A 144179-nucleotide genomic window follows, 5' to 3' on the forward strand; every position below is an offset into this window, starting at 1 on the left:
AGGTATTGATTCAAGCTATTCCCTACTAAAATATTTTTTTGGGATCCGGGCCCGTCTGGCCACCACAGAGGTTCAAAGGTGCTCCTTAACGTAATTTTCCGTATTAACCATATGCATACATTCGGTACTTTTCGGCATATACCAACGGCAAAGTTCCGAACCGGACCTAGCTCATTTTAAAGATATTGACCCAAGCTATTCCCCACTTAAATATTTTTCTGGGATCCGGGCCTGTCTGGCCACCACAGAGGTTCAAAGTTGCCCATTTACGTATTTTCCATATCAACCACACATTCGGTACTCCTCCACATATCCCTACGGCAAAGTTCCGAACTGGACCTAGCTCATTTCAAAGGTATTGATCCATGCTATTTGCCACTTAAATATTTTTCTGGGATTCGGGCCCGTCTGGCCACCACAGAGGTTCAAAGTTGTCCATTTACGTATTTTCCATATCAACCACACATTCGGTACTCCTCGACATATCCCTACGGCAAAGTTCCGAACCGGACCTAGCTCATTTCAAAGGTATTGATTCAAGCTATTCCCTACTAAAATATTTTTCTGGGATCCGGGCCCGTCTGGCCACCACAGAGGTTCAAAGGTGCTCCTTAACGTAATTTTTCGTATTAACCATATGCATACATTCGGTACTTTTCGGCATATACCAACGGCAAAGTTCCGAACCGGACCTAGCTCATTTTAAAGATATTGACCCAAGCTATTCCCCACTTAAATATTTTTCTGGGATCCGGGCCTGTCTGGCCACCACAGAGGTTCAAAGTTGCCCATTTACGTATTTTCCATATCAACCACACATTCGGTACTCCTCCACATATCCCTACGGCAAAGTTCCGAACTGGACCTAGCTCATTTCAAAGGTATTGATCCATGCTATTTGCCACTTAAATATTTTTCTGGGATCCGGGCCCGTCTGGCCACCACAGAGGTTCAAAGTTGTCCATTTACGTATTTTCCATATCAACCACACATTCGGTACTCCTCGACATATCCCTACGGCAAAGTTCCGAACCGGACCTAGCTCATTTCAAAGGTATTGATTCAAGCTATTCCCTACTAAAATATTTTTTTGGGATCCGGGCCCGTCTGGCCACCACAGAGGTTCAAAGGTGCTCCTTAACGTAATTTTCCGTATTAACCATATGCATACATTCGGTACTTTTCGGCATATACCAACGGCAAAGTTCCGAACCGGACCTAGCTCATTTTAAAGATATTGACCCAAGCTATTCCCCACTTAAATATTTTTCTGGGATCCGGGCCTGTCTGGCCACCACAGAGGTTCAAAGTTGCCCATTTACGTATTTTCCATATCAACCACACATTCGGTACTCCTCCACATATCCCTACGGCAAAGTTCCGAACTGGACCTAGCTCATTTCAAAGGTATTGATCCATGCTATTTGCCACTTAAATATTTTTCTGGGATTCGGGCCCGTCTGGCCACCACAGAGGTTCAAAGTTGTCCATTTACGTATTTTCCATATCAACCACACATTCGGTACTCCTCGACATATCCCTACGGCAAAGTTCCGAACCGGACCTAGCTCATTTCAAAGGTATTGATTCAAGCTATTCCCTACTAAAATATTTTTCTGGGATCCGGGCCCGTCTGGCCACCACAGAGGTTCAAAGGTGCTCCTTAACGTAATTTTCCGTATTAACCATATGCATACATTCGGTACTTTTCGGCATATACCAACGGCAAAGTTCCGAACCGGACCTAGCTCATTTTAAAGATATTGACCCAAGCTATTCCCCACTTAAATATTTTTCTGGGATCCGGGCCTGTCTGGCCACCACAGAGGTTCAAAGTTGCCCATTTACGTATTTTCCATATCAACCACACATTCGGTACTCCTCCACATATCCCTACGGCAAAGTTCCGAACTGGACCTAGCTCATTTCAAAGGTATTGATCCATGCTATTTGCCACTTAAATATTTTTCTGGGATCCGGGTCCGTCTGGCCACCACAGAGGTTCAAAGTTGTCCATTTACGTATTTTCCATATCAACCACACATTCGGTACTCCTCGACATATCCCTACGGCAAAGTTCCGAACCGGACCTAGCTCATTTCAAAGGTATTGATTCAAGCTATTCCCTACTAAAATATTTTTCTGGGATCCGGGCCCGTCTGGCCACCACAGAGGTTCAAAGGTGCTCCTTAACGTAATTTTCCGTATTAACCATATGCATACATTCGGTACTTTTCGGCATATACCAACGGCAAAGTTCCGAACCGGACCTAGCTCATTTTAAAGATATTGACCCAAGCTATTCCCCACTTAAATATTTTTCTGGGATCCGGGCCTGTCTGGCCACCACAGAGGTTCAAAGTTGCCCATTTACGTATTTTCCATATCAACCACACATTCGGTACTCCTCCACATATCCCTACGGCAAAGTTCCGAACTGGACCTAGCTCATTTCAAAGGTATTGATCCAAGCTATTTGCCACTTAAATATTTTTCTGGGATCCGGGCCCGTCTGGCCACCACAGAGGTTCAAAGTTGTCCATTTACGTATTTTCCATATCAACCACACATTCGGTACTCCTCGACATATCCCTACGGCAAAGTTCCGAACCGGACCTAGCTCATTTCAAAGGTATTGATTCAAGCTATTCCCTACTAAAATATTTTTCTGGGATCCGGGCCCGTCTGGCCACCACAGAGGTTCAAAGGTGCTCCTTAACGTAATTTTCCGTATTAACCATATGCATACATTCGGTACTTTTCGGCATATACCAACGGCAAAGTTCCGAACCGGACCTAGCTCATTTTAAAGATATTGACCCAAGCTATTCCCCACTTAAATATTTTTCTGGGATCCGGGCCTGTCTGGCCACCACAGAGGTTCAAAGTTGCCCATTTACGTATTTTCCATATCAACCACACATTCGGTACTCCTCCACATATCCCTACGGCAAAGTTCCGAACTGGACCTAGCTCATTTCAAAGGTATTGATCCATGCTATTTGCCACTTAAATATTTTTCTGGGATCCGGGCCCGTCTGGCCACCACAGAGGTTCAAAGTTGTCCATTTACGTATTTTCCATATCAACCACACATTCGGTACTCCTCGACATATCCCTACGGCAAAGTTCCGAACCGGACCTAGCTCATTTCAAAGGTATTGATTCAAGCTATTCCCTACTAAAATATTTTTCTGGGATCCGGGCCCGTCTGGCCACCACAGAGGTTCAAAGGTGCTCCTTAACGTAATTTTCCGTATTAACCATATGCATACATTCGGTACTTTTCGGCATATACCAACGGCAAAGTTCCGAACCGGACCTAGCTCATTTTAAAGATATTGACCCAAGCTATTCCCCACTTAAATATTTTTCTGGGATCCGGGCCTGTCTGGCCACCACAGAGGTTCAAAGTTGCCCATTTACGTATTTTCCATATCAACCACACATTCGGTACTCCTCCACATATCCCTACGGCAAAGTTCCGAACTGGACCTAGCTCATTTCAAAGGTATTGATCCATGCTATTTGCCACTTAAATATTTTTCTGGGATTCGGGCCCGTCTGGCCACCACAGAGGTTCAAAGTTGTCCATTTACGTATTTTCCATATCAACCACACATTCGGTACTCCTCGACATATCCCTACGGCAAAGTTCCGAACCGGACCTAGCTCATTTCAAAGGTATTGATTCAAGCTATTCCCTACTAAAATATTTTTCTGGGATCCGGGCCCGTCTGGCCACCACAGAGGTTCAAAGGTGCTCCTTAACGTAATTTTCCGTATTAACCATATGCATACATTCGGTACTTTTCGGCATATACCAACGGCAAAGTTCCGAACCGGACCTAGCTCATTTTAAAGATATTGACCCAAGCTATTCCCCACTTAAATATTTTTCTGGGATCCGGGCCTGTCTGGCCACCACAGAGGTTCAAAGTTGCCCATTTACGTATTTTCCATATCAACCACACATTCGGTACTCCTCCACATATCCCTACGGCAAAGTTCCGAACTGGACCTAGCTCATTTCAAAGGTATTGATCCATGCTATTTGCCACTTAAATATTTTTCTGGGATCCGGGCCCGTCTGGCCACCACAGAGGTTCAAAGTTGTCCATTTACGTATTTTCCATATCAACCACACATTCGGTACTCCTCGACATATCCCTACGGCAAAGTTCCGAACCGGACCTAGCTCATTTCAAAGGTATTGATTCAAGCTATTCCCTACTAAAATATTTTTTTGGGATCCGGGCCCGTCTGGCCACCACAGAGGTTCAAAGGTGCTCCTTAACGTAATTTTCCGTATTAACCATATGCATACATTCGGTACTTTTCGGCATATACCAACGGCAAAGTTCCGAACCGGACCTAGCTCATTTTAAAGATATTGACCCAAGCTATTCCCCACTTAAATATTTTTCTGGGATCCGGGCCTGTCTGGCCACCACAGAGGTTCAAAGTTGCCCATTTACGTATTTTCCATATCAACCACACATTCGGTACTCCTCCACATATCCCTACGGCAAAGTTCCGAACTGGACCTAGCTCATTTCAAAGGTATTGATCCATGCTATTTGCCACTTAAATATTTTTCTGGGATTCGGGCCCGTCTGGCCACCACAGAGGTTCAAAGTTGTCCATTTACGTATTTTCCATATCAACCACACATTCGGTACTCCTCGACATATCCCTACGGCAAAGTTCCGAACCGGACCTAGCTCATTTCAAAGGTATTGATTCAAGCTATTCCCTACTAAAATATTTTTCTGGGATCCGGGCCCGTCTGGCCACCACAGAGGTTCAAAGGTGCTCCTTAACGTAATTTTTCGTATTAACCATATGCATACATTCGGTACTTTTCGGCATATACCAACGGCAAAGTTCCGAACCGGACCTAGCTCATTTTAAAGATATTGACCCAAGCTATTCCCCACTTAAATATTTTTCTGGGATCCGGGCCTGTCTGGCCACCACAGAGGTTCAAAGTTGCCCATTTACGTATTTTCCATATCAACCACACATTCGGTACTCCTCCACATATCCCTACGGCAAAGTTCCGAACTGGACCTAGCTCATTTCAAAGGTATTGATCCATGCTATTTGCCACTTAAATATTTTTCTGGGATCCGGGCCCGTCTGGCCACCACAGAGGTTCAAAGTTGTCCATTTACGTATTTTCCATATCAACCACACATTCGGTACTCCTCGACATATCCCTACGGCAAAGTTCCGAACCGGACCTAGCTCATTTCAAAGGTATTGATTCAAGCTATTCCCTACTAAAATATTTTTTTGGGATCCGGGCCCGTCTGGCCACCACAGAGGTTCAAAGGTGCTCCTTAACGTAATTTTCCGTATTAACCATATGCATACATTCGGTACTTTTCGGCATATACCAACGGCAAAGTTCCGAACCGGACCTAGCTCATTTTAAAGATATTGACCCAAGCTATTCCCCACTTAAATATTTTTCTGGGATCCGGGCCTGTCTGGCCACCACAGAGGTTCAAAGTTGCCCATTTACGTATTTTCCATATCAACCACACATTCGGTACTCCTCCACATATCCCTACGGCAAAGTTCCGAACTGGACCTAGCTCATTTCAAAGGTATTGATCCATGCTATTTGCCACTTAAATATTTTTCTGGGATTCGGGCCCGTCTGGCCACCACAGAGGTTCAAAGTTGTCCATTTACGTATTTTCCATATCAACCACACATTCGGTACTCCTCGACATATCCCTACGGCAAAGTTCCGAACCGGACCTAGCTCATTTCAAAGGTATTGATTCAAGCTATTCCCTACTAAAATATTTTTCTGGGATCCGGGCCCGTCTGGCCACCACAGAGGTTCAAAGGTGCTCCTTAACGTAATTTTTCGTATTAACCATATGCATACATTCGGTACTTTTCGGCATATACCAACGGCAAAGTTCCGAACCGGACCTAGCTCATTTTAAAGATATTGACCCAAGCTATTCCCCACTTAAATATTTTTCTGGGATCCGGGCCTGTCTGGCCACCACAGAGGTTCAAAGTTGCCCATTTACGTATTTTCCATATCAACCACACATTCGGTACTCCTCCACATATCCCTACGGCAAAGTTCCGAACTGGACCTAGCTCATTTCAAAGGTATTGATCCATGCTATTTGCCACTTAAATATTTTTCTGGGATCCGGGCCCGTCTGGCCACCACAGAGGTTCAAAGTTGTCCATTTACGTATTTTCCATATCAACCACACATTCGGTACTCCTCGACATATCCCTACGGCAAAGTTCCGAACCGGACCTAGCTCATTTCAAAGGTATTGATTCAAGCTATTCCCTACTAAAATATTTTTTTGGGATCCGGGCCCGTCTGGCCACCACAGAGGTTCAAAGGTGCTCCTTAACGTAATTTTCCGTATTAACCATATGCATACATTCGGTACTTTTCGGCATATACCAACGGCAAAGTTCCGAACCGGACCTAGCTCATTTTAAAGATATTGACCCAAGCTATTCCCCACTTAAATATTTTTCTGGGATCCGGGCCTGTCTGGCCACCACAGAGGTTCAAAGTTGCCCATTTACGTATTTTCCATATCAACCACACATTCGGTACTCCTCCACATATCCCTACGGCAAAGTTCCGAACTGGACCTAGCTCATTTCAAAGGTATTGATCCATGCTATTTGCCACTTAAATATTTTTCTGGGATTCGGGCCCGTCTGGCCACCACAGAGGTTCAAAGTTGTCCATTTACGTATTTTCCATATCAACCACACATTCGGTACTCCTCGACATATCCCTACGGCAAAGTTCCGAACCGGACCTAGCTCATTTCAAAGGTATTGATTCAAGCTATTCCCTACTAAAATATTTTTCTGGGATCCGGGCCCGTCTGGCCACCACAGAGGTTCAAAGGTGCTCCTTAACGTAATTTTTCGTATTAACCATATGCATACATTCGGTACTTTTCGGCATATACCAACGGCAAAGTTCCGAACCGGACCTAGCTCATTTTAAAGATATTGACCCAAGCTATTCCCCACTTAAATATTTTTCTGGGATCCGGGCCTGTCTGGCCACCACAGAGGTTCAAAGTTGCCCATTTACGTATTTTCCATATCAACCACACATTCGGTACTCCTCCACATATCCCTACGGCAAAGTTCCGAACTGGACCTAGCTCATTTCAAAGGTATTGATCCATGCTATTTGCCACTTAAATATTTTTCTGGGATCCGGGCCCGTCTGGCCACCACAGAGGTTCAAAGTTGTCCATTTACGTATTTTCCATATCAACCACACATTCGGTACTCCTCGACATATCCCTACGGCAAAGTTCCGAACCGGACCTAGCTCATTTCAAAGGTATTGATTCAAGCTATTCCCTACTAAAATATTTTTTTGGGATCCGGGCCCGTCTGGCCACCACAGAGGTTCAAAGGTGCTCCTTAACGTAATTTTCCGTATTAACCATATGCATACATTCGGTACTTTTCGGCATATACCAACGGCAAAGTTCCGAACCGGACCTAGCTCATTTTAAAGATATTGACCCAAGCTATTCCCCACTTAAATATTTTTCTGGGATCCGGGCCTGTCTGGCCACCACAGAGGTTCAAAGTTGCCCATTTACGTATTTTCCATATCAACCACACATTCGGTACTCCTCCACATATCCCTACGGCAAAGTTCCGAACTGGACCTAGCTCATTTCAAAGGTATTGATCCATGCTATTTGCCACTTAAATATTTTTCTGGGATTCGGGCCCGTCTGGCCACCACAGAGGTTCAAAGTTGTCCATTTACGTATTTTCCATATCAACCACACATTCGGTACTCCTCGACATATCCCTACGGCAAAGTTCCGAACCGGACCTAGCTCATTTCAAAGGTATTGATTCAAGCTATTCCCTACTAAAATATTTTTCTGGGATCCGGGCCCGTCTGGCCACCACAGAGGTTCAAAGGTGCTCCTTAACGTAATTTTTCGTATTAACCATATGCATACATTCGGTACTTTTCGGCATATACCAACGGCAAAGTTCCGAACCGGACCTAGCTCATTTTAAAGATATTGACCCAAGCTATTCCCCACTTAAATATTTTTCTGGGATCCGGGCCCGTCTGGCCACCACAGAGGTCCAAAGTCGTCTTAGGTTGGTCACCGTCATTTAAGCAGTCTCTGGTAGGTGTTCACTATTAATTTCTTTTCTTTTTTGGCTTTCCATAAATATTTCTATGTTTATTTCTATATATGTTTCTGGAGTAATTGGATTTTGTTTCATATTTTATATATTAATTTAAAATTACATCTTTGGTGAATCCTCTGTAATGTTTTATTGATAAAAATCTATATAACATAAAGACAAATATACAACTTGTATCAGGGTTTATATTCGAGGACAACGAAAATTTATGACAGCTTGAAGGGGTCATAAAATGGTATCTTTTCCCTCAGGCTTCATAGTGATTTTCAACTAAATTTAAATATTGAACCGACGGCTAGCAGTCGGTTGGATATTGAATATCAATTATCGAATGTCAAATAAAAGACAGACCGCTTACATACAAATTTAAAACGGAATGAAATGCTTTAGAAATTAGCAGAAACCGTGAAATTGTCGATTTCCGCTGTTAGATTGCATTTAACTAAGATTTAGCGATTTTTGGAACGTTTGAGCCTCACGCAGTTTTTTGGTTTTTAGACATATCGTCAAAATTGGCTGCTGGAAAAAAGTGGCTGCTATCTTGATTGGCCGATGAAAGTGGCTGCCAGCTTGAGTCTGGTTATTATTAAGATTAGACAATGATAGATATATTTCATAAGAACCTTTTATAATGTTTTAATACCCTTATCTTGGATCTAATTTATATGCTTTGTAAACTGTTGCTGGGGCAGTCTTCCCCTAGCTTTCGAACTGTAAACTTGTGTTAATAAATTTGTATATATTCTATACAGTCTTGCGTTTAAAGCAGACATAGTGTCGATTATAGACCTACATACTTTAATGTAACCCATGCCGAAGTTCACGGACTTATGCCAGAAATTCACGGGGTTATAGTAGCCTCACTGTTCAGCTTTTTGGTAGCTTCGACTAAGAAGCTTTGAGCGAACGTAAAACTTGTGAAAGCTGTCAAATGGTATGCATGTACCTAGTCAGTTAATAAAGATTATGTGATTGTCTGATTGACTGTTTGGATTGAATACCACTTTCAAGTGTTTGTTGTATGATATCGTCGTTTTGGTTTTTAATTGTTGGAGGAAACTTGATTGCCCGGAACAACCGACTTCCGTCAAAATTCCTGTCAACTAGGATTTTAGTCGAGCACCCCTGCCACGTGCCAGGTTTGTACTCACAATCTCAGAACTAACAGCCTAGTGAAACAGATAATGATTTTAGACCATCCTGCCACCAAGCCCCTTCCCCTCCTCCCCTGTATCATGTGTTATTCCTTGTTGTAAGTCTTAGTTTGTTTGTATACGTAGAGGCGTCGATGATGGTGTGTTCCGTTATAGAATCGGCAAAACTCGGCAGATTCTGCGACTTGACATTCTTAAAATCTACCAACGTGTGCCGAATGGTTTGTCGTATTGTCTTTTATTATTATAAATCACATAAACTTAAAGTATTGTGGGTATCTAAATTATGTTTCTGATATCTGTAGAAAAAGTCCAGGCAATAAACTGAATATAAAACCTATGTGTGCGTATGTGTTTATGTCAGTAAACGTTTACTTTATGTTACATGTACTTAAAATGTACGATTTTAATGCTAGTCCTGATTGATTTAAATTTAGTTTATTTGTATGTTTTAGAGTTTAGTTTGACGTCCAATTTCTATGAACTTGTAAACATTTTTGTTGAGGGTTTCAGCTGAAGCCCGCCTCTGAGTGCGGCATTTACTCGTTGTGTTAAAGACACATTGGTAGCTTTCAGCTCTTTTCTGCTTTTTGGTCGGGATGCTGAGGCATTCTCCATTTCATTCTCAATTTTAAGATACTATAATATATTGTAACAACATTTATTTAGATAAATATATACTATAATACAATGTTACATATGTTATTTAATCACATTTTTACAGTGTATCTTTTTTCAAACATGCTTTAAATAAATGCAAATATAGACAACGGGTAAACAAACGGGAATGTTTAGATTGTATCCGAAAATTATCATACGTTATAAAAACTTACATTGATAAGCAAATAAAATGAGCGAGGTTATTATTATATATAAATGTCGACAACGAGGTATTTTTTTAACGACTTTGACTGACCATGACTCATGAGGGTCTTGCACAGTCAGATATATAAATTTATCTTACCTCCTATACATTTCTAGAAATATGATTGGTTAAAAGCTTCCGCGTGGAGACCGTGTATATTTCATTATATGTTAGTGTTTCCTAAAGGTATAGAAAGATGAGCGAGGATTTGTTAATAGGTTTGTAGAGTAAAACAGTTGTATCCTGTAATTATCTCAGATAATAAATATAAACAAATTAAAAATTATTTTCACAAAACAAAAACAATTTTGATGATTTATTTAAATCGTATAGGCATTTCTGTTTACGAGTAGTTTCTTTCATTGTCATATTCTATTGATACTTATTGGGCTGTGAAACAAGAATATAACGTTATGTGTACCTTAATAAAGCAGAGCAAGCTCGCTCCCCCAACAGATACAAAAATGATAACCACAAAACTACATTTTTATGACGACATGCAACTCTTTCTAGGTACAAGTATGGTCCAAAACTAGTCTTTTATTCATTTCCAATTTAAAGTAATTTTCTTAAATGACTATTACAAGTATATTGTATGAGGATCAGAGTGGGGTTTACAGAATAGTACAAGTATATTGTATGAGAGTCAGAATGGGGTTTACAGAATAGTACAAGTATATTGTATGAGGGTCAGAATGGGTTTTACAGAATAGTACAAGTATATTGTATGAGGGTCATAATGGGGTTTACAGAATAGTACAAGTATATTGTATGAGGGTCAGAATGGGGTTTACAGAATAGGTATTACTGGTTAAAATGTGCTGAATAAAGTACACAGATAATAAAGAATAATAGTAAAAAAAACATAATAAAGAGAATAATTGAAAAATAGAATTAAAAAAAATAGAACATAAAGTGAATTAAATCTAATCCCCTCCCCCGCATTCAGACCCTCTATTATGGAAATAACAATTAACCATTCTATATAGAAGGTTCCTTTTGGAGTTACGCAGTTATTTGATAATCACATTTTCTAATAATCAGTTATAATCACAAATCAATATAATCAGAGATTGTGGAATTAATAATTTAAGTGTCTTAATGATCCTTTGTAAAATTCCGTAATAGATTTCTCTCTTGAGAATATTGTAATCATTATAATGTACGAATTATAAATAGTTTGTCATCAACCTTTATGTAAAAAGTTGCCGTCAATGTCTTAGTGAGGAAACCATTATATAAGGGCATACGATGCAGTTACAGGGAAGGTAATGACGTTGCTAACGTAAAATAATATTTTCGCGACGTCAAACTCTGACATATCGGGAAAAGATGCAATTTTCGACTGATTTTTACCATTCAAACTGATTTAATTTGAAAACGAGTACATGGACCCCTATTTTTTTAAAAGCAATTTGTTTCATTTTGCAAGGAGATTATGTGACCCAAATTTTATAAAACTGTAAATAGCGCAATTTTTTTAATTTTGATAAACATGCAGCAAAAAATTACGTTTTTTCCTCTATTCATGAACATTTGATAAATATAGAGTTATTTCGGAATAAAAATTGCATAATTTTTAATGATACTTATTAAATACAGAAATTACCGATTATTTAACAAAAACCATTTGTGTTTATCTTTTAAAACAAAAAAGTTTATGTGTTTCTTACGAAAAAGAAAATACGGACACAAATCTGAATTTTGAGCAAATATACAAAATTTCGACCTTATATTACTCAAAACGTAGCACATGAAGGTATATTTTTTATTACATATTTGATTTAATCAGGTAAAAAATAGCCTATATGCAAATTTTCATCAACTTGTAAATACAGATTCAAAACTGTATCGTATGGCCTTAATTAAAACGTTTAAACCCGCTGCACGAGTTTGCCCCTGTTATAGTCAGGAACCTAATGTTCAGTGGTTGTCGTTTGTTCATGTGGTTCATACAGATCTGTAAGTGTTTCTCGTTTCTCTTTTTGTTTATATAAATTAGACCGTTGGTTTCCCGTTTGAATGGTTTTGCAGATGTCATTTACCTATAATGGTTTTCTTCAACAAATTGTGACTTGGATGAAAAAGTTGTCATATTGGCACTCATACCACATCTTCTTGTATCTGTAAAATCCTATTAAAAGTAAAAGCCAATTTTCTCAATATTGCTCTAATAGCCAGGGTCTTGTATAGCTAGCCGACTATGCGATATGTTTTTCTCTTTGTTAAAGGACATACTGTGACCTTAGGTTTTTAACTTCTTTGTCATTTGGTCTCTGGTGGAGAGTTGTCTCATACATGGAAGTCCTACCACATCTTCTTTTTTCTATTATGTATAGAATAAAATAGGACCATAAAAACAAACATCTATCTGGATGATGAAAGTTGGTTGCTGTTCAACGTCCAGTGGCAAATAGTACTTGCATTTCAGGACGAGAACGTATTGATATGAAATGAATATAAAACCATACTTTGTTCTTGACCTATACGATACGTTGGATTGTGTGTTAGTTCAACAGGATTCAGGTGATAGGACGACCTATGACCTATCCGGACACGTTATTGTGACATGACGACCTATGACCTATCCGTACACATTATTGTGAAATGACGACCTTTGACCTATCCGTACACATTATTGTGACAGTACGACCTACATATGTATGACTTATCTATACACATTATTGTGACAGGACGACCTATGACCTATCCGTACACATTATTGTGACAGGACGACTTATGACCTATCCGTACACATTATTGTAACAGGACGACCTATGACATATTCTTACACATTATTGTGACAAGACGACCTATGACCTATCCGTACACATTATTGTGACAGGACGACCTATGACCTATCCGTACACATTATTGTGACAGGACGACCTATGGCCTATCCGTACATATTATTGTGACAGGACGACCTATGACCTATCCGTACACATTATTGTGACAGGACGACCTATGGCCTATCCGTACATATTATTGTGACAGGACGACCTATGACCTATCTGTACACATTATTGTCCGAGTCAACCAATATGTATTACCGGTCCCGTGGGATTATTAGACTGAATTTCCGCTTGATCTTTGATTGTGTTAACCAATAACTGTTTGAGGTATCATGGAAAGTTTAAAAGGTAAAACAAACAAGAGATAAAGGGAGCGATTTCGCTTTTAACTTTTAGTTAGGATTTAAGCCTGTCGACTTTAGAATAATATAATTGAAAATTTCATAATATTAGCTTTGAAGACTTAGAGAAATATGTATATGTATGACCCACATGCAACCATTGAATTGTACATACAAGCATGATTATTTCAAAACACAAACAAACATGCACACACATACGTACACACTCATTCAGTATATGAATGATTAATTTATATATGGTTCAAACTCTAATCAATATTTTCGGAAATATAAGTTAATAACTGTAAGGGGCCGTACCAATCAACGCAACTATGAAAATATAAATATACCTATATTATCAGTAACTCATGCTCAATTACATTTCTTTACTTTGAATTTTGACCATAAAAAAAAAGGGATGCACCATTTGATTGACAAATGCTGTTGTCATGATGAAACAATATCTACAAACAATATTTAGCAATATTTATACATCAGAATCGCGCGTAGCTTGTGTATCTTGCGCCGTTATATAAGTGGTAGTTTTACGTACACCATTATTAGCGCCCGTAGATTTTTTCACAAATATCTTAATAAATGTTTCTCGGAATTGTTTACTCATAGTACAATACAAAACAAAATTTATACCATTATTCAGCAATGTCATAATGTCCAATAAATCTCCTAGTGGCATGTACACGTTATGAAAAAATTCATCTATAAGGCCGCTCAGGACACTAAGAATACCTTGTGGCGTATTTGTTATGATAAACATAAAAACCACAGTAAGCAACATGCGAGTAGTTCTGTTGCTTCGACTTGTCTTTTTTATTTTCTTTCCAGTATTACTTCCACTGCTCAGAGCACCACTTTCTCCGTCCGACAAAGGAACTTTGTTGAGAAGCCGCTTACGTCTTTTCTCAGCGTCTCTCATTGTCTTAAGTAGCAACAGACTAAACACTGTTAGAAGAAAACATGGTAAAAGCTTTATGAAAATAGCCTGAACCCAGAAGTTTAGATTTTTGAAAACTTCCCAGAATCCTGTTGCACTTTTCACATCAACCCAGTATACAGTTCCATTAACGTAGGATCCGTCCTTTAAAGTTATATTATAATTCTCCCCAACTATCTCATAGGTCAGTGAATTTGGCAAGCAAACAAATAAGACAGCCGCAACAACTATACCGCATGCTGTTTTCGCTCTTTCTATGTTACAAAGTCGAACACCTCTGCGCGGGAATCTGATAAAAACATATCGAAAGACGGCAAGAGTCACAGTTAGCCATATCGATACTGAATGCACTATCACGCTCATTATAGCATAAGCCATTTGGAATTGAGCCAATTGATAAGTATCCCGTGACGGTCGAGCTTCAACACCATTTATAATGTACATTCCTAATGCCCATGGAAAATACAATGCCATTGTTAGTCCATCCGAAATTGCTAATCCAGTTAATATGACGTTTGTTGACGTAAGCATATTCTTCCGCGTCAGCACAACTATATTTAAAATATTCGCCAGCACTCCAAATACACAAACACACGCGGCTAGGTAGCCATGTATAGGTTTATAAAAAGTCTCAAATTGTTTCAGTTCGGAAATCTCTTCCACTGACGCTACGTAGTTTCCCATAGTACTCGTTTCATGAAGCATGTAGATTTCTCCACTAACATTGATATTTGAATTTGTTCCGTTATTAATAAAATACTTAAGGGAGCTATGTAACATAATGGCTGAAAACAAATTAATGTAGAAGTTGATCTTTGAGACCTGAAGTAATTAATCACGTTCTCAATTTAATTTGTTTCCAAGGAACTACTTCTTTCCTCTTCTCTTTTGATATCGTCTCTTGCGGACGTTGACGAAGTGATTCAATATTTCACTTTGACTAATGCAATCTTTACACACCAGCGACTGAAAATAGAAAAAAAAATGCAATTTAAAATGTGTGAAATTCTAATCTCTAGCATGCAATAAATATATCCCGGAGACACTTTTAAATTATGAACTTCTATTGATTGGGTATTTTAACAACGACTTCCACTGTAATTAAAAAGACAAAATAATTGACGCGTAGTCAATTTGAAGAAAGAGTACACATATAAGGATACTCTGAAGGCTTAGATGTGAAGACTAAACTAAAAGAGAAATCGTCATGTTCAATGCAGTTTGAAAAAACAAAAAGTTTTAAAAGCAACTGTTATAATCCTGATTTGGTACAGGCATTTAATTATATAAAAAGTGGTGGATTGAACTTTTACAGATAGGTAAACTTGTCACTTGTAAGACAGTCGCATACAATTTTCAGATGCGGATATAGCGGTAGGAGATATCTGTAGAATAATAAAAAGTATATGCATAACCATACATGTAGCTTCATTAGGGGCCATGCTTTAAAAAAATGTAACATCACAATAGCTTTTACTATGAATATAATCACAAAAGAATTCAATGATTCATTAATAGTAACCCCATAATTTTCATAACAAGTTTATACAATTGACATCACTAGTTTTTAGTGATATTGAAGTCATTACATACGACGAATCAGGGAACCACAACTACAGCAATTATCACTTAAAAGTACAATATTTCATTTACAATTGTATATAAATTCCATTGATATTCCATAAAAATATATACAATAGACATAAATACATTAGGAGATAGCAGAGTCAACGTACTCCGCCTACATTATTTTCAATAATCTTGCAGCAATGTAGAATTTTAGAGAAATAAATCAACTTTATCTGAAGGGTTTAGTTCCTAGTAACGCAAATTTTAATAATGTAACGTTTTAGATTACAAATCCGAGAACAGACTTCGTGTCATTGTATTCGTTATAAACGCACCGAGATAACAGTACATCCGTGATTGTACGAATAAATACAATAATTATTTTATTACGAAATTTTATCTCGACGGACCTCTAACCGTAGATCATTCCAAATGTATTATTTTTCTTCAACCGTCACGTCAAATTCACCATTTAATTTTTCTATATTTATTTGCCACTAATATATACCTTTTTATAGTTATAAATAGTGTCACAACATTCCCTATTATCTATTTTTACCACCAAATTTTCTCCTTAGATCTTTGTTTTTGCTTCTTCCTTATTTTCTTTGGTCCATTTATCTCCTTATACATCCCAACGTTTTGTAAATTTTAAACATGATGATGGAAAAAGGAAAAATAACCATTTAGGTTAAAGTAATGAGAATACATGTACAAAATGTATATACTAGCTCAAATAAATCATCTTCTTAGTGGTTGAAAAGGGTTTTTAACTTTTAATACGGAATATTATATCTGATGACATTGATGGGTGCGTTCGAATAAAGTACAATGGGTTTTCCTAATGGTGGTTTGACAATATAATATAAATTGTTTCACAATGTAGGATTACTTTTTCTACAACTGCTGTCAGTGTTAATTTAAATTCAGCAGAATATGAATTGATGAAAATGTTTCAATGAGAAAAATCTCATATTTCATTGCAATAGATACTCTTAAATGATTGTTTTTCTTAAATGATTGTTTTTGTAACTTATCAATTCTTTAATAGATCCTTCATTGATAGAATAACTGTAATGTTGACGATTGGTTTCTCTTTTTTTTTTGTTCTGTAAACAGCAATGCGAATGTTGATAATAAGACAACTGCTCTACTTCTGTAGAAAACATAATAATGCATCATGGTCCTTTTCAATCCCGTTAAAATTAAACCCAAATCTAAAGGAACAATGTAAAACTAAATTTTAATCATCGAACCTATTTGTAGATTTTGATAAGAGTTTCTTTAACTATATACAATATATATCTAAACATAAGATATAACCTCATTATAGTTGTCATTAATAAATAAATTGCACATGAAATAATTCCGACAGCCCTGAGGACTTAAAAATAAAGCTGTTGTAAGTGTAATTTTAGGAATTTTTCACGAACGTCTGTGTTGTTCAGTTCATATTTTGCTTTTACATGTAACTGAAAAATTTATATGCAAAGACTCGTATGAAAATATATCCATCGAAGCTAACTGTAGCAACATTATATTTGGTTCAGTGAAATTTAGGCAACTTGTTCTATAACTAAAATTTTTGGATTTAATTTGGCTGATGTGAATAAATGGTCTTCAGCATTATGGGGGAAATGTGACACTAAGATCTTATCAATGTTAATGAGAGGTGAAAGATATCAAATTGTCAAACTAATACCATCTGGCCTTTGTAAGTCTTGTATGATTTTTAATTTTAATTTCTTGTGTATAATTCGGAGTTTAGTATGACGTCCATTATCACTGAACTAGTACATGTATACATATTTGTTTAGGGGCCAGCTGAAGGACGCTTCCGGGTGAGGGAGTTTCTCGCTACAATGAAGACCCATTGGTGACCTTCGAATATTGTCTGCTCTATGGTCGGGTTGTTGTCGCTTGACACATTCCCCATTTCTATTCTTAATTTTAATAAGAAGAAAAAAATAGATGACTTTTCCACTTTGCGGGTGTGAATGCTGTCTTGTAGCGGGATTAACCTGCTTTTTTTTTCGAAATCTACTTAACGTGCAAGAGATATGTGCTCCCCGATGGACTGTGGTTTCCACAGCCTTGACGGAGTAGAACTCAGTTTTTCAATCTCTGTTATAGTGATATTTCCTATGCAGAAAATTCACTAGACAGAGGACTTGGGTCATGTGTAGGCCGAGTAAGGGTTAAGTGTCGTGTAGGGAAGGGGGAAATGATGGAGAGAGTTATGTTGGTGGTAGGGGTAATTGGGGTAATTAGGGTTATGGGTTAGGTGGTTACGGGTAAGTTATGTTATGTGTAGGTATAGTTAGGTGTAAGCATTTCTATGGGTAAGTATAGTTAGTGTTAAGCATAGTTAGGGGTATCTACGGGTAGGTATTGGAAGGGTTAAAAGGGTTAAGAGTATGAGGGTATATAAATATGATCTATGTGGTTAGGGTTAGGGTTAAAAGTTGATTAAGGGTCAAGTGAGTTAAGGGTGAATTAGGTTAAGGTTATGAGGGTAAAGTTGGTTAAGATTCAAGAGAGTTAAGGGTGAATTAGGTTAAGGTTATGAGGGTAAAGTTGGTTAAGATTCAAGAGAATTAAGGGTGGAATAGGTTAAGGTTAGGAGGGTAAAGTTGGTTAAGATTCAAGAGAGTTAAGGGTGAATTAGGTTAAAGGTTATGAGGGTAAAGTTGATTAAGATTCAAGAGAGTTAAGGGTGAATTAGGTTAAGGGTCAAGAGGACTAAGGGTGAATTAGGTTACGGTTCAGGGGTGTTAAGGTATGGCTATAGAAAACGGTCGGGCTAAAGTTGAGGGTTGGGCTAAAGGTCGAGATTGTGTGTGAGTGATATGAGAGTGTTTGTGAGTGAGAGGACTGACTTAAGTGCGCGGGTGTGTTTTGGAGAGAGGAGAGGGAGAAAGTGTGTGTGTGTGTGTGAGAGAGTACCGTACGTGTATGCGGCTGCTTGGGAGAGAGAGAGAGAGAGAGAGAGAGAGAGAGAGAGAGAGAGAGAGAGAGAGAGAGAGAGAGAGAGAGAGAGAGAGAGAGAGAGAGAGAGAGATAGCAGAGCGAGAACATGGAGGGGTTTGAGTGGGGAGAGTGTGTGCGAGAAGATTGAGTGAGGGATAACATGTGAGTATAAGAGAAAGAGAGATAAGATGTGGTGGAGAGGGAAAGGCAGAGGATATGAGACGGAGAAAGAGAATTTGAAAAAAAATAATTATGAATTAATTGATTCACACTTGTTATTTAAGAAAAACATATCTGGTAAACAATATTATAAGTTAGAAATCACCTTAAATTTGTTGACTTTCGTGAATCCTGAACAAAAATTAAATCAATGAAAAGAAAAAAATATATACTTATTTAAACCTGATAATTATGAGCTTTAAGTTTAGAACTAGACAGCAAATGTATACCTAATTCACTAAAGCTATGATACCAATTATATACATTTGTAAGATCCATAAAGCAATGGAAATCAACATTACATATTTATATAAACGATAATACTTGTAAATAAATTAATAGATAAACAAAAACAAACAAATTATAAAATTGATAACAAACAAACAAACAAACAAATAAACAAATAAATAAATAAATAAAAACAATTTTATCAATAAAAAATGAATAACAAATAAATAAATAAATAAATAAATAAATAAATAAATAAATAAATAAATAATAAATGAATAAATAAATAAATAAATGAAAAATAAATAAATGAAAAATAAATAAATAATAAAAATAAATAAATAAATAAACAAATAAATAAATAAATAAATAAATAAATAAATAAATGAAAAAATAAATAAATAAATAAATAAATAAATGAAAAAATAAATACATAAATAAAACACATACAAAAAAACCAAACAAATAACAAAATTGATACAAAAAAAAACAAATGAATAAATTGAAATTCATAATAATCAATATAAATAAATAAATAAATTTGAATGAATCAATGAATCAATCAATACATTCAGAGACATGTGTATATATGTCTCTGATACATTACTAAAAGAATTATAATAAGTAAAGAACGTAATTGCTAAAAGGCTCTATAGTTAGTAAAAAAAAATCTTAATCCGTTTTCGTACGTCCTATTTTTTATTGCCCTGTTTACCAAATTATTCAATGAAGGACAAATAACAAGATTGGCTCTACTAAATCAAATTCAATAAAAATGCCCATTGAATGTGTCTTGACAGGAAGCGTTTGTCAAAAATAATCCTTCCTTTATTCAATTTACGATGCTTAGAAAATATCGCCGGATATGAGAGTATATATATTTATTCTAAATCAGTGCATTTAATGTCGGACATTTCAAATCCCCGGATGTAGCATTAACAACGCTCTCATCCTAATCAGCACGACGTTTTAGCTCTTTCTTTTTAACTATTGAGTTAAGGAATACTAACACACGCTGATTTCTATAGCACTATACCTCATAGATCAATACATTTTCGATTATTGTTCGTCTTTTCTTGTCTCACGCAGCAAAAACAATATTGTTTTGTTCTGATAAAGCCTCCATTGCGGTGTTTTATATGGATTTCAATTTAAGTTTAAGATAAGTAAATTTACCTGAGAAATGTAGTCAATTAAAAAGCGCGTAATGTAAGATCCTCAAATATAAAACAATCAGTATATATAAATTGTGCAGATTCGAAAAATCATTTAAGCATTTTTAATCGCGGCATCAATCGTTATAGATGCCCTTAATATTTATTCATTTGCTCAGATATTTACGCGTACATTCTTTCTGAATTGTATAATTTAATAGAAAATTCAACACGCCGCAAATTTGCGGGACTTCTACATGTATGATTTGCCACAAGGCAGTGCCGTCGCAAAAACAGTGAACAGTGCTATGCGCAATTGCAAAGGTAGCGAAAAGAAGAATTGATTCTAGATTGATTAGTTAATTATAATTTTGTTCATTGATCTTCGTCCTCACATAACTGTTTATGCTATTGATGGTCGTTGTTTAAAGAATAAGTAAAGTAACATCATTTTCTAAACTTTTTATATATTAAAAACACAATCACTTCCAGTCAGATACATCCAATGCTTCTAGCAGAGAAAAGTCTACACTCTCAACACGTTAAGGATATATTGCAACATTGTTAAGGGTCCGTTAATAACGCTATTATTCTTATATGATTTGCACATTAGGGAATACGTTGATATAATTGGTTGTGAGGACTTCCGGTTGTTGTTCTTGACGTCGATATTTTTTTCGATAGACGACGTTGACCGAACTTCTTTTCGTAACCAATGTAAACAAGATGGCGGTGTTAAAAAACAATTCGGATTGACGTAGACAAAATTTATTTTCACTTTGCGTTAAACGTTTAATTTAATAATAAACACAAAACAATCGTTTGAATGATAATAAGAGTTTTTGTAGTTTATTTTTTTATCAGATATAAAATTTCATAGAGTAGATATTTTTGCGATTTAATCAACAAATATATTAATGCGCCAGGCCTATTCAATGAAACAAATATACATTTTACGTGTTGTAGAGAATCAAAGATGGTTTCGAGAGTGAAAAATATATTTTCATATCTCTAATTTTAAAGAATTATTAGGATTAAACGCCTTTATAAAGGAATTTATTGGACCAAGTCACTTACAAACGGACTTTTATTTGTTTGTTAGTTAATTAGCCGAGTTTATACATCAATAAATTCCTTTATAAAGTCGTTTAATCCAATAAAAATGCAGTCCAAATCCACATATGTTATCATTCAAGTTGTACTCTACACTTTTGTTAACCCTACGTTTTCTATGTACTGTTTTATTGTTTTTGTCCAGAATATGCATGACATATTTGTAACTAAACATTTAGAAAAGAACACTCAATGATCAGTGTGTTAATTTAATAACAAAATATAAATCCCTTCAAGTTATACGTTCGTTTGATATTTTAACAGCATACTAGGATGTAGAAGTTATCATAGGAACAATCACAAATCATTAGTTGAGGAAAAACAAACGATACAATTGCCAAAAGAAAGGTTGAAAATGACAGTATGTATAAAAAAACTTATCATAGATACCAGGTAAAAAAATGTGTACGCCAGACACGCATTTCGTCTACAAATGACTTATCACCGACGCTCGAATCAAAAGATTTGAAAAGACCAAATAAGAAAATTTTAATGATAACACGTTAAACTTAACAATTTCATGCGTCCGAATCACTTTTCGGGATTTGCGTCACCAATAACACAAAACAAAGAATCAACCTAGTTAACCTTAATAAAAAAAAAAGGCAATAAGCTAAATAATTTGTAAACACGACCATGATCTTCAGTGCAATCCGTTATAATATAGTTCATGTCTAAAATATAAATACAAACACCCTGTTGTTGACATAAAGCAAGGTCTACAAATGACTTATCAGTGACGCTCGAATCAAATGATTTAAAATACTAAATAAAAAATACACATAACCAACCAAGCTGAACCTTACTCAAACAATTCGGAATTCTCTTGTTTTACCCATGCATGTACTACCGTTTAAATATGTTGTCCACTAACCCCTACTTTTTTCCAAATTTGATTCATAAAATAGTTTAAATAGTCATCTTTGAAATTTTTGTTTAAATCCTTGATTTTTTCATCGTTCTCAATAAAAAAAAAAAGGTGCCAATGTTAAATGTAACTAAAAACAATCTAGAGAGAATTAATTATGTCCCGCCAAATTTTCAATGGCTTAATATCTCAAAAACAAGCACACGGACCCATTTTTTCTGTTTTTCTATGGACTGTTATATCAATGTATACTAATCTTTTAAAAAACGTGTTAACTTAAAACAGAGTAGCGAACATATTTAAAAAAAAAGATATAAATATTTTTTAAGCACAACCTTTATCTTGAGTGCACGTGGTTGACGTGATGTGAGTTTAGAACACTAATTATCAGATTGCAATTCATCAATATCTAGTGTGAACACCTGTTGGCGTATCATGTATTGGGCGTTGGTTGAATGGATCAAAATCAATTCAAGGTTTGTTTTGATATATTAGTTTAGGTGTAAATAAAAAAAGCCATAAAAAGGACTGTATAATAAAGGAAAATTATGTTCATGTATACACAGACTTAAGTGGGAGTTATTAGACGTCAACAAGTCCTTTATTTCCGGAATCACTAATGCATGTATCATTTATAATTGTATATGATTGATTTTTGTCAAATTCTGTACATTATATTTAGCCGATTTTGACCAGTAAGATATGTTTGGATACGCCAGACGATAATCTAATGTGTCGCTCGCAATTTCTCGCTTATCTATTCGAAACATTATACATGTTTTTTAAATTTGCCTTAACAAAATTAGGATTTTTTTTAATTTTAAAAATTTGCCTTCAAGAAATTAAGATTATTTTTTTTTTAAATTTGCCTTTAAGAAATTATGAGGCAAGTATCTCGAGTCGATAAGAGTCGTTAACTTCTGGGTATTGTGGTAGAATAGTTACGATACGATTAATTGAATAAAGCATTACATTACGAGATGTAGGAAGATCAGAATGTAACAGTTTTGGTCAAGATCTTTATTCTGGGAGTTATCCTCGTTTGACCTTTAACGCATTACGTGAAATAAATGTTTATTACATGACCAGGTGTAATTAGTATAGTTTCTTATCCAGTTGACCTTCCGAAATGTTCCGTTCAATCTACTATCAAAGGTGACAATACAATCAGTTTGAAAATACCATTGAATTTTCTTCACAGTTCATTTTCACGTCAAAATGAACGAATTTCTATTTAAAAGTCTGAAATCAATTTCGCAGTTGTTTCTTATGCATAATTCTTAGTAAAAGAATTATACACGTGATTTGTACATTTGAAGCAATTTTTATTGAATTTTTGTATTTACACGTTTTCGATGCGCATTTGAACCACATCAATGGTCCCGTGCTAGCATGTGTGTCCCGTATTAGGAGGTCTTTGGTTCGAAACCCTGACCAGGTCAAATCAAAGACTTTTAATTGGCATTTGCTGCTTCTCCTTTAAGCATGTATTATTTAGGAGATAACTGTATTGTATTTTAAGCTCCGACGGCATCAATTGGGAATTGATGGTCGCAAATTAAGTTTACTGGCGACGCGTTAGCGGAGACAGTAAACGGGTATTAGCGACCATCAAATCCCCAATTGATGCCGTCGGAGCTTAGAATACAATATTGTTATCTCCATTCTAATGAAACTGACAGAAAACAACGTTAAAATATGTCATATGCCGTCTGCGCTTGCGCGTTCATCCCATAGCATCAATTGTCAATTGATGCCATGTAAGAAAGTGACGTTATCCAATCAAAATGAACGTTACAAACGTTGTTGCATTAGAATGAGGAGTGACAGTATACTAGACTGGTTGGGTCGGAGTCAGAATAATGTGTCCGGGAAGGGTGACAATTCTTCCGGTGTACTGTTAACTGTTGAACTAGCACAGTTAATATTCATATTACCCAAACATGTTATCGTTCTGCATATGCATTAAATGCTGGACGTTAAACAGCCACCCATCTATCCGTCATTGTGTATACCATTTTTAATCCCATGTTGACCATAATGCACTGACGAAGTATAGCTTTTTTTAAATCCTGTACAAACAATCATGAGTTTTACGCTGTAAACACATTTCATACTCGCTTATCTTTGACCATATACCGAACATTTCGTGGTATTTTTAAATGCAGTTTCTTGGTTCAGCGTTCTGAAATATTTTTGTAAATTTAAAACAAAAAAAGCAGATATGTTATGCCCTGTAAAGGTTTACAATCTACTTATTAGGAAAAAGCTTAATGGAATCAATAACTTTAGAAAAGATACGAGTTGATGCACACGAGACAATATCTAGCATATTTAAGAGGGTTTGGATGGGAGTCATTAATTTCTGGTTTTTTTTTCTTATTCAATTTTTTTATATATATAAGATAAAGCTAGTTCTTTAAAATTCTCATAAACATGATTAATACTTTTTTTAAATATTTTTTATCCTTTTTTATGGTAATTTTCATTATGAATTCTTGCCAATAGGGCCAATACTACATGTATCTTTGGAACCATTTCAATTCACTCAAAAACAATGTGTGATAGGAAGAGATGAAAAGTGTGACTTAATTTCAGATCCAATTTTGTTTGTTTAAGTTATGCATGGATGACTTGAAAAAGTTTTTTGTTTCAACAGCATGTTTAGTTTTGGATTTGACCAATAAAATTCATGTAAGTATAAACAGTATTTAATCATACAACGGTGCAATGTGTAATTACTTATATTAAAAATAACTTGTACGTGTATCATGTTTATAATTTATTTAAATATTTTTTGAAACACACTCCATTAGCCGCATCATTTAATTGTTCTTTATTTAGGATTGATCAGTTGTATTTACATGTACTATAACATGTTTCAGGTAATGACTGTGTTGACATAAATGGAAATACAGTAAATGAATCACCCTCGCCTACAAGAAGCTGCTATGATAAAGATCAGCATAGTGAAGAAAAAGAACATGAGCCGTCAACAGAAACATCAACATGCCCTAGTACTAGTACTAGTACTGTTAAAGAACAGTCTCAAACTTCAAAAGATTATACCTCAATGCCAAATGAAAAGAGTTATGGTTCGTGGAATTTTAAACAATGTAAAACAAACGTAGAAGATTTATTTGAGAACAAAGCAGTACATTCCTTTTTTACATTTAAAGATGCTGACTGTTCAACTATTAATACCGATTCCCAGATCTTCAAAAAATTTAAACACTCCTGGCTTAACAGTAAAAATTGGTGGCTCTGTTTTGTTGAAAATGAAGGCATGTTTAATTTGTTTGGTATGCAAAAAGCATCATATGAAGCACCCACAAAACCAACGCAGTGTATTTGCCTCTACACCAAGTGTAAGATTCAAAATCGATTCTCTTAATACTAATGTACAAAGGAAATTACATATTGCTGCTTTACAAAATGAGTTATTACAACAAGTTTCAGTATTCCATCAAGAAGTTATTAAGAAAACAGAAGTAAATAACACTGTTTTAAACCAAGTATTTTCTTCAGCATATTTCTAAATGAAAGAATTTGTAGCAAATAAAAAACTAGTTCCAGTCTTGCAGTTTATTGAAAAAATCTTTGAGGTTGAATATTTAAAGTTCTTTCAACACAGATCAGCAAGGTCACAAACTGAGATTTTTCTAACTCTGGGGGATGTGATGAAAGAAATAATGTTAGAGAATGTACGAAAGTCTAATGCGTTTGGATTGATGACAGATGAAGTGGCAGACAATTCTGTGAAAGAAAATTTAGTAACTTTTATACAGTACTACAGCTTTAAAGATGAAGAAACTAAAACACACTTTTTGTCCTGTAAAGATATTCTTGAGAAACACAATGCTGCTAATGCTGAGGCAATAACTGGTCTGTTGCGTGAAGAACTCGAATCAGATAAGTTAGACATTTCAAAACTTACAGGTTTCTCTTCTGATGGAGCTTCTGTGATGGTCGGTAAAAAAACAGGTGTCGCTACACGTCTCAGAAAAAAAAATCCATGTCTTATAAACATCCACTGTGTATGCCACAAGCTTGCCCTTTCTTGTGCAGACTCTAACGAGTCCATCAGTTTTATCAAGAATATGGAAATTATCCTTCGTCAACTTTGGCAGCTCTTTGAAAATTCACCTAAGAAAATGGCTGTTTACTTGAAAACACAGAAAGAATTGAAAAATATTACCATGGGTGATAAGGCCCAAAAAGTTGTAAGCAAACGATTGAAAAAGGCATGTAGGACAAGATGGCTTAGTCTTGAATCTTCAGTCAAAGCTGTATATTCAGAGTATGAAGTTATTCTTCATACATTGAGTAAGTTGAAAAAAAAAGATAATGCAGCAGCTTGTGGACTTTTAAAAAAGATGAAAGGTCTAAAGTTTCTAGGCGCAATCTACATTTTGAATGATATTTTGCCAATATTAGCAGATTTGTCCAGCCTGTTTCAGAAAGACTCTTTAAACTTTTCTGTGATATGCCCAGCAATCAACATGATAAAAGACAAACTGAAACAACTAATTGAAGAAGATAAACTTATTGAAAGTTTAAGAAATGATATAGATTCTTTCACAAATATGTGTGCAGAGATCAGATTGTCAAAGAAAGATTCTGATGAACTAACCTCTCTATGTAAGAAGTATGTTGATGCTTTAATAAAAACATTGATAGAAGATTTGAAGATTGTGGAGAAGTCTTATCATCTTTTGCAATTTTCGACCCAACACTTCTACCAAAAACTGATGAAACAGGATTTAAAGAGTATGGAAAAGATTCTATCAAAGTGTTGGGAGAACATTTCTATCAAGATAATGAAGAAGAAAAGAAAAACCAGAAAGCTGAAAAACTGCTGACAGAATGGCAAAGATTGAAATATCAGATCAATGACAATTTGAAAAAAATCATGCCTCAAGATGTGAAAGATGGAAAATCCAAAATTACAGGCACTGAATGGCTTTTAAAACAACTAGTCAGAAACAAAACATTTTCCAACTTCTATCCTAGTATAGTTTTTATAGCAGAAGTTGCATTGGTACTTCCAGTCTCCAATGCATGGCCTGAGAGAGGGGCTAGTGCATTAAAAATATGTTAAGACAAAACAGAGAAACAGACTTACCAGCCACATGCTAGACTCAATTTTTCATGTGTGTATAAATGGGGCACATGTTGAATCATTAGAAGGTGAAGCTCTTATAAAACGAGCAGTAACAACCTGGACTGATGCAAAAAATCGAAGACGATTACCAGCAAGATTACCTGCATCTAAAGTTCAAGAAAACACCATGACAGTGACTTGTAAAGAAACTGTACTCGAAGATGCAAGTGTTCAGACAGAGACACTGACAGAAATTGTTTCTAATGAAACTGAAGTCAGACAGACATTAAATGAAGTTCGAAATGCCATGAAAATCCTAGAACTTGATGAAATGGATAAACTCTCCGAAGATGATTATTCCTCTTCTGATGATTTAGATTAATAAATTTCATTTAACCAAATTGATAGTTTGAATTTTACCCATCATGTTGTGTTGTCTAAAGTCTATTTGGTTATATGAGTTCTAAAAACAACAAGATTTTCCTTCTTTTATTTGTATTTCTATTACAACTTAAATATATTACAAAATTATTTCAAAACAAAAACTTAAAAGACATGATTATATAGAATAAAGTGTGCATCCTATCTATAATTAAAATTTCTAATAAATAAAATTGCTGTATCCAATACAGAATTTGAACAGTATGCTCAATTTTGTCAACGTTTAAATTATAGCAGTATTCAAACTCTTAAAATTGTGCAGACAAAATTAGAAAAAAAGTTCTGCTGGTAGTATGTCAATTTGACAAGCATGAAATATTGTCTTAAAATTCACCAGATGCCAGGATTTTGAATCTAGATTTCAAAAAATTTTGAAGCCCCCCCCCCCCGGACCCCCCCCCCTTTCTTTCCGGTGACCGCCTACTTATTCATTTTGGCCTGTTAGGCCAAAATGAATGGAAAACCCTGTGATTTTACTATTTCTTTAGTCTGTACATCATTCATTTCTGTAATCAGTTTTTTATTATCTAATTCTTTTATTTTCCACAGATTTTTTTCATATATTATTGCACGCCATTATTCTCTATTTTATATTGTGTGCTAACTTTTTCTCTATCAATACTAGTTTTGGTCATTTCAATTCCTATAAACTACATCTAGACCCTCATATTTCGAGTGAAGGCAGACCAGCAATTGAAGATCGACGCCCACTGCTAGATTTCAGTATTCAAAACTAATTAGATTTAATCATAGATAAATGCAAAGAATGAAATTGAAAATGATGTATACTTTGCATTTTTCTATTGAAAACAAGACATGTAGGTTTGGTTTGTTCTGTATATCGATCTGACGAGTTAACTTTAAGGCCCTTTGCAACTGATGTTTCCTTATACTATATTTGTCATTTTCGTATATCAACATGGATTAACAATTTGAAAACAAAATAACTATCTTTACAAAAACATGCTATGTTTTTTATTCAATTGAATGCTTGAATAAAAGTTCTTTTTATTACTTCATTGGTGTGTTATAAGGCGTTGACCGAAGCACATTCTGTATGAAGTGCTTCCATTGTAATGCTACAACCATAAAAATAAGAACGATACATGTATTATACAGCTTTAGTTTGTTTTTTCTGGCGCTCTTTTCATAGTAACGGATACTACGTGCAGCCACAGCTGTTGTATTTTAAAACGAAATGGAAAATTATATTTCAGTGCCGCGCGATTGTTGTCAATATTACAGATTATAATGAAACATACATGCCATGTGACTCAGGTAATTTAATCTATGAGTGATAGATTTCTCTTAGAAGAAATTTAAATGTCTCAGTGAGAAAACTACACAGTGAACAATAGGTATTGTATTTATTTAATAGGATAAGTGAACTTCCAAAAGTTAAAATACCTTGACCAGAAAGAGATGGCACTGTGGAAAAATTTCATTGGGTTGCAATAAATATGTCTGATCTTGAACTGATATATAGTTTTATAACAATTTCATAAAAATGTCATGGAATTTCTATAGATTTGCTGAAGATTTCATTCACATTCCTTTATTATGATATGATTGCCACCGTACAAAACAAATGTCCTTTTTGTTGACACGTGGTATATGAGATCCGGTTTGTCCGATCGTACTTCAATGGATGTCCTTGAAAAAATCGTATCATTTAATTACTCCTCTGAAATAGGTGTCCTTGTGTCAATAAAATTGGTTGTAATTTTAATATCTATTGGCATAATAGTCTACAATTACATTGTTTTCATCCAGATAATTTTAGATTTACTTCCATCAAATCCATTCAAGTTTGGAACGTGAAGTTAGCTTTTCGTTTTCTTGTACTGTTGTGAACACTATAAAGATTCATGTTTAATACATTTTGGAAGTTGGTTCAGTTCATTGTCAATATTTAGGGGGAAAGGGGGACATGTGTCTACACATGCGTATTTTATTCCAGGAAACTTTATTTGCAATTTTGTACACGATTAGTTCCTGCATAGTGCATCTTAAGTTGTAGAATATTCATTGCCATCCAGTCTTGTGTGCAAGACTTTTTTCTGCTTTACCAGGCAAGGATGTTCATTTTCAACGCGTCCTCTTCCCCGCCCCAAAAAATTAAGTGGTTGTTCCCTTATATATCTTAAAGTCAAATCAAAACAAATGAACGAAAGACATATTTTAAAACCTGCTGGGTACCACTTTGAAAACAAAACATAAATCGTTTCTATCAGATTTTTGTTATTTATACTTTCCAACTTGTAGTAACTATGATATTTTCGAAAAGCGACAAGGCTGTCCGAACGAGCTAAAACCCGTATTACAAATCACGTCTTTCAATTACAAAAAACAGATTACGGTAATGTTAAGTTCAGGATATTGAAGTCTGATAAGTATGGTTAACGAGGGGATTTGCTTTCTTAAATATATATTTACTACCATTAACTAGAAAATGATTAGTTTGTCTCGAACAGAATCAGTTTTTCGTATTTCATGTTTGAAGAGATTTGTCTGTACTTATGACAGTTGGCTGCGATACAATATTTTGTGTTTGTTTTTTGAGCTTTGGAAGAATATAAGGAGGTCTGAATAGGGGTTCTTTCAATTTTGTTTTCTTTAATTTTCTACGTCCTTTTCTCTTTTTTTTTTTATTCATTATGCCCATTATTCTCTATTCTTTATATTTCAACATCCCATTTCACTCCATTTGTTTTTTGTGTCCTTTTTGCTTCTCTTTTTGTTGTTTTTGGCCTATTTTCCTGTAATATTGGCCCTTCTAGAAAACCCATAAAGACCCTCATATCTGCACATGGAGCATTCAGCATTATCCTATATTCTAAATTAAAATTTATACTGCTCAATTTAACAATTACGGAGTGGATATTTTTGGCTTTATTTAGTCTTATTTTCTGTTTACTGGCATGTTGGCCGACTTTCTTCGGCTTATTATTTTAAATTCTACTTATAGCCGCATTAGCTGCGGAATCTATGCCTACTGAAATTAACACAATCTCTTACATGTGATTTAAGAGATAACTGTAAAGTATTTTAAGCTCCGACAGCAGCAATATCTGATTAGATGGTCGCAATTTAAGTTTATTGGTGACGCGTTAGCGGAGCCTGTAAACGGGTATTTCGACCATCAAATCCCTAATTGATGCCGTCGAAGCTGAAAATACGATAGTGTTATCTCCATTCTAATTTAACCGAATAGAAAACAACGTTAAAATATGCATTTAAAATCTGCCAAACGTCGTCTGCTCGAACCTTTTATAGACCGTTGAATTTCTGACGTTATCCAATCAAAATGATCGTTACAAACGATGTTGCATTGAGGTGATGTTTTTCGATTTTCGTCTTTTTATTTAGTAATCGTGACGTCTTATTTGATAACCGTGATATTTTTTGGTCTTCGTCCTACTGTATATTCATGATGTGTTTTTCTCTAGGTCATATAGTTGGTGATTACCACCTAATATCCATTCAAAAGATTTGATTGATATATATCGTACTTTCATGCTTGTTTATTGTTCTTTGGTGTAAATACAAATTAGGCCATTGGCTTTCTCTTGAATTTTTAACCTCTTTTGTTTGAAAAAGAAGTTAAAAATAAACGAAACACCATTTGGTGAAACTGGATAGCGTCAATTTCTGCTGAGTCATTAATAATAGAATTTAACATTAACCAAACATTCCTATTTGTAAATAAGCCTTGACAAGGGCATCACGGAAGTAGAGTTAGTCAAGTGTTTAACTCGGAAATAAAGTAGTTCCATCGTCCTTAATGATACAAATCATGTTTTATTTAACATATTGGAAGCAACTTAACCGATTTACAGAAAAGTTCAAACCGATAACAATGCAATTTATTTTAGATTGATATAAATTATACTTCTACTTTTCAAACCACCGTGGAAAAAAACGGATCAATTTCAAAAACAATTACAAAAATGGTTTAAAGACATCGGAGTAAGGTTTTTTACATTAGTGAAAAAATATATATAACGGTTAAAACCAATTGTCTGCTGTCAGTGCTAAGTGAGGAACCAAGAACAACGTGAAATATGCATTTACACTGTTTATTTTATCTGAACATATTCTATATTATCATGGCAATTGCTGTAGTTCTGTACAAGGTCATTTTGTTGTTTTGTATCATTCAATTTTTTCAACACTTCTGATCATATAGTTGTCTTAAACAATAAATAGATATAAGAAGATGTGGTATGAGTGCCAATGAGACGACTCTCCATCCAAGTTACAATTTATAAAAGTAAACCATTATAGGTCAAAGTACGGCCTTCAAGACTACAGTTGAAATGTAAAGATAAAAGAGTGAATGAAATTCTTAAAAGGTGAATAAAATGGGAGCATGGTAATATGCCAATGTAAACAAAGTCACCACTGATCTACATCTGCCAGGACTATAATTGTGTATATTTTGTCCCCCCTGTTCTGTACGCTTGATCCATTATTCTTATAATGTAAACCCAATTCAAATCCCCCTGTGTACGTTAAGGTGTTGAGCTGTATTATTGTTTTTTTTATTATTTGAAAATGATAAGAATAAACCCGCTGCATTTTATGCACCTGATTCAAATCAGGAGCATGTTGTACAGTGGTTGTCGTTTGCGTGTGTGGTTCATAGGTGTTTAAAAATGTAACATTTCTCATTTTTTATATTATAGATTAGAACGTTGTTTTTTCGGTGTGAGCCAATGCTTCGTGTTGATGGCTGTACATTGACATATAATGGTTAACTTTTACAAATTGAAGCTTTGATGGAGAGTTGCCTTATTTGCACTCATACGACATCTCCCTATAATTTATATTGAAAAAGAATAGAGAAAGGAAAAAATAAAGAGAAAACGAAGAAAGATCAATCGATTTGTAACGTGTGAAAGTCTCTTTTAATATTAGAATTATCATATTCCTTGAAGACTTTGTACCTATGTAATTAAATGATCATTAAAAAAAGATTTATTCTTTATTCAACCAACATCTACCATTTAACTTTGTGTTTCTAAGCAAGTCCCTTACTTCCTTCCGAGACTTCTAAAGATGACAGGAACCATTGAATTGCAAAAATATAAGAATTGATTTTTTTTTCTGTTTCTTATGTTGTCTCCTAATTAATTCAGTAATGAAACAATATCCTGTTATGTAAGTCAATAATTCTATAGAGTGAAAATATACAAAGATAAAAGGAATGCAAATTCAAAATTTTCCCTCACTTCAAAAATAAATTTTTAAATGACTTAACATTTGTCGTCAGTAGTGATCTTGTTTTAAATAAGTTTTTTTTTAATAGAATAAAGGATTTTGTGTTTTGACGGATTCCTTTGAAGAACACGAAAATTAATGAAAGTAATGCATAATATTGGTGCAAATTAATCAAACTTCAAAGTTTATAATGATAAAGAATGGTTTTTTTTAAAGATTTTATTCTTAGAAATGTCAATAGTCTGATTTTGTTTTTTTAAGATTTAGATTTTTAGAGTGTCTTTTGAGTTAACTATGAAAAAAAATCATTAATGGTTTTTGATGGAATATTCAAATCAACATTTTTACATAGAATAGACTATTTTAGATAGAATAGGAAAAAAAGATGGAATAGAACACGTCAGTGTCGAATGCGACTTAATATCATCTAGACTAAGTTTTTATCAGTCAAAAGTAACACAACAGATGCGATAGGAACAGGAGTTTTTGAGAAATTTGGGAAAATTGGAGGAATGCAAATATTGATTGACCACGTGATTTACTGTATTGGTACCAGGATGTGAATACGAGACTTGTTACGAGACTTCAAATAACTTCGCATTTACTTGCATTGACAATCCTTGAAAAAAATTCAAGAGGCAAATGCTTTAATTTCGAATAACTGTTTGCAATTAGATGGCGATATTTATCAATTACTAGGCATTCGCAACTCTGTTATAGAAGTGTCCAGTGTTTAATAACAATCGAAATGCATTTTAATCGGGATTTCAAGATGTTTAAAAAGAGAGGCGAAAAATAAAAAAAGGACGTTCAAACTCATAAGTCGAAAAGTTTCGTTGTTTATATACTATCAGTTTATAACAATATTTAAAAAAAACTTTTTTCAAAAGAAGAGTAGCAAAAGAGGGACGAAAGATACCAGAGGGATAGTCAAACTCATAGATTGAAAATAAACTGACAACGCCATGGTTAAAAATAAAAAAAGACAAACAGCCAAATAATAGTACAGAAGACATGAACCCACCAAACACATCTTTGAAAAGGTCAAAGCGAATGTTGTTTTTCTCTTTAAAATGACATTACAGTCAGAGACATATAATACATTATACATTAGTATTATATGTCTCTGTTACAATCGAGCCGTTGCGGAATTCAATAATGTCTATTATTATAAAAAGATTATCATCGAAATTCAAATTGACATCAACATTCAAAATATATATATATACATTCACTGAAAGATTGGTTGTGTCTGGACATTTGATAGTTAGTTTCTGTTTATGCGATCACAACTACAATTATACATAAACCATGCAAATGTTAAAGGATTTCTTGATAAGAGTACTGCATATTTGGGGAGGATTTACCCGTCTCTCAAACACGTTTGAACATCGTCACGTTGTAAATACCTGTCAATAGTCAAGAGACAATTCAATGTTTGCCGTTACTTGCTATCTATCAGATTTTGTTTATCGTTTTATATATATATATTTCCCTTTTTTGGCAAGATTGGACCGTCTTGCAAACATATTGAACCCTATCACGTTCTGTATATGCCTGTCCCTAGCTCAGAGATTATAAATCAATGGTTGCGTTATTTGCTGTCTATCAGATTCGTATTGCGTTTAAAGTTGAATGCATGGATCCATTAGGGTCTTTTTTTTTTATATCTGAACAAGTGACTTTTTGAAGTAATTTCTGTCCTCTTACCCCTGGCTCCTATACGTCCCTAATTGTGTTTTATTCAATACTTCATACATGATATCAAACATGTAATAAGTAATACAATTTTCAATCGCATATAAAATCTTAAGCAGTATTACACTTAATAAGAAGCTTAATTAATGAAACTAGAACACACCCGTGATATCGCGGGTCTGTGAATATAACTATGCGCAAGCCTTATTTTAGTATTAGTATTGTCATCTGACTCGACCCGGAACTTCTTAATTATTGGCAATATTAATTACGTGGAAAACAAAGGGACCTGGAGTGGTGTAATTTTAATCTACATCTTTGTACTATATTAGTTATATATAAAGTTGAATTCTTTGATTCGTCGTTTTTACGTGATGACGGCTGACAAATTGGACCTCGTAATTTTAGTATTATAGATATAAGTTTGTGATCGTATGATTTATATGTTCCAGTTTGGTTAAGCATCTGTTCATTAAGATTCATTGCTCAGTACAAATAAGACAACAGTCAGCATATTTAAGAAAAAAGGAATTTTGTCTTCTGTTTACAAATTGATAATTTTTTATACTTACGAACGAAATATTGTGACGCTGAATTTCGATGGAATTTTACTCAATCACTGAAATCGTAGACTTAATAATTATTTAGAATCGCAGTCTTTTTAAAATAATGAAATGCTACAGTTCAAATGCATCTGAAACACAATGATAACATATATAAACCATGAAGACAGAGATTGATGAATGTAGGTTACCTAACGTCCAGTGGCAAATATGCCATGCATGTTCAGGGCAGAGACAAAACTCTTGTAAATCAACTATTGGGTCAAGACGACAAGAATATTTTCGACCGCTGCTTTAGATTCCAAGTCTAAGTTTATGAGTCATTATAAATTTACGTTTTTTGTTGGTTAAAATCAATATAGTCTAAGAGCTTATATTATGTTGTAAGTAACTATGCCAAAAACAAATAAAACTTTCGTAATCGTATAATCACGTAAATCATCTACAAAGGGGGGGGGAGAGAATTAAGAAAAATAAAAAAATTACATTCTTACCTTTTTATCAATGTAAACTGTCCATTACATATTCTCCACTTACAAAATTGATTAATAAACACTTTTATGTAGTAGATCACCATTTAACAATGTGTAGCCTCATTACGATTGAGCAAATTTTATCACATTTTCTCTCAGAAAAATCAAACCAAAAGTCGAATCGAAATGTTTGTAACATGATGAATGATATAACATGAAATGATGAAAAACTAACCAGCTATTTGATCTTATTACAAAAGTAATGAATGTGAATTATTTATTGTGAGGGGGCATAAATTTTAACAACTTTCCCTTATACAATTAGTGGTCTTATAACAATTGGACAATCCAATACTAATACCGCAACGTCAATAATGTGTGAAAGATTTTAATGAACAGAGGTTCCAATATTGACGCAACCTTATGATATGGGAAGTGTATGTCATTAGGATGTCACAAATCTTAAAAAATGATGACCAATACGGACATCTGCGGGGATCAATGTCACTTTCCTTAATACATGCATTTCTATTCTCAATTTTCTTCATTTTTTAAGGATGTGCGCTACTATGTTTTAGAATAACAAACTTTTTAAAATACCGTTGTTATAAAGTGATAGGAACTTAAAGAACAGAAAAATGAAAGGGTCCGTGTTTTTGTTTTCGAGATTTTTAAAAGACATTGAAAATTTTGGCGGGAAATAATTCTATCTAGACTTTTCATACATTTTACATTAGCACTTTTTTCTTTAAAGTAATATGAAGATATAACAAGGATTTTATAGGATTTTCAAATATGAAATTATATGTAATATAATTATAAAACGTAAAGGTAAGTGGGGAAAATCTTTTAATGGCACTACATGGTTAATACCAGAGGTTCCGAATATCTGGCAATAATTCAAAAACAAGAGGAGCAAAGATTTCTGAAGGTAGATTATTCTGACTCTTGACGATTCATTATAACTATTTCTTCTAAAAAAAAAAACTATAACAAACATACCGAACTTCATGGTAAATTAAAAAAGTGGAAATTGCATATAAACTGAAACGTCATCGAAATGTGAACATTGCAAACTATCAAATTTAATGTATGTAACGCCATATATGAGCACACCAAACCATAACTTTAGGGGAAATGTTAACATTGGAAATCAACTCAATGTACCATGTTGCTTTGGTGTTTTCTCAATGACACATTCCAAACATCCTCTAATGATAAGGTATATCACGGTTGTCTTTCATTCATTTGATTGGTATGATCTTAAGGGAATTCGCTTCTCAGTTTCAAAATAATTAACTTTTCAAAACACTAGTTTGTGTTGATAGGGGATTAATAAAGGAAGTAAAAGAGCAAAAAAAAAAAAAATATACAGGTCAATGTCCTAATGTTCGAGATATTAGCCATTGAAAATTTTTTGGGAAAATATTCTCTCTTGACTTTTCATAGCTTTATCATTGACAATTTTAAGTTCTCAAAAACTATTAAAAGATAATTAAAATTTTATAAGATTTTTACAGATGGCTTATCATTATACATGTAAAAGATTTATAAATAAAAAAATGGGGGTCAATGGGCAAATTTTTTTTTAAGGCATTGAAATGGATAAAACCAGAAGATTCCGAAAATCGGAGAAAAAACCTCAAAACATGACAATCAAACTTCCTTATAACAAATAAAATAAATAAGATGACGTCTTTTTTTGCACTGCTATATTTGAGATAGTTATATTAAAGCTTTAACGAGAAGCGTGTTGTGTCTGTCCTATTTATATTTTTTAATAAGGTATTCAGATAAAAGCCCCATTCTACTATTTTCACACTTTTTTTGTGTTTACTTCTCGCACAGTAAATATGTGGGTTTTTTTTAAGGTCCTAACCTTATGATGCCGTATTTCTGAACAATTTGTACACTTCTTTTTTAACACATGTCCATAAATTCAAAACACAATTCATTGTTATTGAATTATCACCTCGTAAAAGGTAGGGCTAATTTACACTATTTATATTTTCATTCACAAGATAAAAAAAAAATCAAAAATGTTAATGGTTTTCAAACATTTAAATTTACATTTTTGAAGTTTTTTGCAAGTTACTTTAATCTTCATTACAAGTTCATTGCAATAAACTTTCATGTTCATAACAAGTTCGTTGCAAGTTACTTTCATGTTCATAACAGGTTCGTTGAAAGTTACTTTCATGTTTATAACAAGTTTATTGCAAGTAACTTTCATGTTCATTACAGTCAAGTTCATTGCAAGTTACTTCTATGTTCATTACAAGTTCATTGCTAGTTACTTTCATGTTCATTACAAGTTCATTGCAAGTTACTTTCATGTTCATTACAAGTTCATTGCAAGTTACTTTCATGTTCATTACAAGTTCATTGCAAATTACTTTCATGTTCACTACAAGTTCATTGTAAATTACTTTCATAAAATTGAGAAAGGAAATGGTGAATATGTCAAAGCGACAACCACCCGACCATAGAGCAAACAACAGCCGAAGGCAACCAATGGGTCTTCAATGTAGCGAGGATTCCCGCACCCGTAGGTGTCCTTCAGCTGGCCCCTAAAATATGCATAATAGTACAGTGATAATGGATGTTCATTACAAGTTACTTTCATGTTCATAACAAGTTCGTTGAAAGTTACTTTCATGTTCATAACAAGTTCATTGCAAGTAACTTTCATGTTCATTACAGTCAAGTTCATTGCAAGTTACTTCTATGTTCATTACAAGTTCATTGCTAGTTACTTTCATGTTCATTACAAGTTCATTGCAAGTTACTTTCATGTTCATTACAAGTTCATTGCAAATTACTTTCATGTTCATTACAAGTTCATTGCAAATTACTTTCATGTTCACTACAAGTTCATTGTAAATTACTTTCATGTTCATTACAAGTTACTTTCATGTACATTACAAGTTCATTGCAAGTTACTTTCATGTTCATTACAGTCAAGTTCCTTGTAAGTTACTTTCATGTTTATTACAAGTTCATTGCAATTTACTTTCATGTTTATAACAAGTTCATTGCAAGTTACTTTCATGGTTATTACAAGTTCATTGCAAGTAGCTTTCATGTTCATTGCAAGTTCTTTGCAAGTAACTTTCATGTTCATTACAAGTTCATTGCAAGTTACTTTCATGTTCATTACAAGGTCGTTTCAAGTTACTTTCATGTTCATTACAAGTTCATTTCAAGTTACTTTCATGTTCATTACAAGTTCATTGCAAGTTAAGTTCATTTTCATTACAAGTTCATTGCAAGTTACTTTCATGTTCATTACAAGTTCATTGCAAGTTAATTTCATGTTCATAACAAGTTCATTGCAAGTTACTTTCATGGTAAATACAAGTTCATTGCAAGTTACTTTCATGTGTATTACAAGTTCATTGTACGTTACTTTCATGTTCATTACAAGTTCATTGCAAGTTACTTTCATGTTCATTACAAGTTCAATGCAAGTTACTTTCATGTTCATTACAAGTTCATTGCAAGTTACTTTCATGTTCATTACAAGTTCATTGCAAGTTACTTTCATGTTCATTACAAGTTCATTGCATGTTTCTTTCATGTTCATTACAAGTTCATTGCAAGTTACTTTCATGTTCATAACAAGTTCATTGCAAGTTACTTTCAGTGTAATTACAAGTTTATTGCAAGTTACTTTCATGTGCATTACAAGTTCATTGCAAGTTACTTTCATGTTCATTGCAAGTTCATTGCAAGTTAATTTCATGTTCATTACAAGTTCATTGCAAGTTACTTTCATGTTTATTACAAGTTCATTGCAAGTTACTTTCATGTTCATAACAAGTTCATTGCAAGTTACTTTCATGGTAATTACAAGTTCATTGCAAGTTACTTTCATGTGTATTACAAGTTCATTGTACGTTACTTTCATGTTCATTACAAGTTCATTGCAAGTTACTTTCATGTTCATTACAAGTTCATTGCAAGTTACTTTCATGTTCATTTCACGTTCATTTTATGATCAGTAATAAGTTCTTTTCATCTTAACTATATTGTCCATTTCATATTCATCGCCTCGCTATTCCAAGTTGCTTTAATGCACCAACAATCGAACAATAAGAAACACAGAACTAAAAGCAATGATTGCAAGCGTATTTATAAGTCCAAGAATGTGTACTCCGTTAAGGTTATGTTCTTTGATATGCCCACTGCAATTTGAAAAGACAATTTCAAATTGAAGAAAAAATAATTAAAGAGCCCAAGGTTAATTCTCAAACAATGGATTATTTTAATGGTTTTTGTTAGAAAAAGTAAATGTGAAATGTATTGTGTTCTTAATGAAGATACATGTACCAATAGGAAAAGGAGAGGGGGGCAACAAAGTTAAAAATACAACACAATGGTAAACGAAATCAACACACAAGAATTGGCAGCATGAACCCTTCGAAATTCCAGAGATGAATATCCAACACCAAGAATGAAATGATAATTTTACTATCATGAATAATAACAATAATAGATGAACGAGTAAAAATATAAGTTATAACTTGACCTTAGACTGTATTTTGATCGAATGGGCAATAACATTTTAAGATAAGATAAAAAAAAAAAAAAAACTCAAAAATGTTAATGGTTTTCAAACATTCATTTTTACATTTTTCAAGTTCTATGTCTTTGCAAGTCGCTTTGATGTTCATTACAAGTTCATTACAAATGTGTTGACACGCATTCTCATAGTTATAGTCATAACATTTTATTTTAACAGTTTTGAAGACGGATGATAATTTTTTATGCCTGACGCTCTATTTCGTCCGGAAAAAATCAATAGTGACACTCGAATAAAACAAGTTAAAACGGGCATGTAAAGTTCGAAGTTGAAGACAATTGAGGACCCCAAATTCCGAAAGGTTTTGCAAGGTAGATAATCCGTAGTATTTCAAACAAAAAACAAAGAAAAAAACATTCTGAATCAAGATTTTCTATATACCTTCAAGTGTCAAATTTTGAAATTTATTTTTTACTGAAAACGTTGAAAAACTAAAATGCCCGTTAAAATATGCCTGACTCAGACATAAATCCAGCATCCTCCTTTTGAAGTTAAATGGTAGTCACTTATCGAAGAAGGATGATAATTTTCTATGCCTGACGCTCAGTTTCGTCAGAAAAAAATCACTAGTGACACTCGAACAATTCAAGTTAAAACGGGCATATAAAGTTCGAAGTCGAAGAAAATTGAAGACCCAAAATTCCGAAAGGTTTTGCCAAATAAAGCTAAAGTAATCTGTTGTAAGGGTAGATAATCCGTAGTATTTCGAACAATTCAAAGTTCTGTATAATATAACTAATAAATATGATTATAACTATAAGAATACGTGTCAATACAGAAGTGCTGACTACTAAGCAAATATCGTGATGGTTTTATTCTATAAGTTATATAGTATTATATGTGTTGTTGTGATCGATTTTGTTACAGTATAGCGATTGTATATCTTTTCATCACCATTAATTTGTCAGAAAGTCTTCAATTACAGCTATTCAATTACCTTAATACGATGTCGTATATGAGATCTCTCTGCTTTAGAATAACATAAGTGAGGGCCCTCATGGGGTTTTTGATTATGTGATTACTTGGCCGTTTTTTTAATGATTATTTGATTATTAAGCCAAATATTTCATGATTATTTGATTACCTAGGACTGTATTTTTAGTTTATGATTATTTGATTACTAAAGATAAGCAAATATTTAATGATTATGTGATTATATTGGCAAAAAAATGGTGATTATGTGATTACTAGGACCCCCCCATGAGGGGCCTCATAAGTAACGACATAGAATAATGCTTAAAACAAGCACTAAGTCAAGTCAATAGGGTGAATGTTAAATCGGTGAAGCCCTACTCATCGTCTACTCGTTGAACTATTTCGACTGAGAATAAATAAAGCATTAATTGGTCCTACTCATTGATACAATTTTACTTGTTCACCTATGTATACAGAGAATACGTATAGCACCATTTAAACCTACTAATTGAAACAATTGCAAAATTCTACTTCTTGACCTATTAAGAGAACAAATATAGCAATAATTACATGTGTTGTTCCTACAGGCAACTTTTGCAAAGGATATAAGGTTCGTAAAATTGTTTTGTCTTTTCATAAAGTAGTACTTCTTAAAAATTAAGATGCTGTTACCATATATATATCTTTATTCTCGTAAACCAAAGCACAATGGTACAGAGACATGTACAAATAAATTAACACAGTATAAATTTTAAATACAAATGTATAATAAAGACATAAAGTAATTGCCCAGGAGATTCTAGGCATTTAATAAAAATTCTTATAAACTTGCACAGATTGTTTAGTTCAGACAAGTTGCTACTATTCATGAGACCTTGAAATTTTAAAATATTTGGTCTGTTTATAAAATGATTCTTTAGTAGCAATTGTCTACTATCGTCTATTGCCTAGCATTCTAAAATGTAATAGAACTCGTCGCAAATATCACCGTTATTGCACAAAGTACAAATACGATTTTCTCTCTGAATGTTTTGCTATCTACCAATTTCGATTGGAATTTTTGTGTTCAAAGTTCTAAATCTACAAAAAGAAGCAATGTTTTTGTCATCTAAAATATCAAAGTAAGTTTCAAAATTTATACTATTTTGAATAATTTATAATTTAGAGCTTTTGGAGAATTCTGTACAGTAGCATACCATATCTGTCTGAACTGGTCAGTTAATCTTAATTTAACAGGATCATGCAACCAGTTTTTACTTATAAAATATTTAGTGTTCCATATATTTGATAGTCCACAATTATCATGCACAGATTTTACATTCTTGAACCAAGCTAAATTTCCATTATAACTACCAGTAACACGATTGTATAGAATAACAGGAAGTTTCTTATCTTCTCCAGTTACAAGCTTTTCCCAATAATTAATAGTACGTAATTTAATGAAAATATCAAGTGGGAATCGACCAAGTTCCCAATATATCATAAAATCAGGCGTGGACTTTTTAAGATTAAGCAGTAATTTACAAATTTTAGATGAACACGTTCTATAACAAAGGTCTTACCTATTCCCCAGACTTCACACCCGTATAATAATATAGGCTTAACTACTTTATCAAATAATTCTAGCTGACTTTTAATATCTAAATTATGTAATCTCCCCTTTTTCATAATATCGTACATAGTCCTTGTTGCTTTATCAGCTTGTGCCTTTTTTGCTTTTGTGAAACTTCCTGATCAAGAAAAAAAAACATCAAGACATGTGATTTCTTCAACACTATCTTACTTGATATCAGCATATTTAAAACTAACATTTTGTAGTGGTCTACCTTTAGAAAAAATGCTATTTTGCTTTTAGGGATATTGACATTTAATTTCCATGTATCACAATATTCCTTTAAAGCGTCTAATTGTTTTTGTAGATCTGCTTGTGTTTCTGACATAAGTACAGTATCGTCTGCGTACAATACAACAAACAGTTTTAAATACATATTTAGCTTAATATTCTCTATTTGAGCTGATAAAGATTTCAAACTGTTTATATTTTTGTTCTGAAAAAAAAGCTTTCTAAATCATTTAAATAAATAGAAAAAAGTATGGAAGATAAATTTTCTCCCTGTCTTACACCTACATTACATGGAAAGTAGTCTGAATATTCCCCATCATTGAAAATTTGTGATTTCACATTTTTAGACATATTAAATATAGTGTTATACATCTTCCCATTCACTGTATGTAAAATGAGTTTTGACAAAAGACCAGATCTCCAAACTGTATCGAAAGCTTTAGTCAAATTAATAAAAGCACAAAAAAGTTTTTTCTTTTTTTTGTCAGTAATTCAAATGAAATATGCAGAGTAAATATGCTGTTTATAGTGGAATAACCCTTTCGGAAACCAAACTGGTTTTCATTTAACAATAAATATTCTTCCAAAAAGTTACTCAGTCTTAAATTCGAAATTGACGTAAAAAGTTTACCCATACGGCTTAATATAATTTTAATATTGATTTTTCAAACAATTTTCACAATTTTGGTCTGTAGTTTTGGGGATCTGACTGGTCACCTTTGTTTTTATAAATAGGTATAACATTACCAACAAGCCAAAGTTCAGGCACTTTTCCAGTATCAAATACAATATTGAACAGTTTAACATAGATCGGCATGAAAACCTGAGAGGTGCTCTTAATATATTCATGTATAAGTAGTCGTCGCCACAAGCTTTGCCATTCTTAAGATTTTTGATGCATTTAAAATTTTCATTTTCCGTAATAGGACTGTTAAATAACGAATTAAGTTCGTTATTTTTATCTATAATAGTTTCTTCACCGCGTCAGGATCTGACGAATTTAAATTTTTGAAACTTCAAAAAAAGTATATCAACAGGAATATTTTTCCCTTTTTTTCTCTTTAATATACGAGTTCAATATCTTCCAAAATTCTTTAGAATTACTATTTTTTGAAACATTCATCTTTTTTCTCATGGCTTTTTTTATGCTTGTTAATAGAAATGTTCATTTGCCTTTTATATTCACGTTCTGTATTCTTCATCTCCTCTCTTTTTAGATATGTTTTATTGTATTTATATCTTCTTTTTGCTATTCGAAAGCACCGCCTTTTCCCCCAACATATTTGGTCAAACCAAGGTTTGATCACTTGTTTTTGGCATTTCTTTTCAACGACATGTCGTTTATAAGTGAAAGAACCAAACACCTTTTCGGCTGAATCCAGCATTTAACCATTTACCGATTCTATTTTATCAATATTTTCTTGAGCCAGTATACTGGTATTCAACATAGATAAATCATTATTTAATTGATTGATTTTATTTCTAACGATATTTCTAAAAAATTCGGCTTCTTTCTCACAATTCCATTTTTTGAAGCCCTTTCTTTCATGGCATGCCAAATCGTTTATTAAAATGTTATCGCATTCGACGATGTTATCAATCGAGTTGAAGACTAGCTTACAGTTCAGAGGCGAATGAACATCGGAAAAAAGAGCAGAAAAATCAAGTATAGACATATTTACAACACATGATAACAAGTTATATGTACAAATAAAATAGTCAACCACACTAGACTGGTGAAAAGTAAATAAGCCTTCTTTATCACCATCAACCCTTCCGTTTAAAATAAACAGATTGTTATTTCTACACATTTTTAAAAGTAGATTCCCAAAATGTTTTTTTGTCTTGTCGCAACTATTTCTAAAACGTGACATATCAAAATTGTGTAAATTGTTTGAAAAATCAATATTAAAATTATTTGATGTGTCATGATTGGTGTTTGTTATTTCATAGAAGTCTAAATTGGCAGCAGTTCTGCTGTTAAAATCACCAGTAAGCAAAATAGACTCGTGGTTAGATGAAAATTTTAGAAATTCTTGTTCAATAGATAAAGGCAGATGTGGTGTGAGTGCCAATGAGACAAGTATATTTATTGAATCTGGTACCTTATAGGTAGAATTTTCGGGTGGTATGTACACTGTACCAATCATAACATCTTGTTCTGTTTTTATATAATTGGCTGAAATTTTAACCCAAAATACTAAATTACTCTCTGTTTCTATTGTTTGCACATAATTTTCTAATTCATTTTTATATCCAAATGCAATACCACCTGATTTGACTTTTGATTTAGTTTTTCTATTTTTCAAATTAAAAGTAAAACCTGGTATATAAAAATTATCAAAATCATCAATTTTTGGTTTCGGTCAAGCAGATAAAGTCATAACATTTAATGAGTTCTAAAAATTCGGGATATTGCATTCAATTCATTATCCCACAACAATTGAGTGACAATATATTTAAGTCTAATGAACTGTTAACATTTTTACAGATATTGTTGTCATAACTTGCTTTTCTGTTATTTGCACACCCTTGTTTCTTTAACATATTAAAATCTCCATTGGAATCCTAACTGTCTGGGTTAGGAGTCGAAGATATGCGTCGGCGTCGTTTCCGGTTTTGATGGTGGTCCGGTGTGCGCATTTGAGATGCGAGACTGTCAGTAGGTTCAATGTCCAAAATTTGGTCGTTATACATTTCACCCTCCACATACAAAATGTCTCTAACTAGCTTAACAGTGTGTCCTTCTTCGCGTTTCTGTTTCATAACTGGGTACCAGAAGTCATTCTTAATTTTAACATTTATAGTTTGTTTTATATAGATCGAACAGATTAACATCTAAATGAAAATAAAAAGGAGGAAAACAGGAACATGTTTGTCTTATCCGAGAAGCTGCTTTAATTTGCCTTGTTAACTGCCTTTTTTAATTAAAGATATCATCTGAATTACAACAAATATCCATGATATATAAATTTGCGCAAGAAAATGGGAAATGTGGTAAAGATACATCAACTTGACCAGAGAGCAGAAAACAGCCAAATGCCACCAATTGATCCTTAACACAGCGAGAAAATCCCGCATCCTGAGGCGGACTTGAGATGTCTCATAAACAAAAATAGTTTTGCGAAAATGGACATCACACTAAACTCCGAAACATATAAATCAACCAAAATTATTGAAAAAAATTACAACACTAACAAAGGCCTTTTAAATTGATTCAGTTTATAGTTTATCAAACTGCATATATATATGTGAATAGGTTTTATGACTTACTAAATTTAAACATTTGGTACACACAATAGATATAGGAAGATGTGGTATGAGTACCAATGAGACAACTCTCCATCCAAGTCACAATTTATAAAGTTAACCATTATAGGTCAATGCACTGTGTTCAACACGGATCCTTGGCTCCCAGGAACTCCGGCTGCCTCGATCATATGAACTGGCCGCCATGTCATGGCTCACTATACTGAAAGTGGCGTTAAACTCCAAAGTTCAATAAGTAATCAATTGAATACATACCATTTGAAATTGTACATGTGCCATAACAAACGGAAAATACAAATCTTTTAAAATGATTTACGATATTTTCGAGTAACTATTCAAGAAACACTACAACTAAATGAATTTAAGATGTGCGCCACTATAGTTCAAAATGGAACTATATGTCTAGCCTAGACCGATTTAAAGGGGCACTAGCTACCAAATTCATGTTCACCGATTTGACTCAAATTCTCATATTTCATTTATATCAATGTAAAACATTTTCCCAAACTATCAAAAGTATAAAAATAAACAATTTACAGGACATGGCCTCAATAAGATGTAGATTCGTTTCGTGTGAATTTTAGCCAAGATGCCATCTAATTAACTATCGTGTTGACTTTCTATGATCATATTTATAAGCGATGTAAACATAAACAAAGATAATAATAGATTAAGCAACTCGTGCAATTGGATTTTTATAGGTCTGTTAAATTTTGTAATTTAGATTAAAAATTTATGTTTATGGTCGTTTTTACTTTTAAAAGAATAATTTTGTGTGGATCGAATCAGTTAATCAAATCATTTTCCTTTGTTTCACTTTCAATGTTGACATTTTTTCCTTTAAATACCCGTACACGGACAATTCTATCTCTTTCTCCGGGGTTAAATTGGAGTTCACATGAATAAGGATTTAATGAGGTCGAATTATTCACTTGTAAGTGAATAATTCATTATCAAAGTTTTTTAGCTTAATTTGACAAAATTTACCCATTTTAGCTAATAAAAGCAAATTATTATTTCATTATTTCACTTTCATTTTTGATTGAACAAAAACAAATCATACTTTTGATTTTTTGTATATCTCGTAGCTAGTGTCCCTTTGATTAAATACTTGTAGTTACAACATGGAAGTAATGGAAAATCAGGAAAATATACACTGTTCCCAGGGAAAATTAAAAAAAAGGTCCATGTAATAACCTAACTTCTGTTAATAAATTTATTAACGACTTTTCAAAATCGAGCGATTTAGAAGTTGAAATATCACATATACATTATTAAACACGTAAACTTCAACTCTACATGCCATTTAAGTTGTTATGGTATATTTATAGACGATTAATGGAATATTTTCATATTACCGAATTTTGTCTCCGATGTCCATAATTTTTCTACAGGTTACCTTCTGTGTGGTAGGACCTCCTTGTACTCGGTCAAGTAAGAGCAACTAAAAGAAGTAAAGACAAGCTTACAATCGCACGTTGAAAAATTTGAGCTGTTTCCGATGAGTTTAGCGTGTAAAGAAAACTTAAGACATATACTCTTCCCCAACATTGCACTATTTGTTCTATTAGAGGCTCTAACTTGACCGTATACCAGAATGTCCAACAAAAAAGTAGCTAACCTTTCGAAAAAATAATCCGAGTTAATAAATTTTGAATACCACAATCATCCCCAAACTTGCACATTGTTTTCCTAATATGTTTTACTTGACCATTAGTTGATCTTACTTGACCATTAGTTGATCTTACTTGACCATTAGTTGATTTTACTTGACCATTAGTTGATCTTACTTGACCATAAGTTGATCTAATTTGACCATTAGTTGATCTAATTTGACCATTAGTTGATCTTACTTGACCATTAATTGATCTTACTTGACCATTAGTTGATCTTACTTGACCATTAGTTGATCTTACTTGACCATTGGTTGATCTTACTTGACCATTAGTTGATCTTACTTGACCATAAGTTGATCTAACTTGACCATTAGTTGATCTTACTTGACCATTGGTTGATCTTACTTGACCATTAGTTGATCTTACTTGACCATTAGTTGATCTTACTTGACCATTAGTTGATCTAATTTGACCATTAGTTGATCTAATTTGACCATTAGTTGATCTTACTTGACCATTAATTGATCTTACTTGACCATTAGTTGATCTTACTTGACCATTAGTTGATCTTACTTGACCATTGGTTGATCTAACTTGACCATTAGTTGGTCTAACTTGACCATTAGTTGATCTTACTTGACCATTAGTTGATCTTACTTGACCATTAGTTGATCTTACTTGACCATTAGTTGGTCTAACTTGACCATTAGTTGAACTTACTTGACCATTAGTTGATCTAACTTGACCATTAGTTGATCTTACTTGACCATTAGTTGATCTTACTTGACCATTCGTTTATCTTACTTAATCATTGATTGACCTTACTTGACCATTAGTTGATCTTACTTAATCATTGATTGATCTTACTTGACCATTAGTTCATCTTACTTGACCATTAGTTGATCTAATTTGACCATTAGTTGATCTTATTTGACCATTTGTTGATCTTACTTGACCATTAGTTGATCTTACTTGACCATTCGTTGATCTTACTTGACCATTAGTTGATCTTACTTGACCATTCGTTGATCTTACTTAATCATTGATTGATCTTACTTAATCATTAATTGATCTTACTTGACCATTAGTTGATCTTACTTGACCATTAGTTGATCTTACTTGACCATTAGTTGATCTTACTTGACCATTAGTTGATCTTACTTGACCATAAGTTGATCTTACTTGACCATTCGTTGATCTTACTTAATCATTAATTGATCTTACATGACCATTAGTTGATCTAACTTGACCATTCGTTGATCTTAATTGACCATTAGTTGATCTAATTTGACCATTAGTTGATCTTACTTGACCATTAGTTCATCTTACTTGAACATTGGTTGATCTTATTTGACCATTAGTTGATCTTACTTAAGCATTAGTTGAACTTACTTGACCAATCGTTGATCTTACTTGACCATTAGTTGATCTTATTTGACCATTAGTTGATCTTACTTGACCATTCGTTGATCTTACTTAATCATTGATTGATCTTACTTGACCATTAGTTGATCTTATTTGACCTAGTACCAAAATGTCAAACCAAAAAGTAGGTAACCTGTCGAAATGTCATCAGAGTCAAAATTCGGTTATATGAAATTAGTCTAGTAACCCAATTATTATCTATAGACTTACCGTATTGAGTTAATTGTTATCCTTATCCGAACAGAGTCACATGTCCATTTATCAAACCACAGAGAACAATAAAGAAGACCAGCTATCTCATATATAAAGTATGGAGTTAAAATATCCTGACATTATGTTATAAATTCATAGACAACCATTGCGTTTCAGATTTACATTGTCAACTTAAAGCAAAATTATGATCAATAGCCATTTGCAAATGACACACTTCATAGGTGTTAAATGAGAAATTCTCACAAAAGAAAAATTAACTTCGGTAACTTGCGTGTCGAACCGGATTACGTTCCATTATTAGAATTTATAAGCTCTGCTGTTTCTTTTTAATGTTGTAACTAATTATGCCGAAATAACAAATCTTTTTACTGTAATTCTAAATGGTTTTTATGACAGAAAGCTGAAAATTTCAATAATGTCAAATGCCACAAGGGACCGTTAATTTGAATAGCAAAATTTGGAGGAAAAAACAGCAACATTTTATTTGACAACCATTTTCGTTAACATTTTTGTAATTATCAAGAAGTAATCTACAAGACAGAACATTACACAGAAGAAAATACAAATCAAATATCAAAACTACAATTCAATTAAATGTATAGAATATATTAATTAGATCTTTATCATGTTTCCTCTACGATTCTCAGAAGAAAAAAATACGTTCAAACATAATTACATTTCAAGTTTGCATATTTTCAATACTAATAAATAGTATTGTAGTTTATTCGGTACTTTCAACTCTATATAATCGAATGTTAAATGGCTTAAGTAAATATTTGCGAATTGTAGATTTTTCAAAGCAAATGTTGTTTTAATCAGCATGGCTTGGTTCATTTAAATTATCACAAGCATAGCATATTGAAAATATCAAGTTCATTAGCTTCTCTTTCGACTTGTTCAGAGTTCAATTTTTGAAGTCAAATTCAAAAGTTATTAGTAAAACGCAAAAACCACATGTGAACACAATCAACCCTTACCACCAGCTAACGAATGGTAGTATATACAGTATATTTCAAAATACCTTCATATTAAAATATATTAACTTTTCATTCACGAGTATAGAAGCGTTTAACTAAAACAAAAAAACAAAAACAAAAACCCCGGAAAATAACATTTTGAAAGTAGAAACAAGAAATACCGAGTTATAATTGTTTTTTTTAATTTCCATACATCTTTACGTGTTGTTGATATTTTGCACGCGCAGTCACGGAGATGTCTTTAATAATTTAGTGCTTATTTTTGTAATCTTACTGGAATTTGTTGACAGAATTGCATTTTTTATGAAGTGCAAACGCGCTCTATACTAAATATGTGCGCACATTTAACGGTTTTATAACACTATACCATATTAATTTATAGAAAAGCATTCAATTCATACAATTTTATGTTTATGTTAGATCCGTGAACTAGGAGCTAAATTAAGCCCTCCGTTTGTGATGTTACATTTTAAGCATGACATGAAATCTAACTTTTGGAATGCTTCGGCCAATCGGAATCGTAGGAAATGTCTACGTTATGTAATTATTACACACCAAACTCTATCTGGTCTTCTTTTTAACTTGTCAAGGATGAAGGAAACAGTGTAGTTGATGTTTCTATTCGGAAATGAAACAGCGTTTTTAAAACTCGTTTAGAGAACGAGATATATTGTACAATTTTCGACTAAGTTGTACCGATTTCGAGTCTTCAAAGTCATATTTAATATATAATAAGCAAAATCACAAAAATACTGAACACCGAGAAAATTCAAAAAGAAATGACAAAATCATAAGCTCAAACACATCAAACGAATGGATTAAAACTGTTATATTCCTAACTTGGTACAATCATTTTCGTATGTAGATATTGGTTGATTGAAACTGGTTTTATAGCTAGCTAATTAAACCTCTAACTAGCATGACAGTCGTATCAAGTTCCATTATGTATTGGTTCTTTTGAGCTTTTGCCGTGGCCTTCCAGAGGAGAAACTATTTCGTATCATTGTTTCAAGATAAACACAAAAAACAGCGTTACAAGCAATATTGTCGTTTTGAACAAGAGTGCACATGATTAATTGCTCGCCGGCTGTACTTAACTAAAAAGCATCTCTATGACATGATCATGTAGAGCTGATATAATGATAAATAAATTAGTTGCACACATAAACCATTTCAAATCAAATATACAAATCATATTAAAACCTTTAATTAAGATGACAGGTTATATAGCCTATGTAGCTATAGAATTTATGTATATTTGTCGGAAATATAAAATTGACATATACTAGTCGCCATGCATTTTTCAGTTTCATAACGAGAACATATGAACATAATATTTACCTATAAAATACATACATGTATATATATTGTATTAATCTTTCATTTTAGCATGTTCTCTAAAGCCCACTATACCATGATCGCTCCACGCTAAACACGATATAAAATAAATTTAGGTCGTGGTCAGCTCGCAATATGAGGGGCATGAAAAAGTAAATTTTCGTTTCAATCACTTTGTTACTACGTCCTCATCATGCTTCTACAACGATCCCGCTACGTTTATAGCACGTTCTCATCACGCTTATTCTGCGACCTCACAACGATTATCACGCTACGATGGAACAGAGACCTTTGCGATCTTACCACGACCTTATTGCGCGCTCACTACGCTTCTACTACGACCTGATTTCGACACGACTGCACCACGATTGTTTTGAACAATTTCAAAGTTGGTCACGCTCATTACGATCACGAAGACCTCACCCCGACCGTACTACGACCTGACTGCAATCTGCATGATCGCACTTCGATCGTAAAAATATTGATTTTTTTCACAGATCGTAGTGCGATCGTGTCCTAGTGGGACTGGTTTCTTTTTTTAGTTATCGAAATGAATTAACCTGGGACCACTATGATGTCCCCTCAAAGCCGCAAGGTCTTCATTATCGTTCGGGCTGGAAAGAAGAAGGATAAGACAGGACTTGAATTGTAAAAGAAGAAATAAAGGAAACCATTATCTGAATACCTGTCTTTACAGCAGCTTGCTGGTTCAATTATCATAGTTCAAAATCGGAAATACTCGAAATGCGAATTTATTTATAATAAAGACGTTAAAATGTTAGCCAAGCAGATGTCTCCAAAATACAAGTGACATGAAGTAATATTAATAGAGATAAATAAGGGTGTTATAAAACCTTTGCAACCGTAACCGATATCGCTATCTGATATAGCTTAATTTTAATTAACTCTATTACACAAACGATGCATCCGTACTTACATGTACAGATTTTGGATTTTTTATCAATAAAATCTTTGACTTTGTACTACTTAGTATATAAATATATCATATGAATGCTGCATGTAAAGTGTTATGTTCAAAGCATAATCTGTTTTATAGTAATGAGAGAGAGAGAGAGAGAGAGAGAGAGAGAGAGAGAGAGAGAGAGAGAGAGAGAGAGAGAGAGAGAGAGAGAGAGAGAGAGAGAGAGAGAGAGAGAGAGAGAGAATGAATCCACAAATATACTATCTCCAATCCGAAACTAAATTAACGTCAATTTTCCGGATAAGCGAAACAAACTTTTTCATATAGTCTAGGTGCGTGGCCCAGTTTTCTTAAGCACTGAACACAATGATGACGGCGTTTTCTTTCCCCAATGTAAAAAAAAATATTTTTGACTCGGATAAAGAAATCCGAATTTTCTATATATAGAAAATTTAAAAAAAAATGTTTTACCCTTTTTTCTAGTCACGTGGTAAATAATGTGCGGATTCCTATGGCTATACACGCCATTGCAATATGACGTTTACTACAAAAGTTCGTGATTAACCGTCATAATCGTTATAATGATTCCTTGATTTATTGGTAGTAAGGCCACACCAATTTGATTCCTTGTTCGACGGACCCGCCCGCACCTATTTTTTTCAAAACAGGTTATTTTTTTTATGTTCCCGCTTCCCGCATCCGGAAATGTTATCAGGTCCATTTCCCGCACCGTTTTTTTGTTTTTTTTGTAAATATTATAAAAAGATATCAACATTTGTTTTTAAATCACAGTCTAACCTATATATAACGATTTTAAACATAAAAGCACCCCACCACACTTCGTAAATATCTGTGAGAATATTTGTTTCAGCATGAAACCTATTTATCCAAAGCGGGAGTGCTCCGTAATAAATTTATAACAAATTTAAGAACAAAAAATTGGTTACTTTTCCCCTAATACTTATATTCCCTATAAAGAAATGTACGTTGTTAGAATAAAGTATAAAGAACTTCTGAAGGATTTGCCTTGAACTGCAATTATATTGTATGCTGGCGACACAAAACTATCCATAGCCGCTGCATGTTTATGCACCTGTCCTGATTGATTGAGGGGCCTGTCGTTCAGCAGTTATCGTTTGTTGATGTTGTTCATTGGTATTTTCCCGTTTGGATATACATGATATATATAAATTAGATCGTTGGTTTTCCTGTTCGAATTGTGTACGCTAATAATTTTGGGGTCCTTTATAGCCTGCTGTTTGGTCTGTACCAAAGCCCTGTGTAAAAGGCCGTACTTTGACATGTGTTTGTTATTAGTAGGTTGAGAACAACCCTCCTTCAGACAAGGGGTCATTTTACTGATGTAGAAAAGAAAATAGAAATACCAAGGATTTGTATAGTTCTCCTATACAAAACCTATGACAACTTAGAATTTGTACTCAAAAAGAGGAGAGTTACAACATATTTTAAACAACTTTTTCTAAAAGAGGGGTCCACTTATTTTGAATAATATTAAACTGTTAAAGTAAATGTGTTAACATGGTTAAAGTCCAGGAATATTACAAAATTCTTGGACATGTTTTGACCATTTAATGCCAGATAGATATATAGTTCTTTGAGAAAATATGAGCCCTTTTGTACAAACAAATATATTATAACTTATATTGATCCCTCATAAAACATGTAAAAGGGATATTGATAACATTAAGGGGTTGTCCCCAAACTGATTATGACTTGGATGGAGAATTGTCTCATTGTCAGTCACACATACATAGACCAGATTTAATTATTTCTTGGTGAACAGGGAAAAAATACTTCAGAAATTAAAGAAATGTCAAAGTACAAGTGATAAATCAAGCTTTAATATTGTCAAAACCTACTATTTTATGTTTACAAAAAAATATTATAATCGCTCGCCTTTACTTTTCAAGCTTCGCCTCAAAAAATTGCAAATTAAATATTTTTTTATTAAAATTTTCAAATCGCTCGCTCGCCCCAAATTTTGGAGAACAAAAATCCGTAGAACAAGAAATAACATTGGTGTGGCCTAATGTACAAATTATGGCGTCACCTCAAAACACAGATGTCAAAGTTAATTCTTATATAGGTTATTCGATCACAATCAACAATCTATTTTAGTCAAATGGTACGAAGGCACCGAAAAGTTAATAAAAGTATTAAATGATTTTACCAATCTAAAAATGTCTTAAAATTGTCTTAAATATGTGTCTTCTTAATTCTCGCGGAAATTGATTTACGGATTTGTAATACATTACTGAATTTCAATTTCCGATATTTGTGATGCGAACTAAAAATTGAAATTTACATGACTGTAGATCAAGTGTTAAATAAATGAGGCAATTACCATCAGCCGATTAACAGTAGCTGCACTTTTACCGAAATTGTTTTGTAAATTATCTATTTTCATTGCATATTTTACGTTTGCTCATGGGATATTATGAAATTCCTCATTTGTAAACGGTTTTATTATATCCTATAATTCGTATTTGCTCTGAAGCATTTTAATCAAGATGACATAGGAATAAATATGATTGCCTCAAATACCTCCAGTTTCATTTAAATTTTACAATTTTTTGTTTAACCAAACTTATTTAAAGACTACTCTTGAGCATTATTTTGCTACACATGTAGTTAGCTGTTTCTTTGCACACACAATGTAAGTTTAATCGTTTGGTAGTAAGCTTGCATTTACCAATTTAATTCTTTTAATATACACTTTCAACACCAATTTGACAAAATAGTTTGAAAACAGTAAATTTTCTCATCAAATTGCACAGATTATATATACAAATGAAGATGTGGTATGATTGCCAATGAGACAACTCTCCACTAGAGACCAAATGACACATACATTAACAACTATAGGTCACCGTACGGCCTTCATCAACGATCAAATCCCATACCGCATAGTCGGCTATAAAAGGCCCCGAAATGACAATTAAAAACAATTCAAACGAAAAAACTAACGGCCTTATTTATATAATAAAAATGAACGAAAAACAAATATGTAACTCATAAACAAACGACAACCACTGAATTACAGGCTCCTGACTTGGGACATGCACATACATACATAATGTGGCGGGGTTGAACATGTTAGCGGGGGATCCCAACCTTCTCTATAAACTGGGACAGTGGTATAACAGTACTACATAAGAACGAACTATATAAATCAGTTGAACAAGGCTTAACTCATCAGACGGGCAAAAATACAAGTGGACGTGGCTGGGTACTTGACAATGTACATCCCAACAACAAAAAGACACTAGGTACAGATCTGATAGTACTCGCACTTAACTGACAGCTAGTTCAAAGTAACTAACTAAGACTTAATTATCAATCCGTACACATCCAACAACCAATGGATTTAGTGTAAAGACGTCATTTGCTCCGAGTACCAGGATGTCTAGCATCATATGAGGTAATCTGTCGAAAAATTATACAATCGTGAGTCAAAAGTTGGTAATACGAAAAAAAATCTGTTGTAGAATTGTTCTAAACCGAATAGACTAAAGTCTACTATAGTAGCGTATACATGATGAGTTGACTGTGCTGTGTAGGCGTTAAGACTAATTTTTAATGCAAAAGAACTATTGTTATCAAAAGTGTTTTATTGTAGCTTAGCAAAAGTAAAAATGTGTTGTGCATGTTGCGCACAGATAAATTTGCTCTTTCTGCTTACAATAAAATGAAAAAAAATCATTCTCAATGAATATGTTTGTCCCTTCTCAAGAAAACAACTCGTATACACGTATTTCTAATTACATGGTCATTTGCGGAATTTACAAATAGACTATTCTCTGGAATACACCATTTCCTCATTTGATTTTCATTTTAACTTTCGATATTACTTGCTTTTGCTTAAAATAGTTGTAAAACCTTGTAAAGATGGTACCCAACAACTTTACTAAAATTAATTTAGCCCGTTTTATTTTCATAAAATTTTGACAAAATATTTACCTCGACCTTTTGACAAAAGCATAAAAATTTCAAAAAGCTTGACCCTAACACTTTATTGAGAAAAATTATTGGGCATATATCAGTTTGACTAACACCAATTTTGATCAGCGAGAAGCATTATTTATACCGTATTTTGTATCAACTCCAATTATAAATAGTATGAATATACATAGCGTTAAGGGATCCATTATGACTTACATCTTCAAGTTTTAGTCTCAATTCTAAATAATCTACAGTGACAGCAAAATATGAAAGAGATATGTTATGATAACAAAGATACTACTATCAATTTTGGAACGAAAAACACAAAAACAGTGGCCATTATATGGTTTTCGATGAAAGTCCTAAAAGAAAACGACTGATATTGACACGACACTATTTTTTACGTTCACCGTCACCAATTATATATATAAAAAGTTATCAACGGTACCTGGATTATAATTTAATACGCCAGACGCGCGTTTTGTCCACATAAGACTCATCAGTGACGCTCAGATCAAAAAAGTTATAAAGCCAAACAGGTACAAAGTTGAAGAGCATTGAGAACCCAAAATTCCAAAATATATAACCGATACGATGTGTGTTTGATTCAACTCACAAGCAACATATGTTTTGCTGTTGTAGACCTACAGCTTTAAGAATGTTTCGTGTGCGAGTTTTACATTTTTAGAACAAAGCGATTAATGAATACATAGCCGGAAACGCTAACCAGGTATAACCCAGGATATTTATCAAAAAATGTCTACACCAAGTGAAGAATATGCTTTTTAACAATTTGTTTTTCTTATTGATATAGTCGAACGTATGGCTTGGTCAGGATTTATTGACCCACCTTTCTGTTTTAAATAACGGGTGAGTTCGTTTTTAAGTTAATACTTTTTACCGTGTCTGCGATATGGTAACATATATTAAAGTTTATACAAATTCCCGCACGGGTTGTGTTTAACTATCTAGTTTTGTATCTTCCTAATGGATTTACTAGACGTGAACATCAATAAACTATTGTTGCATTTTATCAAGTTAACATTATTACACGAAAGTTTGACAAATGATAGCTTATTACAACCACTGGACTAGAGTAACTATACTCAATTGTTTTCAGATTATGATTATTTAAAACACTTGTTGACATTCACAGTATTTCAAAATTTAAACATTGCAATATAAATGACATGATGTAGACTAAAAAAAGTATATTATAATGATTTTATTGCAAAGATTGTTATTTTGTTTGTTTGTTTGGCGGACCCATATTCTATCTTTTATATTTGATTTATAAGCGGAACTCAAAACTTATAATTTTCCAAAACCATTTATATTATCGTTAACTTAATTACGCGAAAGTAACGTATTTTTTCTTCAAAGTTATCTAGTTTCTAAAATTATGTAAAGGTATTTCGAATGCTGTTCTTCTCAATATTAATTTACATTTATACTTATCTTCAATTTTATTGACAATGAAAACACCCAACAATGTGTGCCCTTGTATAAAATCCGACTGACTTGAACACATACATTTTTTTTGTTTTTTGTCTTAATTTGTATCCATCATTGTTATGACAAAATAATTCATAAATTTTCAAAGATAGGATAATAACATGACATTCCCTTAGGAATAGGGAATCAAATACCTAGATATGAAGAAATTACAGGCTATATACTTTTTGTCTTTGGAGCAACAACCGGTCAGAATACGCACGTTAAATCTAATGCCTATTGTACAAAAACATTGAAACAATTCTCTAAAGAGTTTGTAGGTGACCTGATGCAAAGGCAAATTACTGTTCCCAAAATTCTTACATAAACTTTTTACACATTGTATCTTCAACTATTCGTATAAATTGAAAATTTTGACACACTATCAAAATAAACATTTGATATTTCCCCAAAAAACTCTAGGCAAGTAGACAATTTGAAATCAAATGTCAATACACTATGGTGACATATCAATATTTTGATAGACTTTTATAGAGATACAAAACATTAAATAAATGATGTGAGTGTAGGTAACTATAGGTAAACGGGTGGCATTCAACAATGACCAAAAGACTTAACGTTCGTACAGCTAAAAAGGACTATGACATGACAAATAGAAAACAATTCATAAAACAAACGGCCGGTTGCTAGCAATTACCATGATTACTGAAGTATATTTTTATAATATTTTGTTTTACATGTGTGACACAGGTTTATATAAATCCAATAGTTTTACTAAACAAATGTTCAATAAACATAAAAAAGGCTAATTATTAAGAGAAAGTAGTTTTATTAATCTACTGCCCTTACTAATTTAGTGTTTTGTGTTTTCCTTTTTATTCAATTATCATATTGCATTTTTATTTTTTATTTTTTGTCATTATGAGATAAAAGCACAGAATCAACAACCTATTTATCGTTCAATTTAAGGCATTAAAACTAGTTGGAAAAAGTAAAATCACAAAAGTACTGAACTCCGAGGAAAATCCAAAACTGAAAGTCCCTTATAAATTTGGCAAAATCAAAAACTCAAACACATCAAACATATAGACAACAACTGTCATATTCCTAACAGACATTTTCTTATGTAGAAAATAAGCTTAATCTCTCACTACTGTTGCCTTTATTTTTGTATAACATTCGCATGAAATTCCATTATATTGACAACAATGTGTGAACAACATTTACATGAAATATTAAATATCATGTTTGTCCTTGTGAAATCAATTTTTCTTAAAACTTACAAAATATTGGAAATTAAAAGACGTCACGTGTCAATGATAGAAAACCCTAAACAAATACATAGTCAAAGCCCCCTTTTTCTCAGGAATGTAGCAGATAGATTTATAAATTAACACGCACCTATATGAATTGACCGCGAAGGTTATTAACTGAACCGTTTAAATAAAAATCTATAGAATGTGAAAATTCAGGTGATTAACACGTGAATCCAAAAAAAGAGAAGGATACCAAAGAGACATTCTAACTAATAACTAAAAACAAAAAAATAATAATAAAGGGAAAGAAAACAGTACATTAAAAAAAATAGAAAACCACAGACTAAGCGATGGAACCCCACCAACACCTGGTGGTGATCTCTTGTGTTCTGGAAGGGTAAGCAAGTGAAGTTGTGAGAGTGTAGCTTTTCATTACTGTTTGTTCTATTTGAAACAAAAGAGGCTATGCTATGTGCAGTTACACATTTCGTTGGGCACATTTATATTTTTAAAAATTTTTAAAAGCTAAGCTAAAGACTATTTGTAAAATGCTAATGACGAAGTATTTTTGTAAACACTTTTTAAAGAACACAAATCAAAATGCTGTTGAATTTTAGAGAATTGTGTTTTTACTGGAATAGAAAAAACAGTATTATAATGTGAACTATTCTAACTCATTAATTTTACTAGAATCATACCTTTTCTTATTTTTCCTAGGTCTATACTCAACACATACTCCGATATTGTTGAGTTTAGTTAGCTTTTAACAATTTTGAAATTAAATTATTTACACTTCATTTATTACAATAATTAGCACATTATTTTTTTCATAAAGATAAAAATTCTTACCGTAAGAGCTTTGCAACGATGAAACTTTTAATACCTGTAATCATAAAAGAACTAAACATCAGAAGTCTTGAATCAATAACTTGTAACTAAATAAGTAGTTTCCAATTCTAAACAATCACGTGATTTTCGTGAAAGGCTTTGATTGCTTCGTCTATTAATAACCTTTAGTTATTCATATGTCTAAGTAAATAAATGATAAAATAACTGGTAATTTTCTTATTTATTAGAAAAATAAAGACGCAACTATACAATATGATAGAACTGTCTAGGCGAGCAATTGGCAAAATAAGTGGGATCAATGAAGATATTCTTCAAACGAGACGAACTAAGAATCGGAAGTTATTATTTAATAAGATAAGTTGATAAGTAGTACACATTTGTACATGAAATATGAACTATGTTGATGGATAAATATTTTGTGATCCCAAATTTGCCGAGAATAAGATAAGTTTTTTAATCATTTTAAATTATATGAATTTTATTGATAACCGAAAAGTTGTAATGTCAAATCACTGTGATTAAATATACTTTTCAAAATTGACAGGTTTTTATCTATTTTTGCAAAATGTTTTTCAAAGCAATGCAATTTAGAAATGTTCCCGAAACACAAGAAACTCAGAGAGCTAATACAAATATTTATGCTGTAAATATACATGTGTAATACTGAGGAGAAGGGAAAAAACACATGAAAGATTAATGCTACTTTTGGCTTTCGTGAATATACCTTCAGCACTCTTTCTATAATTATATTTCCCAGAAAGTTATATCTTCTGTTCCGTTGTATGTCATTTTATGATTTCAATTGATATATAAGAGCGAAGAGTTTCACATTAAACGTACTTCATTTGCAGTATTATGCTTACATTGAAAACACTTATTGTGACATTTTGACTGGGATTTCCGTTACATGGATGGGGATGTAGGCATAAAAGGAGAACACTATCATGTTGACCACTGCGCTCTCCAATGCCATTATAAGCGTTCATGATTTAGATAAAAGGTAAAGGCAAATCAGTTTAAGCCCACTTAGTAACAATAACATTGAAATTGAAAACGGAGATTGTGTAGAGAAAAAACAACCCGACCAAAGAGCAGAAAACAGCTAAATGCCACCAATGGGTTTTCAACACAGCTAGAAAATTCTGCCACCGGAGGCTGACTTCAGCTAGCATGTAAACAAAAATGTGTACTAGTTCAGTAAAAATAGACGTCAAAGTAAACTCCGAAAAATGCAAAAGAACCAAATAGAAAAAAAACATACAAGATAAACAGAGGTCTGAAGTTCCAGACTTGGGACCCACTGCACATTAAGAAAGAAGAATTCTTAGTTATAAAAAACATCAAAATGTTGTTTTGACACCACATTTAACTCGCATCGGACTGTTTATAAACTTATGATATACTAAAGAATGTTAATTGAAAGCAAAGTAAAACACTTGCACAATCAAGGTTTCATTAACACATATATCCTTTTCCACTAACAGCGTATTTTATCAAATTCAATAACTGCACGTTCTATTAAAATGGTCTCGTTTATGTGTATACTTCTTAAATGAAAAAAAAATAAGGTTCACATTTAATCATCTATACGATTAAAACGTAATCCCAGAACAATTTCTTTAATATTAAATTTAAGTTTCTATTTCAATCGCACTGAAGAAACTTTGTTTCATATTTGATTTTACATATTTCTAAGTTTTATTCATCAGATTTCGATTTATTGTATAATATTTAGATGAGGTTATGTAACCCTTGTGAACAGCAACATAACAAAATACCAATCTTCCTTTAATGGGTAGATATCTCATTGACGTGACGCTTTATCCACCACTGCCTTCAACATTTGTTCAATTCATAAAAGAAATAACATAAGATAATCATTTTAGTGTTGAAATGTTATATGTTTGCTTTTCAACTACATGGAAGGAAAAAATAATTAAATGTCAATCAAAATATGAGCGCACGTAATCTTTTATCAATGTTGGATGTTTTGATATAAAAATGGAAATTAAAATAAAACCGACACGAACCTGACAATAAAGACAAAAGAAACATATTGAATTGTACTTGATATTAGTGATACTCGTCTAAATCTGTAAACGTATTATAGTTACTTACACAAATATGTCATTAAATGAAATAGATACACTGAATTTATCATGAGTTTCCATAACATATAGTTATATCGACGAAAGACCATCTATTAAATAACCAAACACTATCATTGATCATCATTCTACATTGACAATCATATCTGAATAAAATAACGAGAAAACACCTTCCAGATGTGTCTAGTATATAAACCTATATTATCACCAACTATTCCACTTGAAACAGATGTTTTATGTAGCCATAAATCTCTTATTTATTTGGTTAGAAGATTAAATCTTACAAGGTTAATTAAATGTAGTATTCCGTCAATACTATACTATCACAACACCTCTGTGTCATATTAAACAATAGAATTATTTGTCTGAATAAAGCATGTGATAATATATAATATTATCATGTTCTAATGGATGATCTGAAAGTTTGTGGTCCTCGTCAGACACTTCGGCTTCTCCCGCCAATAGAAACTAACCTAAATATCCAATAGTGTTGAAAGTGGCATTAACGAACTATTTGATACAGTTTTTATCTGACGCTTATGAATTAAGGCGACTAGAGATTCGTCGTACAACTAAGAGTAGATGCGTGTATTGTTGACTAGAGATTCGTTGTACAACTAAGAGTAGTTGCATGTATTGTTGACTAGAGATTCGTCGTACGACTAAGAGTAGTTGCGTGTATTGTTGACTAGAGATTCGTAGTACAACTAAGAGTAGTTGCGTGTATTGTTGACTAGAGATTCGTCGTACAACTAAGAATAGTTGCGTGTATTGTTGAATAGAGATTCGTCGTACAACTAAGAGTAGTTGCGTGTATTGTTGACTAGAGATTCGTCGTACAACTAAGAGTAGATGCGTGTATTGTTGACTAGAGATTCGTCGTACAACTAAGAGTAGATGCGTGTATTGTTGACTAGAGATTCGTCGTACAACTAAGAATAGTTGCGTGTATTGTTGACTAGAGATTCGTCGTACAACTAAGAGTAGTTGCGTGTATTGTTGACTAGAGATTCGTCGTACAACTAAGAGTAGATGCGTGTATTGTTGACTAGAGATTCGTCGTACAACTAAGAGTAGTTGCGTGTATTGTTGATACTCAACGTTGATAAACAATAGTTTATCTCAAGTCTCTCTCTTATCGATTTTAAAGAGACAAAATTTAGTTGGAAAAACAACTGAGGGAACTGAGCAAAATGAACAGGGCTGGGTTTTCGACAAAGTAAGCATCTCTTATGATGCAGACATCATCTGCAATACGACTCTACATTCAGTCAAATGTCACAATCGGGAATAGAACACACTCCTTTAAATTATATTTAGATAATATATACTGGTACTGTATATTAGATAACAACAATGTGGAACTCTTATGGTTTCGATTTATTAGGTTTGCCGTCAAATCATATATTGATGTTTAATCATTTTAATAAGTTACAATTATAATATGTTTTAATTTTATTCATATTTTGAATATTAAAACCCTTATATCTGTCTTTTTCATAATTCATAAATATACATATTTTACACGAGAAACGCGTGTTTTAGAATAATTTGTTTCATGCACTATTATGATAAATGAAGGCAACATTTATTTAACTATTTACAAATCTCTTCAAAGGATTACGAAATCAAATCAAGGTAACACAAAACAAAATCTGAGGGAATTGCATGCACTTGAAAAGTAGGACCGAGGACGTCAAATTGAGAAAATCGTTACTTATGCAAAATAGCAAAATTCTATTTTGAAAACAAGATGAATTATGGGAAAACTGACATAGTGAGCGTCTCCTGCTTTACATTCATTACAAACAGGACAAAAGAAAAGTGGCGGAAAATACCAAAAGGATATTCAAACTCACAGTTCGATGACAATTTATCAACGTCATTCATGACTGCAAAAAAAGACGAAGAAATAAAAAGAGACAAAACAAGAAATCTAACGACTTAGTAGCACACAAAACAAATACTGGTGTCGACTCCTGAAAGGTTTGTCTTGATAGGCAAATTATAAAACGACGATGAGATCCATACATTAACACTACAATGTTTTATATCGTTCTGTAGATAAATTTGTGATCAATTTTCTTGTTTCCCAGTAATGTCAATTTGAATATATTTTTGTCGTTTTCCTCTTGGTCTAAAGATAAGTTTATAATTTCTCTTAGAATTGTCAAGGTTGACATGACTAATGGTTACAACTTGAAAAGAAAGCCGTGTATTTGAAATTAACTGCCTAATCAAACGTCGTTTTAAGGCTTACTATATATTAAAAATAGTTAAAATCCAAATCGGAAGAACATATTGCGAAGAAATTGAGTTGAAATAATTTACAGAAATCGGAAATATGTCTGCCTTCTATGCGATAAGTTTTGTAATGACTGGTAAATTAGCGGAACCTGGAATGGCTGAATGATATCACGTAAACATTGAAATAAAGTTGATCATAACATTCTTATCAGATGTACATTACGACAGATTAAATAGTAATCTAAAAAGAAATAGAAATGGATTAATAAAACAATTTTTTTTTAATGAGAACCCATTTCTTATAAATTGTATTTTGAATAAATATAGTTAAACAAAAGACATAAAATCGAAATGTTTGGAATATGAAGTTCTGGATTAAATAACTTTAAAGATAATACCATAATATCATTTAAAAAGTCAAAACAAAATTCGCAAATATACGGAACCAACAAAACGTTGAAAAAGAAGCAAACACTAAACTGTATACCTTATATCTATCTATTGAACAATTAAATCAAAGAAAAAAGAAAAGTTTAGCATGGATGGACTGCAACACTACGAAGTAGGGGAACCTTAACGATGTTTCATGGTTACGTTAAAAAGATCTTACTGCATCAAGTTGTAATACCATAGATTTCGGTATATCATATTTGTTGGGCAATATTCCATGTTTGAAAATCATTTTTGACCGCTAACAATATTGTAATGATTTAATAGATTTAATAGATTTTTAGTACAGAAATAGTACCTATGCAAAAGTAGCTGTGTATATGTACTATGATAAATCTATCCACTTAAGATTATACTAAACACTCATCAAATTTAAAAAAAAAAACTCACAAATAAAACGTGTTTGATAATAGAAAAGTTGTTCACGTGTTAACATGTCTAATATACCGTTCAATACAAATATAGTCTGATAGAGGAAAACCTGTCATCGATGTTGCAGAACACAAACGCAGTAGGCATTTGTATAGAAAAATGGAGAAATTAGATGGAGATGTACCGTTAAGTCGTGTTGTTGTAGGCTATTCAAAGATGAATCGTATACAGTTATTTTGAATGCCGAACTATATCATATATTTATGACACTAGTGTTTAGAAACTAGATACACAGATTTAGAGAACTACATACAAAAGGTAAGCAGCCGATATGTTGTCAGAGCGACCTTCTAAGAAACATAAATTCAGAGCTCTTCAGAATTGAAGAAGAAAATTTAGAAAAGAAGATTTGAAATATGTTTTCCTTACTTAATGAAAGTTGCAAAAAGTTAAACAGCCCTTGACCGTTAGCACCGTTAATCTAGATTTAGAAGATCGAATTCACAAAACAGTAATATACATCTTTCCAAACGTCGCCATTGAGTCATGTAGATTCGGTCTTGGTCAGCCGTGGTGGAGGAAAAAAATGATAGTTCAAAGACCGCTAAACTATCTGCACTTAAAATAATGTCTCTATATTACGTGAATGTTTATGTCGATATTTTGTATTTTTTCATTTTGCCATATGGAATAAGTTTGTACAAATTTATAAATATGGCAATTGCTTTGCAATTGTTCTGTTGATTGATGACGCTATAGATTTCTCATTTTTGAATTGACCTTGACGCTCTATATATTTTTTATGCGTTTTTTAATATCTACATTCCTTTTAGTTTTTGTTATGTGTATCATACTACAAATCCCAATATGTATTACATTGTTAAAGTTCAACTACAAATTGCTTTAATCAATTTAGGTTCAAAGATAGACCAGAGCAACAAATACAAGCCGTTATAGTTAAATACTGGTGTTGATTGACAGCTGAATGCACTTCTAATAATCATTGCAACTACATAATAATAGATATAATAACCGTATTAGTCTTAAAATGACATGGCAAAATTGTCGCCTTAGAGAATGATAAAACTGAGATTTAATTTAGGTAATCAATAGCTGTGACATTATCACTACAGCTTCTTGAAATTTGAACCTTAAGTCTTAATTCTGGAACACGTGCCATATCAAAATAAATCGATAGTATCAATGTACAGTTAGTGGTAGTCCGTTCGGTTACCTAAAAATGTCAATTTCTTTTGTCATTTGGTCTTTATCGGGGAGTTGTCTCGTTGGCAGTCATACCACATCTTCTTATGTTCATTTGTATATAAATGTTTTAGTGCATGTCATAACTTAGATATTTTTCCATTGTTCACTGTGTTATTTGTCTCATATCATGTTTTTCTCAATATAGACTTCGCTGTAAAATTTTACTCATAAATCCCACAACCGCAAATCCAAGTAAAATTCATTTTTGACATTATTGTTATTGTTAGTTTATGTTTTATATCGCTTAAGTTGATATGCGAGACAATACTAGCACTTGGAAGGATTGTTGTTTTTTTCTTTATTCAAATTGGTCGAGATGTTTTATTGCAAACACTAGTAAATCAACTTTTGCTTTAAACAGTCATTCTAATATATTTTCATTGCTTAACTTAATCATGACGCATCGTTTAAAGTTATATTTCAGGTATTTCCTTTGGCAAATTTAGTACAATTAAGAGATAACTGTATTGTATTTAAAGCTTTAAGGACGTCCATCGGTAGTTTTACTGTCGCAAATTTAGTTTACCTGGAGATAGAGAATTTTACGCTTGCTGTCATCCAATCAGAACAATTGTTACAAAATAATTGCATTGGAATTGACAGTTTGCTGGTAGTCAATTTAGTTTTGTTTTCCTAGACCACGTGTCCTAGACAACTCATCATAATGCTAAAATGTTTACCGAAGGCAGTAGACTGTACAATTCTGAAATAATGCAGTGAATAAGTTTTAAATAATTACAAAAAGTTACTTATTCATTGTTTGGGTTGTTATTCAAAAGCGATGTTCAAATAACAATAATCTTTTCAGTTCAAAACATTTTAAAGAAAACAAGTGACCAATCTCAAAAGCTTCTGTAATACAAAAAAAAATTCCGATACTGTCACATATCATGTCTTGTTATTTTACAATAGAGAGGAATAAAACCAGCTTGTTCGATAACAGTTAGTAAGTATAAACCGAAAGGACAATGTTCTCACAGAACGAAAACAAATTCCCTCAAAAATTCAAACATTAGATGATCTGTAACAAACGCAATGTATATGTAAATATCAAGAGGGATGGTTATTGTTATTACTTTAAGATATATTGTATATACTTTGAACACAAATAATAATAACACTATTGAGGTGAAAGACGTGTTCAATTGTTTGACATTAAAATAAAATTAAAATAACAAAAGACTATTGGGTTCTCAAATCATTTAGAGTCTGTTTCCTACTGACACAATTATTATACAATTGAGAAGTACATGATAAAAGATACATATATACTAGTCAGCATAATTAATGAGACAAATCTCCAACAGATCAAATGACATATAAGATCTACACTAAATGACACTGTTCAGCCTTCAACAACCCATCAAAGAGAAAAACAAACACCTGATTTATATACAAAACAAGAAACGAAAAAAAAAACCGTCATTTACAGCAAACAAGGCAACCATTGAATTGCAGACTTTTGACTTTTTTCTTTGCTGTTTTCAAATTTTATTCTTCGACTTACAATGTTGATTCGATCTATTATGTTCTATTTTGATCAGGATGCATATGTACAATATGGAATAAACAAGTTTCTTTCATGGAATATCTGTATTTTATGTACTTATTTCTTTTTTTCATTTTCCTTACAATAATCGTTTCTAGGTCACAATAACAATCAGGACAATACACTCAATTATTTATCTATAAATATTGGACTTAATTTTCAATAAGCTTATATGATTACATCACTTGATACTGCATTAAGTGCGATGTACTTATCAAGCTCTAGAGATAAGTATTATACAGAGATTCACCAACACCTCTTTGATTTTAAGATATCAAGCCAAAGTAAACTATACTTCACATTTGCCACCCTGTCATGTCTGTCGATGTCTTAAATATAACATACAATAATTGCACAATGTAATTTCTAATAATAGTTATTATCAATTGAATAATTTCTTTAATGATTTCACACAATAAAATTCCTTTGTATACAATAACTAGACCATGTGATCAAATATATACTAAAACTTTGTTTAGTCAGCAGTAAGTTTAATATATCAAGTGTTCAAAACTTGACGTGATAATTAACCACTTTTGTTTAACATCATACTTTCGACTTGTTTAATTATAAATCTTTGAAATCAAAATACTCATATACAAAAAAAATGGTAATTATCAAAACAGCAAAATGCTACCGATGTTTGAGCAAAACAACTACGTACTATAAGCGGGATATTTTGGACACAATTCCATACTATGTGTCTCATTTACCAGTTTGATAATTGGAATAGTTATCAAAGGAACCAGGATTATAATCTAGTACGTCAGACACGCGTTTCGTCTACATAAGACTCATCAGTGACGCTCATATCAAAATGGTTATAAAGCCAAACAAGTACAAAGTTGAAGAGCATTGAGGATCCAAATTTCCAAAAAGTTGTGCCAAATACGGCTAAGGTAATTTATGCCTGGTATAAGAAAATCCTTAGTTTTTCGAAAAATTCAAAGTTTTGTATATAGGAAATTTATAAAAATGACCACGTTTTTTATATTCATGTCAACACAGAAGTGTTGATTACTGGGCTGGTGATACCTTCGGGGACAAAACGTCCATCAGCAGTGGCATCAACCTCTAGATGCGCATCCTATATTTGATTTTAGCGGCGCTGGTATCGAAATAGTTGAAAAGAACAAATCTAATTCAATATTTAAAAGCAGGAAAAATCTTTAACCGATTAGGCAAGTACAGTTTGTAGTTCTTAACGGTATTGCAATGTATGCGATATAATATACGATATGTTAGGTATAAAGCACAGAAAAGTTTCAAACCCTACAATCGGTTACAAATTAAACGCATATGATGCGACTGTTAGTGTGCCCAACGAGTGTATGCATTTTATTAGATAATTTTGATACTAAGCGAGCCGAGGCCGTCCTATGGAACACCATTCTATAAGGGGATAGTGTGTGATTACTAATTGATGAATATTAGAAGATAGGCAAAAGTTACCAAGAAAGTTTTTTAAGTCATAAGTTAAAAAAAATGACAATGCTATGTAGAAAAAAAGGAAATCGAAAATACATAAAAAAAACCACCAGCTGTTAACAAAACTCAACATAGAAAGAAAAACAAACCCATTGTAAACTCAAATTCAAGCAAAAACCAGGATGATCTCAGCTACCCTATGAAGTCGAGTCGCTTTCCCTTTTACTTATTATTCTTATTTACCTATGTTTAATTAACACTCATTCATTTCAACCTTCATTGATTTTAAGCTGAAAGAAATCAGATTTGATAAGCAGATGATTTTGCGTAAAATGTGATGTCCATAATTGAACAGTCTGTCGGTCTGTATTCTATGTCTATCGACAGCAAACTACGCGAAATCAATTTGGGTCATGAAGACAAACAAGAACAGTATATTCAATAAAGCTTGAACAAAGGTGTCTAATGCTCATAATGTTGATTATCGGCTTCCCATTTGTCTGCCTAAACGTGATATATATACATTATTGGTTTATTAAATCATTACCTCCTCATGAAACAATAGCTCTTTGTTTTGATTTTAACATATACACAGGAGAATACTATTTGTACAAAAATATTAAAACTCTTTGCTAGTACAGTTGCAGTAAAATATAAATCAAGGTATTTGTCCGTCTGTAAATGTTTGAGGGCGAATTGTATATATTTTCTACAACTGTATTTAAGAAGCTTCATCCTAACACGTGAATATTTTTAATACGGAAAATAATCAAAATATGTACATAGTGTCATATTTACTAATTTCAAAACATTTTTTAGAGTCCCTTAAAGGGGCACTAGCTACGAAATATATAAAAAATCTAAAGTTTGATTTTTTTTTCCTTTCAATCAATAATGAAAGTGAAATAGTGATATAACAATTCGCTTTTTGCAGCCAAAAAGGTTCAATTTTGTCAAATTACGCTTAGAAACATTGATAATTAGTAATTCACTTGCAAGTGAATGAGTCGACCTCTTTAAATCCGTATTCATGTGAACTTCAATTTAACCCCTAGCTAGAGATTGACAACGAATGCATTGTACGTGTACTAGTTATTTAAAGAAAAAGAATGTCAACAATGAAAGTGAAACTACGGTAAATCATTTGATTACTAATTTGATGCACATCAAATCATTCTTATACGGTTAAAAACAATGAGAAACATCTAATTTTAATCTATAAAATTAAATCAAACAGACCTATAAAAATCCAATTGTAAGTGTTGGTTTAATCTATTCATATCTTTATTTATGTTTACATCGCTTATATGGTCATCTTAGGTTAAATCGATAGATAATTAGATGGCATGTGGACTAAAATACACACGAAACGAACCTATATATTATCTACCCCATGCTCTTTAAACTGTTTATTTTAGACTTTTTATAGTTTGGATAATTTTTTAACATTGTTATAAACCAAACATGAGAATTTGAGTCAAATCGGCGACCATGAATTTGACAGCTAGTGCCCCTTTAAGGTATTACATTGTACCTTTACATTGAAGATGTACTAGATTAATAGAATAAATTGAACAAATTTATTCTTATTTATATATTTTATAAATAAACTTTGAAGCTACTTGCGTAAGTTGTTGTTGACATTCGGTCTGTCTGCCTTCAATACCGAGAAATTATTTTTGCGAATGATCTTATACTGAATGTAGATATTGAAAAAAACATCAGTAACAACAAGTGTTGAATTGTCTGGTTATGTTAAAATAGATTTCGCACTTACTTTAATGAATGCCAATATTCAATCGTTTACTAAATAGGTGCAAGGAAGAAAATTATGAATAAAATCCAATAAAACAGCACCAGTACATGATACGAGTTTGAGCCACAACACGTCTTTCTTTTATATCTTTCATCACCTTTCCCGCCCCGAAGAATGTTACAAAATTCGAAACAAAATTAAGCCGGTGAGAAAAAGAGAAGCGAAAATTACGAAATGGATATTCATACTCATAGGTCGATTATAAACTGGTAATACCATACAAAAATGATTAATCACGTTAACAAAAACACAACATAGAAAACACATTATAAAGAAACACTAACCCAACAAAAAAAAAACAGGTGCTGCGGAAAGTTTTAGAACATACAAACAAATACAACTTCAATTGAAAGTCAAAACTGTAAATTAATGAATGAGTGTTAAACATTTTGAAAGTTATATCTTTGCTTATATCATAATATGACCACCGATTTGGCTTTCTAAAAATAACATTCGTAAATATAGAGATTGGTGGCATATATTTTCAACAGAATTTCACTCGTAAGATTAATCATCTCTGTATATTTCTGACAACAGGTGTTTAAAAAAAAAGCTTCATTAGTTTCAAAGTCCAATTTGTTACAAGGTTGCATGATAATTGCAATATTTCTAAAATTGTATTTTTTACAAATCATTATTGCATTTTCAATTTTCTTTTATTTTTATTTCAATTGCGATATTGTTTAGCATTTTCAAAAATACACCCTTTTACCCCTCTATCTGCATGTGGTCGTTGATTGATTTTGATTAATGCACACAACCTGTGTCAATAAGTTATATTTTGGAATGCGAATGTTTTAAAACATTTCAAACCCAAAGTGCATTGCATCATGTTAAATATTTTACGTGATGAATGTTAGTTCGCCTTGTCTAAAAAAAAATCCTTGAAGAAAACATATTTTGGTTGAAAAAACTAACATCTATTTGACATTTATTAAGTGTTATCATATCAACAAAATATCTTTACATTTTGGTCATATTTTGGCTTTTTCCTTTTATGTATATTGATTTATATAAATCAAGATTAAACTTCACTGACGTTTTTAAAACAAAACCATATCTCATGCTATAGTTATCAGGAGTAAGGTTAAATTAATTATCTATGGAATCTGAACACATTTTTTGGTGACATTTAGAATTTGATAAATACTAATGCAACGGTATGAAGATTTTGAGAATGATTAAACACATTAAAAGATTGGTCATTATGGAATTAAGTTCTACAATTATAAACATTGTGCTATATTATATAGCTCAGAGTGATTTGCTAAACCAGAGATTTATATCCAAGTCTATAGGGGGTAGTCGTTGTCTCTTAAAATATACACAGAGAGCCAGTAAAATATTAAGTGTTGAATTTACTATGTTTATTCTATTTTATTAATTTTCAAACTTATGAGATTTATAATAATAAAATCATCAGATATGCCAATCAGATTTATCTATCAGATTTTATGAACGCTTAAGGTATAGATAAATAGCTGCTAGTTTTAATTAAACTTGATATTAATTGAAATAAAAACGTCAGAGAAGCAGTACTTCATTTATATACGCTCAAAATAGTATATTCATATACGAATAAAAAATATTTGCGGTGAATTGAATAATAAAAAAATCATATCCAGATTGAAAGTCGAGAGAAGATTTGAATGATGTCAAAAATAAAGATTTTGCAATTTTCAATCAGTTGAATATGCGTTTAGGCATCCATATTCCGACTAAATAGTCAGCCAGAAGGAATATGAGGAATACAGGAAGATATTTCGTTTTGAGAACAATAACACATAATTGAATTGAAACCAAAGATTTGATTTCCGTCAGCACATGACAACAGACGTATTCACGAAAAAAGCTTTTTAGGGTTTGAAACCTTTGACACGCTTTTTTTATTTCGTAGATCAAAGCACACAACAGGGATATACAATAACAGCCATTACTATAAAGGTGACATGTGGACGTAGCAAACATAACTCTTAGGACAGCTATATCATTGCATAACTAGAAATCTGTAATCTCAATAAAGCATTTAATGTTGTTAACTACACAGTACAGCTACAAACCCTCAATTGAAAAAACATGCACTGTAGTACATAATGCTAGAAATGAAAATGTTATCGTTTATCAATAAACCGAAATTAGGACATTTTTTTTAAGCACCTTGATAAGGATTAAAAGAAGATTTCTATTGTAGGTCATATAGAAAGTAACCCTTTGACTGAATGTAAATCCAACAAAATGCAGGACATCATGCAATCTTCATGAACAGATATTACTCGAAGAAATATGCCAAATTCTATAACGTATAGAGGCTGAAAGAGTATCTTCTAAACAAACATTAACTGTAAAAATCTGGATTAAATTACTTCCTCAAAAAGACAAATGAAAAATTATTAGACATTACATTAGATAATCATTGATGCGGTTGTTACTCTATATGCAATTTGGCGACGTTAAGATTTAGATTTTTGATATATGACCCTCATCTATTTTATAAAGGTAATAAAAAAGATAATACATACAAAACCTATAGTAAAAATTTTTTTTTTTAATTGAATATTTTAAATAAATCGAAAAAAAAAATCATAAAAAAGAAAAAAAAAAGGAAAAAAAAGGATCATCGAAACGATAAGTACTTATTAAATGATCCACTACGACAAGCCCAAAAAATTCAAACGAATGTAAACAAATGAATGTCATATTTCTTATTTGACTCAGGCATGTTCGTATGCAGAAAATGGTGGATTAAACCTGCACAGTATGACATAATTCAATTGTATTGATAAAAACGTAAGAGCAAACAAGACAAACACAGCACGTAAAATGGGAATAATTTTGGATACCTATATATGCAAATAATCGAAACAAAGCTCAAATGGCTGTGTAGGAGTAATAGACTGACGGACTGAGTATCCAGACTGTATTTCATTTATGAAAAAATGTAAATCGGTAAATCTATAAAACCATAAGAAACGAATGGAGAACTTTAATTTGAAGTAATTTTAACTTGTATACAGTGTTTTTCGACAATAATAACAAGAAGGAAATAGTCTTCCCCATTAAAAACAACAAACAGAAATAAATAAAACAGGTTTCATGAAAGCTAACAAAAAACACAAGAATATTAACCAAACACTAAGACAATAGGATCGCTCATTTAAAATAATAATTTACTGTACATGCATGACATTCCATACGTGGTAAACCGTTATACCACTGGTCATTTGTCAGTTGGTAATGTAATGTACTCTCTAAATCGGTAAATCATTTTAATGTTCTAGAAACATTGAACATATCTAAAAAAAAAAAATCAATGTCAAAATCCTTTAATCTGAATACCTGGAAGACGGACACGATAAAGGTTGATGGGACATTTAAAAAAAACATAAATAATAATAATTCTTTATTTGCAAAACAGACAAAAACCAATTTAGGTTATGGCAAATACAAAACAAACATGATCAAACATAATGAAAACTCGACAATATTATAAGAGATATATGATAAAAACAGTTATTGTTCTCCTTTTCTCAGTTCTAATGACTCTTTAATAAAAGAAACAACTGCTTTTACATCATTTGGTGTTGATGGATTTAGTATAATCACGAGTTTATCAGTAAAATTAAGTGTATTAAAATTCACATATTTTTGTATATAATATTTTAGAAAGATTTCTCTTTTATTTTCATTTATTTTACAGTTAAAGAAAAAATGAATTTTTATATTTATCTACTTTGCCCTTCAAATATGGTAACCTCATTTAGAGATTACAACATTAATCAACAAATTACTAGTCCATAGTTATCGAAGAAACACCCATTCTTTTCTCTCACAATTAAACTTTTATATCGACAACAAAATTATTGAAATAATTCGTGCCAATTTTTTTTATATTTCTGAAATATGAGTTATACCACATAATTATTAAAATATATGTTTCGACAGGATAAAGACCTTATCATATAGCAGATTTACCGCGGGAAATTACCATGTGGTATCGTAATTCTACAAACCTTCCGTACAACAGCGCTGTTTTAATAACCTAACCGGATGAAAAAGAAAATTATATAGAAGGAATTTCAAATTCAGCGGAAGCTATTCCCTTTGTAATTGCAGAAAAATAGCATGATTCCGTGAACCGTTGCATGTTAACTTTTTGGTGTACTTTAAATCTTGACAAAACCTATCAACAGATTAAGAAATATTATGATTTTGACAAGATTTAATTGAAGAGTGTGGGATTTGATGTTTAGTTGATTCGTTTTAATTGATTTGTTGGGTGTGATGTATGCCAAATTTCGTTTTGAATCACATATTTAACCTTATTTATCTGTCCGTTGGGTGAAATGTTTGACGTCGTAAATATGATGCAATTAGGGAAATAATATTATGACAATCTGTTCAGTTACTTTTTTTCAGATTTATTGCATTTTATTGTTTATGTTTACTTTTTTTTTGGTAAGATAGTTCACAGAAGCGAACACGTAAGATGAGTGCATTTTTGAATTAAACACCCATATACATTTGACTTTTGATTTGAAATGTTATACCAAATTAACACTTTGTTCAATTAATTAAAGGATCGTGCAGGTAAACAGGTTATTAACTTGCTTTTTTTTTTATTAAACAACCGTATAAATTTGAAGGATGAAAACAACTGTTCTTTGCACCCAACAATGAATGTGCAAATTATAACAAAAGTAGGTCAGTCAAATAAGAATAATTGCTGATCCTTTGTAGCATGTGGGTAAATATCATTGGGTTTGAGTATGCTCGATCGGTATTTTTCTATGCAGGGTTTGTGTTGATTGTTGTTTTTATGTTTTTTATGTCGTTATGTCTTTTATGTCGTTATGAAGATTTTACATGTATACCCTGCCTTCAGCTACTTTATCAACCAACATTATTTCATTAATTTTGTATATAAACGTTGATATCTACATTATACATTCTTTACTTCCAAGTATTAGGCTTTGGGCGTTCCTGGTGATGTTACATCAATAAAACGCTTTGGACGCATGAAATGTATAACGTGTTTTTTACATACTTCAATTGATAAATTTTAATTGCTAAAATTCATGTACAATGTATTATCTATGCAACTATAGATTATCAAAGTTTAAGATTTGTATTTCTTCTTATGTGAGATCAATATGTCATGAAATGAACGAAAACTATGTCTTCTCTCAATATTGATGTTCGTGAGTTTTGAAACAGGAGATATCGAACTCAGTTCATCCTTGCTGTTATGAAGTAATTATTAAATGAGAGTTATTCGTTTATGTACCATTAAATAAATGCAATCAATATATTGCTTTTGCAAATCGTCATTACGTTACAACAGATAAATTCTCAAATTGATTACATTGACATGGGTTTACCATAAATATCAAGCAATCTCTGGTTCATTCTGTTAAAGACCATAAGATAGACGCATCACGTAATAATCATCATTTTTTAACAGACAGAAAAAGAGTCATTTCTCTGAAAATATACAGAAAAATATTTATTTAGCATAATGTTACCATAAATCAAAGGATAAAATTACATATCATCCTTATAAAAAAAATCAAAAGAATATTAAATATTGAATTGAAATTAAAAGGTCAAAAGTCAAGTTCAAAGATAGAGACTTGTTATTCCTTAAACATATTACAGTGTCTCAAATAAAGGTGCATGTTGTTGCGGTCTTTGATCTTACAATATATCATGAGAGACTTCTGGCAATTTTCCAAATATGTTATATTCCCTATTTGCTATTGTTGTGCCTGACGGATTAGACATGAATAGCCAACGATACTTTACTTGTTGACTCACGTATTTAACTGCAATAATGGCAAACACTAGTAAAAGAGGGACGAAAGATACCAGAGGGACAGTCAAACTCATAAATCGAAAATAAACAAACAATAGTACACACGACACAACATAGAAAACTAAAGAATAAGCAACATGCATCCCACCCCAAAAAAAGGGGTAATATCAGGTGCTCCAAAACATTCATTTAGTTTGCATATTCAAAATGGATTCAAGAGTTCGGTACAATTACTGTTGCCTTTCAATTGTACTTGAAACCCGGGGGAATTTTGCATTATTAGCTTTTAAACAAATCTTTGAACGACAAAAATGATATCAGTTGAGAACAGATTATGTTACTTTCACAACATACATATATTTATGTTCTTTTATCTATGAACTCAATTCCGAACGATCGAATGAAAGTTTAACAATTACTATCTTAAGGATGTACTTAGGTGAGGTTTTGGAATTTGTGTTAAATGTTCGCACTCCTTGGTTTTTCACCATACGATATTTATCTTTCTATATAAGTCTTAACAGCTTGAAAAGGTCATTTGCCAAACTTAAGCCGATTCTTAATTTTTTTCTTTTGATTTGAGGTCCAAAAAATACCAATACAAATATAAAGTAAAAGTCCGAGTCAGCCATTTTTCGCCATATTTTAAAATCAAATACTTCGAAAAGTAGCTCCATGCCCTATCAATATTTTTTTAAGCTTACTTTATTTCTTAACTTATGCTTTTCGACTAATAGTATCAATTTTAAATTCTTGATTTTTTTTTATTTCACCTAAGTACACCTTAATCTCATTGATTAAAACGTCTTATTAAAAATTATAAGTTGTGATACATTAAATGTTATTTACCCTGTGAAAAAAGTACTAACATTTAACTTCCACAGTCAATGTTCGAGAAGTCTGCCTTATACAATTTAGTTTGTCGATGGAAAGAAAAACAATGCATGCAATTACATTTAAGGTTAAGATTACAGAACAAATAATAAAAATTATGAATGGATCTGAATGTTTGCACAAGCTTATCACAAACTCGGCAATATTATGTCAATGTTAGAAAAATATCAGCTTTTTTTATGAGGTACCGAACCTGGGAAATGGCGAATGCAAACAAGTTAATATGTGTTTAACAATGATCCAAACTGTTTTAAAAAGCAGCTAAAATAACTACAATTATCGTTATGAGAATGTTAACTCAAAACATATTTTCATCGGTAAACGAGCCCTAAATTGTGAAAAAATAACGTGACATGAAATCGACATTGTACTACATCACTTTTTTACTGTAAATGGTAGGTAAGGACAAGAGGATGCGCTGAATCTGCAGTATAAGGACATATATCCAAACCATATGTCATTGTATATTCATCCGAGTCAAAACAAGAAAAATAGGCTACTGGAAGTTGTTAAATTTTATAGCAAATATTATAACAAAAAGGGGCTTACACCGATGTAATAAAAAGGATAACTATTTCAATAATTCTTTATCTATCGATAAACGCAATAGGAATCGAAAGTCATTTATTCAGTTTGATTTGAATTAAGTCATACCGTATATGATCGATAAAACATGAAGATGTCAAGCCAACTAGTATAATAAATGTTAAACGACATTACAATATTTCGCTATAAATGTAATTTCCCTAATTAAGTAAACATTCTTTCCCTTGTGGTATTGTAATTTCTCATTTTTTAAAGGCTACGCTTTGTTAGTTATGGAAATGGTTAGTTACAGACATGTGTTATCTGTTTAATGTAACACGTAAATATTACAGGTTTGTGAGATTTATAATGATATAAAAACATACACTGACTAGAGAAGAAGAAAAAAGTTGTAAACGGATTTTAAATTGGACAGCGATAATTTACAGCCTTGATATGTCTGTACTGAAGATATAACATGGAAATTGGCGAACGCCTTATGGTCAAATTATTTCAATTCCTAAATTGTTTACCCCTCAATCTAATTGTATACTAATGAATATTATTTACCCAAGTTTTGTACCTAAAATATATAATGACAACCGCAATATTTTATACCAAGTGATTGAAACCAAGCTGTGAATCTTCGTTATTTGTTCTTATGTTAATAGTTGTCTAAAAGTAATGAATGACACCACCAATTTAATATTGATGAATCTTCATATACATACATTGTATAAACAAAACAGGTAAAATATTGTCCCCATTCTCACTCTCCAAAAACTGGTCTATTCTTTAATTTTATAAATGAGAAGATTTAAGCCTTTCTAAATGAGTCGATCAAAAATTTTTGAAAGTGTAAATATGAACGGAATAGAAAATAGAAATAGTGAATGTTTTAAAGAGACACCACCTCGACCAAAGAGTAAAAAAAGTCGGAGGCCACCAATGGGTCCTCAACACAGCGAAACAATCTCACCAAATCTACAGTTAATAGAAATGACCAAGATATAGCTCACATTTGAAATCAGATAATCCCAAATCAAACTAAATAGCATTTATACTAGGTGGAATACTAATATTGTCAATAGTACAATGTAAATGGTGATCATAGTTGACATGTCACAATTTTGCTCAGCGTCCACTCAACGTTACATTTATACCGAGGGTTAATTGTTTTATTTGATTTCTATGTTATATATTGATTAGTAACAGTGGCTATTTATCTCGTAGAAGGTCGCTTCATATCAATATGTCATATATCTCACTGTTCGACCATTTATCACTAAAATGACGTTTGAAATGGATTTTATCACAAAAGCTTTGTCGTCAAATAAAAACAAAATATGTAAATAAGCAACCCCTCGATTTGATTTTGTGTTGTGTTCTTTCTTTCTTCAAATTTATCATAATTATACGTCTATCTGCAAAATCAAAGGTTTTAATAAATCTTTAGTCAATATCTTTTACCGTATGCCTTTTGTGAAAAGAAATTAAGATTGATTGATTAGGTTTCTTTATTGCTGATTCCATTAATCATATTAAATATTGATATTGGAAAGATTTTATCAACGACATATGACCGGATTTCATACAGGTCACAATGGTACAAAATATAAGGTAAAAGTGCACGTAAGAGCAACACAACTGTGGTTTTGATTGAAAACCCGTTTATCTTACTGGTGACAATTTTTTTGTGTACAAAAGTTATTAAAACCCTCATTTGTTTTAACAAACGATTATCACTGGGTTTGGTTTAAAAAACGGAAGATAACAATGGATATTCAATTAAATTGAGACTTAAACTGTGGGCATATCAAAGAAACTGCAACTCGACCAAAGAGACGAAAGATTTCTACGATCACTAATGGGTCTTCAACACAGCGTGAAAATCCAACACTCAGTTGGCTCTTCAACAAAAATATGTACTTATTCAGGAAGAGGGACTTCAAAATAAACACCAAATTATATTAATGAACCAAAATAATATAAAATACACACAAGACTGAAAACGGACAGAGGTTCCCGACAGGTGCAAATTAAAATCTTTCAGTAAAACTTGTCAAGGAAAAGTGACAATGGCTTGGCATCGAACCTTCCGAGAAAAAAAACCGACGAAATACATCATACATGTCTTGTACACAATGCAAAGAAAACAAGATGACGAAACACTCATTTGGCTTTAAAAAAATTATAATCCTTGTCAACTTAAAACATTTTAACGTATCTATAGTTAAATTAAAGTTTGATCAGTATCTAATTTGTTTTGATGTTTTCTTTGTTATTTACACATGTCAAGACAAAGCTTTCTTGCTGAACGTAACTATATGTTTATTTTATAGTTAATACATTATAACAGTTTATTCTAGAAACACGTACCTGACAGTACTCTACAAGTGTTTATTTTTGATCGCATAAATGTTGCAGATGATTTGTATTCTTTGTAAATCAAAGAAAACACCTTGTCTTTGAATTGAAGCTTGAAGGTTGAAATTGTTTGATAGCAAACATATTTGGACATTGATGTTGACATGGGAGTTAAACTTTAGTAGCAAATAAACTGATCGCAATAAACAGAAAAATAGAGGCGAAAGGGGCATTCAAAATTAAAAAAAATCAGAAATAAACTGAAAACATCTGAGCTCGAATAAAGTTTCGAAAAGTATATTCTGTGTTTACAGTGCATGTAGAAGGTGTTAAAGACAGGGTTCGGCATTTGATTCAAGTGTGTCCAGGAGACTGACAGTTAATACTCTTAGCGGCTAGGGCATATAATTGAACCAAATTGTTATCATTTAGTTTTCAAATATAATATCACTGTCATGTTATTCAACACAAAACAAACGTAAAAGGTTGATCTGAAATACTTTAAATTCAGCAATTACTAGAATGTCTTTATTAATACAAATTGTATAAGGTATTGATCAGTCACTATATTTGGCATGATTTAACACTCATTACATTAGTTAATTGGTTAATTGAAAAAGTCAGCAGTAGTTTACCAATTTTCATATGTCGTAAAACCAGTTCGGATGTCATAAAACAAGTTCTTATGTCGTAAAAGTAGTTCAGCTATACTTACCGAATGACAAATAAAAGACAATGGAAGAGAATAATACCTAAACCGCCGAAAGGTCAAGCGTTTCTTCTTGTATCTGTTGAACGTACTACAATATTCAAGATTCAGACAAGATTTAATGAAAATGAAATAACTTGTAAATTTATGAATCACTCGAATACCATAGTATCTTAATCTCAAATACATGCCAAAACATTTGGTAAAAATCAGAATAAATAAGAAATCATTAAAACAAAAACTTAAATATTACCATTAATATGAAAGGAAAATTTTAAATTATGCATAAAAAGGATCTTTAATTTAACCAAGATTTCAATCGATCGCTGGCTTTACGTATGATATGCTTTTTCATCATTTGTAATTTATTCATCATATACGCAGTAAAATAGTTTTCCTTAGACAACAGAGAGAATTATAGAAATAACAGACCCATTGGTTTTCTGATTAATTCCAGAAAATGATTATGTATATATGCATGGACAACAATAATGATGAATTAAGGGTCAGAAAGATGACATTATATAAGTACAGAGAACTGAACCTATGAATTCATTCATGATATGAAACAGATATTTCATAAAATACAGAGCTATGGCTGTTAGTCTTAATTAACCAACTCATGTATTGCCCCAGATTACGATCAAGGATATTTGTCTATCAAGAGATTTATATGAATCAATTTATTTTGTGTAAGTATTTTGGAAACTGACTTAGAAATGTAAACAATTAAAATCTTATTTTATCATACTCTTTGCAATTACATTTGTAACTTATCATTAGTCCTTATGACTCAAATGAATTAAACAGGGATTGTGTGGCATCAACTAACGAAAATTCTAAAAATCTGTATTTTGTGTCATTTCATTTCATTTACATTATTACTTATTTAATTGTCTACATTATGCATTTTGTACTACCGTGTATTGTTAACAGAAAGTGTGAACAACCTAATTAATCCCAAAAAACTCATGTTAATATGTGTACATGCATGCGATAACTGTGAACTATAGTTGATTTTGTGGACTTCATTTTGGTCTATGGTTGTAAGTTGTCATATTTTCAATAATACCATATCTTCTCATTTTTATAGGGCCTTTGAATATGCTTTTGATAAATGCATATCACTAAAACAATTTGTTTCATGAAAAACATGAGTGCCCGTGCATGCAGTGATTCTCTAAAGATTTAGTACTAAATTTGCAGATTTGAAAGAACATTCGGAAATGTTTAACATTTGCCGTAAAACTTCCATATCTTTAGCATTGGTACAACAAAGGATAACATGATCAATGCAAAATTTCATGAAAAAATAATATCTTGCGAACGATCAAAAAAGAATTTATTTCTTTGAAACAGTTTTAACCGATTGAGCTGTTTTCGGTTTACACTTTTTGTACAAAATTTACTTTCACTATAATTTACCTCTTTTCGAAAACGTACAGAGGTAGAGTAACTAGTTTGTTTTCACATTTCGTCAACTGAGCTAGCAGCTCAGAATTATCTTTAAAGCCCAGGAGTCAACACCGAAGTGTTGACATGAATATCAATAATGTGGTCATTTTTATAAATTTCCTGTTTACAAAACTTTGAATTTTTCGAAAAACTAAGGATTTTCTTATCCCAGGCATAGATTACCTTAGCCGTATTTGGCACATTTTTTTGGAATTTTGGATCCTCAATGCTCTTCAACTTTGCATGTTTGGCTTTTTTAATATTTTGATATGAGCGTCACTGATAAGTCTTATGTAGACGAAACGCGCGTCTGGTGTACTAAATTATAATCCTGGTACCTTTGATAACTTTTTAAAAACATATAACCAATCATATAAGTTTGTACACCAGACGCGATTTTCGTTAATAACACTGAAATCAAGCACATGGATTAATGAATAAAGCATAAATTGAGAAGCACTGACACCAAAATATTTTGTTACTATAATGTCTCATTTTCGAAAACCTACAGACTAAAAGTTAATATTTAGTTTTTTTAATTTTATCAACTGACTTGGCATCTGGGAACTGATTATTTAGTCATAGCAATGTCTTTTTTTGCAAACCAGTTACATTTTCAGAAGAAAAAAAACATAATTCTATTTAATAGTTTTCCCGTGTTATATATAATCCTATATGGACTTACACAGAAAATTCAGTCGCGATAGTTTTATTATCTGAACGTCGTTAACGATAGTATATATTCATGCATTCTACTCTTATAACATTGATTTAGTCTTAATGTAACATTCGATCATTATTTGTCTTCATATTTTACCGATTTTTGTCTGGTATGCATAAGAATACATATCAATGCCTACTCGATTGTCTCTATCTGACTTCACTAATCTGTTTATCTAATTGGATTTCCAATGCATTTTTTTTCAAGTAGATATTAACACATTTTGTCTGTAATATTCAACGTTTGTTCAAGTGGGTGTTTGAAAGACGAGACACACATGATATAAGTCATATTTGAAATCGTACCTGAATTTTTTAAACGTCTTGAACTGACACATATTATTTTATAAGGTAATCTGTTTAATTGTAAGCTGTACAAATTATTATTGTAAGTAGGTTAATAAAAGTGGATGGGAAACATTGAAAAAAGGGGACAATGAATTTGAACTGCTTCATTCTACTTAAGTTAAGAAAAGATAGATTTTAAAACCACTGTCTTTTTCTCATTTCATGTGTAGCGTTCAAATTCCTGCAAAATTTAATGCAAAAGGGATATTCTTAGTCGAAAACAAAATGACAATGCCATGGAACTTAAAAATTGATATCATAAAAAAAATCATGCAAGTTGATTTTACAAATTGCAGCTAAAACGGTATGACTTATAAGTTTGAGACCTCTTGAAGGAAAGTATTAACTCTTATATTAAAGCATATACATTTAATGTATTGGTTTGTATGAATTGCTGTTTATATAAAAGAGGAAGCACATACTTGATGTATATCTCATTGTTTGCAATTTTCAGCAAAAGATTAACGATTTTTGAAAATCGTTTAACTACTGTCACATCTTTACAAACGTCAAAAAAATAAAGCACTTCGTTTAATCAACTTCATTAGTCAGGAAGCAAAAACTACAGTTATATATTTTATAAACCCTAACTGTCTAAGACCATCAAATAAGAATAAGACAGTTATCTCATATCGTTTAATCAAGTCAGGAAAATGGCCATTGTTATACTATAGTTCGTTTCTGTGTGTGTTACATTTTAATGTTATGTTTCTGTTGTGTCGTAGTTCTCCTGTTATATTTGATGCGTTTCCTTTGGTTTTATTTTGTAACCCGGATTTGTTTTTTCTCTCAATCGATTTATGAATTTCGAACAGCGGTATACTACTGTTGCGTTTACTATCAATTGACTCATATCACCTTTATGGACATGTTTTAACTGTGTTTGGTGTGTACGACCTACAGAAAACATATTATTCTTCTTCTATGGAAGAGATAAAGTAGAATCCATCATATATGACTTGATGATAAAACAAATACGATTGAGTTACTGATAGTATTGTGTATGCATATAACACAAGAAAACAACTTAATGGCATCAATGAAGGTATTTTTCTCGACAATTATTAAGTTATGCAATTGTATGTGCTCTCTATTACAGCATATTTATAATTTGTGTATGATATCGTCTAAATTATGTATTTAAATCGTTTTTAGATGAATGGATCTCAAATTTTCTCTCCTTTCTATTGTTCTAGTTAAAGTTTTCCTATAACCCTGTTGATACTTTATAAACAACCAACATTTATACATTACAATGAAATATGTACATATACTCATAGACAGTACGGTCCAAGAAAAACAATCAAAGTTTGCTTATTATTGGGTATGTCAGACGCGCAATTTGTGTACAAAAGTCAATCTGATATAACAAGGTAAGGGCTAAATGATGTACGAAGTTGAAGACCGTTAAGGAACCAAAGTTTAAAAAGGTTTTGTCAAGTAAAGCTAAATCTTAAGCAGTATCCGTTTCTGAATCCTATTCATTTCTATCATATTTTGATATGTAGATATAGAAAGATGAGGTGTGAGTCCCAATGAGACAACTCTCCATCCAAATAACAATTTAAAACAAAAAAAAAGGTAAACCATTATAGGTCAATGTACGGCCTTCAACACGGAGCCTTGGCTCACACCGAACAACATGCTACAAAGGGCCCCAAAATTACTAGTATAAAACCATTCAAATGGGAAAACCAACGATCGAGTCTATATAAAATAAAAAACGAGAAACGGGAAACACGTATAAATTACATAAACAAACGACAACTACTGTTCATTAGATTCCTGACTTAGGACAGGTGCAAACATTTGCAGCGGGATTAAACGTTTTAATGGATCCAAACCTTCTCCCTTTTTCTGAAACAATAGCATAACATCACAACATAGAAAAACACACGATAAAATATCAATTGGCAGGCTTAACTAAATCAAAAAACGTACATTGATACACTATAAGCGAATAAATTTGATCTGCGATATCTGAATGCAAATGCACAGTTAATAAAATATTAGGAACAAACAATCAAGGGCAAAAAGCAAACAAACAAGTCTAAACAAAGCCATGTCAAGACACCACTGCGAAATATTTAACCCTTCGAAAATATTCACTTTAGAAAAAAAACGGTTTTAAAAAAATACAGGTAAATCTTGAAGTTTATACAAATGTAGTAAGAAGAAGTGATATTCCAAATAATCAAAACTGGAATATAGACTAGATCCATATAAATATAAACTACATAAAAAGCATTATAAACATTATCAACAGGTCGAATTAACAAGAAAATACGATTTGAGAGTACTCGCAGTTACTGACAGCTAGTTAAAAGCCAAAAACAATTAATAATAAAAATAAATCATGCATCAGAGACTGAAATCAACTAAAACACATCCCAGGTATTTAGTATTTTAACTTCATGAACAGTCAGAGAAGACATGACTTGTGCAATGCCAAAAATAAATGTATGGACAGGTAGTAGGATAGTGAGGAGCGACTTCTATAGAGATAAAGGTCTATCATAAAAAAAACCAATGTTGTTTATACAAAGCGTATAATATACAAACACAATTCATTTAACACTGATAACACATATATTCTTGGAACACATCCATTCTTTTTTTAATATCAGTTATTTGCATATAAGGTAATATGAGTATTAATCAAATTACAGATCAAATGTCAAGATTCTGTTATCAGTTCAAGTTGACGTTTACGTATAAGACCAATTTGCATGGTTTTATGTCAAAGTTATCTTTTAGTTATGTTTGCCTATTTGTAAAATACAAACAATAGCTCATTGTAATCAATTTTTATGAAACAAAATTGTAACGCCAAGTCGTCGTTTTCAATCATCCAAACAGTAATTGTTTTGCGATTTCAATTCAATCCCAAAGTACATACTCAAAGAAAACTTGATTCTCCAATAATTAAAATGTGCAATTTTGTATTCACTTGATATTTGAAAACCAAACTCTATCAAAGATCAAAGTTAATGTTTGTTAGTTCATTTAAACCACACATTTTTATTAACATTTAAAGATATGAACATAAAACTTCAATTTATAACTATATTCTAAACTGACTACAGGGCAGTTGTACTGGTTTGCTGGAATACATAAATCTTATAAAAAAAAATACTTTACAATTATCCTTGTCTTCCGGAGCACTTGCGATCACCCGGTGTTTGTTTGGGATCTTGGTATTTGTGAGTTGTATTTCTTTTACTGCCATACATTCAAAGACGTTTATCTAGCTTTAAAACTAGGTTTAATCCATAAGTTTAATCCATACATAAGAAAATGTCTGTACCAAGTCAGGAATATGACAGTTGTTTTACATTGGATTGATGTGTGCAAGCCTTTGATTTGCATAAGGCCTGTCCGTTTAGAATTTTGATCGGAGTTCAGTATTTTTGTTATTTAACTTTTTACCGTTAGTCTATTATTGATTTGGTATTATCAGTTTGTGTTCGGCTTCTTGAGTTTGATTATCACTTTGATGTCTTAAAGCTCTCTGGATTTACATATAAAACAATTAAACATGTAACGGACAGGTTATATATTCATCAAAACAATATTTAAAATGCAGAACAATAAAAAAAAAATGCAAAATTGGAAGTCAAAGTCATTATAATTTTATTATTTATGAGAACAAATATTGTTTCTAACAAGGAAGAAGTCTATTTCGCATTTCGATACGAACCAGTAAATTACAAAAACAAACAGTAAGAGACAATATGTTGTCACAAGCATGTATAATGTATTGACTTGTTGATTAAACATAACTCACAATGCTTGTCAAACTTAAAACGGTGATTACAAGAAATATTTTAAAATACATGTTCCAAGAGACATGATAGAATGAATAATATGTGAGTGAACAAATGCTCATGGAACGGCTAAGTCATAGAAAAAAACTAAACGAATGAAAGATTAATCCCATAAAAAGATACATAAAAAAGATATGGACTCTTACCATTTACTAAAAGTCAAAGAGAACGCCATGATGAAAAACAAAAACGACGGAAAGATTAACATCGGTTTTTTAAACAATTCATTGAAAAAAGCAGGTGATCGGGAAGGGTAACATGCTCGACATTTGGCATGTGTCGTGTTATTCCGATTTTATATAAAGTTAATGATTAGGCATCTATTAATGATAATTTGAGGGATCATACATGCAATGCTACGTATAATGTAATCAAATGGGCAATCAAATATACTAGAAAAGTAGAACAGATCACAGTGCGTTCCCTTTTTATCTTGATCTAAGGAAAAATATAGAATTCAAAAGAACAGACTTACTCAATGTTACAGTTTATATACTGTTGGTAGATTGTCTTATTTGCCATTATTTGTTCATTAATTCTTTTCAAAGTTTTTGTTTTGTAATTTTTACACAAAAAACTTCAATGCTTGTATGATTATTGTATAAACTCGTGTATGTTGTTGTAAAGTTAGATATAGTCTGATGTTTACCCGGTTTAATGCTATTTATATTCGCTCTATAATGTCCCTGTATCGATCTGGTTACTTACATTATGTATATTATCATCTCCTTGGAGAATAGCCATCATAAAATAACATGTCCCTCCAGTATGAAGATTTCATAGAAACGATATATAATATACCATTTATAATGTCATCACAGCTTACCAAAGGTAGATTAAGTATTACGGGTTTGATAACACTCAATTAATCATCTTTAATATCCGAATAATAGATACAACATCAACTGCAATATTCATCTGTTTAGTTATTTGTATCTATTCTATGACCAGGTGTACGCGCGCTGAATGGTAGCTTTTTAATTATGTCATTTTCTAGATTGATATATGAACATGACAAAGCACACAAGACTTAATTAACTTTTAGTGTGTTTGATATCTATAACCTATATATATATTTGCTAATAGGCTCATGTTTCCTGTACTGACAGAATGTACTCATTTCTTTTTTTTTTAATAATCATTAAAACAATTTTTTTTCTTCAAATTAGTTAACTAAGTGTTTAATAAACTGTGTGACACAAGTGCTCCGATAAAGGAGGAATTTATTAACATAAGTGGTAAAACGTTTTGATCGATCTTAAACCTATTTTTTTTTAAATCCCGCGATGAAGATTTAAAAGGGAAAGGGTTATGACAATAGCTTATATAGAAATGAAGGTTAACATACCAAACAAATGCGTTTTCATTAAAGGAACAAAAAACAACAGTTTGCCTATGGCCATAAATATCACATACACGTACTTAAAGTAACCCAAATAAAAAAATACATGTCCTCTTGGTGTTTTTTTTACATGTATACTGTGTGAATATTTGCAGAAAGGGGAATAAGTCATATAACATTCCCAATAAAAATACCGCTGTTAAATTGAAATCGTGTAAGACGTTGAAAAGTTATTAGTCAACATAACAAGTATATAGACACAATAACACCGATGTCATTAAATATATGACACAACAATGCAGATATATGCGCCTAGCGATCAACTTGTTTTATATTATCAATAACAATGTCAGAGTTAAATTTTCATATATCTAATCATCAAAATACGATATGTAAATACCTTTAAAATGAAGGAACAAAACTAGCAACGACCGAGCCGGTTTTGTTAATACAACATGTTCATATCTCTAAGTAAAGGTAATGCATTAAACGTTAAAAAAAACCCAGTGCATTAAACGTTAAAAAACAGTGCATTAAACATCAAAATACAATAGATAAAAAAATTGTGACTTACCAGTCGTGAAATAAAAACTAAGACGTCTTTTCCGTAAAACAATAGCTATTTGTATAGACAATGCGATCAAAACATGCCGGAAACGTCTAAACAATCAAATGTTCCGACAAAACGTTTTTCGATTTGTTGTCTTGCTGTTGAACTGCAAAGTTATGCGGTACTTGATTTGTCGCCAATATATGAATATCACTAAACGTGCTAACAACGTTCACGCTCTATCCAAAAGATAATTGAAAGTATAGAGGATTTTCTGGTCGCACAAGTTCTTACGCAGCGTCAAAGGGCTTCGACTATAGATAAAGAAATGAAGCGAACTAATTAAATCGGTAGTTAACGCATTAAATGCAAGCGTTATAATTGGCAATCATCACCAGAAAGGAAATTTTGCTACTTACTAAGTAATCTCTTAAGGCTTAGGGAAGCTTCATAGTCAATATTTCAACAGATCAGATCGACGTGTAATGAAAGTCCTCCTGAATTTCAAATCGGAAAACTAGTTGACAAAAACTCTTAAATTTTGTTTTTATGTAAATAAAATGGTTATTTATGATTCTGAAATTGTAAATTGTGAGATCTTTAGAAGTTATGGAAATGCCAGGGTTTATCGCAAATATAAAAGTAGAGGTATTAGGTAGACAGCAGCTTAACTAATTTGTGATGAAATAAGTTAAATGCTCATTGATCAATATTGCCTTTCAAATTAAACTCTACAACATACTGATTGACTTATGTCTAAAAATAAAGTCAGAAGATTTTCATTTGTCATTGGTTTTATAGGATTTTTTTTTTGTGTCAGTAATACACAGTAAGAAAAACATATAGTAAGAGCTATATTATACATGTTATAAAAAGGTATTCTATAGAATTAGCACAACGTCTGGCACATCATTTTGGAATATTTTGGCTTCAATGCTCTCCATCTATATACTTGTTTGGCTTTCTAACTATTATGATCTGAGGTTCAATGATGAGTCTTATGCATACGAAACGCGCGTCTGGCGTATCAAATTATATGGCTGGTACATTTGATAACTAATCACCGAAAGTTATATAAGGTCAAATCCGCCTGATGCATATTTTCTTATTTTTAATTATTGAATTAAAAAAAATATGACGAATTGTACATGGTATATGTTATCAATCATGTTAGAGGCCACGAACAGGCTTCTGAACTAATGTTTTTTTTTTTTTTTTAGAAAGCATTACACTATGGTGTATGAGTAAACCAAATGGAAAAAATAGCCGTCTTCCTGCAAACATTATCATTAGATACTCTATTGCACTGATTCCCCTAAAAAACAATTTATAGGTATTTTTCTGCATGAATGTTATACTCAGAAGAAAACCAATTTCTGTTTGTACTTTTATTGTTGAAGTGGAAATGTCGTAGCAAGCAAAGTTCAAAGCTTTGAACGTGGAATATGTCTTATTTTTCAAATTATCGTTTAATATTTTAAACATAACACCCGATATGTACGACTTCATCCATGATTACAATATATATTTCAACATTTTAAACGTGAGAAGAGTAATTCTACGATTGTAAAAGGTTAGACACTTCCATATGTATTACATATTTTAAAACGTATTTAGCATTTTGAGAACAATTGCTCATACAAAAATCAAGAAATACAGGAATGTAAATGACTAAAAACTGCTAAAAGCAGCAGACTTTCACTGACGCTATACTGACGCTATGCATACAGACAGAAAACAGTGTGGTGTATTATTTATAGGCGTCAAATTATTTGTCTGCATTAAGATGGTTATATTTCTAACAGATAACATTAGTATTTGAAATGAAAAAAAACAGGATATAAATGCAGAAATATGTCATCATTAACCGTGTTCGTGATTGCACAAATAATGCCATTAGTTATTATTCGCCTTTAAAATTGGACGCCAATCATACTTCTCAGAAAGAAACGTTATTGCTTTATTGCACGACATTTGGTAGTTTTGACAAAAATTACGGCAATCTAAAAAAGAGAAAAATTATTTACAATATCACAATTTATTGACTGTCAACTGTTTTGTCTGGGTTAGCTATAATTACAAACAGTATTCGTCATTATCAGCTGTGCTGCGATATTTTTGTGTTTCATATTTGCTACACGAAATGATCAACGGCTTGTCGTGTGTGTGTGTTATCAAATTGAGCGAAAATTGATTGGCAACCAGGAAATTTACATGGTTTAAGTCTGCACGACCCTGGTTTCGTCGACACACCTTCGACCAGCGTCGATCGAATAACATGAAAAACAAAATAAAAAACAAAAACAAAATTGAATAGAATCAAAACCCAAACGTCTCAAATGCCTTGCCTACGTTTTTCTAGGTAAAATCAACCTTACAAGCCAACACAAAAGATTGATTGATTGTTGGTTGCTTTACGCCGCATTAGCACAAAAGAACAAAAACAACAAAAGTGTAACAACATAAAGAAAAAAGCACTTAGCAACAAAGAAAGACGGAAATCCTGAAATAAAGGGTCTAATTTTCCTACCTCATTTATATTCAAATTAAAAAGAAACATTTCAAATATTTACTTTTAGTATACTTCTACTATTTCTCGAAATCCAATTGCATAAATAATTGTCGCATTTATATACCTGTGTACTTTTTTTAAAGTTGCTTTAAAACTGCAGTGCCCTATTGGTGTTATAGTTATAAAGGATATTTTGGGAATTAAACACTTTTAATGCCTCATTTGTTTATCAAGTCAAGATCTATCTGCCCTGCAATTTTTCAGATGAATCGGACAACCGGTGGTTGGGTTACTGCCCCTTAATTGGTAATTTTAAGGAAATTTTGCCGTTTTCCGATATTATCTTGAATACTATTATAGATAGAGATAAACTGTTAACAGCAATAATGTTCAGCATAGTAAGATCTACAAATAGGTCAAATGATCAAAATGGTCAGTTGACCCCTTAAGGGGGTTCGCGGGTCTAAATCATTTATATTGGATTTCTCTATATTTTTCTATAAATGAACTTTATCTTATAGTTAATAGAAAAATAAAATAAAAAAGTGGGGTCACCGTTCATTTGCGCTCACAATCTGCCTTCGAAAGAAGCATACATTTTTGTAAAGGTGTTTTTTTTTTCTGTTGAAGTAATAGGAGAAATAAAGGTAATATCGAAATAAAAAAAAAAGAAATTTATTACAGAAATCGCTAAAATTTTACAATAATTAAGTTTAAGTACAGCTTATATGGAAATTATATTAAAAAAGATAGGTCACCGATGAGTTGAAAAAGATATTTCAATTTTAGAGCCAAAACATGGCATTTTTCCACGAAAGGGAGATAATTTAGAACTTTTTCAATGATGTATACATTTTGAAAGTCATCTGGGGCCAACACGAATTTATTGTTTTGAATGATTTTTGTACCATATGAAAAAGTAACAACTACAAAAGGAAATAAATAAAATTTGTAATGAAAAACAAATGTTTGATTTTTTTCTGAAATTTTTATACCCTCGAGCCTTCCTAAGGAGTTATTGCCATTTATTGTCATTTTTTACAAATTTTTCGTAAATTTTTGTAATCTTTTACAAAAATCTTCTCTGTAACTACTGTAGCAAAGGAGTAGGTTCAGTAAGACCCCTTTTTGGCCGCAACATATAGCAGTTTTCAAAATGGTTAAAATGTAAACCTTTAGTTATTTATAGGACAGTAGAATGCTTCTGCTACATAAATATTGGCTGTTTTTGACAATACAATGCAAATATATCCGGTACTAGCACCATTAAGTCATGCTAAATTACTGAAATCCTCATAGTTCTAGCATTTTAGTTAAATTTTAGACGGTTTTCGTGTAAAACGAAAGTGGCCGCATTCGTGTTCATCCTTAATATTGAAATGTAAGTTGTATTTTATGATTATACATAACATATATAAAGGTTGAGGATGAACACGGATGCGGCCACTTTCATTTTTACCAAAAATCATCTGAAAAGTGACATTTTTCGGCATATTAGGTAGATTTTTCATATTTGAGCCTGAATCAGTTCGTTTTTAATGACTAAATCTGTTAAAATATTTCACGTAAACTAATTAATTCAAATAAATTGGCACTTAAGTGTTTAAAAAGTGGTCAAAATCTTTCGTCAAATGAACCTGGAATTTGAGGCCAAAATCGGTCCTTACCGGACCTACTCCTTTAACCAAACTGAGGCACACTCATCATTAGGGTATATAGTTTTAAAAATGTGTGCGGTGACCCAGCAAACCAACCAAGATGGCCGCCATGGCTAAAAATAGAACATAGGGGGTAAAATGTACATTTTGGCTTATAACTCGGAAACCAAAGCATTTAGAGCAAATCTTACCATCGGTTAAATTGTTATCAAGTCAATATCTATCTGCCCTGAAATTGTCAGATGAATTAGACAACTGGTTGTTGGGTTGCTGCCCCCCAATTGGTAATTTTTAAGGCCGTTTTTGGTTATTATCTTGAATACTATTATAGATAGAGATAAACTGTAAACAGCAATTATGTTCAACAAAGTAAGATCTACAAATAAGTCAAAAATCCAAACTGGTCAGTTGACCCATTAACGAGTTATTGCCTTTTATAATTAAATTTTAACAATTTTCATTAATTTGATAAATAAAAGTTTTTATAAAATATTTTCCTCTGTAACTAGTCGGCCAAGTTCATAACAGATAGAGAAAATTGTAAGTAGCAAGAATGTTCAGTTAATAAACTCATCATAGTTACCAGGACTAAATTTAGTATATACGCCAGACGCGCGTTTAGTCTACAAAAGACTTATTAGTGAAGCTCGAATCCAAAAAAGTTAAAAAGGCCAAATAAAGTACGAAGTTGAAGAGCATTGAGAACCAAAATTTCTAAAACGTTTTGCCAAATACAATAAGATCTACAAACACATCACCATCAACAAAACACAATTTTGGCATGAATCCATCAGTGTCCTTTTTTTATGCACATAGACCAAGGTGAGCGACACAGGCTCTTTAGAGCCTCTAGTTGTTACTGCTGAAGCTCTGACGACTCACCGACATTCTGAATTAAATACTACGTCCACAGAAAGAATCAGTAAGATGCATTCTAAATGTTTTTCGTTCAGGCATATATGAACTAAGATTCATATCACAAAACGATTTGTAATGTTAGGCTTTTGGTTCTCCATATTTGATTTAATATGCTGTATTTGATGATAAGTCTTTTGTAGACGAAACGCTCATCTGAACTTATAAATAATATGGCTTATTATCGATTTGTAAAACCGCACATATTTTTTTTTCAACCTTCGATGTCAGTTTTCTGGATTTATTATTTTCCTTCCATCCTGTGTCATTAAAACAACTTCGTTGATTTTGATAATCAAGTTTACAAGTAAGTACAAAAGGTCCATAGTTACAAGTATGTATACAAGGTCCATAGTTACAAGATAGAAACCAGTAACCGTTATTATATATTTTATTTATTAATGTACTTTATGTGCTTCACTGACATAATAAAGAGAATATATGTATAGTCTAGACTCATTTTAGTTGAACACGATCTTTTGTTAATAACAAAAATAAATTTATATTGGCGTAATGTTGTCTTGGTGATTGTTTAATGTCGCACTGTAAATTTAGGTTTTTTTTCTATTTATATTCGATATCCTACATCGAATAGTAATAAGTTTGAGTCTTACTTCCTGAAAAAAATACTTTGAACAAAGAGATTTCTCTATAAAGAGGATTATTCTCTCAAATATGAAGAAAAAAAACTAAAACATATGACACTATTGCGCTGGTACTTCCTGCTCATAAAACTTAATTCAATATTTAAACTGAAATAAAGAGTGTGATGTTGATGGAAAAAGTTCATACTTTGTAAAAAATCCTTTTATAATAAATTTACTTCTGTTAGAAATATTATCAATACATTTGAATATTTTTTTTAAATTTTTACTGAAACCGTTTACTGTAGATTCGATAATTTTCATGGGTATAAATTTTCGTGGATTATTGGATTCATTGTATTTTTGGAAGAATATTAACTTCGATGTTTTTGCAAAACATGCATAAAAGCTTATACAAAATATGTACCCCGTTGAAATTTATGTTCATGGATAACCTTCACCGAAACCCTCGAAAATTTCTGAATTCAAAGTAAGTCATATATGTGTGTGTTTAGAAAAGTATCTACGTGTAAAATAAACATTTTAAAATATTCAAAAACATGGACTTTGTTTTCTATAGATACAATATAATATAAAAATTAAGAAATTTGGTATGATTGATAATGAACCAATTATTCAGCAAATTTCAAATGAAGTGGATGCATGCAAATATAGGCAATGCAAACATACAACCTTTTACAAAATGAAAACCCACACCATATGGTCGGCAATAAATATTCCCGACTTAAAAGATATGCCAAAATTCAATTGTGAAAGCTAACAGCATTTTTATAGAAAAAAACATATATGCATATTTGCTTTGCTATCTAGATTGACCTATGGACCCAACAAGATTTCAATTTGCAAACTGCCAGTATATGACCTAGCAGAAACTGGTTTTTTTTCAGCGATATATAAAACGAATTAATCGGTATCATTTATTAATATATCTACCACTTTGTCGGTAACTACAATCTCAATGTTACCATCTTCACATTATTAAACGATATGTGTATGCTTTAAATGGTGCATTTTGATTGTAGACAAACAATGTGTAGTATTCCAGTGTGAGTTTGCAATTATTCATACCATAATCGTTTTATGAGCAGGAAAAGATTCCAACCTTAGACCCTTTGGAATCTTTCTGTTAACACTATATTACTTTTTTTATTTTTCAACAAGCCTTTTTTTTCTTCGCATAAATGTATACCTTAAATGTACCTTATAAAGACTCATTCTTCGACATGTTTATTACCCGTCGAAATATGTGTCGCACACATTTATAGATAATTAAGAGAAAATGACACGACAGTTATTCTGCAAATTGAGGTGTAAAATGATTGCTACACTTATCTTGTAAATCAATTTTGAAATTACAAATCAAGGTAAAACCAAACCTGAGTGAATCTATGCGAAACTGGGTACTTTGACAAGACAAGCGCCTCTTTCTATACATACATCACATGCCATGCGAACTCATATTTGTCACAATATTAATATAATAAATTGACACAATTGGGTCAATGCAATAACCAGTCTCTTCTCGGTATTAAAATATGAAAGATCTTGAGTTAAGACACAGAATCATTATATATTTTTCAGAATATTTCTTCTAAGAGAACTGGCTACGTTTAAGGTATAAACCTTTGCTTAATTCAGTAAAAATAAAATTTAAAAAAAAATCCTACACAGTTCTCACAATATTTAAGATGACCTCGTCAGACATAAGAAAATGCATTGAATGAACTTATAGGTAAACATGTATCAGTTCAATTTAAATTGATGCTATGTTTCATGACACAAATCCAGACAAACACTTAAGGAGAAACATATAAAAGCGTAAACGTTATTGATGTTCTTTATTTAAAAATTATAAACGGAGTGTTCAACACGAAAGCAATGAACTCTTGAATACGTCTCGGTTTGTGTATTCGGGACGTTTACGCTCTGTTTACTTTGTTACTATATGTGGGCACAGCATGTTTTATTTGTTGTTTACACTAAAGATGCTAAAGACATGAGTTGAACAACTAAAGTCAGATCAAATTATGTTTGTCATCTTCTTTAAATATTATAGTTCCTGGAATATACATTTTAACAGTGTATGAAAACAGTGTAAATACAATTGCACTCTGCAAGAAATAAAGTCAAGTTTTGAAAAATATAAACGTGGTATTAATACTTGGCCAAGTATGCGAGTTTATTTTTGCGAAAATGAATGCTTGATATAACTAATAGTTAAACTGTCAATCCTAGTCATAAGATTGGAGTCGAACGATCCCTGCCACTAGCTGGGTTTAAAAAAAAAAAACGCTTTAAGGTGTCTCGAGGGTATAAATCCATTTTGTTTTTAATAGAATTTCGCTATTTTTTTCTATAAATAAACTTCATCATATACTTAATAGAAAGACAAAATAAAAAAATGAGGTCACCGTTCATTTAAGCTCACAATATGCCTTCGAAAGATGCATGCATTTGTGTTAAGGTACTTTTGTTGATCTGATAGGAGAAATAGTGGTAATATCGAAATAAAAAAAAGTTAGAACTAAATTACAGAAATCGCTTAAATTTATAAATTGTTTACTTCCAAAAACAGTTTATTCGAAGAAAAAAAATTATAACAAATATAGGTCACCGATGAGGTGATTAAGATATTTCAATTTTAATGCAGAAAATGGCATTTTTGCACCAAAGGGAGATAATTCATTCTTGAGCTTTTTCAATGATATAAACATTTTAAAAGTCTTTTTGGGCAAAAATGAATCGATTTTCTTGGTTGATTTTTGTACAATATCATAAAGTTACAAATTATACTGTAATGCATACAATTTGTAATGAAAAAAGAAATGTTTAAAAGTTTGCTGCATTTTTGTACCCTCCAACCTCTTTACGTTGACAAGTGATTACACTAGATGAACATGTTTGGATAAACAGAAAAGCCACTCGACCACTGAGACTATAAAAAACTTTTCAACACAATTGTAAAAGGAGAAAATATGAATAGATTACTGTTATTGTTTTTTTATCAATTCTCTATTAAAAAAAGTAGTTCAAAGATATTCGATTATTCCTCAGCTAACTATTTGTTGACATGCAAAGTAATTGAATCAATGAATATTAGCTGAAAATTCTGAAACGCTTTCACATGTCTCATTTCCAAACCTTGTAACATATACTTCAGAATCATTTTTTTTTAATTTCTGATCGTCATTATTGGTCTGTAACTTTATTCGACGACAATTTATCAAAAATCATGTTCTGTACATTGGAAAAAAGATAAGGCATTATTTTTGGTTGCTGTTTACCTAAAACAGTTTGTTGACTTTGTTCAAACTCAATTTAGCATCTATTGATGTTTTTAAATGACATAATTATATTACCAAGGCCACATTGATTTACTACACTGAACAGAACCGTTATAGAGAAAAAACACTAGAAAATTTACAATTTAAACCTGTTAAATGTATAATTTAATAAAACTTTCAAGTGCGAAATGAGCATGTTAACCTTATTGCACATTCTTAAGTAAACACAAAACACACCGAAACATATGGAGACATTATTTTTTTTTCAAAAAGCAACATGTCAAAAACGTCCAAAGACCGAATATTGCTTTAAATATTTATTATATCTGCCACAAATATTTAAAAGATAAGATGTGACGGTCTTCCCATAAGATTTTTTTACTTTGTTTTTAGTTTTTCAATCAATCGTAAGTAATCGTAAAAAAATGAATTGATCAAGCTTTAAACAGTCATCTTTATTTGCTATTGTCCAAACTTTTACATATAAAGTATGTCTGGCCTTTTTTGAATTTACAACTAAGAACTATTTGAAAATGTTTAACCCTTGGTAAAACTAAATATCGGAATTTTGACATTAAAATGAGCTGTATAAATTTATTGTGATTTCTACACAATACACCAATACTCGTATAATATTTAACATATTTAAATTAGTAGCTTTTCTAAGCATATAAAGATCACCAAATTACGAACAATTAAACCTTTTACTATATGAAGTGCCTAAACCAAGAAGAAATAATAAATCTTGTAGAGAGATCAAGTTGATTTGTACATATCATTATTGCAATTAATCTTATTTTGTAGTCGATGTTGTAATGTTTAATCGTCAAATAAATGTTCATTGCTTTCCAAATGGTGAACAACATCTGCTTTATATTTTGACGTACCATATGAAAGATAAACATACCCCCATGATAATTAAAAGTCAAATAATAAAAATACCGAACATCGCGGAAAGTTTTAAACGAAAAGTCCCTAAGCAAATGGCAAATGGATAACAACTGTCATATTCCTGATTTGGTACAGGCTTTTGTAGACAATGGTGGATTAAACCTTGTTTTATAGCTATCTAAACCTCTCACTTCTATGACAGCCGCATGTATTGATAAACAACAAACAGACATAATAGGCAAAGGGTGTAACAGTGTCCTATATATTTTGTTTGTAATTTTGTAAGAATAGATCAATGTATGGCGAAATTTAAAAGACACATATAAAGTGAGCAATCTGCAGGTGTTTACAACTTTTAAAATGTTCAGAGATATGTTATATTGTTGTTTGAACCTATAAGTGCACCTATGTAGACAAATTTTGTATTTAATAAAGATTAGAAAACGTGATGAATTGCGGGTTGTTATCTTTTTGACACATATCCCTTTTCCATTCTCATCTTTTATAATGTGAAATAAAATAAAAGGAAGTTTGATTGATGTTGCTGCTACAATATGAGTTGTAAATGTATATCAGGTAGATACCGAAGATTAACATTTTTAACTATCATATTTATTATAATGTGACCTTATCATATCTAAATTAGCAAACATCGAAAATGATTATCTCATCCGAAATTTTGAATTTTATGCATTTTTAATGCATTTTTTATTTTTATGTATACTATTTTTTTTAACTTCTCTGTAACCTTTGTACTTGCATGGTTTTATGAGAATAAACTATCTATCTATCTATTTATCTATCTATTAACTTATAAAAAGTATTAGCTACTTTAATTTGCAAACGTATTCCTAGCTTTGAAACCAGTATTCGTATATAAAACCACAGTCGTTCGTCAATCTCAAACGATCCAATGTAATTGTTAAACAACGTGGGTATCACCAGCCCAGTAGTCAACACTTCGGTGTTGACATGAATATCAATAATGAGGTCATTTTTATAAATTTCCTGTTTACAAAACTTTGATTTTTTTGAAAAACTAAGGATTTTCTTATCCCAGGCATAGATTACCTTAGCCGTATTTGACACAACTTTTCGAAATTTTGAATCCTCAATGCTCTTCAACTTTTTACTTGTTTGGCTTTATACAGATTTTGATATGAACGTCTCTGATGAGTCTTATGTAGACGAAACGCGCGTCTGGCGAACTAAATTATAATCCTGGTACCTTTGATAACTATTTAAACATACGTTTACAACAACCATTTAAAAATGTGCCGACCCGTATTGGCCTCAAGGAAAAAGTTGTAACATATATACTAGTTGAAATTTCAGTTCTTCAAAACAACCTGCCAGAGCAATCTATACTTTAACCCGACAGCATTAAAGTGTACTACTATTTCATAAGCTTATGTAATGATTGCATAAATTGAATAGCGAAATTTCATTTCCTTGAACAATATTTATGATGTAAGAAGCAAGTCGGAAAGATAAATGTTCCTAAATGCATTTTATCGAGTGTATAACCATAAAACAATGCAATGTTCCTTCAGGGAAATAATAAAATGCAGAAAGCAATCACGAAATATCGAATTATGAATATCTTATGTTTGATAATTGACCATTAACATCAATAACTACTCAACAACTTCCAGCTAATATGAATACACTGTAATGTGAAATAAATGAGAATGGGACAGACACCAAACAACACAAAAACACACAGATGAATGTTAATGACAGTTTTATTTTAAATATATCATGCCCAACTAGCTATATAACGTAACGGTACCCAAATTGCACCGAGTACCCAAATAGCACCTATTTAGCAAAAATAGCAGCGAAAATCATACAAGATTTCCTAGAGACTAAACAATTTGTATTTTTATGATTTGATACTATACGCATCTTTCAACATTGGTAAACATATTTAGATATGCACAAAACGTTCATAATATTTATCAACAGAAAAAGCAAAATGTACTGAAACGTCGCCATGCGACGTCATCAAAACGTCATCTTTTTAAAATGAGCAAATACAATATGTTACAAGTATCCATTTCTTAAAAAAATTAGAAGTAAGCATGAACTAATATTCAATTGTTCAAAATATTTGAAGAAATTAAACAAAAGCTTTGTTAGTAGACTTTTGACGATGCGAATTGAAGCATGGATGCAATTTGGGAACTCCTCATTTCAGAATTATTGATGGTTTGGAGGTCAGTTTAGAGCATTTTTTCTATTATTCCATATGGATTCAAAATTAAATCGGTGAAACCATATAATAAGTAATGATACATCTACAAAATAAACTTATAATGAAAACTTTTGTCTGAAGCATAAATAAACGTAGGTTAAAAAAACTGCCAAAATAGGTGCAATTTGGGTACCCTGACGTTATAGTAATTGAAATAAACAGATTGTTCACATAGTTATCTAAGGCACCAGGCTTTTAATTTAATACACCAGACGCGCGTTTCATCTACATAAGACTCATCATAAAAGATATGCCATTTTGTTTCTAACACTTTAAACATTTGTTTGATGACGTCTAAAACAGTATGCGATCCAAAGATAGAAAACCAAATTTAATTTTCCTGAAAAGACGATAGTCTAATTCAATTTAGACACAAACACAAGCTATTAATGGAAACTAAGTTTATTCTTCGGCCATGTTTGTAGATCAGAGCTATGATTTTTCTGTTAATCGCTTCAGAGGAGAAAACTGTTGTTTATCAAACAGAAAAATATATATACTAAAAAGTCAAGATGCAATACAGATGAGTCTGAAATAGAATAGTGTTTAAATAGCCTATATTTTAAATCTATAGAGTTTTATATGTAGAATTTTAATAGATATAGATTATGCACTATCTACAGTTCAAATAAAAACGCAGGCAATGGATCATCTCCCTAAATACATTGTTGGTCAAAGTTGTAGTAATTTTGATTTTTTAAGCAACCTTCGTCAATTGATTTTGACAATACCCGATGAGGAAATAAACTTAATACCGGAACCACGTAATATGTACTTAAACAAATTACCATAAATAAAAGAAGTGCTGGCCTTGTGATAAAAAAACCGAAACTCAACAGAAAAAAAAAGTTCAGTACACTATAAGTGTACTCATAAAGATAAAGATTCGAACAAAAAACTCAATATTATTGTTATCTATTTATTAATTTTACTTGATTTGTTTGTGGTTTTTTTCATTGATTTTGTATTTCATTTTTTGAAATTTTGAAATTTGTTCAGCTATTTCCACAATATCTTTTGAAGATCGGCAAAACATTTTTGACAACTTTATAGGATATCTTGTAACAACGGAATTCGATACTGGTAATCGATTTTTGGACCGTCTGTGTTGAATTTAAAGAAAGATGGAAAATACACAATGATTTTCAAACTCATAGGTAAAAAATAAACCGAAAATACCATAAAATGAAAAACGACAGAAAAATATGCAGTACACACATACAACAGAGTACACTAAAGACTGGGCAACACTAGCACTTTAAACAGGTGATGATCTCAGTTGCTCCTTACCCAGATCCTGCTTCATATTTACCAGTCCTCGTGTTATGACATACCTGTAACTCCACGTTACCATGCTAATTTTGGGCTTGGAATATTATTAGTTAACGTGTACAAAAGAAGTGTGAACCCCCACATGCTCGTTTATAGCTGTATCAAAAGGAAAAAGCGAAGTAAAGTTATGTGAAATAATTATATTCAGTTATTTCATTTTTTTCTAATATGACAACAAGGCCAAAGTTACATTAAAGTTAATGAATTTTCAAAAATCGTTCTCATGCTCTGATGGTCTTACTTATCTTTGCTGTTCTTTTTATATTGAAAAATAAGGATCAGACATCTGATTGAAAGGCATTGTAAAATCAAATGACGTTATCTACTTTAATGTCGGGATTTCCGAACAGTTAGGTATTTTCTGGTACTTAGACATTCTTTATATTGAAATATTTAAATTGAAAGAGATAAGAATTCATTTATTTTTGTTATTAGGTGATCACGTATACCGTAAAATATATTAAAACGTCTGAACTTGTCACTCAAAGTAGTAAACAAAACGGTAAATTAAATCGGAGATTGGAATCAGTCCCTCCCATTATTAAACGGTATTTTATAGGATTTTCGTTACCGCAAATTGAGCTGCGTGAACGGCGTTTTGTTGTCGTAAATTTAGGAGATGAACATATCCGCCAGCTTTTGAAAACAAGAATACTTCTATTAAACGGTAAATTGTACATTCATCTTCGTTTCATTTTTCACTTTTGATTTAAAACAAAAAATATTCAATTAGTAATTTCTAGCATGTTTATCTTTTAAACTGAAAACAAGTGCAATATGTCATAATAAAACATAGCAGAATGAGAAATCTGAAATATATCTCAATCATCTTATAAAAAAGACATATTTCTAAGGTTGAATATACTTGTTAGCTGTTCATATGTGTTGAAGGATAATAAATAGATTGTACCTACAACTAGACGTTTCTGGCATTCAAAATTTAAAAATAAAAAATGAAATTCATAAACAAAAAATGAAAAAAATGCTTGGTTGGAGTTCGGGCTTGTATTTTGTAATTAAATTTGTTTGCATTCGAAGTTAATTTGCATAATCATTTATTATATCTGCATCTGCATCAATGATGGTATTTTAATTAAAAATATACAGGTAACTAGTTACAACTGTGTTAATAGTAACTCAGAATTATTTCTACAATAATTATTTACATTAATTTTTTATTAGATGTTGATATTGTAATTTTTCATTGAAAAAAGTCATCACCAGACATTTTATTTATTCAAATTACTGAATGGCTGAAATCGATTTTGGTCAATTCATCAGGACTAGTTGCAAGATTCCTTAGCAAATCATATTACAATAAAAATTTTCCAAAGGTATAAAAGGAATAATGTGTAGAAATAAAGTAGAAAAACAAATATGGATCAAAATGGTAAACAATAAGTATCTAATCTCAAATGAGAGCTGAATGCATGTCCCTCAGAAGAAAAGACTTGTTTGTTGATGATAAGAATACATCTGGGTATATCTCGTTCCTATGATAAGTAATGATCAAGGAAATGAAGATGATTGTAGCTGAAATAAGTACGTATATCTGTAGTCATCCGTGATAAATATACTCTGTAGGCCCACTCAAGCGCTGATGACGTATATTTCAACTTATAACAAGAAGATTTCAAATAAGCGGAGCAAACTATTTATCAAACTAATCCTGTTCTAAATTAAACCAACGACCAAGAATAAAAGCTTTATATCGAGGTTCTAACGAAATCTCGAGACTAATAAAACAAAAGGGTCGTAATAAATTCCATTAAGTAAACACTTAAGTCAAAATGTACTTGTTTGTATTTCTTAAAACTTGTTTTTGGTTATTTTGGGGGGTTTTTGTCGAAAATTGCTAAATAAAGGCAACAGTAGTATACCGCTGTTCAAAACTCATGAATCCATGGACAAAAAACAAAATCGGGGTAACAAACTAAACATTGTTTTTTTCTTGTTCGACGTTAGGAAACCGATTTATGATAAAAATTGTAAAACAAACTCCCGTTTCTTACACTTTCAAAACCTTTAAGTTGTACAGTGTATACATCTTAAAAGAACATCAACAAAAATACAGACCTACAATGTAAATTTAAAAGGGGATGTCCATAAACACAGACACAATTAAACGTTAGGCCTTTAAAACCACTTGGCACAAATAGAAAACAACTGTCTTTATTCCCCATTCGGTTCTGTGTTAGACCTACATGTAGTTTTGAAACTAGCGTAACCTGCAACTTTTATGACATTTGTTAATAGTTCTGTTATTTTGAGAACATGTGATGAGCAAACAAGAAAGGATGAGAGTTAATTTGAACTGTGCAGTATATATGCATTATAATGGTTTACTTTTGTAAATTGAGACTTAGATGGAGAGGAGAATTGTCTCGTTGGCACTCATATCACATCTTCTTATTTCTGAGTATTAAATGCACACCTTAACTAAGCATTATTCAAATGGTAGCACTGTCAGAGAACAGAGAAATTAGTCCTCGCTGTGTAAAGTATATTTATATTAATTTGGGGTGTTTTTTCTAAATAGATCGATGCACCAATAAGCTTTAAATATCTGACTTTCGATAACATTCTTTTTTATTATTAAGCAAAAGTTGAAGAAAATTAGTGGCAGCTCTTCGCGTTTTCCATTGAAGGCTTATCTAAGATTATATTGTAATAGAAAATCAAGTGGTGATCAATTCAATATTTCTTGTATTTCAACTTTTATTGACTACTTTTTGTATTCTATATGTTGGTTAAGAGACATAGATGATATTTGTCCTTCTTTTCTATGTTTACATTGATTTAGATGTTAACTAGACTAATGGTATTCAATCACTCGTTTTGTATTTCGTATTTGTCTCTCAGAAAAAAATATAGAAATATTGTCCTTTATTGGGTTTTTTTATATATATAATTCAAATACCAACAAAAGTACATAAAATTATACGATTTGCCAACTATTTTTATCTTCTGTTTGTTTTTGTGTGTGAATAAACATTTATATTGACCATGAGGGTCTAAAAATAAATACTTTAGATAAACTTATCCAAAGGAAAAAAATGTTTTCGATAAATATGCAGCGTGTGCATGTTCCCAGAACAACGCATCAGTTCACGAGTGCGTTAAGTGAATGTTATTTATCATTGTTTTCCGTACACTTTTTCAATATTTGATTCCTTGTATTAGTCTTTCTACTGCTTTGACTTTTCAAGAAAATAAATGAGTTAATCCAAAGAACATAACCTTATTCTACACCTTTACACTTAGTTTTGAATCGATTTCATTGACAAAGTTTTATAACATCTTTTGTCGTACAACGTGTGCTGAGTGAAATTACCTTTTTTTTTCATTTTATAAGTTCAAATTGAACATGAATACCTTAATGCATTGGTTTTTTTCTTTCAAACCCATTGATATTGCAAAAAGGCAGATTATATTGACAATATTATTCACATGAAGATCTTTTAAATCAATTGGTATATTTATTTTTCCGCTATATTAGTCTCAGTGTATTATGATGTTATATTCTAAGATAGTGATCTTGTAGTTGTGACCTACTGAGCTTATGTCTTATGAAAATAACATTCAAATGAAGCCAATGTTAAAAGATTAAACATTCAATAATTAAACTGACATATTGATTTCTATCTGCACCTGAACTGTCTTATTTTTCTAGAAATAATTTGTTTTGTATTCCGAGTATCTATAGCGGAGTGGGGAAAGTGTTGACTTTATAATAGTACGTTGAAACTAGGATAGAGGCTCTAACCTAATTCAAAATCACAAATTGTTGTACCTAACCAAATAAGAAGAACCAATTATCGATGATCAACTCTCATGAATCATTGAGATACACATCAAGTAACAATGTATTTAAGAGTTTCTTTTGACCATATTTGACTATTTTTGTCATTCAATATATGTTACAATGCAATCGTTATCAATGCTAAAGCTGTAAATCCAAAATCCTACTTGTATAGATTCCTAAAATTTAAAGTCATACGTATTTCAATCAACCATAGACGTCGTCATGTGTTTGTGACCATTTTAAGTCAGTTGCCGTATCTTCGTTGTTTGTTTTTTTTTTATATATTTTATGCGTTCTTTGTAGTTGATAGTTTAACCTAAATTAATTGAAAAATGTGTAAGTAACGAGACGGTTAAACACTTGACACTTTTTTTATTGTTCACCATCGAATGTTCACCTTTACAAGTCTTTCTTTTTTATTTCATTAAGTTTTCACTCAACGTGTCACATTATTCATTGTTAGATCCAGCTTATGAAACACACTTACTTCTATCCTTTTTTAATGACAAATTCATCATGCTTGGATATAACAACGTTAAATAAATATTTCAAATCGAACAGTATGCACAGTTTTATAACGAAGAACACATTGTCACGCAGACAAAACTCCACTTATGGTGGCTAATTGAATGACATTTTCAATTAATTATTTCATATAGAGACTCTCTCAACAGGTACTAGTTCGTTCATCTTAACTAATGACTAAATTATGCCTCATTTAAATACCGTACTGCAGATATTTTAAAGTGTTAATTAACTAACTTCAAGAGACGTCTTAAGTCAGACAGAAAAATTTATAATGAGAATTTGTGAAACCGCGTGAGATAGTTTTTTCTAAAATTTCGTAATCATCCATAAAAGAACGAGTTCATAATATTCAAAGTATCATTAAGTTAACTCTTACAAACTTGAATTCCTTAGGGGGAAAAGATGTTTTAGTTAAAAAAAAATGAGTTGAAACGTAAATTATCAATTGAATTTTCAATGAGCTGTATACGTTAATATGAGAGGTGTTTTGTTGATATTGGATGTATTAAGCTAGAAAGTTCATTATTGTGTGCTAGTTCATTGTGTATTTGTCTGTATCAAAGCAAGTAGGATGATGTCTCTTTTTATATTACAGATAATCGTATAACTAATTAGAAGCAGTCGTAGATTACCTAATATGTTAAAATCCCTTTTTCTTCTTTAAGTATTCAAATTCAGAAACAAGTACGATGGAAATCTCATTAACACCAACATGGAGCGAGACTTGTTATGTAAAGAAGTTTCATGAATAGTCAGTAGATCCTGTTTTATATGGAGACGGAGTCCCCAATAACAGTAGAAAATTCAATAAAAAAAAAATACGGGAAAATTTCCCGAATTTTTCATTGTACTAATGAACTCAAAATCGTTCAAATTTTTTTTGTCGTGTTTTGAAATCCCGGACCTGCGCAGAAATGTACAATGTACTTCCTTTTTCCGGTCTCGTTTGTATGAAACTTTGAGTAAAATATATATTTATCAGTCTAGTATAAAATAGGAAGGAACGCGCAATACCAATTTCATTTTTAATAATTCCTTGATATGAAAAAAACGTTACCTGATGATAGCGTTTCTTTGTTTACATTGCATATGACGTCATAATTTAAATAACGTCAAAACTAAATCCCTAACAACAGAACCAAAATCGAAAACGTTACGGTATTTCCGTTTCTTTTTTTTTAAACAAATATTTAAGTTACACAAAAATAATTCATACAGACTTCGTCCCCATTTACAGGTAATGCCTGCCTCATATTAATTGTCATCACCAATCAGTTACAGAAAAGTATCATAAATGCAAAAGCTCACAAAAAACATAAATGAAAACAATAAAGGTAAAATACAATGCAAGAAGAGAACTCACAGTTATCTACAAGGAAAGCGGCGTTTTCTTTTACTTTTTCCCATGGTTTAATTTCTTTTCGAATCTGTAATGAAATAAAGGACTTCATTATTTGACACATACAGTTATCCCATTTAAACATATATTATAATGTATATCTTTACCTCAACAATCTTTAAATAATGTTGTTCAAAGATACTTGCAGCATAAGACTACATTTACCTTCCGCAGCACATTAAACCAGACTCAATTTCGAAGGACTTCTGTATATCAGCAGTTCCATTTGAATATTGCATTTAGAGAATACATTTGTTGTAAATACTATGTTACTACTTTTCGAATTATAATTCCTAAGATTTAGTAAGATGTGGAATGAGTGCCAATGAGACAACTCTCCAACGGAGTCACAATTTATAAATGTAAAACATTATAGGTCAAGATACGGTCTTCAACACGGAACTGTGGCTTATTCATTGTAAATATAACGGAATATGACGAGACTGTCATCAAAGTGAGAGGGTAGCGCTTTAACACCAGGTTTATTCCACCATTTTCTACATTTGAAAATGCCTGTACTAAGTCAGGAATATGACAGTTCTTGTTCATTCGTTTTTGATGTGTTTTGTCATTTGATTTTTGGCATGAGATTATGGACTTTCCGATTGGATTTTCCTCTGAGTTCGGTATCATTTTAATTTTACTTTTTACACCGAACAGTTAGCTATAATTGGCCCCAAAACATTGCTAGTGTAAAACCATTTAAACGGGAAAATCAACGATCTGTTCATATACAAAAACGAGAAACAAGAAACACTTATAAACCACATCAACAAACAACAACTTCTGAACATCAAATTCCTGAATTAGGACAGGTGCAATTTCAGTGGGATGAAACGATTGAATGGTACAAAACCTTCTCCCTTATATGAAACAATAGTGTAACATCACAACATAGACAAATACACTATAAAATATCAATTGGATCTCAATCACAAAACATATGCATATACATCCGTTTGTCTCGTCTTTAAGGTTTTCGATACTTCTGACTTGGTGAATAAACTTATTACTTGATGAATAATTTTGCTATCCAACTGTTTTGATTCGAGCGCAATTAACGAGTCTTATGCACACTTACCGCGCGTCTTGCATATCATCTTAATGTCTGATTCTAGTTTATTTTAACTAATTACACTTGATCAACATGTGAAATGTAAAGATAACATATCATATTCCATTTCTTTGCGTTAAGGTGAAAACATGTTTCTTATTGTCGGTTTATTTTTACCAAACAATATCTAAGATCTTAACAATTTTTACAATAAATTAATCAGGAAAATTGCCTCCACTTTTCAGAACATATCGAATAAAGCATATTATAAATTGCTTTATTAAAAGTTTTATAAATTGTCCATCGGGAAGCATCTTTTCGATTCTTGATAATTTGTTTCCCTGGAGTGAACTTCTTTTGAAAATCAAATGCCAATTTGTGTGCATATGCTTGGATGATCTAGAAAATGTGATGGATCTATAAATGTATTCATTACAAGTAATGGTGGTTGATTAAAACCGATTTAGTTATAAACTAAGCATTGATTAATGAGAAATAACAATAAATTAAAGAAATAACTGGTATCGCTCGAGTTAATTTCAGCAAGACAGAACAACATCCTGTAATTTTTACGTTAACAAGGAGACATTTCCCCTTACGATTTAGATATATTAAGATGAAAAACAAAACATCTATCATATAAATATCAAGCATTTCGATTTTATACTGATTCGGCATTTTTGATGAAAATGTTTGGACCATGATTACGTTAAACCAAGTTAATGTTTTGCCCTTTCACTTATTTTCCGTTGATTTCCTGAGTATAACTATAAGGTTCAAATAGTTCAACTCAAGCTAATAACAAATTATATAATTGTCGGGTTTTTACAAGTTTGTAAATAGCATGTATCTGGTATTTATATCATTAGTTTTTAAAATTTTGGTGGATTTCGTGCTGAACGGTCTATGATTTTTTCTATGATTTTAATTTTGAACATTGAAAACCATGTAAACTGTTGTTTCTTTTTTTTTTTTATTGTTTTCTATTTTTCTCATGACATTGTTATTTTTTTCGACTAATGAATTTAAAAATCAATTTAGTATCTTCTGGCTCTCATCTTGAAGACAGATAAAAGAATTAACACATATAAAATGAATCAAACGAAAAGAAGATGTTTGCAAACTAAAAGACAAACTAGAACTTATCAGCCTTCCTTCAACAGGTCAATGAAGAAACCAGGATGAGTACAAACAGGATTTCAATGAATGATAGTTGTTTGATAAACAAATACGAATATACATGTATAACTCCTATTCATATATAAAAGATCCGTGAAAAATTGGAAACTAACATTCAAAGTCGACAAAAAAATGAAAACGCCATTGCTGAAAAAGAAAAATACAAACAGACAAACTAAAGTAAAAAAACAACAGAACTAATGAGTTATCAACACAAACAAAACAACGCGTGATCTTAGGTAATCCGGTATGGTGAGCAGATCTTGCTCCATAATCGGAATTTGTCGTGTTGGTTGTGTTAGTACAAACCCGGACATAAGTCTGATTCCGTAGGTCACATTCGGGTAAAGGGGCCAAGATTTAATAAACTGATGCTTAGATTAAACGCTATCAAATGCTATAAAACAAATAAAAAAATATTTCAAATCTATAAATTCACACAACTTTCTACTAGCAAATCTAATGCAGATAATTGCTTTTTTTCAAAATTTCGTCAATATGGGCAAACGTACAGGCCTTAGATGGTGTAAACTTACCAAAAAAACGTGTATGGAGTAATGGTGTATGGCATATGGTGCAATGGTAGAAGGTGTGTGGTGCTATGTTGTATGGTTTAAAGGGAATAGTGTAATAGTGTAACCTGCTATAGAACATGATGTGAATTAATTGGTCTTAATGGTGTACGACATTTAAAACTATGCAAAATATTCAACTGATTTTTAATTTTATACATTAACTTACAATTTTTCGTTTTTTTTATAAATAAATTATTTTAGTCTCATGTTTTCTTTGAAATTAAATTGCATTATGGTGTAATGTGTAAGGAGTATGGTGCAAAGGTGTATGGAGTAATGGCATAGGGTGTATGGTGTATGGTGTATGGTGGATGGTGTCATGGTGTAATGGTGTATGTTGTTAGTTAGGTGTATGTTGTTCGTTAGGTGTATGTTGTTAGTTAGTTGTATGTTCTTAGTAAGGTGTATGTTGTAAGCTAGGTGTATGTTGTTAGTTATGTGTATGTTGTTAGTTGAGTGTATGTTGTTAGTTAGTTGTATGGTGTTAGTTAGGTGTATGTTGTTAGTTAGGTGTATGTTGTTAGTTAGGTGTATGTTGTTAGTTAGGTGTATGTTGTTAGTTAGGTGTATGTTGTTAGTAAGGTGTATGTTGTTAGTTAGGTGTATGTTGTTAGTTAGGTGTAATGTTGTTAGTTAGGTGTATGGTGTTAGTTATGTGTATGTTGTTAGTTAGGTGTATGGTGTTAGTTAGGTGTATGTTGTTAGTTAGGTGTGTGGTGTTAGTTAGGTGTGTGTTGTTAGTTAGGTGTATGGTGTTAGTTAGGTGTATGTTGTTAGTTAGGTGTATGGTGTTAGTTAGGTGTATGTTGTTAGTTAGGTGTGTGTGTTGTTAGTTAGGTGTATGGTGTTAGTTAGGTGTATGTTGTTAGTTAGGTGTATGTTGTTAGTTAGGTGTGTGTTGTTAGTTAGGTGTATGTTGGTAGTTAGGTGTATGGTGTTAGTTAGGTGTGTGTTGTTAGTTAGGTGTGTGTGTTGTTAGTTAGGTGTATGTTGTTAGTTAGGTGTATGTTGTTAGTTAGGTGTATGTTGTTAGTTAGGTTTAATGTATTAGTTAGGTGTATGTTGTTAGTTAGGTGTATGTTGTCAGTTAGATGTATGTTGTTAGTTAGGTGTATGTTGTTAGTTAGGTGTATGTTGTTAATTAGGTGTATGTTGTTAGTTAGGTGTATGTTGTTAATTAGGTGTATGTTGTTAGTTAGGTGTATGTTGTTAGTTAGTTGTATGTTCTTAGTAAGGTGTATGTTGTAAGCTAGGTGTATGTTGTTAGTTATGTGTATGTTGTTAGTTGAGTGTATGTTGTTAGTTAGTTGTATGGTGTTAGTTAGGTGTATGTTGTTAGTTAGGTGTATGTTGTTAGTTAGGTGTATGTTGTTAGTTAGGTGTATGTTGTTAGTTAGGTGTATGTTGTTAGTAAGGTGTATGTTGTTAGTTAGGTGTATGTTGTTAGTTAGGTGTAATGTTGTTAGTTAGGTGTATGTTGTTAGTTATGTGTATGTTGTTAGTTAGGTGTATGGTGTTAGTTAGGTGTATGTTGTTAGTTAGGTGTATGGTGTTAGTTAGGTGTATGTTGTTAGTTAGGTGTGTGGTGTTAGTTAGGTGTATGGTGTTAGTTAGGTGTGTGTTGTTAGTTAGGTGTATGGTGTTAGTTAGGTTATGTTGTTAGTTAGTTGTATGGTGTTAGTTAGGTGTGTGTTGTTAGTTAGGTGTGTGTGTTGTTAGTTAGGTGTATGTTGTTAGTTAGGTGTATGGTGTTAGTTAGGTGTATGTTGTTAGTTAGGTTTAATGTATTAGTTAGGTGTATGTTGTTAGTTAGGTGTATGTTGTCAGTTAGATGTATGTTGTTAGTTAGGTGTGTGTTGTTAGTTAGGTGTATGGTGTTAGTTAGGTGTGTGTTGTTAGTTAGGTGTATGGTGTTAGTTAGGTGTATGTTGTTAGTTAGGTGTATGGTGTTAGTTAGGTTATGTTGTTAGTTAGGTGTATGGTGTTAGTTAGGTGTGTGTTGTTAGTTAGGTGTGCGTGTTGTTAGTTAGGTGTATGTTGTTAGTTAGGTGTATGTTGTTAGTTAGGTTTAATGTATTAGTTAGGTGTATGCTGTTAGTTAGGTGTATGTTGTCAGTTAGATGTATGTTGTTAGTTAGGTGTGTGTTGTTAGTTAGGTGTATGGTGTTAGTTAGGTGTGTGTTGTTAGTTAGGTGTATGGTGTTAGTTAGGTGTATGTTGTTAGTTAGGTGTATGGTGTTAGTTAGGTTATGTTGTTAGTTAGATGTATGGTGTTAGTTAGGTGTGTGTTGTTAGTTAGGTGTGTGTGTTGTTAGTTAGGTGTATGTTGTCAGTTAGGTGTGTGTTGTTAGTTAGGTGTATGGTGTTAGTTAGGTGTATGTTGTTAGTTAGGTGTATGGTGTTAGTTAGGTGTATGTTGTTAGCTAGGTGTATGTTGTTAGTTAGGTGTATGTTGTTAGTTAGGTGTATGGTGTTAGTTAGGTGTATGTTGTTAGTTAGGTGTATGGTGTTAGTTAGGTTATGTTGTTAGTTAGGTGTATGGTGTTAGTTAGGTGTGTGTTGTTAGTTAGGTGTGTGTGTTGTTAGTTAGGTGTATGTTGTTAGTTATGTGTATGTTGTTAGTTAGGTGTATGGTGTTAGTTAAGTGTATATTGTTAGTTAGGTGTATGGTGTTAGTTAGGTGTATGGTGTTAGTTAGGTGTGTGTGTTGTTAGTTAGGTGTATGTTGTTAGTTAGGTGTATGTTGTTAATTAGGTGTATGTTGTTAGTTAGGTGTATGTTGTTAGTTAGGTGTATAGTGTTAGTTAGGTGTATGGTTTTAGTTAGGTGTATGTTGTTAGCTAGGTGTATGTTGTTAGTTAGGTGTATGGTGTTAGTTAAGTGTATATTGTTAGTTAGGTGTATGGTGTTAGTTAGGTGTATGTTGTTAGTTAGGTGTATGCTGTTAGTTAGGTGTATGGTGTTTGTTAGGTGTATGGTGTTAGTTAGGTGTATGATGTTAGTTAGGTGTATGGTGTTAGTTGGGTGTATGTTGTTAGTTAGGTGTATGGTGTTAGTTGAGTGTATGTTGTTAGTTAGGTGTATGGTGTTAGTTAGGTGTATGTTGTTAGTTAGGTGTATGGTGTTAGTTAGGTGTATGTTGTTAGTTAGGTGTATGGTGTTAGTTAGGTGTATGGTGTTAGTTAGGTGTATGGTGTTAGTTAGGTGTATGGTGTTAGTTAGGTGTATGGTGTTAGTTGTGTGTATGTTGTTAGTTAGGTGTATGCTGTTAGTTGAGTGTATGTTGTTAGCAAGGTGTATGGTGTTAGTTAGGTGTATCTTGTTAGTTAGGTGTATGGTGTTAGTTAGGTGTATGGTGTTAGTTAGGTGTATGTTGTTAGTTAGGTGTATGATGTTAGTTAGGTGTATGGTGTTAGTCAGGTGTATGTTGTTAGTTAGGTGTATGTTGTTAGCTAGGTGTATGTTGTTAGTTAGGTGTATGTTGTTAGTTAGGTGTATGGTGTTAGTTAGGTGTATGGTGTTAGTTAGGTGTATGGTGTTAGTTAGGTGTATGTTGTTAGTTAGGTGTATGGTGTTAGTCAGGTGTATTTTGTTAGTTAGGTGTATGTTGGTAGTTAGGTGTATGTTGTTAGTTAGGTGTATGTTGTTAGTTAGGTGTGTGGTGTTAGTTAGGTGTAGGTTGTTAGTTAGGTGTATGTTGTTAGTTGGAAGTTTACACCATCCATGGACTTATATAACCGATCCTACATCAGACTTGAATAAGTGACGTACAAACTTATTAGTCGTTGACAACCATGTCATGCTATTTCAAAACATAAAATCGATGATAAGATACAACAAAAACCCGTTTTTTCTCGATCTTTAAAACACATTTAGAAATATTTTATTTTGACTGCCATGATTGGTCTTTTGTCCATGCAGACCTGAAGTTTAAATGTAATTTTATAACCAGCTACTTTGAGAGAAGCAGATATTGTTTTTGAAAACAGTCAAATTTATTTTGCTGAAAACCTTCCTAGCTGGAGACACACTCTCTGACTAGTGCGAATTATAAACTTTCTGTGTAATCATTAACGTATTGCTATTTCTAAACTCTTGATTTGGAGGCTTATCCTAAAGAGTTTTAATTCAGCATGCTTGACATATGTTTTTCTACCAAATTAATAGCTTAAATGATGCTGCTTTGTCTAAATTGACTGCATGCATGAAGTTATAATGTAATAAAACGTCAGCGAACTATCATATAAAGTGGAACATTTTTTGTCATTGTAAGGTTAATGATTGCAGTGAAATGTTAAAGTTAAACTGCATGACCACTTAATTAACTAAAAGGCCATTAATTTGTTACATAATCAAATCCGTTAACTGAGCAGAAATACATGGAATCGTCTATCAGATCAGGCTTAAAATCTTAATTATAACATTTATGTTCGAACTGTTAAAAAAAAGTTCTACAAATGACGATTACTATAAAGGTCATTCGTGTTCAAGCCTAGTGAACACTTATGCAATTGAACCAAATATACTTTGTAGATACTTTGCTCATTATTGAAGGCCAAACACCGAAAGCTGTCATGTCGTATCTAGTTGAGAGGTGTCTCATTGGCAATCAAACCACATCTTCTTTTGATTATTTGAAAATGGAGAAAATACAAAGAGGCAATATACAATTATACAATGAATCAAAAATAATTAGAATTAACCAGAACTAAGAAAAGGCAAAAACAGTTTAAAGAATAAACATGAAAAGAGAATTTTAGGAAAAGACCATTATCAGGACCAAAAGACAAAGTTGGCATTTTTGATGTTACATGTGACAAATGAAATCACAGACAATTCGTATACATTTATATTAGTTATAATATCTAAACACAACAGAATAACAAAAGCTTTCGAATTATTCTTTCAATCTTGAATGAGCTTTACTAAGTAATACTTTACCAAAAATATAAAAAAAAAATGATTTAGATCACGCCTGCATTTGTATTTGATTTGACTTAACATCTGTTTTGAACTAGCGCAAATGTTAATTCGTTTGTGGACGAGAAGTATGTAGTCGTATCTAACTATACGCGTGTTATTTTATTCGAGTTTTTGTTCTACGTGTACAATAACTGTTTGTCAAAGATATTTTAACGCTTATTTCAATGAAAGTGCAACTCTGTCTCCTTTTTCTAAACATACACCCTGACTCTTCAGTATATTTATGTGATATAATCTATATTTTTTTAATCAACGACTTGTTTTACGGCTGTATTAAAAAAAAGGCAATATGTCATGCGGATGAGGATGGGGTTCCATACGTTCATCCGACCGCATATGTTTGTTTATTCAATTCAAAAACCACAATAGCGGTGGCATATACAACATTGTATAATGATACCAAAAAAAATCATACAGAATCATTTTAATCAGTGACAACACGTGAGAGCCGTGGTGTAATGGTTAGCGCATCGGACTACTAACACATAGGTTACTGGACGATCCCCGTTCCAGTCAGAAAATTTTAGGGACTGAATTTTCGGCACTCCCTTAACACCATTTCCGAGTATGGTCTTCAGAAACGATGACAGACCGTCGGAAGGGGACGATAAATGTCTGACCCGTGTTAAGACAAAGCCATATCTCTTGCATGTAATAGACACCTTTGTAGATTTCGAAAAAGAACAGGCTAATGACGCTACAAGGCAGGACTCGCACTCGCAAAGAGGGAAGGGATTAATATACATTACAATTACTTGTTTTCCAATCGACAAATAAATATGTTTAAACTAACACGTGATAATTACATCTTTTTTAGTTAATAAATCCATTTTAGTTTCCTGATTATATAACATCGTTCACCTGTATATTTATTTTAATGGAAGACTTTCATTGAGTCAATGATTGAGCTATAAACTGCGAAATTATCACGATATTATTTCATCGTAAAGATAAAATTGTATATGCTTTTCATTGTGAAGATAACATTGTTTTTATTTTCTTGCTTATCGGGTTTTCACAATTTACAATCACATTTTGTTCTGGATGTGTAATTCACGTAACCAACCATTATTATTCAATCAGATGTCTTTGTGTCATATATTAGTACAAAAGTTATGTCCTTTCAACACCAAAATCACAACAAAAAGCAGAAGGAACCGATAGCACATTCAGACTTTTGAGTCGAAGAGTCTAATACCTCAATAGCAATACAAAAAAAAAACACCACACACACACTTATAGATACACAAAAAGTAAATAGAATTTATCTCAAATTGAGCAACAACAAACAACGGGTCATCCAATGTACTTCAAATACTTGATAATTCTTAATCAGTCATGGCACAAATATAAATAAGAAAGTAGACACTATCACAAAAGATACAAATGGTCTTAAATTTACACCGTTGTAAAAACAGCCGGTAACATAATTATAAAAAAACGGATACGGTCCAGTTTTCGTTAATACAGAAAAAGTTATACTTACTTTTAAACATTATACACTTCCATCGATAACATTAGCCAAGGTTTTAAGAAAAATCTATCGTGATTTCAGAATGACTTTTGGTAATACGGTTCCGAAATAAACCGCAAATTACTACATTTGCAAAGCCTACGCCTTAAATTACGTTCATGCACGGAACATTTAACAACAGAAATTACAGCTTCCGATTAGGGTAAAAATAAGTTGTCTTTAACCAGATACAAAATATATTTCTGCCTTAATCAATTTGTAGAAGATGGAAATGTTTTGGGAATTTGTAGTGGAGGTTATGTCGTAACTAACTAAACAACAGTTATTATGCTGTCTTTTGTAGAGAGAACGGAAGCATGTTGTTATGTATTAACGAACATGAAGAAATTGGGAACGTTCTATCTAATGCAAACCGGATATGATGTTGTGGAGATGGGAACCTTGCCATTTTGTTCTATTATCCCAGGTTAACTATTATAGTTCTACAGAAGGAGAGAAGCCAAAAGTAGTAATTATTGACTTCCTGTCGTAGATAACGTCAACATATTTTTAATGACGTAATAAAAAATTGTTAAAAATAGATGAAGATGATTTTGGTTCTCGATAATGAAATTTTTTTTTTAAATTGTTTTTTTTTTTTTCGCTTTTAAACTTCGAATTCCTCTCACTGACGTTTTTGTGTTAAATCGTATCAAAGTCCCTATCTTTTCTTAAATTCTTCGATAATCGTCACTTAGTTTAATTTTGTGTTTGCTTCTCTACTTTCTCAGTCTTTTCGTATAAAGCGCTTATTCGATCGATGTTATTCATAATCAATATGTAAGTAAAACAGACATGCTTTTCTTTTATATTTTAAAGCCAAACTTTTCAAATTGATATCGACTATATTCACTGATGTCATACTTGATATTAACCGTATGATACGTAATGCAGAAGTTTTATAAGTGTCCATAATATGTCAATTCAAACATTTACGATAGATATAGGCTTTTGCCTTTGTTGTTAGTTATGTGGTCAAGAAATTACAATATCACTGTTTTTAACTGTTTTTAAAAGTGTTATCTCCATTTGTGCATCCATTTATAACTTCTCTTGTGATAAGTTATAAAAGTTAAGTTTTAAATCATAAAATTAAAGTGTACCTTTACCTTGACAAAATATGTTGAACGTACAGATACTCACCATTTTCTTTTCTGTTTGCGGGATTTATAATTCACAAACAATTGAATTTTATGTGCAAAGCTGCCAATGTAAGTTTTGTGGGCATTATACTCTTTGGAAACATTATATGACCTGTCCAATTTCATTAAGTTTTGATTGTATTAGAACAGACTTTTTAAAAACGATGATTCTATGGGTAGCCAGTACATATGGATACATTTTTTTATGGTAGAAAAGACCTACATTGAATGTAATATAAATGTTTTGTTTCACTTGATTTGAACAATTATTTGTTCATTGTCCTTCAAAATAATATATTGTCTGATTATGAAGATTGTTTTGATGTTGCCATTAAAGTACAAACATTTTTTTTATATGATAATACCATGTTTGGTTATAGATATAGATGTTGTATATAACATGAAATAAAACACTTTTAATTAATTTGTCTGTGTAACATACGTAATAAGTTATAGGTTATACGATTTTGTCTGTAATTGAGATATTTTTTCATATCAATATGGTACATTTTACATTTGCAACTGCCATTTTCTCGATGTCTGCGATTATATGTATTACCTATATCGGATACAGTTATGATACAGATCCGTTACTGAATGGCATTTATGAAATATACGAATCTTGTTAAACGTAAGACGCTTCAAGCCGCATTAGATTTGTTATCTTATAAGCCATTCTAATAAAATCAAGAGTTAAACAGAATTATTTTGACAGTATGATGAGGCTGAATTAGATGGTAAATTATTTTTTGCCAGCAAGATTTATCCTGATAGGTAACTCCTTCAAGGTCTGATTAATATTCGTATTCATTGCTTTGAGAACAGTATATCTTTCAATATTCGGCAAAATAATTGATCTTATTACTATACCATAATCTAATTAATTGTCGGTCAGAACTGAGTTTGATAAATATCACTGTAAATACTGTAAAACAACACATCCTCGATATTATGATAAAAACTGCGTAAGTCAGATGCGCATTATATCTACAGGATATTAGGATTAAAATTGCGTACGTCAGATGCGCGTTATATCTACAGGATATTAGGATTAAAATTGCGTACGTCAGATGCGCGTTATATCTACAGGATATTAGGATTAAAATTGCGTACGTCAGATGCGCGTTATATCTACAGGATATTAGGATTAAAATTGCGTACGTCAGATGCGCGTTATATCTACAGGATATTAGGATTAAAATTGCGTACGTCAGATGCGCGTTATATCTACAGGATATTAGGATTAAAATTGCGTACGTCAGATGCGCGTTATATCTACAGGATATTAGGATTAAAATTGCGTACGCAGATGCACGTTATATCTACAGGATACTTGGATTAAAACTGCGGACAACGATGTGCGTTAGATCTACAGAATACTAGGATTAAAACTGCGGACGTCAGATGTGCGTTAGATCTACAGGATACTAGGATTAAAACTGCGTACGTCAGATGCGCGTTAAATCTACGGGATACTAGGATTAAAACTGCGTACGTCATATGCGCGTTAGATCTACAGAAAATTACTCTGAAACAAAGTATGACGCTGAAATTGAACTCTCAAAAGTCCTAATTGGAAACTTTGGTCGTTTTATCATTTTGACCATATCAATGAACACTTATGTCAACACAAAAGTGCTCACTACAAGGCTGGTGAGAGAAAATAAAACCAACCGCAGTGGCATCAGAAATATACTATTCTTATAAATCAAGAATTATTTTGTCGAAGCTGAATTAGATGGTGAACTTTATATTTGATAGCAATATTTATCATGAAAAGTAATAATATGACTCTTCCTAGGTCTTTATGATATTCGTAATATTTGTTTTGCAAACTGTTAACTCTTGCTCTAAAGCAAGGAAACCCGTCCAGTTTTCAAAAGGAGCTGGTCTCACTATTATAACGCCCTGTCTTATCAGTTGTAATAGCCGAATTTTACACATCTTACTGTATACAAATGCACTGAACGCAAGCACAGACTAACACTAATAAAGGCAACAAACATAAATCGACATTAAAAAGTCATAAATCGATTGAGAGAAATCAAATCCGGCTTACAAACCAAAACCGAGAGAAACACATTAACTATAAAAGGATAACAATAACAAAAGAACAACAGGAACATAGAAATGCAACAAACCCAACACACATATACACAATCTATTTGATTAGAACTGCCATATTCCGGACAGGACATTTTGAGAAAAAATGGTTGTTCAAACATGATTAGGTTAAGCTGTAAAATCAATAAATACTATTGAGGAATGACTACACATTTTATACTGAATGCAATTCTTCAATGGCTACTTTCATTTTACTTGACATCACCTGAAAAGCAGAATCCTCGAAATAGTATTTTTTTTTCAAATGTGTTTCTACTAACAATTTAGAAATGTTCAGAATTTTTCCATGTAGTCAATCAAATCCAATTACATGGTTTTTTTTTCAGATAATTCAATATTATTGTCTTTTGTTAAGGTTGATTTGATATATTGTAAAATCTGAAATTCATTAATTAACAAGAGATAAAATTGATAATGGAAATGAGGAATATGTCAAAGAGACAAACAACCCTAGCAAGAGATCTATATTGATCACAGGGGAGGTCTTAACAGTAAATAATGGACTTCAGAGAATACGTCGGAATGTTGACGAAACGACTGGTCCCCGCTTATTAATAATTTGTGCAATCTTTAAGGGCATATTCAAATCAAATTGGCCGATTGAGTTCAAAGTCGATTAAGTAGCTAGTCCGATAACACATTATGTTAATGTTTAAATACAATTTCAATAATACGTGCGATAAAGTTTTTGAAATAAGGAGTGATATGTATATGTGGAAGTTTACATCATTCAATGACTGTTACTAGAAGACAACTATCCATTGAAAAACAAAGAACAACATAGGGCATTGCTTGACCTTAACCAATGAGCAAACACCGTATAATATTTGCTACAAGACGCCCGACTGGCATCTATAAATAAGTAACCAAGTACTATAGAGTAAGTTACAAAACACGGCATGAAAAAATATGGTTATTTTATTTGTTTTTGTCTCTACTTTCTATTTATTTGAAAACTAATGATTTCTTTTTAAAGACTGATTAGTTATCCATCGTCTAAATCATAAAAACAAAATGAAAAGGAAAATTCTGATGATACAATAATGGAGATATTCTTTATCTTGATTAGGTAAAACGAATTGCACTTTAATTTCAATAAAATAAACATATTGATGAATAAAAGTTTAATTCATAAAAGTTCAACAGTTATACAGAAATTTTATGCTAGTATATGTATTACATCACCACATAACGATTCGTAAAAATGAAATTGAATTTATTAATTGCAGATCTTATGATGAAATGAATCACTTTCTCTATTTATACTATAAACTCATCAAAGACATCGGGATTATAATTGTGTATATCAAACTCGCTTCTCGTCCACAACAGACAAATAAGACGCTCGATAGATAAACTTTAAAAGGACAATTAGTATGCAAAAAAAAACAATGTTTACACCTTTATCAATATGAAGTTACTAATAAACGAAAGTGTGAATTCACGTTCACGTCGATTTTTCATTCTTTAACTAAAAATTTAAGGCTTACCTTTGGCTTCGAATGCAACCACAATTTAGAATAAAAAATAGTTCTGCAAGCCATTTATATTATCGCGACTTATCATAATCTCTATATAAGAACTCAAGAGACCTAGCATGATTTAATGTGGAGAATATCAGAGCTATGTAATTGCCCTCGATTAAATTGTAATTAAGGTAAAAGTTTTAAATGACTTATACTAAACCAGCTGGGACTTTTAGCTTAATGATTGATTGTCTCGGTAATTGTCTCTGCCAAGAGACAAGCAAACTTCATGGGTAATAATAAAAATAACATTTCAAACAAGAAAAACATACTTAATAAATATTTGCACGTAAGAAAAGGGAAATATAGTATGTAAGATAGCAAGGAATAGTTCAAGTGCAGCACGCAAGGAACACGTTGTTTCCTTATTACTGAGAAACATAATATCACGTATCATACTTTAAAAAGGACTATCGATTGACGAAATCAAAGAAAAAGAATGACTTATTTGTTAACATTGTTTGACAAGATAACTCATAAAAAGTGTAATTTCTTTAATTTGAATTATTTTCCAGATCTCGAAAGTTGCAAGGGATTACAGATTATTATTACACATACGTAATACTTTTGTATTAAGGTGAAGGTCCATGGCCTTCAAGATATATACAAATTTTATATTATGTGTGGTAATTCTTGTATATTTAGATTCACAAGACCTATATTATCAATGATTACTATGCATTGCTTGACACACTTATATGTAACTATAGGAATTTTATATATTTAATATTTAATGCTTTTTTTATGAAAAAACAAGAATTCTATAAACCCCTGAAATTTTCTTTTAAAATAAAAATGAATAGAAATTAAAAAGTCTAATACACCTAAAGCGACATCTTTATAGTGCAAACACACGAACTTATGAATTGATATTAACGAATACAAAAAGTGGAAAAATAACAAAAGCGAATTTGAAAAACCATTTCAAATTAAGATATTCCCTGATATAACTTGGTATAAGAGGTCCAATGAGACAAATCTCCATCCAATACATAATATGTAAAATGTCAACCATCATATGTCAAAGTACGGACTTCAACACGGACCCGGAGCCTTGGCTGACGACCAACAGCAAGCTAAAGAGTGCCTAAAAATGACTACTGTAAAACAATTCAAATAGGAAAACCAACGGTTTAATATATATATAAAAAAAACGAAAAACGAGAAACACTTATGAAACACACCGACAAACGACAACCACTGAAAATCATGTTCCTAACAAATAATAGTTGCTAAAAAATGGATCCACCAACAGAGTTTAAAAATTTCGCAAATAAATCAGATCGACATCCCCTAGAAAGGGCTTCACGCGAAATAAAACTAACCACGAAAATAATTTTGAACACAGTAAGCGAAAAAAGGTTAACTAACAAAATATTACACATATTTGCCACTTCTATGATTACAAAGTTTTTTTAAAAGAGAACTAGTCTTTGATTTGTTGGACTAGAAAATATATCCAATTATCCAATTTTCAAAGAAGAATCCAATAAATTTTGTTTGATCTATCTAGAAACATCAAGGAATTTATTGCTGCATAAAATATCGTTTGTTCGTGTTGAGGGCACCGGGCAATTACTTTTAGAAAACAAAACCATCTTTGAGTATGCACAGGACGACAAATATCAAACTTGTGACCAAAAAATAATGATTATTAACAAATGCATTACGCTCATTCGTTAATTAATTTGTTGTTCGGTCACTCGTTGAATATATTTTCTCTATTTGAATTCTTCGATTAGATATTCTATAATATTCAAAAAGTTTGTAGTGCTTCATATTGTGTTTCAAAAACACGAAACGTAACTTATATTATACGATAGAACAAACATATTTTAGCATGTTCTCTCAACGTTTGATTTTTGTCCCATTTTCGGAACATGCGGACTTGTTTTATCAAAATGGTTCCGTACCTATTTTACAGGTAAACTCTTTCCTTTCCTTTCTTTTCATACATTTATTACATTTAGTTACAAAGTAGTGAACATTCTTAAAGTGAATACTGCTGTCTAAAAACATTAGTTTGAGAAAAATGTACTGCATCTGACAGCAACAAAAAGAGCGACTGGTAGATAAACATCAATTATCGAGCTTTGGCTAGACAAATAAATATAAGTTGCCACATATGTTAAGGAAAATATCAATTGCGATTTTGTTTCTAGTTGATCAGTGTTACTACCAATTGTACTTATGTCATCAAATATATATTCAATGGTGTATATCAAAAACTTAAACATGTTTTATCTCCTAATCGTTGTCATATGAATATATTTATCGGATCAATACAAATAAAACGCGTTCCTTTCGAGTCATATTGATATCGTCAGATATCAGGATTTTAAACAACGGTTTAACTAACGGTTGTTAGTAATTTGACTTTTTCAATAATTATTTAAAAATAAATATTGGACGTATGATTCCTTGCACCAATCATTTGTTTTCCGTTAATTAATTTCGAATGACCAAAAGGATGTGGATACAAAACTAGTTACATTGTCCTCACGGTCTACACATGTTTATGCACCCTATTTGTTATATCTGGATTGCATACTATCGATAGTTAATGCGCACACATCACAGAGATACAGAGCATTCGATTGATTAATCAATAGCTAATTTAAAAAGTATATAATACATCTCTTAAATTTTTTGTTGACGATCGAATTATTCTTGAGCTAGCAAAAAGGCATAGATAGATTAACAAGAAGTCATTATACTATTATCAGAATGTTTTGACTGTAATTACACATTCTACAAAAATGTATCTAAACTCATGAAATCTTTTATATTCCAACAGTTAATGATAGGATTACATGTCATTACTTTCATTTTTTTAAACTGCAGACTCATTCATTTTTTCTCCCTTCAACCGTTCATTGATTCCTGTATCATTTCTGTTTTAGATCTTGCCAAATATGAATTCAATATTCTATTCGTCTCGTTTGTAGCTGTTTGGAAGAACTTATCCGTCGTATGCGATCATTACATTCGTGTCAACTCGACCGATTCCGTTACTCCATATAGATAGCAGCGGATTTAGTCAAGGATTGCCGATTAAAATATTTTGTTAAATTGCGTTGTTTTGTAGTTGTCCCATTAACGTTTGTCACAAATATCCGTTCATTCGAACTTATAATTAAATCGATCACGTATTTATATAAATCAGTTTAATGTAACTGAATTGCACTAATGATTACAAGAAAATCCGTGCATTCCTTACCAATTGATATATGATTTCCCTTACATCCTGAAGTCATTTTAGGAAGTTATAATAGAAAACTAAAGATGGAGCGTAACTGTTTCCGGAAAACGGATACTTTGTGTGGAACTTTATAGAGTTTGTGTTTTGCTGTAATGAGCACTATGTACAATCAATATGAGTCTTAATAAAAAAAAAGTATCACGTTTTTGTATTATTTTTATTGAAAGAAAGTCCACATTCCTGTAACAAAAAACACAAATTGAGTTTAAAAGTTGAAAGAAACTTCATTGTTATATTTTCAATGTATACACTTTAACACTCAAGATCTAAACGAAATTCGTGTACCTTCGAATTCATCGGTTATGTTATATCCCCATCTAAAAACATTGAACCAACAGTCTGAATAAAACAATTCTACCTGTCAAAAAAATCACGATAATATACATATGTACTCAAAAGTTCACGAATATAAAAAATAAAAGGCCCCGAAATGACAAACGAAAAACTATTCAAACGAGACAACTAACGGCCTAATTTATGTACAAAAAACAAGTGAAACTGCGAGCTACTGCTCACTGATGATACCCCCGCCGCAAGTGGATAATATTAATAGTGTAAAAATATGCAAGTGTTCGGTAAACAGGAAGTTGTCGAGTGATGAATCTGAAAACGCATCACACGGTATAGCTGACTTATATAAATCCTGAAACCAAATTTCAGAAATCCTTGTATTGTAGTTCCTGAGAAAAATGTGACGAAAATTTTCAACTTGGCTATCATGTGTAAAATCATACAAGTGTTCGGTAAACAGGAAGTTGTCAAGTGATGAATCTGAAAACGCATCACACGGTATGGCTGACATATATAAATGTTGATACCAAATTACAGAAAGGGTGGATGTGTAGTACCTGAGAAAAATGTGACGAAAATTTTCAACTTGGCTATCATGTGTAAAATCATACAAGTGTTCGGTAAACAGGTAGTTGTCAAGTGATGAATCTGAAAACGCATCACACAGTATGGCTGACATATATAAATGTTGATACCAAATTACAGAAAGGGTGAATGTGTAGTTCCTGAGAAAAATGTGACGAAAGTTTCATGGGACGGACTGACTGACGGACGGACGGACTGACGGACAGACAGAGGTAAAACAGTATACCCCCCTTTTTAAAGCGGGGGTATAATTAACGAGAAACATATATGTAACTCATCAACAAACAATAATTGACAGCTCGTTCAAAGCCACTAACAACTATTAAAAAAGCATTCCTCTAAGATTAAATTATCAATCAGTACACATCTAACATTCATTTGATTGAATGTTAAGACGTCATAAATACTAAGAGAAAAGCATGACCTTGTACAATGCCAATTTACAGGTATCGACCGATTATAGATTCGTGAATGTGTATACGTGTATACGTGTATAATAATAATATTTAGTTTGCTCTTAACTTATTGATAACAAAATCAATATTAATACCAAAACAAAAATATTCAATGATCTAATTACAATATCGATTTGTTAACCTTTCAATATTAGATTTTTTTAAAGATAGATAAGTTAAGTATGATCGTTTCAAATTCCGGAACAGTATACAACATTTCCGTAAAAATGAGGATGTGCCATCCCATTTGAAATAATTTTTCTACAGGTACAACCAAACTTCAAAACAAAATTTTAATATCTTTGGAAGAATTTAGTAAAGATTTTAAGTAACTGGTGGTTACGAAATCCCTGGCTTAATAATTTACTAGAAATACATAAATAACGTTCGTTAAAAAAAAACATCACAGAAGACACGGGCATATCAACCGAGTTGTGAAATAACATGTAAACACTGTAAGAGGGGCCAAAAGAATAAAGTTTGCTCTCCATGTATTACTTGATGCTGCGTAGATTACAACTTATGTTATATACATATACAAATCAATAAAATCAATGTTACACAAAAACTTCAAATGGTTGAAACAGTCAATATTGTGAACTAACATATGTTCGCGGATACGTCATTTCGCTTTTCAGCAGCAGACTTCACGAAGATTTATATGTATGTTTTTCCGATTTAGTTGATATAAAGAAATACAAGTGTTAAAATTCGCGTTTTTCCAAACTCGCGAAAGTCTTAAAATAAATCACTCGGAAACACTAGTTGGTTTAGTTTGCAATTATGTAAATATATACAATGCAATTTCCCATAGGCACTCCCTATAAGGTTAAAACTGTACACCTCTTACCATGACGTTTCGTAAAACAATGATATCCTAGAATGGTAAGCTCGTAATCACTACTTTATTTTCCAAAGGTCAAAATATAGGGCTGTGTGGCATATTTTCAACATTTTTATTGTGTAAACTTCTTAAAGTTTAAACTAATACTACGTTTTTTGATGCGTTAATCTTTCCGATTGATATTTTATCGTGTGTTTTTCTATGTTGTGATGTTATACTATTGTTTCAGAAAAAGGGAGAAGGTTTAGTACCATCAAAACGTTAAATCCCGCTGCAAATGTTTTCACCTGTCCTAAGTCAGGAATCTGATGTGCAGTAGTTGTCGTTTGTTTATGTAATATATATAAGTGTTTTTCGTTTCTCGTTTTTTATATAGATTAGCCATTTGGTGTTCCTATTTGAATGATTTTACACCAGTCATTTTGAGGCCCTTTATAGGTTGTTGTTCGGTATGAGCCAAGGCTCCGTGTTGAAGGCCGTACACTGACCTATAATGGTTGACTTTTATAAATTGCTATTTAGATAGAGAGTTGTCTCAGTTGCACTCATACCACATCTTCCTATATCTAATATTCTGTACTTCCCCTTTATTCAATTTGGGTCTTCCACAGATTTCCATTTGACATCTACACATGTGTATATTTACTGGTAAAATTCTTCAGTTATGTCTGTACGAGGTCGAACATAGAGATCAAACTGAGTACTAGTATGTAAACAAACCAAAATGTATATAAAACTTATATAAGAAGGTGTGGTGTGTGAAACAGCTGTATTTACAAGGTTCAACCTGTACAGTTTAAAGTCCTTTTTTATATCAGGTGCTTGAAAAATGTGTAAATAATAGTAATATGTACCTCATAATTGAATTATATCCCATGTACTTAAAATGAAATCAGACATTTATACCTGCTTTATCAAATTTGTTTGCTAAAATGCATTTATACTGGATGAAAATAATAATTATAACTACATTTTGTATTATAACATAAAAATATGTATGCATACCCAACTATACACGTCTTATTCAGGACCAATAACTCTGTCGATAAATATTGACGGGTATATAATGTTGTTGAAATGTATACAAAAACACCTTTAAAATTTCAACATCGATTGTTTTAGTTTCTGCATTTTGCTTAAAATATTGTATGATAAAATAAATGAAAAAATTAAAATCATATGCAATGAAATCTCGTTTGATGTTTCCTTTAAATAAAAAAGATATCTATTTAATATAAAATTTGTATTAGAATATTTCTTTAAAACAATGATCATGAAACACTTGATAATCTTTTAGGCAAAAATCAACTAATCAAAATATTTAGATAATATTCATATTTTCAAAAAGTTCTAAAGGTATACATTTCTTCTGTTGTGTAAAAGGGGAAGAGAAAATATGTTTGGGTAGTGACAGTACGTTTATAAAAACTATCACAAAATCTTTGGACGAAAACATTCTTTTTTTAAACCAATACGTATATATATTTCCAAATAAAGACGTTATACATATATCTTGGAAAATATCTTAAAAAAGGAGCGAAAAATAATTTTATTACAATTAAAAATTATATCTTGGATATCTGTCACAATAAATGTTACCGTGTTATTTTTTACACTTCACACTTGAAATAATCTATTTTTCATCAAGATATTTTGAAATCAATCATATCGAAGTATCATTAAAGAAAATAACAGAAACAGCACAGATTCTGCATGAAAATACAGGATGATTAAAATTAATTTAAATCATCCGCCATTTTGAAAAATCCTCGAAACAAATCACCTTTTTAAATCGATGTGGGACGGAATTTACTAACAAAATAAACTGTTTTAAGTAGAATGTTTCGCCAGACATATGTTTAAATATACTCAATCGATTTGCAAAGTTTGACATTTATTAACGGGATTTCTTAATTTGATGTACAAGTATAAATGTGTATCGTTAAGTTTAACATTGAGTCAACGCAGAAATGACGAAAGAAAGTGCTTTTATTTTATTCTCCAGGGACGGAATTTGATAAACAAATTAAACTGTCAGGACCAACATTGTTTGGTAGAAATATATTTGAATATCAAGGATTGATTTGCAAAAGATAACAAACGGGTCAGATTAATGAGTAAATTGAACTTTATTATATCAACTATGCAAAAATATAACAAAAAAAAAACCTAACAATAACTTAAGAGGTTAATAGACGATCTTCGTTTCGTAGTTGATTATACATTTTAAGTGAAGTTAATATTTACAAACACTAAACGACGATCACCTGTACTCAAACTAACATAAGATAATTGGATTTTCTCCTGTTAGTTGTATTCTAACACATGGACCCCGATGTTATGGAGATTTGCTCCTGTTAGTTGTATTCTAACACATGGACCCCGATGTTATGGAGATTTGCTCCTGTTAGTTGTATTCTAACACATGGACCCCGATGTTATGGAGATTTGCTCCTGTTAGTTGTATTCTGACACATGGACCCCGATGTTATGGAGATTTGCTCCTGTTAGTTGTATTCTAACACATGGACCCCGATGTTATGGAGATTTGCTCCTGTTAGTTGTATTCTAACACATGGACCCCGATGTTATGGAGATTTTCTCCTGTTAGTTGTATTCTAACACATGGACCCTGATGTTATGGAGATTTTCTCCTGTTAGTTGTATTCTAACACATGGACCCTGATGTTACGGAGATTTTCTCCTGTTAGTTGTATTCTAACACATGGAACCTGATGTTATGGAGATTTTGCGAGCCATAAAACCAGGATCATTCCACCGTTTGTCCTTATAATGTCCTTCACCAAGTCAGGGATATGGCATTTGATATCAAAAAGTTCGTTTCAATGTAAGTTTACCTTTGTTTGTGTAGCCTTTCAGTTTGTGTGTTGTTATGTTTATTCCTCTTACATTGATGTGTTTCTCTCGGTTTTAGATTGTAACTCTAATGTATTTTCTCTTTATCGATTTATTTTTTTTGAGCAGCGAAAAACCACTATTGTTGCTATTATTTATCATCTCTTCCCGACAAATATGGTTTTGTCAAACCCAAAAACAAGTTTTTATATGCAAAAATCATTATTGTAAGAATTCAGTATTGGTAAGCAGCTTAACAAAATGACCCTCAAAACGAAATAAAATGAACAAATGTTATTGAATGTTTAAACATCCTTTACAAAATTAATATTAACTTATCAATAGATATAGGAAGATTTGCTTTGAGTGCCAATGAGAAAACTCGCCATCCAAGTAACAATTTATAAAAGTATACCATTATATCCAAGTGCACAAGTTAATCCGAGATGATAATACACCACTGTCATGATTGAATCATGCATAATGAATAAAAAAAGAACATAATTAACGCAGAAAGCAATAACATTTTACATGTAGCAGGTTGAATATCTATATCATCCAACATCACTCTATAAATCTATTTTTCATCAAGATATTTTGAAATCAATCATATCGAAGTATCATTAAAGAAAATAACAGAAACAGCACAGATTCTGCATGAAAATACAGGATGATTAAAATTAATTTAAATCATCCGCCATTTTGAAAAATCCTCGAAACAAATCACCTTTTTAAATCGATGTGGGACGGAATTTACTAACAAAATAAACTGTTTTAAGTAGAATGTTTCGCCAGACATATGTTTAAATATACTCAATCGATTTGCAAAGTTTGACATTTATTAACGGGATTTCTTAATTTGATGTACAAGTATAAATGTGTATCGTTAAGTTTAACATTGAGTCAACGCAGAAATGACGAAAGAAAGTGCTTTTATTTTATTCTCCAGGGACGGAATTTGATAAACAAATTAAACTGTCAGGACCAACATTGTTTGGTAGAAATATATTTGAATATCAAGGATTGATTTGCAAAAGATAACAAACGGGTCAGATTAATGAGTAAATTGAACTTTATTATATCAACTATGCAAAAATATAACAAAAAAAAAACCTAACAATAACTTAAGAGGTTAATAGACGATCTTCGTTTCGTAGTTGATTATACATTTTAAGTGAAGTTAATATTTACAAACACTAAACGACGATCACCTGTACTCAAACTAACATAAGATAATTGGATTTTCTCCTGTTAGTTGTATTCTAACACATGGACCCCGATGTTATGGAGATTTGCTCCTGTTAGTTGTATTCTAACACATGGACCCCGATGTTATGGAGATTTGCTCCTGTTAGTTGTATTCTGACACATGGACCCCGATGTTATGGAGATTTGCTCCTGTTAGTTGTATTCTGACACATGGACCCCGATGTTATGGAGATTTGCTCCTGTTAGTTGTATTCTAACACATGGACCCCGATGTTATGGAGATTTGCTCCTGTTAGTTGTATTCTAACACATGGACCCCGATGTTATGGAGATTTTCTCCTGTTAGTTGTATTCTAACACATGGACCCTGATGTTATGGAGATTTTCTCCTGTTAGTTGTATTCTAACACATGGACCCTGATGTTACGGAGATTTTCTCCTGTTAGTTGTATTCTAACACATGGAACCTGATGTTATGGAGATTTTGCGAGCCATAAAACCAGGATCATTCCACCGTTTGTCCTTATAATGTCCTTCACCAAGTCAGGGATATGGCATTTGATATCAAAAAGTTCGTTTCAATGTAAGTTTACCTTTGTTTGTGTAGCCTTTCAGTTTGTGTGTTGTTATGTTTATTCCTCTTACATTGATGTGTTTCTCTCGGTTTTAGATTGTAACTCTAATGTATTTTCTCTTTATCGATTTATTTTTTTTGAGCAGCGAAAAACCACTATTGTTGCTATTATTTATCATCTCTTCCCGACAAATATGGTTTTGTCAAACCCAAAAACAAGTTTTTATATGCAAAAATCATTATTGTAAGAATTCAGTATTGGTAAGCAGCTTAACAAAATGACCCTCAAAACGAAATAAAATGAACAAATGTTATTGAATGTTTAAACATCCTTAACAAAATTAATATTAACTTATCAATAGATATAGGAAGATTTGCTTTGAGTGCCAATGAGAAAACTCGCCATCCAAGTAACAATTTATAAAAGTATACCATTATATCCAAGTGCACAAGTTAATCCGAGATGATAATACACCACTGTCATGATTGAATCATGCATAATGAATAAAAAAAGAACATAATTAACGCAGAAAGCAATAACATTTTACATGTAGCAGGTTGAATATCTATATCATCCAACATCACTCTATAAAACTCCCCGTATCACGTTATATTATTTAAAAAATATAATAATGCCACATAATATTACAACTTCCTGGTTTGCCATAAAATTTCTTTTAAGTGAAATATTGTCAACAGATTGATTTACTGATCATTTACTCAGGTTTAAATAATTTCTTTTGTGAATTTCGACGTGGCGTTTTAATTGTTGAAACTTTTCCATATCACAAACTGATATATTTTTCAAACTTCTGTCTTATTTAATTTATCTTCACTACCTGAAACTTCTTCGTTGTATCTTTTGATTCTCTGATCTCTTCAAACATATATTCCCCATTTCCATTCTCAATTTTATTATCTAACATGAAAGGGAATGTCAAAAGATCTGCACACCCTTCCGAAAACCTGCAGTTTCCCCTATTTTTTGGCTGTTTTTTTTTTTTGGGGGGGGGGGGGTTCTAGTTTTCCATGCAGTATTTTGTAAACTGTTGTTTGTCTAATCGTTGTTTCGCGTTTCTTATCGTGGAATTATCAGATTATTTACAAATTATGAGTATGAACATGTTATCTTTCTATTCTGGATTAGATCTGTAGATAATCATCAGAACATTTTTTTAGAGGATATAGTGTTGATGTCAGACCTTATATAGTTAAATGCGAGCTCGGGTCGATTCCAGGGTTACCATACTGTATAGACACATTTCAAATGTCATAAATAATGATGAAGCCTCTATCGTGTATTTTCGTCTCATATTGTTGGGTTGACGTAAATGTTTACTAAATAATGTTTTCATGTCGATAGCGGTGCTCTGAAACTTTCATTACCATTCTTATATTGGCCATACATATATTATTCACTATCTAGGACTGATGGTTGTACGTTTTACATTATCATAAAGGGTATTAAAAGGGGAGATACAAAAGCATAACAGTAGAAACAGACTTCATGGCTAGAATAAAAAAAAATTCAAAACAACATGTATACAGCAATAGCACACAAATAAAGATTGAGCAACACTAAACCAGACAAAACCCAAGGGCTAACATCATTAAATAAGGTCTGCTGTTAGTAACCAGACAAAAACCAAGGGCTAACATCATTAAATAAAGTCTGCTGCTAGTAACCAGGCAAAAACCAAGGGCTAACATGATTAAATAAGGTCTGCTGTTAGTAACCAGACAAAAACCAAGGGCTAACATCATTAAATACAGTCTGCTGTTAGTAACCAGGCAAAAACCAAGGGCTAACATCATTAAATAAAGTCTGCTGTTAGTAACCAGGCAAAAACCAAGGGCTAACATGATTAAATAAGGTCTGCTGTTAGTAACCAGACAAAAACCAAGGGCTAACATTATTAAATAAAGTCTGCTGTTAGTAACCAGACAAAAACCAAGGGCTAACATGATTAAATAAGGTCTGCTGTTAGTAACCAGACAAAAACCAAGGGCTAACATCATTAAATAAGGTCTGCTGTTAGTAACCAGACAAAACCCAAGGGCTAACATGATTAAATAAGGTCTGCTGTTAGTAACCAGACAAAAACCAAGGGCTAACATCATTAAATAATGTCTGCTGTTAGTAACCAGACAAAAACCAAGGGCTAACATGATTAAATAAGGTCTGCTGTTAGTAACCAGACAAAAACCAAGGGCTAACATGATTAAATAATGTCTGCTGTTAGAAACCCGACAAAAACCAAGGGCTAACATCATTAAATAAAGTCTGCTGTTAGTAACCAGACAAAAACCAAGGGCTAACATCATTAAATAAAGTCTGCTGTTAGTAACCAGACAAAAACCAAGGGCTAACATGATTAAATAAAGTCTGCTGTTAGTAACCAGACAAAAACCAAGGGCTAACATGATTAAATAAAGTCTGCTGTTAGTAACCAGACAAAAACCAAGGGCTAACATGATTAAATAAAGTCTGCTGTTAGTAACCAGACAAAAACCAAGGGCTAACATCATTAAATAAAGTCTGCTGTTAGTAACCAGACAAAAACAAAGAACTAACATCATTAAATAAGGTCTGTTGTTAGTAACCAGACAAAAACCAAGGGCTAACATCATTAAATAAAGTCTGCTGTTAGTATCCAGACAAAAACCAAGGGCTAACATGATTAAATAAGGTCTGCTGTTAGTAACCAGACAAAAACCAAGGGCTAACATCATTAAATAATGTCTGCTGTTAGTAACCAGACAAAAACAAAGGGCTAACATCATTAAATAAGGTCTGCTGTTAGTAACCAGACAAAAACCAAGGGCTAACATCATTAAATAAAGTCTGCTGTTAGTCACCAGACAAAAACAAAGGGCTAACATCATTAAATAAGGTCTGCTGTTAGTAACCAGACAAAAACCAAGGGCTAACATCATTAAATAAAGTCTGCTGTTAGTAACCAGACAAAAACCAAGGGCTTACATCATTAAATAAAGTCTGCTGTTAGTGTTCTAAATGTTTCATTCGAAAAACAAATCATTTATGCAATCTTTGATTATTCAACTAATTGTATGTTTTTTTAACTTGAATAGTTTAAAATATATGATTTGCGAATTCATTATCAATAGTGTCCTTTCCAAAGACTGGCTACACATTAATGATTCCCACTTGCCAGTGATTGCATGGATGATAACGATATAGCAAGTTTAAAATCAGCCGTAATATGTATGATATATGGTACTTTTGTAGCAATCAACAGTTTATGATGTGCCTTTTTTGTTATCTGAAGCGAATGCAATATTGTCTATTTTGGTATTCTTGTGTACTATTGGAATAAATTTTAACCGCAGGCCGTTGTTAAGATTCAAATACAGCAACAAACAAAAGAATTTGCAGCAATTACTGGATATGATTATAAAATGTGTGCAGAAATCATGTTAGAGTTTTGATTTGGCCTCACAGAATGTAGAAATGTAAAACTCATTTCCAGGATCCAAATGTGTTAAGCCTGCGGAAATGCAGATGCTTATTACATGAATTTCGTGTACCTCTTGAAGTGAAATAAGTGCATAGGTTTTTTTTTAGGTGTCTTATGTTGTCTAATATTAATTTCAATTGTACTATAACTTCAGTTTAACTTCCTTCAGGTGGAATACAGTTTATACCAAATAAATTGTCTGCTAAACATAGAAAAGTTTGATTATAAAACTGCAAAATTAATGAGACAACAAATATATAAGGCCGTGTTCACATTGACCTAAACTCGGTGTTGTGTTAGTGTAACTCACACGTAAACTAAACACAATTACGTTCCCATTGATAAAACTCAATGTTTACATGTAGTTCAAATCATGTTTTTTCTACATGCAGTCGATAGTCAATGTAGGCCTTGTGTAGGTTAAGTGAACACAAAACTAGGCACGTAGAACATTAATTTTACCGTGTATAATTAAGGAAGAAACGATATTTGAATAAAACTTACATTTATAACAATTACTAATAAAGTTCTTTACAGAAATATTTGTCTAAACTTGATATATATATTTATTATAAAGAAACACGTTACATAGCTTTATTAACTCCTTATCAAGACTCAAAGCATCATCATTGCAGAACACATAATTCCTTTAAAAGGGTCTTCCAGAATCGACTGGACGTACACAGATATATTTGCCACTGGTCTATCAAACAACGATTCGCTCATAAATTCATTACTAAAAACAGTGTGAGGTGAATTGCATTGTTTGTCTAGTATATCAGATCCGTTAAAATACACTTAGAAATAATAAAAAAAAAAATTACCCCCTCCTTTTGCCAAATACTCTTTGGAGAAGAAATACCATTTGAAACAAACAAAAAAGACAGAAATATAGTTATCCTTAAAATGTCAATCCTATTTCTTCGTCTGTAATCGCTCTGCTGCAGCCTACGGTTTCTAATGCGTAATCAAGATATCTTCAGTATCTTTAAACTACTGTAAATCATCAAAATGACTTTCAGAAAGGAGGAGCAACCACTTAACCTAAAAAAAATGGGGCGGGGGGGGGGGGGGGGGTATTTGTTTTTTCTGAGTCATATTTTTTCAGTTTTTTTTTTCCGATGCTAGCAATCAACTTTTTTTTAAATATATAACACTACAATGAGGGGTCCTTAACCCGAAATCCTGGGATTAAAACATGCAATCCTAAGGCCCCAAACTTATAGAAATTTAAATCCCGACATCCCGAAATTCGAAATGAGAATTCTCGGATCACAAAAGGACCAATTCCCAAATGCCGAGCTTAAAAACACTCGACCCCGTATATTGTATTGGGAAACTCTGGATTCAGAATATTGTCTTTTATCATCTATATGGTCAGAATGTGTTTTGTTATTATGGAAAACACAACTCCCCCTATTTGAAGTCAGAAGGTCGTTCCCTAACTGCTTATTATTATTAAAAAAGATTGTCCTTGAAATTTGCATTAGGTTTTACGTAATGAACATTTAAAATGACATATAGTTTACAATACAGTAAACAGTCTTTTATTTAAGCTTTGGATTTCAAATATTTTGGCCACAAGCATCACTGAAGAGACATATTTTGTCGAAATGCGTTTCTGGTGCAACAACATTGGTACCGTTGATTTTATTACAAGTGTGAACAAATCTTATGTACAGGTAATTAAACAAGGTGTATAGATGTGAACAAATTTAATGTGAAACCAGTGTTCATTACATTAAACTAATTTTAAGTATGTTTACTGTACATTGCTTTTGGTGTGAACACGGCCTACGATAATTATTATAATACAATGTCGGAATTGGAATTAATAGGTTACAGTGTACTTAAAAAAAATGAAATATACTTATGTCGATAGCTGTGTAACAAGCAGTGCATTCAAACTTTAAATAAATGGAAAATGATTGAAATTTTGTAAGCAGTTAATCCGTATTTTTAAGTAAGTAAAAATTGCCACATAGTCCACAGGCAGAGTAACAGAATTATATGCGCCCAGCAATCTTACTGTCTGCATTTGAGTTAAGAGATATGTTGTTATCACCACATAATGAAAACAGTTTTTAAAGTTACTCGTAGACATCGCATATTCTACAAATAGAATTTGCAACTTATTTTTCTTTTTAATATATTTGTTTTAATTTTCAAAAAAAAATGAAGTTATGAAAATAGTGTGACTCCTGTCCTCAACACAAGATGGCGCCTCATTATACTCTCACACCACTATGTTTATTAAATCAAGCTGTTTTCCCATGTTCTTATTTTCTTTCCAAATCATAAATCGAATTTGTGTGAATATTTAGAGAAATAAAGTCGTTCTTCTCCGTTGAACAACAGGGGTTAATGTTTGTTAATAATTTAGACATAAAGAATAAAGAACATAAACACAAATTAACACCTATTTAAAAAGTAATTCAAAACGTACATAACATGTTATTGTCACTGATCTATCGAACAGAACAGTTGTAAAAGCTAACTGTCTTTAGATTTAATTCTCAATTGGCTAACATCAGTCATAAGTAAGGGCTGAAGGTGACTCTTGTATCTTTGATTAAAAAAATATTAAGACTATTAATTAAAGATTACCTTATTGAAGTTTTTATTATTTTATGATTACTTGTATTAATCTTTACACTTCATCACAACTTATTCAAATAAAAAGAAGCATACTATCAGGGGGAACAAATTAAACGATTTTAAGAAATAATGCATAGTTTATTATCTAATACATTAATATTAATAAAAAAAATCAAACATGTTTGAGATACCCTAGCTTTAATTATATCCGGTAACACGACTAGTAATTCCAATCAAAGTACTTATGATTTCATATTTTGGCCTCTTGATATATGGTATTTCTATCAATTATTTTAAGAAACGACCTCACCAACCCGAAGGCAACAATAAAACAATCTGATAAGACTTTGAAATGTATTGATACGTAACGGGCATGCATTTCTTTTTTAATTAATAGTTTTATGTTACTTTGGAATGCTTGTGGGACACATTTTGTTAAATTCAATTTCGTTTTACAAAACATTTCGAAAATTAATACGCCTATTTGATGTTATTATCGTCAACTAATCTGCATGTGATCCCGGGAGAATATCATTGATGAGAATAATTGAGTTTTCTTACTTGCAAACTATTGTCATATATCTGAAGTCTAAGGGATATAATTTGGTATTTTTAGGAGTTAACAATCATACAAAAAATTAATTTAGCCTCATTCTTTACTTTAAAGCAGTTCATTATTGCTTAAATAAAAAAGTTCAAGATGGAATTGGTATATTTCATAATTGTTTTATCATCATGGAGCAGGATCTGCTTATCCTTCCGGAGCACCTGAGATTACCTCTAGTTTTTGGTGAGGTTCGTGTTGTTTATTCTTTAGTTTTCAATGTTGTGTCATGTGTACTATTGTTTGTCTGTTTTTCTTTTTCATGTTTAGCTATGGCGTTGTCAGTTTATTTCCAATTTAAGAGTTTGACTATCCCTTTAGTATCTTTCGTCCCTCTTTTATCGACCATAAAAAAAGGATACATGTACATTGTAGTGTGTACTTTTATAACATTTTTTTTTCAATTTTTCATCCTGAGTAGTTTATGGAATACATTCATGATTATTTATTTAAAATCGAGGAAGAGCGTACTTTTACAGTTTAGTAAACGCATTAAGATATAACAAATGATGAATGATTTCAATAGATATAGGAAGATGTAGTACCCTGGTTTTAAAATGAGTATATATAGAAATATCAAAAACAAAGTCACTTCTTAGGTTGAACCGAATTTTCATAATATGGTTATAATTGTAAATAAACTATTCACAAAACATATCGTATTTCGAAATACTCAGAATGTTATACGCCAGAATTAACATAGCTGATTTGGGCTAGACCTTTCACAATCATAGGTTCGAAATGCTATAATTAACTTCGTGCATTTTTTTTACTTATTATATATATATGTTCATTCGAGTGTCACTGATTCGTCATTTTTATCCTGTTATCTATGATAAGTCAATTAAACACACTACATTTTGTGAACCATCGAAAATCGTATAATATTGCAATTTATTTTATTTTTTTTTTAAAGATATAACATTGTTGGGTTGATGTTTAGACGAGTTGTATATACATAATGTACACAGCCATGTATCACCATCATTGTTGGTGATCCGATGGATAAATCTGTTGTAGAGTTGTCACTGACTCAGACGTACTTATAAATATAATTATTTTCTGTGACTGTATCTTGCATTAATTTGTAGGATCCTTTACTATAGATTATTTAGCTGATCTGTAACAATAACATCTCCATGCCTTACATATCATGTACTGCAATACGACGCTAGATAAAAACTGACGAGGAAAGGTAACACGGCCATCGAAAGCTTTATTTTTGTGAAGCCCAGGTGGTCGTGTGGTCAAGCGGGGCGGCTACAGTGCAGGCGATTTGGTGTCTCGATATCTCAGTAGCATGGGTTCGAATCCCGGCGAGGGAAGAAAAAAAAAGTTTGTGAAAGCAAATTTACAGATCTAAAATTGTTGGGTTGATGTTTAGACGAGTTAATATATAAACAAGTCTAAATTAAAAACTACGTTCAAACCTATGGTTGCGTTGGATAAAAACCGCAATTTTTATACGTGTGCATGTAAAACAAATTTCGTTGTAGAAGGGTCTTAATACAGCACAAACAACATTTTCCAAAAGACCAAAAAAGTGAAAAAAGTATATTTAAACAAAACGTATTTGACTAGCAGGTCGAACAACTGATGTTCTTTAACCCTACTGACTGCCATTGGCGATTGCCAAATAAAATTAATCACAAGATGTAACAAAATGGATCTTAATATAAATCTAATACTAAGCAGAACACAATAAACTTGTGGCCAAGATGTTATGCCACAAACATAAGGTGTCAATATTTTTGTACAACAGTTCCGGATTTCGACGATAAATGTCTCTTTAGTGATCATGATGATGTTATAAGGATCGAAACGGTATTTGGAAGGCCATATGATTTACCCTCAATTGACAAAAAAGGTAGTCTCTTGAATTCTAAGAGTCAATATAGATAAACGGATCATATAAACCGGAGGGAAAATATGATACAAGCTCAATTTAAGATAAACTCTTGAATTTTAAGAGTATATATAGGATGAACGGATCATATATAGAGGGAAAAGAAACTGAGCAATTCTCAATCACAGTTATTAGCTTTACATAAAATTGAGAAAGGAAATGGGGAATGTGTCAAAGCGACAACAACCCGACCATAGAGCAGACGACAGCCGACGGCCACCAATGGGTCTTCAATGTAGCGATAATTCCCGCACCCGGAGGTGTCCTTCAGCTGCCCCCTAAAGATATGTATACTAGTACAGTGATAATGGACTTCATTCTAAACTCCGGATTATACACAAGAAAATAAAATTAAAAATCATACAAGACTAACAAAGGCCAGAGGCTCCTGACTTGGGACAGGCGCAAAATTGCGGCGGGGTTAAACATGTTTATGAAATCTCAACCCTCCCCCTATACCTCTAGCCAAAGTAGAAAAATAAAAATGTTAATTAGATGACAGAGTCATGGATTGTCTTCAATTACTTTTTTCAGACTTCGTCATGGTCATTTAATACAAGTTATCGTGGCGTTATACGACATTTATTTTGAGATTTCAAATGCTATTTACGTACGCACGCACCTAGTAGAACGAACCAAATATGACTAGTTATTTCCAGATAGTAAATTTGGTTTATTACGTGGACAGATTTGATTATAAGTGTGTCAAAAGTCTTTTAAAAAGCAGCCTCATAAATTTTTAAGCCCTTTGAATTCAACTGAAAGACGATAAGTAAAGTAAAATATTTAATTAATGCATTAGCTTACTTACAATCTCAGTCAAAAGTGTTATTTTGTTTAGAAATGTTAAATCTATTTACAATGAGTTAATCGAATGCACCCTTTATATTTAGGTTTGTTCAGTTTACATGTTTGACAAAAGGAGGCTATTTACTGAGCAATTGTGAATATTACCTTTATAGTGTACCAAACCAGTTACTTGTTGTTTGAAGTTCATGTTTATTGATAAAATTGCTATTAGTTGATCAACCTAAAATGTGACAATGATGTGTATCCAGTAGCCAAAACCGTGAAAACATAACAGCCATATAATACAACTAATTTTAATATTCAGACAAAAACAAAAATGTTGTTATTTGATAGTAATTTTGAAAATACGCGCACAAAAAACATTTTGTACTTGATAGTCTACACATAATATGGAATAATCTTTCTCTACAACATATAAATTAAGGTAAATAAATATAAAAGAGTAAAAAGAAAATGAATACTACATGGTGCATCCGTCGGAAACAAATAAGCAAAGATTTTAAATAACGGACTAGATAAATTTTTAAACACAATGTGTTCTATTTTTTCTATAAATCACAAGAAAACCATGGATGAAAGCTGTGTTCCATTTTTTATGCATCGCTATATAAAGTTAGGTTAAGTTCAATAATCGAGTCATGAAAGTGTTTTATTAAAATGTTTTGTAAAAAAAAAAGGAGCATAATAACACGACTCGATACAGTTCCCGGACATTAAATACTCTTTTTGATAATTTCATCATCTATTTAACAGGTTTGATGAATATAAGCAACATCGATGTTGATTGAACTTTGCATCGGAACAGCGTTTTGTTTACTTCCGGTATTTTAAAGTATGAAGATGATGTCACTTCACTAGAATACGCTATTATTTAACCTATATCTCATGTAGCAAATGTTTAATAAAATGTTACCCCAAAGACGGATCGTTTTTGGGTAATGTCTACAGTGACAGATAGCAAAACTTTGTACAACGCTAGGCGAGAAAAACCCTTCTTTTCTATTGTTCATAACTGCGTCAAATACATTCTTCATCAAAACAAAAACAAAATTTCTGCTATATAACCGTTTAAAA

At 32.0% G+C, this 144179-nt stretch overlaps 1 protein-coding gene across 2 annotated transcripts; it reads right to left on the reverse strand.

Annotated features, from left to right (window-relative positions):
- Positions 1 to 13751: 13751 nt before the first annotated feature.
- On the reverse strand, positions 13752 to 109553 carry LOC143056354 (G-protein coupled receptor dmsr-1-like). 2 transcript variants are annotated; one of them, XM_076229443.1, is made up of 2 exons: positions 109501 to 109553; positions 13752 to 15281 (listed from the first exon to the last, which is right to left on the reverse strand). In XM_076229443.1, exon 2 carries the CDS (start codon positions 15093 to 15095, stop codon positions 13851 to 13853), a length of 1245 nt encoding a protein of 414 aa, XP_076085558.1. In that variant the 5' UTR covers positions 15096 to 15281; positions 109501 to 109553; the 3' UTR covers positions 13752 to 13850. The 2 variants fall into 2 exon arrangements, with proteins under 2 accessions (XP_076085558.1, XP_076085557.1); XM_076229442.1 differs by lacking the exon at positions 109501 to 109553 and adding an exon at positions 60566 to 60622.
- Between the last annotated feature and the right edge of the window lie 34626 nt (positions 109554 to 144179).

This window comes from Mytilus galloprovincialis, chromosome 13 (genome assembly GCF_965363235.1).
Source record: "Mytilus galloprovincialis chromosome 13, xbMytGall1.hap1.1, whole genome shotgun sequence".
NCBI lineage: Eukaryota > Metazoa > Mollusca > Bivalvia > Mytilida > Mytilidae > Mytilus > Mytilus galloprovincialis.

What these genes read in the sequence shown, in the direction of transcription:
- LOC143056354 (XM_076229443.1), bottom strand. Translation starts at nt 15,095, where the DNA reads ATGTTACATAGCTCCCTTAAGTATTTTATTAATAACGGAACAAATTCA.